The 128,259-nt window shown below is 49.5% G+C and overlaps 6 protein-coding genes across 7 annotated transcripts; 4 read left to right on the top strand and 2 right to left on the bottom strand.

Annotated features, from left to right (window-relative positions):
• The first annotated feature begins 16,674 nt into the window (after positions 1-16,674).
• Positions 16,675-23,207, top strand: PDZK1IP1 (PDZK1 interacting protein 1). The gene is made up of 4 exons (XM_059822296.1): positions 16,675-16,741; positions 20,413-20,521; positions 22,493-22,591; positions 23,135-23,207. The coding sequence occupies exons 1-4, from the start codon at positions 16,675-16,677 to the stop codon at positions 23,205-23,207; spliced, it is 348 nt and encodes a 115-aa protein (XP_059678279.1).
• An 8,052-nt stretch (positions 23,208-31,259) lies between these two features.
• LOC104253564 (cytochrome P450 4B1) lies at positions 31,260-38,747 on the bottom strand. The gene is made up of 12 exons (XM_009807065.2): positions 38,562-38,747; positions 37,538-37,679; positions 36,802-36,846; positions 35,991-36,118; positions 35,438-35,562; positions 35,192-35,343; positions 34,882-34,988; positions 33,878-34,068; positions 33,501-33,634; positions 32,960-33,024; positions 32,164-32,246; positions 31,260-31,428 (listed from the first exon to the last, which is right to left on the bottom strand). Exons 1-12 carry the CDS (start codon positions 38,745-38,747, stop codon positions 31,260-31,262), a joined length of 1,527 nt encoding a protein of 508 aa, XP_009805367.1.
• Positions 38,748-51,410: 12,663 nt separating this feature from the next.
• LOC104255699 (cytochrome P450 4B1) lies at positions 51,411-64,899 on the bottom strand. Its single transcript, XM_059822337.1, has 12 exons — positions 64,720-64,899; positions 60,597-60,741; positions 59,901-59,945; positions 59,231-59,358; positions 57,074-57,198; positions 56,806-56,957; positions 56,120-56,226; positions 55,580-55,770; positions 54,871-55,004; positions 54,170-54,234; positions 53,559-53,641; positions 51,411-51,659 (listed from the first exon to the last, which is right to left on the bottom strand). The coding sequence occupies exons 1-12, from the start codon at positions 64,897-64,899 to the stop codon at positions 51,491-51,493; spliced, it is 1,524 nt and encodes a 507-aa protein (XP_059678320.1). The 3' UTR covers positions 51,411-51,490.
• Positions 64,900-66,481: 1,582 nt separating this feature from the next.
• On the top strand, positions 66,482-83,734 carry EFCAB14 (EF-hand calcium binding domain 14). Of its 2 annotated transcripts, none has more exons than XM_059822339.1 (11): positions 66,482-66,663; positions 67,590-67,738; positions 69,848-69,993; positions 71,884-71,982; positions 74,862-74,972; positions 75,835-75,912; positions 76,769-76,960; positions 77,629-77,709; positions 78,895-79,006; positions 79,860-79,994; positions 80,834-83,734. In XM_059822339.1, exons 1-11 carry the CDS (start codon positions 66,482-66,484, stop codon positions 81,007-81,009), a joined length of 1,461 nt encoding a protein of 486 aa, XP_059678322.1. In that variant the 3' UTR covers positions 81,010-83,734. The 2 variants fall into 2 exon arrangements, with proteins under 2 accessions (XP_059678322.1, XP_059678321.1); XM_059822338.1 differs by having other exon boundaries at positions 75,832-75,912.
• Positions 83,735-83,840: 106 nt separating this feature from the next.
• On the top strand, positions 83,841-93,742 carry ATPAF1 (ATP synthase mitochondrial F1 complex assembly factor 1). The gene is made up of 9 exons (XM_059821934.1): positions 83,841-84,025; positions 84,388-84,496; positions 85,051-85,101; positions 85,829-85,891; positions 87,320-87,370; positions 89,180-89,227; positions 91,234-91,329; positions 91,900-92,007; positions 92,962-93,742. The coding sequence occupies exons 1-9, from the start codon at positions 83,841-83,843 to the stop codon at positions 93,154-93,156; spliced, it is 906 nt and encodes a 301-aa protein (XP_059677917.1). The 3' UTR covers positions 93,157-93,742.
• Positions 93,743-108,891: 15,149 nt separating this feature from the next.
• Positions 108,892-123,753, top strand: MOB3C (MOB kinase activator 3C). The gene is made up of 3 exons (XM_009817660.2): positions 108,892-109,380; positions 119,208-119,410; positions 123,692-123,753. Exons 1-3 carry the CDS (start codon positions 108,960-108,962, stop codon positions 123,719-123,721), a joined length of 654 nt encoding a protein of 217 aa, XP_009815962.1. The 5' UTR covers positions 108,892-108,959; the 3' UTR covers positions 123,722-123,753.
• Positions 123,754-128,259: the final 4,506 nt, after the last annotated feature.

Below are 128,259 nucleotides of genomic sequence, written 5' to 3'. Positions count from 1 at the left end.
AAGGAGTCAATGATGCATCAACAGTGCGCATGTACATAGGGTTATAAAAGAGTTTTAATGGTATGCTTTGAATTTTTTGGTTTCATTGTGTGAAAATGGTGGTGGTTCAGCTGTGCCAATGCCCACAGGCTGGACTACAGTGCTGGATTTATTCTGGCACCAGGAGGGTCCTTGCCTGCCCGAGGCTGATGGGAGGCCACAGCCTCTCCAAATCTTGGGGGGAAGCACTAAAAGCAGCAGTGGGATCAGCCTCTGTTCCCGAGTGCTCGGATTGCTGCAAAATTGGTGTCTGTGACTGAGCTGATCCTCTGATCCCTGCTGCCCCTCCCGGGGGGGGCGTTTGGGAAACAGAAGGACTGGGGAGCAGAAGGCTGCTGCTGCAGCGGCTGGGACCTGAGGACCGCATCACGCCGTCACCACTGCATCAGGCCCATCTCTCACCCACTGCCTGATGCCTGACGGAGTGATTGCCCCAAGCCCATCCTCTCCTTCTGCAGAGATGTCAAGGGACAGAAATCTCTACCCTGCTACAGTTAAAAAAAAAAAAAGCCACCACCCACAAACATCCTTTGGAAGGGAAAAAGTCCTCTGAGCGCGGACATCTTCCACCGCACTCGTTCCTTTTCAAGGGTGCTGAGGTACAAGGAAACACAGAGGATTTGGGTGGGTGTCTGCAAGCCCGTCCAGGCTTAATTCAGAGCCCCATCATTTCCATCCCCACTTGGTTTTAATGCCTCTTTGTAAATAATAGGTGGGAGGCTGGCACGTGGGCTGCTATGTTAGGTGGAATTAGTTGCCTGGGAATGGCTCCCAACCCAAGCAAGGGTTTCCAGCATAGACCCCCAAATCCTCTGAAACCACCAACCTCCCCCATCTTAAATTGGGGAAAAGGAGGAAAAGTCCTACGCTGGTCTGGATCGCCCGTGCGTGGGGGTTTTTACTAAAGGGGGTTTCCTGCAGGGCTGGGCCAGGGCAGAGGCGCCGGTGGGTGACGGAGTGATGCTGAGAAAGAGGTTTGGGCTGCTCCCGGTGCCAGGGGTAGGAGAGGCGGGCGGTGGGGGCTGGCAGGCAGGGGCCCTGTGGAAAGGGAGGGGGATGCTGTCACACAGGTAAAGCCGCTCTTGGTTTTCAGCATTTGAAATAACCATGGGGTGCGTGGGGGTTTTACACCCTTTTTATTGAACTATTGCAAAAAAAAAAATAACCAACACTCAGAAATTCCTCATTCCCCAGAATTTTTTTTTTTTTTTAATCTTTGTGGTAGCTGAACAGTTGGGAAAATGGTACAATCTTGGTGGCACCCCCCAACACCCCCACGCACACGCGTGCCTGCTCGTAGCCCTTAGCAGAGCGCGCCGTAGGTCTCCCGGGGTATGTACAGTTGTACTTTAATTGTGATTTGAATGGTACATTTCCTCTGCCCACCTCTCCTCCTGCCTGCTTCATCTCTCACTGTGTGGACCATCACCCCCCAATTCTGTTGGAAACAGCACTTTGGGGCAATGTCGTACCGTGTGAGTGAATTCCCACCTTACAATTTTTGGGTTTTTCAGCCCCATCCCTTCCTCTGCCACCCTCCACTTGGGTTTCTGCATTTTTTCTGCAGAAACAAAGTAACCAGACCTGGTACCCTGAGTCTCAACCCACTGTGGATGTGCTATTTAGAAAACACATTTGTTGTAATGTGTGTGTATATATAAATATATATATATAATGAATATATCAAGAATATTTCTAAATAAAGTTTTACAAAGCAGCCTCCTCTTTCTGTCTGCCTCTCTCCCACCTCGTTGCTTGGATCCATCACTACTTCGGTATTTCATTCCTGGGCATTACAGGGCGAGGATGCCAGGATGGTCCATCCCCAGCCATCAAAAGTCATAAACAGGCAGCAAAAACCTTGCAAAAGGATCTGCTATTTTTTTTCTTGCTTGGCTTACGCCGTCCAGCCTGGGCTGGGCTTTTGCAGAGAGAGCAAGCGGGAGGAAGAGCGTGCGGGGCCGGCAGGAAGGAAGACGGGCAGTGAAGCAATCCCCCCGCCACAGGCGAGCGTTACCAGCCGCCGCCGCGTTGCCCCAGCACATTATTTGCAGGTCCCCCAAAGGCTTCGACAGTCTTTTCCCCTCTTTTGGGGAGAGGGATGGTGTGGGGAGGGGGCTACTGGGGCAATGCTGCATCCCTTCATATCCCAGCAGCGTTCAGCCGTGGTTTAATAGGCAATGACAGTAATTCCTCTTTTTTTTGTTTAAAAAAAAAGAAGTTATCACAGCCATGTGCACAAATACTTTGAAAAACGATTGAGCTCGTAATGTTAGGGAGTGTTTACAGGCTAAGTGGTCCATTGAACAGGTGTGTGTCTATATACGTTATTTCTATATATACATATATATACATATATTTATATATAACTACAGCACCATGCTGCTGATGGTGGCCAACACCACACCCATAGCACGGAGCAGGTGAACAGGAATGGCACTGCAGGTATTTTCTTGTCCTTAATTTCTATGATTTTCAGAGTCATTACCAGCTTAAACAGGGTCTTTTAGAGCATCCCTTGCTTTTTTAAAGTATCCCCCCAAAACCTTAGCTGCTAAAAAACCCTGACACACCCTGCCCCCAGCCCTGCAGCCAATGCTTGCTTTTAAAGTGTCTGGGTGACATTTCCCCCTGGGTGAAAGAGGGGGGCCCCTTCCAGGATCCAACTTGGGGGGTGCAGGGAGCTCTGTCCATGCACAGCCTCACGCTGGGGACATGCCCCCCCTCCCAGCCAGGCTGAGCAAAGCCCCCGCAGCCAGGGCTGGGCTGGTTTCCATCCTGGGCGCTGGACAAGGTGGGGGGGGGGGGGGCATGGGGCACCGTGTAGCTGCTGGGTGTTTATCTGGGGTCGGGTGATAGCGGCTGCACAGCTGGTGTAACCCCTGTCCCCCGTCCTGCTGCCAGCCCGGCAAGAGCTGATAGCTCACCCACCGTTTATCTCTCCCTCCCACCTCCCGGCTCTTTCCCTCCCTCCCTCCTTCCATCGCCAGGTCAATTCTGCTTCCACCTCCCCCTTCTGCTTTTTTTCTTTCTTAAATTAAAACGTCCTTCATGGCCATGTTGCTTTTTCCACTAGCAAAGGGAAGAATATCCTTAAGGTGAAGGTTTCAAACCACTCCCTGCACATACACATTTAATATATAGCTCTAGAGTCTATAGAAAGGGCTGGGCTGGTGCCGATACCACCCACTCCACAGTGGGATAGCCAACGGGCATCACTCCTGATGGACCCTGGTGATGGGGAGACCCTGGGAGATGCTGTGGTGGGACAGGCTCTGGGGACATGTCCCCAGCTGGCTGGCTGGTGGCCCCATGTTGGGGAGCATCCAGCACTGCTCTGTGGATTCAAATATATGGGGAAAAAAACCCCAACCCAACCTGTTTTCTTCTCTGTTTGTATAAACAGAGGAGAAAGTTGGGAAAAGCCCCTTAGGGTCCTGGTTTCCACTGCACAGAAGTGATCAGGACAGGGGGAGGGCGATAGCCTGTGTGTCGCAGGCAGCGATGCCCTCAGCTGGGATGGGGCTGGGGTTCATTTCTCACCCCTTTTAGCATCACTGGTGGCTTTACAAGGTGATGGGGGTTCTGGTCTGTCTCCTACTGTGGGAAATTTTCTGGCAAAAAGTGGTTTCTTCACAAACTCGAAGCAGGTGCATTTAGAGGGATTTTGTTTGCCCACGTTTCTAACGTGCCACAGGAACCTGGTGACATTCGGGCTCCTGGTGGCAGGAAATCCCCCTTAACATTGCATGGATGACACTGGGGAGCAAGAACGAAGGGGAAGTGGCATTGAGATAAAATTGAATTTAAAAAAAAAGGCTGGAGGGACGTGTGTGTCCGAGACAATGAAACAAGAGACACAAAAAGCCAAAGTCACCCAAAATTTGGGCAGCTTTTATTTTCAAGCCTCATTATCTGGTTTTAATTACAGCCTTTCTGGTAAAGCCATGTTGAGGGCAGCCTGCACTGGCAGCCCTGCCTGGGAACACGACCAAAGCCAGGAGCAAGGACCTGTTTCATTAAGGGCATTCCCACATTATTGAATTAAATATGCTCACAGAAACAACAGGATCCAAACGTTCCCACCCTGGCAGACGATGAGAAAGCTTTGCCTCTTTGCTATTACAGGCCAGTGACAACAGGAGGGAGTAATTTATGGCTCTCTGGGACTGCTCGATATGCTCCTCATCCCGGGGCTCATCCCCGACATTCCCACCGCCGCACAAAGGCTGCAGCCGGCCAGCGGTGCCCAGGGGACACGGTGCTGTCACACGCGGCGAGGAGATGAGCAGCGAGCAGGATCCCCTTTCTTCTCCCAGCCCTTTTCTTCCTCTCTGGTCCTCCTGCCTCTCCTTTTGCCTTGTTTCTTGCTCCCTGTTTTTTCTCAGTTTCCACCCAAAAATTGGTGATGGGGTGCCGGGGGACCCGTGAGGGTGCTGCGGCTTGGGGGGGCTGGGGGTGGATGGGTGAAGGTGGGGATGCTCCAAGACCCCGCGGGCTCAGGAGGGGGGACCCACACAACTGATGGGGATGCAGGAAACCTCCCATGGGGGGTCCAGCAGGCACTTTCAGACTTGTCCCCCCGGTAGACATTCCTTTTCCCCTGCTCTCGGAGCTATTCTCAGCCGCCCCGGTGACCTTTCCGGGGAACAATTTACTATTGTGTTTTGGTGAAGCCCGGCCTCTATTTTTACACTCTGTTTTGCTGATGCGGGCGCAGGGAGCGAGACGGGAATCCAGCAGGAAATGGGAGGGAGCGTCTGGAGCATGGTTAAAACTGCCCCAGCACTTTGATGTGCCGGGGCCGAGCCCGGCTGGCAGCACGCGGTGGGGCTGGGGGTTTTGCTCCCTGTCCATCCCTCCGGTAAATCCTGCACAGCACCAGCTTAACCCGACCGTGCCAAGGTGGGAACGGGTCCTGCAGCAAAGAGCTTGTGGCGAAGAGGCCAACAAAGCCACGGTGGCACTGTGCTCCTTGGTGCGTGCACGGTGCAAAATGAAAGGCAGCTTTCTGCTGGCATCATGCTGCTTAAGAGATGCTGCAAACAAGGGGAGGGGGTGACTTGCTGACCGGGCTGTGAGAGGCTCAGGGACTTGGCATGAGCGTGGCACAGCACCCTGGGTTGCATCATGTGCAATGAGCAGGTTAAGAGCAGGTGGAGGCAGCAGGTCTTTGTGTGAGGTGCCGTCAAGCCGTGGTCCTCCCTGATGTGGGACCCTGAGCCGGGCTTGGGGGGGGTCAGTGGCTCCAAAATACCCTGGGCTGCCAAGCATCACAGCCTGGAGAATGGCTGGGAGAGGGTAGCTGCCCCCGTGCCCTGTTCACCCTGCATCCACGGCGGGGAATGCCAGACTGTCCGACCCCAGAGGTTTAGCTGGGGAGATGGCCAAGCCCCAGGGAAGGGAACGGGGCCAGCCCTGCCCCACAGCTGTCCTGCCTCCACCTCCGTCACCACCTGCAGCACAGCCCCCGGGGCTTGCCCAGAGCCCACCAAAACCAGAAGCAAGGTCCTCCTGCATGTCCAAAGGGTCCCGTCATGGCCTCACCCACCGCTCCTCCAAATCTGCCTGGGAGGGCACGTGAGCAAGGGGATGTTTTACAGCAGCTGTCCCATCTCCAGAGTGCTTCACTTGCACCCCACCAGCGATACATCCCTTCACACACTGCTGGAGCCGAAATAAAACATGTCAACACCCTCCCAGTCGTGTGTCTTGCAACCATCCAGCACGGCAGCACTGCTCTTCTGAGCTCCCGGTCTGCCCCGTCCCTGGGAACAGTGTTGAAATGGGAGCTGGAGGCCGGTGGCGGTGGCCCGGGGGGTGGCCAGAGCTGGTTAGCCGTGTGCTGCTGAGGATGCTGTGGTGGGAAGCTGCCGCTCGGGGTCGGGAGGGCTCTGTTTGTGCGTGGCAGATGTGCTGTTGGTGAACTGGTGCCGTGCGGATGCTGGGCCAGGGAGCAGGTGAGGAACTATGTAGGGCAACGTGGGAGGTGTGTTAGCAGTCACGTATTGGCACAGATGCTTGTGTGCACAAGGAGTCACAAACATACTCACACCCCACAAATACCTGTCCATGCACAAGCTCGCGCAGACGACAGTTACACATGCGCGCTGACTTGCTCACACACGCACAGCCCATGGGCTCTTACACGTGTGATGGTGCATAAACATGGTCACAAACACATGCACTCATCTTCGCATGTCCCACACCTGCGGGCACGTCTGTGGATGCACCTCCGAGGACATAGTCCTAAACACACATATTTGGATGGATGTGAACATGCAATCCTGCATGTATGTTCAAGTCACCCAAGCCCATGACGTGCTCTCACGTGTGTGTCCCCTGCCACTTGCACGCTGCCCCGCCGGTTGTTCCCACCATATAAAACACCAGGGTGGTTTTACTTTTGGTTGCATCAACAGAAATTACTCCCAAGCTGCTCCCTGCCTTGTCCTAGCAAACTCCGAGCTGCTTTTTCCCTTTTTCCAGCTCAGGTGGCACCAAACCATCCCCAGAAGGTACCGGATGCTTTTCCCAGGGTGTTTTCTAGGGTGGCGGGAAGGGCTGAGCTTGCCCAGTGTGCCAGAGGTGACGGCGGTTGCCGCTATCTTGGCAGGCGCTGGGCGGGAGGGCTGTCTGCCCCATCCCGGGGACCACCCTCCAGCTGGCTCCGGCGGGGCCCCGAGCTGCCCCTCTCTATCTTGCTGTGTGCAGGCGCCGAGGGCTGGGGATGAAGTCCCGCAGTGGCACACCCCCCAGCCCCCTGGACAGGCACGAAGGGCGGTGTGAGCAGGAGCATGTTTTGTCCCCTCCAATGGTGATGTGGTCCCGAGGATGGTGGCCTTGCCCCAAGGATGGTGACCTCCACTGCCACCTCCCTGCCTGCTTGGGTCCGCTCTCCAGGAGCTCGCAGTGGATGTCCTGGCAGTGCCGTGGCCCGACGAGGGTCCTGGCTGGCCTGTCCCCCACGGGTGACACGGGTGTCCCGTCCTCGCCCCGTCAGCGAGCCCCTGCGGCCGCCGGCGCTCCCCAGGCAGCCGCCTCCGGGCGAGGGCCTCCTTTGAACCGGTCTCGGGGAACCCCTTGCCGCAGATAAACGGCAGATCAAAGCCGACCGCAGCACGAGCGCTTCCTGCCAGCGCACAGCAGCCGGAGCCGGAGCCGGCGGGGCCGCTGCCCCCCGCCCGCCCGCCCGCGGACCCGAAGGCCGCCGCACCGCCCACGGCCGCCAGAGGGCGCCGCCCGGCCCCCGCGCGGCCCCGTGGGAGCGCAGCGCCGGGCTGGGGGGGTTTGGGGAAACTGGGTTTGTTGGGAGAGTTTAATGTTTTCTTGGGGTTTTCCAAACAAAGGAGGTTAAAGGCTGTCCTTTCTCCTTTCTCCTTTCTCCTTTCTCCTTTCTCCTTTTCCCGTTTTCCTTTCCCCTTTTCCCCTTTTCCCTCCCGTTTTCCCGTTTCCTTTCCTTGCCTTGCCTTGCCTTGCCTTGCTTGCCTTGCCTTGCCTTGCCTTGCCTTTTCCCCTTTCTCCTTTTCCTCCTTTTCCTTTTCCCATTCCCTTTTCCCTTTTCCCTTTTCCCTTTTACGTTTCTCTTCTCTTCTCTTCTCTTCTCTTCTCTTCTCTTCTCTTCTCTTCTCTTCTCTTCTCTTCTCTTCTCTTCTCTTCTCTTCTCTTCTCTTTCTCTTCTCTTCTCTTCTCTTCTCTTCTCTTCTCTTCTCTTCCTCTCTCTTTCCCTTCCCTTCTCTCTTTCCCTTCCCTTCCCTTCCCTTCCCTTCCCTTCCCTTCCCTTCCCTTCCCTTCCCTTCCCTTCCCTTCCCTTCCCTTCCCTTCCCTTCCCTTCCCTTCCCTTCCCTTCCCTTCCCTTCCCTTCCCTTCCCTTCCCTTCCCTTCCCTTCCCTTCCCTTCCCTTCTCCCTCTTCATTCCCCCATCTTCCACCCACACTGATCAGCTCTCCAGATCGTTATGTTGAAACCATCGTATTTGAACAGAGCACCTATTTTCCCAAGGAGTTGGGTATTTTGGGGTAGGAAGGCATAGAGAAAGTTTGGGAGAGCTGGTGTCCCCCCCAGCTCGGCCAGGCCCTGGAGGTCTCCACGCTGCTGCACGGGCCCCACTCCCCAGGACCTGGGGGAGGTGTGCTCTGTGCCCATGGTCACTGCCCCCCCGTTGGCTCTGCCAGGGGAGCGCAGGCTGCCGAGTCCCCCGGGATTTCAGCAGGGGCAAGGCAACCCTGCAAAGGCTCGCGCTTCCCAGTGGGAGTGCCGATGGCTGTGCCAATGCCCTGCTATTTATTGAGTTTTAATTAATAGCCTTCTCAGTCCTGGAAACTGCCTCTTCTCCTCAATCCCAGGCAAAAGCATCTCTCAGGGGTCTTCACCTTTTGTCCTCAAAACCTATTCAGGGCTGGATTCAAGGGCAGCCTGTTCTCAGCCTCCGCGGCACAATGGCATGGCTCGGCGTTGTTCGGCCCTTTCCTATCCATCCCATCCCTCCTGTGGGAGCCCTGGCTCCCTGTCCCCATGTCACAGTGCTCAGCTCAGCTGTAGGAGCATCCCGCCAGGCCAGCAGCCTCCAAGGCTTCAGGAATGGGTTAAGGTTCCTGAAAAGCTCCCCCAACTCCCGTGTATCCTGAGAAATGTCTCTTTCACCCCTTGGACTCACATGAAATCCCTCTGGCCTTTCCACGTCCCTCCCACCCCCTTCCCCAGCAACAGAGGCCATTGAATGGCAGCTCAGAGCAGAAGATGACATGATTTTTCCCATCTCCTCTGCTACCTGCATCTGTTTGCTTGGGTGGCAGCCAGAAAAGTGACTTCATACATTCGATTTTTTTTCTCCCCTTTATTTTTCATTTTTTTTTTCAAACGAGCCCAACATTCTCGCCTGTTGCGGAGTCGAGGGTGAAGCATCCAGGCCAAATCCTGCCCCTGTGTTATGGTAATCACGGCTGCCACCCAGCAGATGCAGACTGCTGAAATAATAAGGCTGTTTAACAGGCACGGAGGAGGAGAGGGGAGCTTTTGTTTGGCATTTGCCGGGGTTGGAGTACACTTGTAAAGCAACAACTGGAGCTCATTGAAAAGAAGTGGAGGTTATGCGATGCGTTTCACTCGCTGCCGATGGCCTCATTATTTTTTTTCCCTTCGGATGTCAGGCAAAAGCTCCAGTGCTAAGAAGGAAGAGAAGAGAGATGCTACCTGAAAATGTACTGCTTTTGCTGATGAGCGTGGAAATAAATAGGGCTGGTGCCCACTGGCAGGGCTCTGCCAGGTTGGACCCCACTGTTCAAGGATGCTCAGGCTGCTCTCCTGCATTAGGGGTGCTCCTCAGCTCTGCCCAGGAGCCATCCCATGCCCTGGGAAGGCTGCGGAGTCTAGAGGAAGGAAAGTGTCTTCCTCATATGGTGCTGAGCAGGGGGGTCCTACTGAAATCAGGCTCTTCTCTACCCGCCCCGAGGGACAGGCAAGGGTGTCCTACTCATGGGACACAGCCTTCCCTGATGCTCCTCCGCTTTCCAGGAGGCTGATGAGCGTGTGAGGCCGAGTCCTGCTTGTTGCAAGGCAGCAAAGTCAAGTGGGACTCAAGGGTGCCCTTAATAGCGCTTGGAGCTGTCGAAACAGGGCTCATCACCAGCAAAAGTGGTCCAGAATTTGTCAGGGCTTGGAGGGCAATGTGTTGCTGATGGGGATGGAAGAAATTCAAGAGACTGCAGGAGCTGGGGTGACATAAAACCTCATCCTTGGGGGTTATAATCCTATTCCGAAGTGTTGCAGTTTTGGATGGGAGAATGACAGAAGGTAGGTCTGGGTGCCATGGGATTTTTATCTTCCCCCAAGTAAGTGGGGACAAGAAAATGATTAGATGGGTTGGCTGGGAGTCTGTCCATCCATCCCTCTACCTACCTATCTACTCCTCTGTCTTGATGAATCTCTCACCAGCCCTATCTTTGCTCTGAAAAAACCCCAGTGATCCCCTTCAGGAATAAAATCAATATATTCCCTCTCCAATTCAGGTAGCTTCTCATAAATCTTCCCAGCTTTAGTTTGGTCTCCTAGGACTCCCGGATCAGTTGGGAACCTATTTAATCAGCTGAGATGATCAGGGCTGTTTGTTGCCGAAAGGCCCTTTGAACTCTTTGTCTTTTCGTTGAATGATGCTCGCGTCCCCCCAAGGATTCAGCCAGGCTGGCCCATTCTGCATGACAAGTCTCAGGTTAATAACGCCGGGTGCTGACAGCACTCACTGAAGTCCGGCTGCGAGCCCAGGGTGCTGAGAAGAGTCGCAGCCCCTCTGCCAAGCCCTTATCGCTGTATCTTCCTGCGGCTGCTAGCTTGGCTCGCTGCAAAGCTCCATAAAACCACACCGAATTGCAAGCCCAGCATGAAGAGCATCCAGCCTGGTGCCAGGGGAAGAGAATTATAGCTCCTTTTGGGGAGGCTCGGCAAGGGCTGGAGGAGGGGTGTGAAATCACAGCCCCCATGCCGGGGGTGCAGGCTTGGTTTTTTAGCGCATTTTAGCGTGTTTTAGGTTTTAGCTGGTTGGGAATCAGCCCCACGCTGGTACTGTTGCTGAGAGATGGCAGCTTCTGCAAGAGATTTCCCGTGCTGGTCCAGCCCTTGGGAGCAGGGGGCTCAGCATCACTCAGGATCTGGCCTCCAGGAAACAAATCTGGAGCTGCCCCAAGTCAGCAGGACTCCTTCCACTGGCTTGCACCAGTTTTCAAACACGGAACTGTCACCTTCAATAGCCAGGTTTCTCTCCTAGGTTGTGTTGAAGTTCTGTTGGAGGATGCTGCTACCTGCTCAGTGTCCCAAACGGCCTCTGAGCAACCCAACCCGGTGAGAGACAGCCAGATCCTCACCCCGTCTCCATCCAGCTCTGGCCCAAGGGGTCGGTGTTTCTCCTTCCAAAGGCTTCTGCTCTCCATAAACCACAACTTAGCACGGACCACCATCAAGACAGGCAAAGCAACCTAATCTACGAGCGCATTAGGGTGTCAGAAAACAATAATCCGAGAAAGAAACACATTATCTGGCCTTGTTACTTTACAAAGTAATTTAAATTAATTTTTCCCTAGAGTAGTTAGGGAGCACTGCAACTTGCCCTTGTCTATTCTCTCCGGCTAATGAAGCTTTACCAGCGACTGCTCGTGAATTCCTATTAAGACCTCATCTTAGAGGTTACAGGGCAAAGCAATTTCTGCTCCTGGGAAAGATGCCTATGAATTTGTAATTGTAAGTCCATGTTTGATAGGGATTAGCATCTGAAAGGGGTAGAGTGGTGGGTAGCAGAGAAAACATTATTTCAATTAGCAGAAGAAAAGCAACTTAACATCTGATTATAGTTTACACTTTTAATTTTCTCCTATTCTGGCATCTGGGATAATTATTTCCTGAAACTATCCACTCCCCACCAATCCAGCCAACTCTTTCCTTCCCCTCCTCTTGGCCACCTTGGTTGAGATTCACATGGAAACTGTTGATGAGTTGGGTTTTTTCCTTTCCTTTCTTCTCCCAGGCAATAGCCAGTCTCGCCGAATTTGGGGATGGAGAGGAGGATGCTGTACCAAATGAGACTGAAATGAGATGTGATGTTTCTCTTTGTGCCAAGGAAGTGCAGGATGAGGACGATGGGACTTTGCCCCACAGCCAGGCTCATGGACAGGCTTGTGGCCAGCAGCCCGGCACAGTGCCAGTGCCCAGCTCTCCCAGGCAGAGCCCTGATGCCTAAAGCTTTGCTCTGCATTTGGAAATTGCCTCCAGTCACCCCCTTCCCTCCCACCCCATAAAGGCAGATGCCGTTTGCTCTGCAGGGACTTGGCTCTTGTGCTAACCTGTGCTCCAGCTATTTATTTCTGGCTGCTTGGCCTCCTATTTCCTAATGACGATGCAATCAGTTTTTGGATGGGAGATTCCTCATGAGAAGGCTTGTTGTTATTTAAGGAAGATCATGAAATCCATCCTTAATGAAAGGACAGGAGAAAACCCTTCCACCAAGTTACACTGAAGCCTGAGATTATCATTTTCATGAGCTTCCAATCTTTCCTGCCTCATGTCTTATCAGCGAATGCAGCTGGAGGCTTCAAAAACCCTCCCAGCTTGCTGCTGATTTTATGGGACGAAGATTAGAGATGATCGGATAGTAAATTATTCATTCCATTCGATATCGCTGGGCAGGAGGGAATATCCAGAGCGAAGTCAGCTCCCTTCTCCCTTTCTGAGCATCACGTATTGGGATCCCGGCTGTCTACCCCTCCAGCAGTGCAGTGGCACTTTTCCCTGTGCTCAGAGATGATTAGGGGTGCAATATGCCCTCTGAACAGACGGGAAAGCCATGGGAGAATCACGGATACAGACTCGTCCCCCATCAGTAAGGCAGACTGAAGGCAGGTGGATTTTCTTATTGTTTCAGGGATTTTTAGTTTGATTCCTCCCAGCCCAGAACAAGGTGGGACAGATCAGGTAGGTGTTTCTTCAGCCTAATTTCTCAAGGTTGAGGGACCTGAGGCTGTGAATGTGCTGTCAGACCCCCGGCAGCTATTGACCCCACGGAGAGAGGAGCAGGGAGCTCAGAGAGGACAAATCCTGGCAACTGTGTGCAAATGGGCAGCTGGATAGAGGAGAGAGCCCATTGCTGCCCTTAGATGTACGGAGCAGCAGCATCACCCGTTGGGACCCAGCACAGATGGTGTCCAGTGTGAACATTGTCCAGAGACCTGTGCCAAAAACCAGCTGGTGTAAAAACATCATCCAGAGGGTCCCATGTAATACACACGGGCCACGGTGATGCTACTGAGCAGATCTCGAGGGAAAATGAAGGGCACAGCACAGCCCTACCTGGTGCCTGATGCTGGTGCCATGTCTGGGCCCCTTCTCAGATGGCTGCTGGATACCAGCTCCCAGCAGGTGTCCTGCCAGGAGTGGTCCTGGCTGACCCTGCCGGAGCATCCAGGCTGCCTGGGAAGAGAAGGGGAAAATCCCCATCCTCCCCAAAACGAGGGTCCAGGAGGGATCACAGCCATCCCCTTCTCCCTGCTGCTTATTCAAGTCTTGCAATTAGCATCAGCCCTGGGGGACTCATGAACGGTCTAATAAAATGTCTAATAAAACGCTAAGAGGTGTTTTTTTTCTTGGCTCTGCGTGTGTGTGCAGGAGGGGAGCAAACGGTCCAGCTGAACCCTGGGTGGGAGGACAGGGACGGCATGGGGCCATGCCCCATTGCCATACCACTGACTTTGGGGTTTTCATCAGCACAAAAATAAGAAAATATATTGCTGTTTAAAGGGGAAGTGAAGACACAGAGCTGTGATGGTTGAAAAGCCTTTTTCTGCTGCTGTTTATCCACACTGGTATCCTGGGTCAAGAAAATGCCCTTTTTATAAGAGCTGTAGCTCCTGGCTCTCCCCTGGCAGCATCCATCCCAGGCTGGATTTGAAAACCAGTGTCAATGGGAAATGAGAGAATTCTGGGACAAGTGAGGAATATTTGGTTTTGATGAAAAATGTTGAAAGAAACAAGCAATTAAAAATTTGGTTTGTGGTTTTTTTTTTTCTTTTCTTTTTGGAGCAGCTATTGAAACATAACAAATCCATCATTACATTTTTTTTTCTAGGAAAAATACAATCTTTTCTTTAGGGACTGTTCAGGTTTGCTCTCATCTATTTTCTTTATTTTTATGGCTCTTTCTGAGAGAGGGGGAGGAGATGGAGAGGATGAAGGATGGAAGGAAGGAGGGAGGAAGGAAGGAAGTGAAGGAGAAAGAAAAATAACCTCCATTAAAACACAGAGCCCCGCAACGTTTTTCGAAGAGGAACTGGCATCTGTGCTCTGAGCTGTATCACCCAGGAACACATTTAAGGCTCAGGAATGTTGCTTTGAGCTAATGTTAATTTTTGCTAAAAATGACATATTTCTTAGGGGAAAAAAATGCCAATTTTTGGAGGATATCAGCGCAGATACTGAGATTCCAAGACCTGCTTTGTGCAAGACCTCTTGTACAGGCAACTGCTCACATGAGTCCCTGGGAGAGAGCTGAGCTGGCTCTGGCTCCAGTTGGGTTTAACTGATTGCTGCCAAGGTGATTTGCCCTTCTGTGCCTCAGTTTCACTCACCTGTAAAATGGACCTGAGGGCTTTGCTTCACCATGACTGGGCGATGCTGAAGGAATCAGTGCGAGAGACAGCAATATTTCCAGCATGCTGCAGCAGAAACGCATAGCTTCCCATCTCTTCAGGTTCCAAGCCACTGCCAGAATGACAGAAGGTCGAGCCGGATGGCAAACTATTTGCCAAAATTTCTGACTTTGCCTCTGCAACAAGGCTGCTGCCGTGACAGTGACTTGCTATTTCTCATCCCCCCAGGCTGGACCCATTGATATGCAACCAAGCAGGTGCCGTGGGCACTTTTGGCCACAATAGCACATACCTTCTTAATAGCTGCTGTGGGCTGAAGGAGATGACTTGGAGCACAAGGGAACTTTGAGATAAGCAAACGAGCGATTCTCTGGCCTCATCAGCAAGCCCAGAACAATTAAATAATTAAATTTCCTTAAATTTCTTATAAATGTAGCAATGTGCAATGGTAAAGTGTTATTTGCTCCTCAGGAGGGAGCCAACAGCAAGACCCCTGTCTGGAAGGCACAGCAGCCCTGCCTTCATCTCGGGGTCTGGTCTGTCACATCCCATCCCCTCCACACACTGTAGGATATGGGTGGATCCTTGAGACATCCCTATCCTTGGAAAATCGGCCCAGGATCCCTGGAGCTGGGCTGGGCAGAGCCCTGGGGTGAGAAGACAACCTGGAGTACGTGTGGAGGAGGACCAGGAGGAACCCCGTGAGCAGCCTGCTGCAGCCCCAGGCGTGACTGGGAGTGGATAGCAATAGCAGAGAGATGTCTCAGACCTTGAATTTTCCAAGGGCAGCAGCAGAACTGGCTTCTCCAGGAGTTTTGATCTGCTGATAAAGCCTTCTGCTCTAAACAGCTAGGTTTTTTGCTAGGCTTTTGCTAAGAGGCAAGCAACAAGCAGGCAGCAAAGATCACAAGCTCTGTGAGCTTTCCCAGATAGATAGATAACGTGGAAGCAAGTCATGGGGAACCCAAAGTTCACTCTCATTTTTATTTCTTCACCAGACATTCCTTTTCCTCTGTAAGAGGATTAGATTGCTTTTATAGGGCTTTATTATGGGCAGGTCCCTGTCGTGCCACTTCCTTGCTGGGTGCAGCCGGAGAGACCGTACCCCAAGGAGTTCATAAGCGAAAACTAGCAGGGTTGGGAATGGGATTATCCCCATGCAGGTGGGGATTTGGCCATAGAAAGGAATTTGGGAGAGAACTGGGAACCAGCCTTTAGTCTTGTACAGCTCAAGCCAGCTCCAGCGTGTTTTCAGGATAAATGACGTTGTTCTAGATCTGGAGGAAAGAGGAGGGATGAAGGAGGGCAACCCTGCACCAGTGGGTATGTACTCCTGAGGGTGCTGCACGTTCCTGAGCGTGGGTCCCTTGTGGGTGCCTGAGTGGACACCCGGCACCCAGGCGTGGGTCCCTGGAGGGGCACTGCCAGACCCAGAGGCCGGGAGCTCAGATGCAGGGCTGGGCTTATGGAGATGCTATGACGCGCGGCGAGAGGAGTGACGACAAAACCACTGGCTCACAATTTTAAAATTTCCTTAGGGAGTAACGGAAGCTGTGCAGCCATGAAGCCAAACAGCTTTTATTCTTCCTGCGGGGTGGGTTTGTCAGCCATCCAAACCCGGCACGGGCTGGGAAGCTGCTTAGTTTGGGACCTAGAAGCCTGCCGTACACCTTCCCCATCCCACAGCATCCGCCCAGCTGATGCGAAGGGCCTGCCAGCTTTGCTGTCTGCCGCGGGTCTTCATGTGTTTCTACCTCTTCTGGTGTCGAAGAAATTTTGGAAACAGCCCGGAAGGCTCTATAAAGTGAATGCCGTGTTTGCTCGGTTTAACAATCTCTCCATTAAACAAGGTGTGGGAGGTGGGAAGCAGTACTTGGCATCGAGTCTGGTTTATTAAACGGATGTTTTTAAGCCGCAAATATGTTTTGCTGGGTTGTTAATGACACTTGCTGAAAAGAAAAGAGCAGGGGTGTGACTGGGGGCTGTGGCAGGCAGCTTCCCGCATCCCCAGGACCTGGGGTCCTGCGGGGTGGGAAGGGATGTCAGAGCTGGGGCATTGCTGGACCCCCCCCCGTGGCTCTCCTGCAGCGGAGAGGGGGACTTGGGGGACACCCAGGTCCCGTTCAGCCATGTTCCCCAAGTGCCACAGCAGCGCTGCGGGAGAGATTGACCCATCTGGGCGTCGTTTCTTCCTCCTCGGCCGATGAAAATACTTTGTGCCTGAGTCCCCTTCCACGCCCTAATGGGACTGTCAGGTTCAAGTCACCGTGCCCCAAACTCCCCGACAGCCTCCGCGGGAGAAAAAAAGAGGCACCTCCTTCCACCCCTTCGCGCAGCAGGATTTGAATAACCAGGTGTGAGCATCAGCCTCCCTCGTTAATGCGTTTGATAATTGACCAAGCGCTCATTCCTGTGGGAGGGCGACGTGCCCAAGCGCAGCGGCCTGCGAGGAGGGGCCGCGTTCGGCTGCTCCTCCGCACCCCGAGAGCCCGTGGCCCTGCCTGCCGCCATGCCTGCCCGCTGCCTCCTCCTCCTCGGGCTGCTCCTGGCGCTGGAGCCTGCCTGCTGCCAGGAAGGTAAGTGCAGGCAGCTGCCTGACCTCCCGGGGAAACTGAGGCAGGGGGCAGGCAGGAAGGGAGGGAGCTGCTCGGTGGGGTGGCTCTGGGGACAAGGGACAACCGTGAAAGGGCCTCTCGGGCAGAGGAAGAACCATCCCAGCTCCTGCCCAAGCGTCAGCTCCAGCTTCAAATCAGCGGGCGATGGGGACGGGTGGGTGTCTGGTGGGTTGGGAGGTTTTGCCGGAGCCGGGACACGGAGACTTTCTACCTGTTTTGCTGAAAGCTGAACTGCCATCCGAGGTTTATCTTACCTGCTTACAGGGAGATAAAGCAGCTCTGATTTACCTCCGGCAGGACTGTGCACCGAGATGAGTAATCTGTTTTCTTAAGGCTTTTTTTTTTTTCTTTCTTTCTTCTCACTCTCGTCCCTGGGCAAGCGTTGTGCTGGGTCGCTCCCCAAGCTCACAGGTTTTCCTGTTAATCTGTAATTTTGATCATTGCCGAGGTGAGGGAGCAAATATTTTCCTCTGCAAATTGCTCTCCTGTTCCCTTCCCGAAGACTCAGTAGAGAAATTTCCTATGGCTAGGGAATTATTTTTAGGAAATTCGTGGAAGAACTTGTCTAGCGCTAGAAATAATGAGGAGTAATTAAAACTCATCTGATGCTGCCAAAGTCCTGGAAAATTCCCTCCCCCTTTCTCCTTCTGATGCCCCAGCCCTGACTGCTCTTCCTGTATTTGTTTACCAACTTGCTGAGGATTTAACAGTCTGGGGTCTCCATCGTCAGCAAGACTGAAAGTTTTGCTGTTGCCTGGAAAGAGGAAAAAAAAAAAAAACCCTTTAATGAGGATTCAGAGCCTGGCACAGCTTCCTCAGAGAGAGGAAAAGACAGGGGCTAGCCGATGCTTCCCAAGCACTCGGGGAACATGTATCAAAAAGCAGATCTGTGTCTTCAAACCAGCCGTTGAGTATGGAAACGGAGTTACAACACGTGCAAGGGCTTATATTGGCATCAGCACTTCCCTTGGTCTCATTTGTAGCTGCAGATGCGTGGACATACATCTGCCAGCGGCTGCAGAGCCCACATTGCCTAGTTTGGCTTAGAAGATCTTGTTTGGGAGGGAAAACCCCATCATTGCCATGGGGCAAAACAGAGAGGAGGTGGCAGAGCCCGCGGGACAGGCTGTCCCAGGAGGGACATCCCTGGTAAAGCATTTTTCCAGGAACACAGTCCCGTTTCCACAGGTGAGACTCATCCTTTTGGCCAACCCTCCTGGCAGGGCAGCAAGGTGTGCTCTGGTGGGGCTCCAAGCCGGGTGGTGACCCCCAGGGCTGCCATCTGCATATTCGCTCCCCCAGAAGATGTTATCAAGCTCTTGTCTCCCCCTGGTTCCCATTCCTCCTTTCTTATGTCCATGCGAGTTCCCTGCACCCATGGGGGTATTTCAGCCCAATGTGGGGGCATTTGCCATTCCCCCTGCCATCCTCATCTCCCCTTGCAGCCAGGCTTTACATGGTCTCTCAAAGCCAGAACTGATAGATTTTTGGTTTGGTATTTTTCTTTTTGGCTTTGGATGCTCTGAAATCTGGTGGAAACAGCCCTCTGAGTGAGGCTTCGCTTGCAAAACCAGACAGTACCTCCTGAGCATGGCTGCTCGGAGGAGGTTTCCTACCACTTATCTTCTCGCCTCCTTTGCTTGAAGATCATGAGATGCAAATGTGGCGATTTCAGTCATTGCTGACTTCATTCCCTGGTTGACCTTGAACTCCCTTAACCTCAGCAGAAACCTCACTGAGGGCTGGACCTGACCATCCCCTCTTAGGCTTAGGCTGGAAACGCTGGCCCCAGCAGGAAAAATAAACCACAACTAATAAATAAATGTGGCTGAGATAACAGCCAAGGGCAGAGCGAGGGAGGAAACGAAGCGGGCCAAAGCTCAGCCCGGAGGCAATAGGTGTGTTCGGGGCTGCCCCCATGGGGGTGGTGGGCAGCAGGGGCAGGAGCATCTCCTGCCCATCAGGTAGGGCAGGAGGGGACCAAGCTCTGCTCTTCCTTACTGCCACCGACCCCCCACCCCGGTACCCCCACCAGCAGCCTGCTGATACCATGGGATTTCAGCCGAAACATGCTGATTCAAGAGGGAATTTCCGCCTGAATTCCTCCCGCTTGAGTTTTGGCCCTGGGACCTTGCAGCAAACACGGCAAGTGTCTCTGCGGGGGGGCTGAAGGCTGCTGTTCGGGGCTGCTTTCCCGGCCGCTCGCCCAGGGGTGCCACTGCTTTCCAGACTGGCACAGGTGGTAAATCAGTCGGCCAGGCTGATTTCACTTCCAAGGGGAAAAAAAGGTTTGTGGTTTGGTTGTTTGTTGGTTTTTTTTTTTTTAAATAAAAGCCTCTTGCAGTAAGTATTCAAGGAGCTGGTGGTCTTAACAAAGGACAGTCCCCTTCCCCAAAACCAGAGGAAGGAGATGAGGGCTGTCAGGAGCGGAGGCGGCGCGGAGCTGGCTGTGGATTAGGAGTTTGCACACATGGAGCAGCGCGTAGCTCACCTTTATTGCCGCTAGTAAAGATTATTTGCAGAGACTTGTCTCCTGTGAGACGGATGAATTGTTCGGCTAACGTAAAGCTCCTGAGTCGGATTCACGTACCAATGCACCTGTACTGGGGCAGCTTGGCTTCACGGGTGCCGGTGGCAGGGGCTGGGTGTGAGTGGTCCAAGGCTGATGCTGGGGCTGGCAGGGAGCATCCTCCGCCTGCCCCATCTGCCCATGCAGAGGGACCTCATTTTTGTGGAAGGGTTGGCGTTTTGATCAGCAGAAAGAGGAAAAGCTGTGCCTTAATAAATTAGTAATTAAATCCCGAAGGGTTGTATCTGCATGGGCAAGGTCTCCTTTCAGCGCTGATATTCAGGACAACACTTAAGGATGAGTTTGACTACATCTGAGTGCTCCGTTGCCCAAAAGCTGGTGGGAGGCGAGGAGCAGCCATCCTGGCAAGGTCTGGGACAAGGTTTCTTCTTCTCATTGCCCTACCCTTGAGTTTCTCCCGCCTCCAGGAAAACGTCTTGCAACCTTCCCACCTATGGCCGCATCACTGCTCAGGTCTGGCTAGAGAAAAACGAATCCATGAGACTGTCCCACCCCGGGGGGGTCGGGGATGCTGTGGCCGGCTCCTGGTCACTCCCTGCCACCCCCCTGCCACCGCGTGGCCTCCCGCCAGCCCCGCCTGGCCTTTGCGCTGGAGGCTGTTGCTCTGAATGCTTTAGCCTTCAATTTCCCGTCATAAAGCAGATTGCTGCTCTGGAAACTTGTTGAATGGTGCGTTTTACCGAAATCCACGCTGGCAACCGTTTGCTGTGAGAGAATTTTACACTGTCCCTGTTGCAGGGTCCTTATTTTACCAGGCAGTATTTGGAAAATAACCCGGGAACAAAGTCTGTGGCATATGGGGATGGAGAATAAACAGTTTGCTGAAACCCCTCTGCTTTCCTTCCCCTGCTACTTTGGGCAAACATCCTCCCTCCCTCCCTCCATGTCCCCCCAGCCCTTTGTCCCCCCACCCCAGTGTCGTCTGCGCCCCACTGCATGGGGGTCTTGGTTGGATGTTGGTGAAGCTGGGTGGAAGAAGCTTGGCCAAGCAGATAAAGCCTGAGGATGTATTCCTAACACGTATCCTCCTTTTTTTCTGCAGCGCGGGGCAGCCTCCAGCCGTGGTCACAGGGTGTCATCGCAGTGGTTGTGTTTCTGGTCCTGGTGGCCATTGCTTTCGTGGTCAATAGGTTCTGGTGTAAGGAGAAAGTGTAAGTGTGGGAGCCCTGGGGGTTGCTTTGGGTTGGGCTTAGCTGCCTCTGCACGGGTCACTTCCAGCCACCTCCGTGCCTGTGCCAGGGCTGGGAACAGCATGATCACTCCCAGGCAGGGAGAGTGAAGACTCCGTGTCCTGGTCTTCCTGTCCTCTTCTTGCTGTCCCGGTCTCCGCTCCATGTTACTTATTGCCAGGTGCAAGCATGCACCATCCGCCCCAGCTGCTCCTGCACAGGGGCACCCCCAAACAGACCACTCAGATGCTATTGCAAGAAAGACAGGAAAGCCGCAGCATCATGGCTGGTTTACATGGGCACATGTCTCGGGCCTGAGCCTGGTTTCCTATGGATTTGGGGGTGCAGCTCCTAGGTGACTTATACCTGTGGGAAAACAAGCCCAGACCAGCTTCATTTGCAAAGCAGACCAAGACAAGTGGGCAGAAGGCACAAGAGGAGCTGGGAGAAGAGGGAGGTAGCCGAGCTGTGGCAGTGCTCTCCACCTGGAGCCTGCAGCACAGGCAAACGAGGTGGCCTTAACCGGCAGGAAAAGGCTATGTGGGGCTGGTTACCTCTTGCCCGTTGCCTCCTGAGCAAAGCCACAGGCTGTTGCTCCTGCTCAGCTGACCCAGGCTAACTGGCTAAGTTGCAGTAACTTGATCTTGAACCTGAGCCCAAAGTCAACAGGGGATGAAGATCTAAAGTGCCCTATAGGCTGGTTCCCACTTCCTCAGCACCAGCGCTTTGGGCTTTGCACCCAAAGTTGCTGGAGTCTTCTTGTATCCGCACATCCCTGAGGCTTCTCCAGGCCGAGGAGGTGGGGACTTGGGGTGCACCTTGATGCTCAGCAGGTCGGCTTCTGCCTCAGATGCATTTAAAGGGGGGCCTTTGGGATGCATTCAGGGCCAATGAGTGATGCAATGTGTGTATATATATATATTTATACAGTCTGATTTGCAACTGCAGTCTTTGTTTCCCCAAGAGGAACCCTTGTCCTCAAACTGGAGGAGCCCCCAGCCCATGGAGCAGGAGGCAGGGATGGTGTTTCCCACCTCTGCCTGTGCCCAGCTGTCTCTTCCCAGCCCAGAGGCAAAGGATGCTGAGGGGGGCTTGAGGGGGGATGGTGGCTTGTTTTAATTAATCTGGCCTCTCTTCAGAAGAGCCGGCAGCGAGACTTGGCAGCCTGGTGTGCTGCCAGCTCTGTGCTGTCACTGTGACAGCAGCTATCAGCTCAAGCTGTTGACTGTTTATGCCAGTCTGTTCCTTGGAAAAGCCTCCCAAATCGCCCTTGGGTGAGCGCTGGAAGAGGCAGGGATGTGCACACAGGGTGGACTTGCACCCACCCTCTGCAGCTAAACCCCACCAGGTGCCATTTGTTCCACGGGCTTGCTCCAGAGCCGAGCTTTTAGGCTCCAGCTGAGGTTGGACACCCAATCCCTGCCCCGTGGTTCCTTCTGCGAGTGATCCAGACTCAAATCCGAGAGGAAGCAGCTCGGCTTTACACACACAGACGTGCACACGTGCACCTCTCCTGCACCAGGGCTGCAGCACTGGCAGAGCCTCAGCGTTTCTCTCTGTGTCAGTTGGGACTGTAGGGAACTATTTTGCAACAGACTACATAGAAGAAGACTGGAAAAACCAGTTAGTGGGAGAAAACAATCCCACGTATTGACAAATGAGTCTTGCTGACTGCCAGCCCGGCACTGGGAGTACCAGCTCCAAAGCCAGTGGTTAGCACTCGGCGTCCCGGCACGGTCCGTGCAAACCTGCAGTGAGGGTGTCTTTCCTTGCCCATGTCCTGCTGGAAAGGGGGCTGAGCTGGGTGTCCAAGGCTAGGTTCACATGGCCAGGTCCCTTATTGTCTCTATGGTGTTGGAGCAGTCCCTTCCTCTGCACTGTCACTGTCACAAGCTGCTCCCTGGCACGGCCCCTCCGTTGCTCTCTCTCAGCTCCTCTCTTCTCCCCCTCCAGGGAAAACGTGGAGACGGTGGTGAGTGTTGCGGACAAGCAGGAGACTGTCACATCCAATGGCCATGAAGGGAGATACCTAACTGCTGCAGCTGACTTCAGGTGAAGGACTTGCTCATACCTCCTACCCATGGCTCCCAGGCCCTGCTCCATCCCCCTGGTGACAGCTCAGACATGCAGAGCCATGGTTTCTCCCACTCACGGTCTCGCATGTCCCATGCACCTGGTTTTGGGGCTTTTATGCTCTCCAGGGGCTAAGGAGAAGGTGGTGAGTGACTATCCCTGCCCCCCCGGTCTCTCCCCATACCTGCAGCTGAGCCCCATGGTCCATGCACCACCTTGCAACCTGCTACACCACATTTTTCTTATGCTACATCAAACCTTTCAAACAGAGGAAACCACCAAAAGTGGCCATAGGTCACCACACAGACGCTGACTGTCGAAACAGCCCTCACTAGAAATTAGAGCAATTCCCATCCCGCGCTTGGCTCTCCTCCTGGCAGGGGGACCCCTCCTGCCCTCCCCACCTCGCCCCTCGCTCAGCGCACGGCTGGCACCAGCAAGGTCAGGGCCCTGCTGCTGGCTTCGGGAAGACTGGTCTTGCTGGGGGCAAGCTCACCGCTGTGCTCCTCCCTCCTGACACAGGTCCAAAGAGAGCCAGCACGCCTACGAAAACACCCTGGAGCCGGAGGAGAGGGTGATCACCACCGCCATGTAGCAGGTGCCCCGGCTGGCTGCCCTCCCTCCTCCTCTCACTTTGCTTCCCACTGTCATGATGGGCATTTTCGTGGGGACCCTGTGCACTGGCATCCCCTGTGCGCGGTGGGTCCCCAAGCTCTCCACGGCACCACCATCTCCTGATCTTTTCCCTTCCCACCTGCGAGATGTGTTCTTCTGCCTTGAGGGCTGGTGTCCACGCATGCATCAGGAGATGGTACAGCGGTGCCACCTCTTCTGCCCGGCAGTCACCCCTCTTGGTTGGCGAGGTTGATGTCCCTGGTCCGAGGGGGCTGCTGACCTGCTCCAGACATGGAGGGGTCCCCACTGGGTGCTGGGGACTTCCCCGCACCCCCAGCTGCTCTCTGGAGAGCTGCTGATGGAAAACCCGCTCTCTTCTCCCTGTTTCAGCCTCCTTTTTACAACCTACACCATGCATTTTAATGTCAGAACAAACCTTCTCCCCTGTATATATCTTCCCTCTGAGCAATAAAGAGAATTGTTGCCCATACAACAGCAAAGAAGGTTGTTTTGCTAATCACCCAAAGGACTTTCTGGCATCTTGCAGCGCTCCCAGCCTTCAGGCAGTTAGGGAAGGGAAGGACACTGGGGAAGGAGGCATGGGGTTGGGAAGGGTGATTAGATGGGTGTCAACACCCCCATCTCCTCCATGATCCTTCCTGGGTAGGATCCATGTCTTATCTCCTCGCTTGGATGAAGTCACGAGCGCTGTTGTGTGTGTCTAGGTGTCAACAGGGGAGAGAAAAAGGAGGAGGATTTTTTTTTTTGCTCTGTGTTTGGACCTCCCCAGAGCCACAAAGGGCTGTATGGGGAGGTGAGCATCATTCTCCCCATTTACCAGATGGGGAAACTGAGGCACGGCACCAACCCCGCACATCCCAGCACTGCTTGATGGATGAAAGGCAGCGCTCCCTGAATCCCGCTGGCCACAGGGCGCAGACCCAGAGCCAACTGAGGACCATTCCCAGGGCTGGAGGCTGCGAATGGCAATCACTTACTAATGTTGCCAGGATGTGTCTGGGGGCTGCTCCAGGCAGTGCTGGCTCTCTCCGGGGCGGCTGGCCATGGTGCAACCTGCTCCTGCCAGGCTGTTCATTAACCAGGGTCCATTTTTTGCTGTGGTGGGGACAACGCTGGGGCCACTGTGGGAGCAATGAGTGCTCCCAAGCCGCGGCATTTGCAGATTGAGACGAGAGACCTGTAATGCCTTGGCCTTCCCTGGGATATCAGTTGCCCAAGCAGCATGCAGGGTCCTCCCCTTGACCAGCGAGGAAAGGGTTAGGGGGCTCTGCAATCAAGGGCAGCCTGTGGGGCTGCAGGTGGAGCAGGAGTGGGAGGGATGAGATGAGATGGGATGGGGGCTTATAAGAGTGGCATTTTTGGCAGTCCCTGGGTTTGGGGGGAGCAGGGTGGTTTTGGGGCTCTGCTTGGGGCTGTGCAAATGCAATGGGGAGGAGCTGGCAGGAGGACATCGGGTGCCTGAACCACCTCTTGCTTTCGCTTTCTGCTGTCGGATGCTGAGCACCGCTGCAAGGGGATGTTTTAAACCTACCGTGAAACAGCAGCTGTGGTGTGTTTGGATCTGGGAGGAGCCCTAGCCTCTGCTCAGGAGATGCTTTGGAGGCCCATTTGCAGGCAGTGATGCCAGAAACAGGCAGCTGGGCTGTTGGGGCTGGAGGTATCACTTTGCCTCTCACTGGGAGAGCTCCTGCTCTGCGTGTTTCAACCCTGAATGGGCTTTCCTGCTGCAAGGGCTGTCCCCTGCTCCTCTGTGCTTGCTGGTGACCTTAAAAGCCCTGAGCCTGGAAGAGGTGCTCCCTAGCACAGTGCAGGTAGTGGCCTGGCAAAATGCCCGGTTTTCCTAAACCACCAAAACCTGCTGGGTATTCCCCAAAGTGAAGCTGTGATAGTCCTGATAGGGAGCCCAGCCCAAAACAGGACACTTGCCACTGCCGGCAGCCCTCTGGGATGGAGCCGGGGGGCTGGAGCTGGACCCCAGTGCTGCTGTGCTTCCCACAGGTGAAACTGCCAATGTCCTTAGTGGGTGGAGACATAAAAACATGAGTAAAACAGGAGCCTTCCAGTAACAAGCCCATCCTGAAAGGCACATCCCTGAAAAGCTTCATGTAGGCAAGCGTTTTGAAAATGCCCTCAAGACTCAGCATTGAGAAATCACAGCTCCAGCTGAGAAATTGCATGGGGGTAGAAGAAAACAGGCGGAAGGGTTGGAGGGGTCAAGCCCTGGGGTGCGGAGGCATGACAGCTTCTGTCCCCAGCATTGCGATAGAACTGTTCCCTTCTACCACCTTCCCTTGGGCAGCTGGAGGCTGAGCCAGCCCCAGGCTGGGTCCTGGACCTCCCCACTCGTGCCCCTGAGGGATGCTGCTCCCCTGACTTTTCTCTTGTAGGTGCGTAATGTCACACGGGTTTGGAAAAAAACAAGCTTCCCGGAGTTCATCAGTAATGCTTCGCTCAGCAGGGTTTAAGGAGGATTAGTCATTGCGTGTTCCTGCCGCGTCAGCACTTGGGCTGGGGGTGTGGCGAGAGGAGGGGAACCCATTAATTTTTACCTCTCGGTTGCAAAAGGAGTTAGAAACGGCATCCTTATAATGAGTAACAGCGGGAGTTTATTCCGTCCTGTGCACACCCTGAATATGTGATGAATGCCCGAGTTGTTCCCCTGGCAGTGCCTGGGTGCGGGTTTGGAGTGGAGGTGTGCTGGGGGCTCTGTGAGTCCCTTCCCCATGGATCCCCACCGTGGTCGTACGTCCAAGCAAGCAGAGGGATGGGGCTTTACCCCCGCATGTTTTGGGCTAGGCCAGGAACCTCGGTGCTTGGTCTCATCCCAGCCAGTGCCCCTTCAGAGTTCCCTTTCCTGGGGAAAACATCTTTTGCAAGAGCCACTGTGTTACCTCCCTGGTGGGACCTCATCTCCACACAGTCCGTGATGCTGTTCTGCCTCAGTTTCCCTTGTCTGTCAAGCACGACCCAAGGCTGGCTGTGCGAAGCGGGCTGCCTTCCCGCGAGCCGTGCAGCCAGCTCATGGATTCTTCTCGGTGCGATCCTAAAAAGAACAAAAGGGAGCGAGCATAAATGAAATTTATTGTTGGAAAATCTTAATTAGATTTTAAGCCCCAAAGGGAGAAAAGTGAGGTATTATCTGACACAGCTAATGAGTGTTAAGGGTCCATTGTTATATTTCTTGTTTACCTTTCTGTGCTGGCTGATACGGCCCGGATCCTCGCCTGTACTGCCATAATTAGGATATCTCATCTCTCGCTGATAGGGTCGGGGATGCTCTTTAAAGCACAATGCTGTCTCATCCTTCCCTGGCAGGATGAGCGTGATTGGGAAGGCAACTTCTGCCGTCTCAGTGCTCGCACCCACCGTGTTGACCCTGTGAGCTGGGGGATGCTCTCCAGAGCTGTACCTGATAGCACCCAGGTGATGGGCACCTCCAACAGTCTCGGTGACCTCTCTGAAGGGCCCTGAGCCAACTTGCCTGGGGGCCAGATCCTCCCCAGCACCTCTCTCCATGCAGCATGCGGGGTGACCGTGTCCTCCATAAGTCACCCCACAGCCACCGATGAAGGGGAAGGACACCCGTGGGTACCCTATCCTACCCCTCACTCCATAATGCCAGTTTCTCTGAAGATTGGGCTTCAGGAAGATGTTCAGGGTTGGGACCTGCGGTGGACAGGATAGTCTCCTTTTGGGCAGAAGATATTCAGAGTGGTCTTTTTGCATTACCACCTTATCGCAGCCTTCCTTTGTGGCCTAGGAGGGTGAAACTCATCTCTTGGACCCCCAGATAACGAGGCATCTTGTTGAAAGCCACCTTTACTTGGATGCTTCCCCGATCTCTCCTGAGGCTCTATAGCGGTGGAGGTTTAAGATGTTTCTGTTCCAGCTGTGATCACAACCCTGGAGCAGCTTGGGCAGGTGGACACCTACCATAGAAATTATTCCAAGGTTGTTTAATTAAGGACTTGCTGTGTGCAGGTAAACCGCAGCTGGAAGGACCACCAGCTCCAGCCCTGGCCCTGAGCAGTGTAGTCTGGGGTTTATGTCCTGGCATTGGGCGCCTTGACACCCAAGTGATGCGATTTGGACCTTCAGAAGCAAAAAGGGAGCCCATCCCACCATCGTGGTCCCTCGGGCCGGGGAAGGAGCCCAGCCACCCAGGTGGGAGCTGGAAGCACAGTGTGTAGGGGTGGCTGTGTGTGGGCAAGGGGGATGCAAAGTTTTTGGTCTTGATTCAAGGCACTGAAAGCCAGAAGTAAAATACCATCCACTGTTGGTTTATACACCCGTAGTAGCCAAACAAACATCCCCGGAGCCTGTCCTTATCACTTTATTACACCTGCTAGAGTGAATAGATTAAAAGAGGACGGGGGAGGGGGGAGAAAGCAGAAGAATCCAGCAGAAAAACTGGGTTTTGGGATTGTTAATTATTCTCTGGGGTCTCTAATCTTTAACTGGCAAACAGCATCACTAACTGTCTTAAAGCCTCTCCTGGAACATCCTGATAATAAGCCATCTGCATGAAGGCACCCCGTTATCTGCCCTCCTCCAGCCGCCTGTGACATGGCTGGAGTGGGAGATAATGAATGTGTGGTGTGTAATAACGACACGTCATTCATGATTATCGGCCTGATACCCAACCTTTTAGCTCCATTGTTTGTGCTTCAAAAAAAAGAAGAAAAAAAAAGAAAAAGACAAAATAAAAAGGAGGAGGGAAAGAAGAAAAAGGGGAATTTTTGGTGCTATGGGCTGTCCCAGGGTCCCCGAAGTGTCTCCCTGCCAAAGGGGCTGGCTCTCGTAGCATCTCCCAGAGGGTTTGGTGGTACCCTGGAAGGACTCGCCCGTGGATTGGCGGCTGCTGTAGTCATGGTGATGGAGGGAGGGAACCGAGACAGGGTAGAAATGTCACTGCTTGGCAGGGAGACATTTGGGGCAAATGCTCAGGCGATTAGATCTGTGTCACCGAGTGCTGCCCGGCTCCTTGTGCTGCTTTTTGCTGCTCTCAAAGCCGTTCAGTGGTGGCTTGGCAGAGGAGGTTATCTTGAACACGCTGCTGTCCAGAAACTGCCAGTGTTTGAAGGCGGGGGGATGTTTGGGTTGCCCAGTTTGGCCTGGTAAGCTGAAAAGCGGAAGAATTTTCTCCTGGTTGCTGATGCATTATGGCTCCATGATGCATAGGTGCTGTGAGATCTTCCCCCAAAAGCTTCGGTCCTTCAAACTGCAAACCTGGGTTAAGCATGATTCTTAATGGGCAGGGACTTCAAAGTGTTTGGCTCAGGTTACCTCATTTATTGTCAGGACTGCCTGGAATAATGATCCATTTTTTGTATCAAAAATGGCAGTAGTTTCTCCTCTCTTTCCCGAGCAGATTTCCCAGAGTGGTTTCCCTGGGGAAGGTCTCCGCTGGAAGTGGTTGGGGTTTGGCCATTTGTAACAGTCAGGAAGACTCTTGGAAACCAAATGAGCAACCAAGGTCATGGCAGTGAATAGGGTGATGGCCTCAAAACACAGGGTGGGGAAGTGCCCAATCAGGGCACCGTACAGACACAGGGATGGGCAGTAGCTGTGGGTCCTCATCAGATCTAACTTTTCCTGCTCCGGCCTTATCCCTCCATGTCCAAACCAGAAGATGCTGTAGGGACATCTTCAAGTGCCACCTAGTTTCCTCTGCAACCCACCACCAAGGAGACTGGGCCAAGTCTTTGTGGCCAAGTGCTCCCCAAGCTCATTGCTTGGACCAAAAGCCGGAGAGTAGGTGAGCAGAGCTGCAAGGTGGCTTGCTTGTTCCCCGATGGGTGGCTGAAATGCCTGACAAATAGGACCAGTAATGAAAAGCTGTATCAAACTGCTGCCCTCCAACGGCCTCGCTGTGCTGGAGCTGGGGAGGAGAGCTGGAATCGCACCTTTGAGACCAGCCTGAGCCTACCAGCGGTGCAAGGGTGGTGGCATCGGCACCTGCACAACCTGCACCCAGTCTCTGTCCAGGGGTGAGAAGGGGATGGTTGGGAGAAGAGGAACTCAGTCTCCCGATGCCTTGCAAAATAAATACAAGCTGCACCTTGTTGGTTACTCACAGCATCCCTATTCCGTTAGGTACTGAGACAGCCAAAACGAAGGTTCGGATCCAGAGCTAGAGGAATTTTGTTTCTCAAACTGAGGGTGCAGCAGATGGGGGAGATGGGGAGCAGGGGGCTGTGGGGGTTTATTCAGATGTGGAGATGCTCAGAATTGGCTGTCCTGGTCTGGACATCAGCAGAGGTGAGCTGCCCAGACAGACGGACATGGTTTGGCTATGTCAGCACCTGCAGTGATGCCGGTGATGCTATTGCCATTGGTGAAAGCTGAGCAAACAGCCTTGTCTCTCACCGTGGCGTGGCACGTGTGCAGCCCTCCATGCCTCAGTTTCCCCGATGCCTGCTGAGTGCCCAGGCACTCACAGTGACAAGCTTTTCCTGTGCCGTGGGTAACACCACCATCGTGCTGCGGACTGGGACAGGACAGAACTGTGCCTGATCTGCTGCCCCACACAGCTGAGGGCAGGGATGGGACTGGGACGGGGATGCCCCCAGGGATGGGGCCCATCTGCTGCCCTGCTGGGCCTGGCCATGCTTCCTGCCAAGCCCAGGGGGTTTTTCCAGGGACCAGGGAGGACTTTGGGTTTTTTCTGGGTCTCCCACTGCCACCTAGTGATTCATTTCCCACCCCGGACCTGCATCTCACCCAGCAGGTCCCCCTTGGCCGGGGAGCCCACCTATGGCCAGTGCTGGGGTGAGGGTCTGCAGTGGGTTCTGCACCCCCAGAACAAGCCCGGCCCCAGGGCCAGCGCCCACCTGCACCCTTTGTGCACCTCACTCATGTCCTGAGCAGTCAGTTCTCAGCCTCTGCAGAACTTGTGCTCCCTCTTGGGACTTTTTTTTTGCAAACTGATTTTGTTCTTGCCACCAGCATTTGAGGGGGGTGGTGGTGGTGATTTCTGCTTTTCTTTGTTTGAGTCCAGATCGTTTCAGTTGTTTTCTTACCACAGAAACTCCTGGAGGCAGAGGTGAGGGCTTGGTGATCCACGGCATGGGAGGGGTGGAAACAGGCTCCTCAGTCTCAAGGTGGGGGCAAACCCCCTGAAACAGCCCTTGCAGCTTGAGAAAACACTTGCAGGGCTGCCTTTTGGGCACAGCCTTGCCCCTGGGCTGCTGGGACTCATCCTGCACCCTCCTGGCCCCCCAAATGCAAAGGAAGCCAAAGCAATGTTTGGGGAGCATTTCCACCAGGCTTTATTCTCTTTTCAGAGAGGAGGACAAGGCCGATCAAACGTTGTTTTCAGCATGGTGAGTGCTTTCTCCAGGCTAGCTGGTGATACGCCTCTTCACTGGCTCCTGAGCACCCTCAGCTCAAGAAGTTCAGCGCCAGGGCAGAAAAACCCATTGCCCTTCGCCTCTGGCGGGCACAGCACCAGCCCCAGAACAGATTAGGGGGAATAATTGGAGGGTGGTGCGTGGGGATGCAGTGTGGCTGCAGGAAGGGGCTCTCCTGCCCCGGCACGCTCAGGCTGGAGGCAGGGGAGGGTCATCGTGCTCGGGCAGTGTCCAGGATTTAGATACCTGTGCAAACCACACTGGTGTTATTCACCTGCCTGAGCAGGGAACTGACAATGCTGCAAATACACAGGCAGGTGACAGAAGTCCCTCCAGGCAGCATTCAAGGGCAGGTTGGAGGTGAGGAGATGAGTAGGACACAGAGGATGCCTGCGGAGGTGAAGGCTGAGCTCTGCTGCAAATCCCCCCTGGCAGTGCTGTTCCCCATGCAAGGATGGGACCCGGACCTGCTGGGTTTGGTGTGTGTGCGAGGGGGCTCAGCATGTCCCCCCGGACAGCAGCAGGGAGGGAGGTTAATGTGGGAGAGCTCTGAGGAGGCTAGGGTGGGTCTGTTTGGTGTCCCCCTCTTAAAATTCTGGGTGGAGGGCGGTCCTTGGGAAAGCGTTTGCCCTCCACCGTGGTACTGACCCTTCACTGGGTCAGTGAATCTTCTTCAGATGCAGGTGGATCCCGTTGCTGGACCTGAGGACAATCTGCGGTATCATTGTGGGAGGCTTGGTCGGGTCGGGGCAGAGCTTGAAACGGAGCAGGGTCAGGGCCAGAGCCACCTTCATCTCATTCATGGCAAACTGCTGCCCAATGCAGTTCCTGAGGAGAGGATGACAAATGCTCCTACTGCAGCCTTCATCCCCAACCACCCCAGAGCTGAGCTCAGCTCATGCGCGAGCTTCTCGAAGCAGCACCTTTAGGGTGCTGGGGGACCTCCAGCTGCTGCAAGGATATTGCTGCAGCTTATCTAGGAATCCCCTCATGCCACACCAAAGTGCACCCAGCTCTGCTGTGGGGTACTGTGGTTGTTTGTTAATAAGCATTGAAAAAAATATGGAATTGAGAGAACTGGGGATTTCTTCACTAGAGAGTGCTGTATGGTTCCAGCTCAAAACCCAGACACCTCAGAAAGGCTATTTTTGACTCTGTGTGGAGTATCTCCTCTTGCAATTTACTGAGACCTCAGTATCCTGCATTTGTCTATTGATACAGCACGGGAACCACAGAGACCTGGGCTCAGCTTGGCTTTGAGGTATTTACCCCTAAACAAGAGAGTCTGTGTTCTCAATGCAGGCCACAGAAAATGTAAATATCTCCACAAATTCACAAGAAAAGTGTGTGAAACTTTGCAGTGACCACAGAGCTTGGGGTGTGAGAAATGTTCTGGAGCTGATGGAGCACGGTGGAGATCCTATTATGGAAAGCCTGCTTGAGTTGGCCAAGCCAGCTTGGCTCATGGGCACTGAGGGAGGATTAGCTTCAGGAGCTCGGCTCTGAGCTAGGTCTCACATGCAAGGCAGCTTATGGGGAAGGAAAGGGTGAAGGATCTCCCACCTGGATCCAGCAGAGAAAGGCAGGAAAGCGTGGGAGTGCCTCTGTGCTGAGTTCTCCGGAGAAAACCTCAGGGGATCATACATCTGTGGGAGCAACAAAGACTGTTTGGTCAGTGTTGGTTCTGACATGAGTAGCACCAGCTTCTCCCCTAGTCCTCAAGGTGCATGTGGCCTCTGCTGCCCCAGAGGAGCTGCAGCTGACATTCATCCCTCTGAAAAGCCAGCCAGGTGGATGAGAAGAGGACACTGATGGCCATGCGGATCTTCACCTTGGAGATATCTAGATCACCCACTACAGTGCCCAAGATGCCTGCAGGCATTTTCTCATCCATAGCAGCAATGATCAAGTCAGACTCCCTCCTGTCCAGACACGCCTGATCCTGCCTCTCCAGAGAGCCACTGGACAGAGGCAGCTGTGGACCCTCCTTCAGGTTTCCCGGCTATTTCTTCCCTTGAAGCCTCTAAGACATCAGCTTCGAATCACATACTGCTTGGAGGGCTTGGGACTTCTCATACCACTCTGGGACCTAACTCTATCCAGGGCAGCTGAAAGCAGTCTGAGTATCTCTGTGTCACCATGCCAGAAGATAGACTATTCAGCACCCTTTCCCAGCACTTTGTCATGTTCAAAGCCTTTGGGGTGTTTGGTAACTTAATTGAACTTTGCATTTAGATATGGACTGTTGGAATAAGAGGGGACAAAAACAAAATTATGGCAGGGAGGCACAGGCTGCCTAATTCAATGGATGTCTGGGCTCAGACATCATCTTCCCCTTCTTGTTATAAAGGTAAAATACCTCGGGGTCTTCCCACACATTCCGATTCCTGTGAAGAGCAAATATGTTCAATGCAACCTGGCAGCCTGGAAAAGAAAAGTAAGAAAAAGCTGGTGACATCTCAGAGTGAAGACCCAGGAGAGGTGTTTGCAGGATGCTCTCCCTCCCTGGACTCTGTAGGGGCTGTTGCAGGAGATCTGGCAGGGATGATACCCAGTCTGTACAAGTAGGTCACCTCCTGAAACCATCACATGGAAGAAACAATGGCCTCAGAGCTGGGCCCCATTTTGGTACCAGTGGATGAACTTTTAGTCTTAACCAGGATCGACAGTCTGCAAGTCCCCTTTGAGCTCTGTGAACACCCCAATGCCCTGGAGCATGTCCTTGGACTGCCTCCAGCCACCCTCCTGGGAGAGCTGTGATGGTGAGCTGTGATGGCCCTGTACAGCCCTTTGGAGAGAGAAGAGAGGCTGGAAGCCTCACCAGCCCCTCCACACAGCAGCTCTAGCAAGGATGCCTCACTTGTCACGGACAGCATGAAGGATGAACAAACTCAACAGACCTGCTGGCAAGCTGCGTCCATCAGAAAATGTGACAGATTTAGAGAGGTATCGGGACACGGAAGGAACGGGTGGGAACAGGCGCAAGCTCTCTTTGATGCACATTGTGGTGTAAGTCATCTTCCCAAGGTCCTCCCTGAAAGCAAACCAGGGGGTCAGGCTGTGTTTGAGTGGCAGCAATGGGGACTGGGTGGGCTGGACCACCATGTCTCCTGTCTGCTGTTGGGGTTTCTCCTTCTCCTAGTCCTCCCTTTGCTGCCAGTATTGCTACGTGAAAAGCAGAATGCCCCAGTGCAGATGCAGTATAAGATGGATGAAGTTTTCTTCTCAGGATGAGTGGAAAGAGTTCAAAGTAAAGGAATAAGAAGTCCTAGCTCACCACTCAACGGTATCTCGGTCTCCCAAGATCTCCTGGATCTCCTCCCTGCACCGTTGCTGGTGCTCTGGATATAATGACAGGCAGTACAACAGCCAGGAGATCCCGCTGGCTGTCGTATCATGACCCGCAAACATGAACGTGTCCACCTCGGCACGCAGGTCCTCATCAGATAGCCCAACTCCATTTGCATCCTAACAAAGAGGAGAGTATATCATTCTTAAGCGCACATTAATTGGACTTGATCCTTTGGGTATAAAACTAACCCAAGATGCTGATGAAGAAGGGCCCAATTTGGTGTCTCTTGTATCTCCCTGTACATCAGGAAGTAAACCAGTAGAAAATATGTCCAATACATGTGAGAACAGTCAGACCCACTGATTGCTGACTCTGCAGTCAACAGAGCTACAGAGTTGGGCTTTGGAGATCCCAGCCCTTTAGAAGGACAGCCTATTTGATTCCCTACCAAGGGTTGCTGTTACATTTTTCAACAGTTTGGTTTGGAGAACTTTTGTTTCAGATTGAGACACAAAAAGAAAGCAGTGGCTCCAGAAAGACAGAGTGAGCACAGAGTGTATCTTCTTCCTGAACACCAAGTGGCAGCTTCTGTCCAGAGTATCTGAAGGTATCTGTGAAGGTAAAACTACACGAGGGAAGAAACAAAACCTCTTAAGAGGTCCACAGCCAAGGTGGCCTCCTTGTAGCACTTCCAAAGATCTCATTCTTCTCTGGTTTCTGACAGCTCACTTATTTTAAATTATTAATGAGCTCAGTGAAAATGAACAAGGAAGGTGAAAGTCTGTTCGAGCTATTTATGTTCAATCACTGCATCTCACACATTTGTATTTCCTTCCCTTTCAATCCACCTTTCCCTGAGCTAGGAAATCTGGAGTGCAGAAGCCGTTGCCAGCAACTCCAGTGAGGGGTGCTGAGCTCCCTGCTGATGCATCCTCGGTGCCACGCAGGTATGTTCTTTGACATTTGATACGATTATTTCAAACATTCACCTTGGTACAAAGAAGAATGTCCAGAAAATCCAGGTGTCTCTTCTTCTGGATCTTGTCAAGTTCCTTCTCACTGGAGAGCAACATCTTTCTTTCTTTTATTACCTTATCTGCATAGAAGAATGACCAGTTAGATGCGTCCTGCCCCGCCAGAGACGTCATGTACTTGTCCGCTCGGTCAGCAGCTTGGACTCTGTTTAATGTGTAACCCTCTGGCCAGTGCATGCTGCAACCCCCCTCCAAGCTGCTCCAGATACAAGTGGGGGAGAGGTTCAGCTGGGAGACAGGGCTGGGGAGAAAGGGGGAAAAATACCTGTGTGGGCATGGGCCAGCTTGCAGGCATCCTGAAAGTCACGGCCTTTGCGAGTCAAGTCATAGAAGATATCCTTGTAAGAATAAGTCTGGACTCTATTGCTCACGAGGTAGCTCAGGTCATAAACAGCTCTGATATAATAGTCTGAGTTGCTGTAAGGCAACCAAAGTTAAAGCTGGTGTTAGCAACATGAGCAGGGAAACAGGAGCACTTGCTTTCCCAGAATTTTAAAGTTCAGACACTGACCTCTGAGTCTGGCAGTTGGCATTATAGCTGAAGGCGCATTTCATGATGCTGTCTAGTGTCATCAAGCTGACATCTTGAAAGAGCTCCACTGACTTCCTCTCTGTGTTCTTCTTTTCCCATTTATCCTAGTGATGGAGACGGGTAAGGGGGGACTGACTATCTACAATCAGGTCATATTTTCCTGTCCCTCTTCCCAGATCCATACTGCTAATGACTTTCTTTTCTGCAAGCAGAGGCCCTAGTTCACTATATATTCTGTGAATCTAATCAAACTCTTCTGCGCATTTCTTTTTCCCGGTTTACCATTATAGGACTACGAAAGGATATTCTAGCAGTGGTGGATTTTATTGGAAAGCAGATGTAAGAGAGAATAAGTGCAATGGCCAGAGAAAGGTGAGGGGAGCAATTTCCAAACTTCAAAACCACCCAAAAAAGTTCAATGAAACTCTAGGAACCATCTAAGTCCAGTCTCTTCCCTCAGTCATTCCCAGACCTGATTATGTTCACTGGTGCACAGCTGAAATGTAAAAGTAGCAGGAGTGGTGATTCTTACCAGCATCACTTTGACCGAGTCTGACATCAGGGCCACATAAGATTTCAGCACATCGTAATGAAAGGCTGGGGTGAGCAGCTTCCGATGCTGGAACCATTTGGTTCCATCCAAGATCAACAGCCCCTGCCCTGGAGACACAATCAGCAAAGGCGCAGTCAGCTCCTCCAGACTCTGATCACGGCTTTGACAGCCTCACTACTGCTTTTGGCCAAGCTCAAGCTAATGTGCATGGTCTGGAAGGACGAAGAGTTGGTGGTGAAGCCTTTTCTCCAGTATCTCTGAGGCCATTCACAGTGGTGCTCTTTGGATAGAGGAGAAGCATGCCTGCATGTCCTTCACTGCAACCGGCTGTGCATGCCTAATCTACCCCGAAACCAAAGCCTTGATGGCAGAGGCATGGGACTTGCTCTCTCAGATGTTTTTTTCTGCCTTAAATTAAATACTTGGGTGTCTTTTGCAGCAGACACTGACAGTTGTTAGTAGGACCCTGGAGGGCTACCTCAAAGCTGTGTGCAAGCCATGAACCTCCCTGTCCTTGGTGTGTCTCACCCCAGTTATCCGTGGTAGTATTCAGTCCCTGAGCAAACTGAGGGTTGCTTTGTGAAGGCCAGGGTGTGTGATCCAAGGCAAAGCGACCTGATGTGCTCCACAACTAGGTGGGCACCACCGATACTAATGCTCACACCTAAACAAACCCTCCCATTTGCAAGCTCTGGTTTTAGAACGGAAAAAGCAAAATAAAGGAAGACAAGAGACAAGCCGATGAAATGTGCGACATGTCAGAAAGGGATAAAGGAAGAGAATGACTTACCAATCCAGGGAACTAAGAATTTGTAGGGTATCTTGGGCTTCTGATCTGTAAAACAAAATAGATACCAGAACAGTATGAATGGCTAATGAATTCAACATAACAAAAAAGAAAATTCAGGATAAATTGACATTAGAGTTCGTCCTCTAAATCACAATGTAGAATTAGTCTCATTTCAATATGTAAAACACTAAAGGTAGAGTTTAAAAGTGGTCTTCTACAAATATGACCTCAGTAGACTTGAGAAAACCAGAGAAAGGTATAATGAAAAATGTGTGTGGAAATGAAATGGCAATGGCAAGTTGGGAACAATGGATGGGAGTTACTGGAGATGGCCATGTACGTACCACTCACAGCCATCATGCTCCACAGAAAGGAGCAGAGGAAAAGACTTGAGATGTCTTCTGAGAGCCATTGCCATGCCAGCTCACCCATGTTACTGGGTTTACTGGGAAGCACAGATATTGTGGTGGTAGATGCCATAGAAAACAGTAAGACAAATGATAATGGAGACAGTGGACTGGCAGGAACAGACACGTGGTCACTGTTTTGCTTGAGAATACAAACTGCTCCATGAAACTTGGGGTGGGCTGGGAGATTGTGAAGGGAAGCAAAGGAGGAATTGCAATAGCTGTGAAGGAAGCCAGCAGAGGGGATGACTCCAGGCAAGGTTCCCATGATTTTCTCAGTAGGGAAGTGAAAAGGACATGACTTCCCAAAACCAGATGTAGAGACTTACCCATTTGACCAAGTATGCTTTTGGCATATTCAGGATGGTGGATTACTAGAGAAGGCAGGACTGGGCCAAGCCATCTGGTAAAGGCATAGGGGTATTCTTCTCCCCATGACACCATCTGATTTAATATTTTACGTGTAGTTATCTGCAATGACAGTTAAGCAGGGACGGAATTCAGGCAGAAAAACAGGGACATGCTGGGGAGAGCAGAGGCTAAACTTGCCCTCTGATGGAAAGCACATACAAGACATCTTCTCCTGGGAAATGGGGAGAGAATGGGCAGACTTTCCTCAGCGGGGCTTTCCGTGCTGCAGGTGGATGAGATGCTGGGCATGGCAAAGGGACCGTGCACAGGTGGCAAAGCTGCCTGAGCCGCCACATCCCTGCAGCACATGGAGAGTCCCTACCTGGGGCCCAGCTGCAGTTGAGCCTTGTAAGGACAGCCGGGGCTTGGGGTGGCTTGGTGTCACACTTGGGAACTACAGCTGGCGTGGGCAATGCCAGGATGCCCCGTGAACGGGGCAGGGGGACCAAGGCTGTTACACCCCTGTTCTCTAAATTCAGCAGTGCAAGGTGGGCATGCAACGTGAAAGCAAAAGTATCTTCACTATAGAAGGATGAAAACGGCTGCAATAAAATGACCTGCTTTTGTGGCCATGTCTTCTTAAGTGGCTGTAAGGGGAGAGGCTCTTATTGGTAGAAGGTTTAATGCAGAAGAGAGACATTTTATGGTTGCTCATATTTAGATAAATTCATGAAAGTCCCAGAAATCACCTAACTCCATGTTTAAGCACACGATCGAAAACAACGTGGCTCTATTTTTTACCAAAATGATGCCCATCTCATATCCAGGCACCCTTTCTGCCTGTCCTGCAAAAGCCTTGGCACTCTCTGTGCAGAGGTCCTCTCCTCTAGGAAGGGACATGAGCAGGGGACATGCACACCTCACCCCACCACTCATCCTGACTGATATCTTCCACAGTTGTTGGGACAAACCCACCCTGACTGAATCCAGCTCCCTCCTTACCAGACGACTGTGGCCATAGAGCCAGTGTTTCGGGGGACCAGGGAATGCCTCCAGAGCTTTCATGAGTTTCTTCCTTTCCTGATAGAACTGAGCCACCTTCAGCAGCACGAAGATGGCACCAAGCACCACGGAGAGCTGCAGAACGACAGCAGAAGGTCTGGCTATGTTGTCCAGCAGAGATGCCATGCTGGCCTTGCATCCAGGATGCCTGACACTGCCTTCTCCTGCCTGCTTCTCTTCTGCTCCTCCTGTGCCTGACGGGGAGCTAGATGCAAGTAAAAATCCTCTCTCTCCTGCTCTGCTGGAGCTACGCCTGGTGAAGCGCTGCTGGCAGCAATTTATAGCAGCAGGAACATCACGGTAAGCAATGCATCAGCTTGGCTGGCAGCCGATTGCGTGCTGACCCTTTGACCTGCTTCCAGCAACCTGTGGATGGAGGTGGCTTGTTAACAAACAACCTGCACGTGTTTGTACTTTCTTGGAAGTCCCATACAGCCCAGCAGTGAAGGAAAGCACTCGCCGTCACCCAGGTGGACGAAGCTGTAGGAGGGAGGAGGTAAGAGGTAGCCAGGCTTGGGCTCTAGCTGAGCTCCGTGCTGTCCTCAGCCAAATTCAGGTCTGGAAGCCGTTCATCCACCTGCGTGAAGTGAGGAACAAATGGGCTGCCTCTGCCAAACACACGGGCTGGACAGATCCAGCTGCCTCCAGCTGTAAAAACAGTGCTCTGAGCAACTGCAACGTCACACAGCACTGCCAGACTATAATCAAGAGAATGGACAGAACCCAATCAGCACACAAGGGACTGTGGCCCTGTTCTCCAAGAGGTCCTACCACAGGCAAGCCAGGAGGCAAAACTGCTGCCCAGAAGAATTACCGTGGTCAATAGATAAGACAAGGAGAGGGAGAGCAGCAGAGCAGTCAAAAGAGCTGCAGCAATATTGAGGGCATGTCTAACCTGATAGGGTGACATGATGGTAAGGTCATGTTCCTTCTACAGTCCTGGTGAGTCCTTCCTCTGTCTACACAGCATCTCACCATCTCACCATCCTCCTTTTTTGGCTCCACATCACATTTACCTCTCCAGTGCAGTGCTTGGTTGGGCCCCAGGTAGGATCCCTTCTAGCAATCCCTGAGCAGATCCTGCTGGTTACCTGGGCTCCCACCTTGTAGGCGCAGAAGCCGGGAATGTCTTGGAGGGAATTACAGGGGTGGTGGAGGACTTGGGCTGTAAGCCTGCCGCATGTGGGTGACTTCCAGGTGTATTGCAAAGAGGATGATCCCCAGATGGGCTGAAATAATTTCCCATTTGGGTGTTGGCATATTATGAGGATCAAATGAGTCATCAGCTGCTGAAGCTGGTAGTCTGATGTGCTCCTACATAGGGGCTGCTGAATTTTGTGGCTCTTTCTCTTCAGCTTACCACGTCTCTGAGATGAGTGTCTTCTGACGTTTGGGCATTTTGCTTTAGCTTTTAGTCTAAATTATGCTATGGCCAATTGAAACCTATGTTTTCTGCTAGTAGAGTCATTTTGCTGAAAAAACTACTGTTTATCTGGTATTCGTTGTCCAGATGTATCCTTTTTATAAAGACAGAGACATGTCTCATGGCTGAAGTGAATCTGCACAGCCCCAATGAAAATATTTAAACTTTTTAGACAGAAAGAATATATGAAAAAATCTTACAAGACCCACTGCCTGGGAACTACCTGAATCCACAAAAATGCCTGAAAGTTAGTGAAGTGAGTAACTTTTGCCTCAGCTGGCTTGTGACCTATTCGTTAATTAATGATCGCAAAGACAAAGCCCTAGGTACAGACGGTACCATTTGTCTTTCGGTCTCGGAGAGACTTAAAGTGTCCGGCTCCTACCAACCCACAGGAGGGATTGTAGATATATTGCTCATCCATTGTGATATGTTGCTCATTGCAAACAGGCTGAGGGTCACGGCGTGTGCCAGTTTGAGTTTGAGTGTAGCACGGGAAGGCGCCCAGCTGCGAAAGCTGGACTCATCCTGTGCTCTTTGAGAGAAAAATCAACAGACTGCAGAAATGCTTAGGTGTGGTGCACCGCACTCCTCAAGAAGTGTGGCTAAAGCAACTCTCTTTTCACTTGAAATCTTTGCATGCAACTTCTCTGAGCTCTCAACCCTTCTTCGGAGCTCACAGTATAAAGCCCCATATCTGAGGGCATTTGGGACAGTTTTACTTTGGATCCGTGCAGATTCCCTTGCTGAAATGCACAACCTAATTCAGCATGGCTTTTTTTTCTCTTTATGGGCGGGTACACTAGTGCACAGAGCAGGAAGACGCAACCTGACCCTCTTTCCAACACAAGCACTGCAATATTACCTGTGGGTCCTTGCAAGGGAGAGGATTTGTCCTCCCTGCCACACAGCTAGAGGATGCTGAGTGCTGTTCAAAGACTCAGCCTCGCAGCTGAGTGGTTCACAGAGAGACCTGGCAGGTTCAGGCGGCTCCACCTTCACGTCCCTTAGCGGGATGTTTGACTGTGCATCCCACTGCTTCTGTTTGCTCTTGGAAGTTCAGCTGTGGATTTTCTGGGTGAACATCGATCCTTCTGCTGACGTTAGCTAGTGTGGTACATGCTCTCTGTCATGTGCATCATCACCTAGTTCTCAGGTGGTTATAAGATATTTTGCAAATGCTCAAGCATGATGTGTTGGAAATGGCAGTTTCTAGCAGTGGCCTCCAGCTCCAGCAGTGATGATGTTTCAGGAGCTCCTTGCACACTTCTGGGTTTGTATCCTGAGGTTGGCAGCCAGGACATTTCCACATAAGATGGGATGAGAATGCTGACATTGAGACACCTGCCATCATGGGTACCCAGGGCACAAAAGGCACTGGGTATGGCAGCTGGCTAACAGCCAGCTCCTACCATGCATGTCCAGATGCCTGCTAAAGTTTGGGCTGAAAAGGGGGTTAGTTAATTACTTCTTTATGTTGGTAGTAGAAGACTGCTCTAGAAACACGCTTTTCTCTTGAAAGACATCAACTCTGTGATCTAGTCTTAGTCTGTTCCTGGGCCACAAATACCCTTTTGCTAATTTGCCAACATTGCCTATAACATTGAGTTTCTTTGGCATTTCCCTAGAAATAATGATTGCATAAGTTCCTTAGCTGGTATAAGGTGGCCCAGTCAACACTACAGCTGTCCGCATGGCACTGGGCTTTTGTTAGCATGGCGGGAAGATGTGTTGCAAAGAGCCAACGACAACAGCTTAAAATCTCTTATATCTCCTCAGGCTCAGGTGCTTTGGCTGCATGAGCCCCATCCTAGTGTATTTCTTCAGCTCCCCAGCATGACTGTCCCCTGAACTGGACCCCTGTAACCTACTTTAAGATGGTGTCCCTGGTTCTTCAGACTGGGAAGAAGAGGAAGCAGGAGTTATATCCTCTGGATGACATTTGTCATCCTGCTTTCTCCCCATCACCACTGCTGACATGCTGCATCTTTGGGCCAGAGCCTGGTAAGTCATTAGAGCCACAACCATCAACAATTTTAAAATTTTAAAAACACACTGACTCTCCTTGTGTTGCCTTGGAGAACATCCCTGGCAGGCACCAAACAGCGTTGACTTTTCACACACTTGACCATCTTCATGAGACTAAGTGTAGCTCGTTGTGCCAAGCCAACTGGATCTGTGCAAAAGTTCAGAGGAGAGTTAAAGGTTGTTCTTTAGGGGGCAGAAGGCTGCAGTCTGTCAGGTTAGGCATTTCTCAGGGAAGGCGTTGACTGTAGCCAGGGCAAGAGGGACCCTATCTGCCATGACAACTTCACACTCCTGAGCAGGAGCACCTGACTCTAGGGACCTCATGGCCATGGAAGTTGTAGGAGACGCATCTAGTACGTCTAGCTCTTCCTATGATCCTCCACCTGTCCTCCAGCACCCTGATTAATAGGCTTCCCATCAGGAAAGGAGGCAGTGCAGGCTGGATGGCTGTTTGGCCAGGTGGCTGGGAAGCATGTGGGTTGTGGTTGTTCGGCAGCATCCTGCTGAGGCTTCTTGCCTACCTGAGGAGATGGAGAAGGATGAACATGAAGCACAAGGAGCCACTTCTGCTCTGCCTGAGCCAGATCCATGGCTTTGCAGGCTGCCTTGAAAATGTGGGGCTGACCTAAAGAGATTGGGCAGGTGAAGGGTGTGAGGATAGTGATGTTACCATGCGCTTTCTCTTGTTATTAGATGAGGTCACAGAGAGGGTTTGGACAGGTCTGTCATGATGCTTGGGATTAACCTTGAAGTTAGGTTCAAGTGATGTATGCTACAAGAGACCCCATGCCCCATCCGCAATGCATCATGGGCTCTGTTCCCAAGCTGTCCCTCCTCCAGGCTTTTTTTCCTCTCAACCACCTCTAAAATGGCCTTTAGGGTCTTTCAGAGACCCCTCTCTAGGATGAACAACTAGCCTCTTGTTTGGCCTTGCCCGTGACTATGGATGTGAGGGAGGAGAAGGGGAGCTCCACGGAGCTGATGACATTGGAAGTGGGATCGCTCCTGTGGGTCCCTCGTGTGAAGACCTGCAGCACGCTCCTAAGTCCAGCAATGTCATGTAGTTGGGTGCCTTACAAGGTCCACATAAGGAACACTGAGAGAACTGGGGGTTGAGCCTTTGGTTAGCACCAATGGAGCTGTTTTGGGGTGTCCTGTGGCACCTACCTGATTACCAGACCATCTGATCTGGATCTGGCCGGCACCAGCAGTCATCTACAAAATAACTCAGAAATCCCCCAAGACCTACAGGGGGAGGGGCCAGGCTGGTGAAATCACTGGCACGGCATCAGGTGAAACTTTTATAACAACACAGAAATTCTCACTGGTGACAAAGTCCCTGGACAATGGGTTTGACTATGGGTTACTGAGCAGGGTGGATTTTTACCCATCTGTCTCCCTGATAGTTATTTAATAACCAGTGATGAGCATGGAGCCAAGGGGATATGGGTTGTATTGAAGGTCAAGTGAGATGTCAAGCGTTGAGCTGATAGGGAGGGGACATAGGGGACAGAGTGGCTATACCCACATTTATGGGGATTTGAAATAAGAATCTGAGCTTGGGTGAGAGCAAAACTGGGTGCCTAATCCAGCCTCCAGCCTCTGCATTTTCTGTTTCACTGGTGGAGGAGAGAGAAACACCTTTCTCACATATTTCAGAGATTTCATGGCAAGAGGGGCTATGAACATTTGGTCTGACACTCTTTAGCACAGCCTGGGGATGGTAAGTCAGGAGGTTTTGCAGGGGAAGAAACTGTGGAAGTTGAAAAGAGAAAGTGAAGTGGCCACAGAGCCACAAGTGGAGAAAAGTGAACAGCACTGATCTTGTCATCGTAAGGGATTGGGACCAGGCCAGAAACAGTCTGCTTAGCACCAGGAGAACCTACAGCCCTGTTGCTCCCAGGTGTCCCGACTGAAGTAAGGAGCCTCCAAAAGAAGCTCTCAGCATGAAGAAGCACCTACAAGAGTCTCCTGATAACCAGAGTGGTTTGGGGAGGTTGGCAGGGTGAATTGAGTCTGGGCTTGACCTTCTGGACATCTAAGGCTGGCAAAACTACAGTTGGGTGTTAAAGGACGCTTGGAAGGTCATCAAATATTTGCAAAGAGCCTCTGCCCGGCTGGCTCGATGCTGTGGATGTCCACATGATGGCAGTGTATGCCATGACAGGTCATGCCATAAACGTAAAAAAAAGTTAAAAAAACATATTACACTGAAGAATTCCCATCCTGTACCACAACCATGGACACATCAGGCTGTGGAAGTTGCTTTCAGGGTCTTGGGAATTTCTCCACCTAATTTAGACACCTAAACAGAAGAAGGAGATCTTCCTCACTGATTTAACTCATACTGTTGGCATTCATTGCAGAAGAACTGGTTTACTAAGCAGGTGAAATTGAGGTGGCAAATAGATACTTTGCCCCGGAGTATGACCTTGCAGCAGCTGCTTTCCTGGGTATGCCTGTGTTTATTCGGATAGGAAGAAGAGTCCAGGCCCATCTGTCCCTGTGTGTTCCTGCAGTGCTTAGTGCTGACAGATGAAATGTAGCTGTAATGCCAAAAAAAAAATAATAACGTTGCAGGCTTCCAAACACATGATATATGAGGAAATCATGACAAGAGCCCAACAAGTGTTGCAGAGTAATGTGAGCTGCCTGGATCCCATCTGACCACACATGTCTCGAGGATGAATTTATATCTGGAAGCATTTAATACAGCTGTCTTACAAATACGTTGCAATACTTATGTAATTTACAGGCTGCTTCCAGTGTAAAATCCCAGTGGGGTTTAGATGGAAATTGCTGGTACCATCTGATAATGGGTTTGCCCGGAGAGCGGCGTGGATCCTGTGCAGGGACTGCATCCCCCGGCGGTGCGAGCAAGCTGCTCTCGCCCCCGGTTCTGCTGCTCCCGTCGTGCTTCGCAGCGTACGAGAAAGTACCACCACCAGACTGCGATGGACGGGTACCCTTTGCGTGACCTGGTGGTGGCTGTACAGCTATTACGACAGTCGCTGTGGGGAAAGGAATAACTGCGTGAGTAGGTGGCATCTTCGCTCTGCTGTTATTGAAAGACAGCAATGAGAAAAATCCAAGATCTTTTTAACTGAAACAAAGATTTATCCTGTTGCACCCCGCATAGCCCCTCTCATGAATTCTTGTTAAATTAGTTATCTGAAGGTCTGAATCAGGCAGTCCAAGGTCAGCTCATCATCTTCATCATCTTTGCAATTACCCTTTCTGCAGAAAGTAGGGAAGGATTAAAGAATGAGCTAACCTCTCTGCATCTAGTCCTTGACTGTCTTTATTGCTCTGAGTTATACATCCCATCTGACTAGGTCTTTTTATTACTATCACATCTCTAGTATCTAGGAGAGGAAAGGTAACTGGGGGGAGGCACCATCAGACATTACATTCTGGAAAGGTCTGGCGCACTCTGGCACTGGGAAAGTGTTTCCCCAGATGCCCTGTCGCAGCCTCAGCCCAGCTTTCCAGTTCAAAAGCAGAGCAGCCATGGAAGATGTGGGATGCAGGATGTGGCATGTGGGATGATGCAGGATGCAGGATATGAGATATGGGATGCGGGATGCAAGGTGCGGGATGTGGGATGATGCAGGATGCGGGATATGGGATGCAGGATATGGGATATAGGATGCGGGATGCAGGATGTGGGATGCAGGATGCAGGATGCAGGATGCAGACTGGCTGGCCTGGCATGCAGTGTTGGCCCACATGGCTCAGGGAGATTGGGAGCTGGGCTGCCATGCGTGGCGTTATTTAGAAGAGTGTGACTCTAGCTCCTGGCCTCCGAGGGTGTTAGCACCCAGGAGAGCTTTGTGCGCAGAGCTGATTTTGGGTTTGGGCATGCAATTGCAGGGGGAACCGGGCTCCGCTCCCTTTCTGTGCCAAGAAGCCATGAGCACAACACAGAGAGGAGAATGGGAATGCTGCAGAGCACCTTTCCTTTTCCTCTTCAGATATGAAGAGGAAGATTTTTAGTGAATCCTGAAAGTCATAGGGGGCACAGTGACTGAGCAGGGTGAAGGCAGGAGCAGCCTGGTTTTTCTGTCCCAGGGCCGGGAACATTCATGTGTTGGATGATCCAGTTGGGAAAGCAGCAGTGCAACCTTTCCTCTACCCCCTATTCAGTCCCAAAACCCAGACCAGAGGTACCCTGCTGTAGCCTTATACCACATTCATTGCTGCCTTTGGGCTTTTGGATTATGCATCAAAAATGGTGACCTGCTCTTAAAACCTCTGGAAATGCAGGTTCCCCAGGCAACCTATGTCAGGGCTTAAGAAACCTTAGGGAGTGCTTTATGCTACATAATCTGTATCTACCTAAATACCATTTAGCAGCTGCCATTTATTTACATGAGGACTGTTATGCTAAGTTCCCCTAGTTCGATCCCCTTTTACCTACTCCCTTTCAGTGGGTACACCATGATTTCAGCCTTGTGCTCTTGCTCATCAGATGTCCTCGCTTTAATCTTTCACATTTGCATGCTAAGGTTCATCCAGTCCTTTTTAGATGGTATTTTTTTCAAAGCTTATCTTTAAAAGAGAAATGAATCCAATATAGAGATGCATGTCATTTGCTTCCAGTAACTTCAGCTATTTTGATGAAAAATGTTCTCATTTTACACTTCAGAATATGTAGGCAAGGTACATTTTGAAGTAAATGCAGTTGCCTTTATACTTAAATCTCCAAACCAGGTTGAAGGACACTGTCTCATTTCATCTAGTGAAAGGAGATGCAAGTGAAAAATTTTTGAGAAATATTTGTATTTATGTATCCAAGTATGATGTTTGCTTTGATTACAACAGCAGGATATTACTGATTCGCATTACCTTTGTGAGCTTCTGTACCTACAAAATACCTTTTGGAGAGGCTGCTGCCTATCAGTCATTTCCCCTTTTGGTTTTCTGCAACGGCTGTGCCTGCTCCTGTGCTTTGTGCCTGTGCTTACGGACTCGCATCCTATTCATTTGAGCATTTTTTCAATTTATCAAGATAATTTTGAATCCTAATACCACTCTCCAAAGCACATGCAGCTTCTCATAGTTCTGTGATGTTTTACATTTTAATAAGCATACTGTGTATCTCCCCATTGCAGGGATAGCTCTGATTTCAACTCAAGAGCTGCACCTCACGTCTGAAGAGGGAACAGGCAGTGGAAGCGGGTGGGCATTTGCCCAGGCTGCCCCGGCGCAGCGGCTGCAGCCGCAGTCAGCATCCCCTGCAAAGCCGGTGTCGTACCATCGTGCCAACATTCCCGCTTCTTTGAGAGGACCTGGCTCAGGCCAAAATAAATTGGATTAACTCAGAAGCGAAAATAAGTTGAACCAGGATTCAGTTTTCCTGGCATAGGTGGAAAGCCAACATTGCTGAAGGGCAGGAAATAGAGATGAAAAAGCACATGGAAAAGCACATTTGCTGGGAAATCTTATTTTCATTTTACTTTCTAGAGTCCTGATCCGTATGTATATAAGTGAGAGCAACCGCCAAGACTGCGTGCTGATGGAGCTGCCATTTGACAAGGACTGCCTTTACGCATAAGCTTAAACGTATTTTCAAAATATATCTTGCTCATTGTAAGTTCAGATTTGTTCTTTTGGTGGAATTCTTTACAAGGGAAGGGAGTAGCATCATCATTCAGATTATAATGAGGGGTTCAACAAGTTTCTGATTTTTTCTTCAGTAAATATTTTTCTTCCTGGGAGACTACCTCTGAGAAGTCCTGGTTTTCAAAGGAATGTGAAGTTTGAAAACAGAAATGGCATTTTGAATCTCTTCTGCTTTTGAGTCCAGAAAATAATAATCGGGTTAGACTGAAGTCTGGCCTGGTGCTTGTTTTTTTCATGTGTTTTTTTGGCATAAGTATGGCGTATAAAATAATCTGCTATATTCTGAAATCCCTGCTAACCCACCCAGACCAGCTAAGGGAAGTGGAGTAACCCTGATGACTCAGGCTGGCCCCTGAGCTCCCCACTTTCCTAAGCACCATTCATGCTCTTCCATGAGAAGTTGCTGTAAACTTTTTTTTTTTAAATTATTATTTATTTATTATTATTCATTTATGAATTACTCTTTTTTAAATTATCAACTTGATATCACAGATTTTCAAGTCTTTTGCCTAAAAAATAGTAGGTCTTCCTGCAAACCCTTTCCAGGCACAGGCAGTGCTCTCAGTAAGCAGGATGGACTCGTGAAGGTGTGTGTAGGAGGGACGAGGCTGGGGGATGCTTCCAGCACTGCCGACGGATCCTGGCGCTGAGGATACATGGACTGCCTGCTCCAGCAGATGCTCTCCCGGCTGCTTTCACAAGGTGTTGATTACAGCGAAAGGTTGTCCTCTCATTAGCTGGCTTGCTTTCTGCACAGTCCCGCACATCAAACTTAGGCGCTGAATCCAGATACCTGGTGCCACTAAGCCTTTCTTCAGCTTTAAATCTTTTGTCCTTTGCAAACTCTAGCTGTGAATTTTAAATTGCACTTGTAATTTGCCCCTGTTCCCACTGGTGGGATGTCTGAGCATTTCCATGGCCCTGCAAAATAGTTCCTGTGGGTATGTTTTCCATGGGCATAAGGAGCAAAGGAGTTTCTGGTGGGTCACAGCCCAGGGTCAGCTCCATTTGCAGCCAGTTTTGTTCGTTCAGTCTCTGACTGATCACAAACCGCTTCAGGTCTCAGCACAGGAGGAGAGAGGAAAGGGGCTTGATTGGCACCTCGTCTTTCCTGGAGGGTCTGTACTGTCTCAGCTCACCAGATGGCAATCTGTGGCTCAGGTCTCACTTGAAGAGGTAAATTAAGGGGTTACAATCCCTTAAAGGCCAGGAGAGGAATGGCAGGTATGAGGTGATGCAACCTTGCTCCATCCTCCTACCATCAGAGCACAGGTCTTCTGCTGGTGAGTCACCTGTGCTGTCGCCTCTTGGCACGGGGCCACCCGCCCTGATGGAAACGCTTTCCTCAGCGTTCACCGGTTTTACTACTGTCACTTCTGTCCTTGGTCACTGATGCAGGCCATTTTTGCAATCTTTGCTTTATATTATTCGTTCTAGTGGTTTCATACGCAGCCATTTCCACTTGTGCTTCATGCAGAGCTGTGGCTCTGACGCGTCTCTGCGTGGCTCTGCTGTGCTGAGCTCCACCACGCTGGGTCTGGTCAACGTACAAGGACGACTGTGGGTTTGCATGGGAATATTGGCATCACCCCAGATACGTAACTCCTCAGCTGCTGTAGCTGGAACAGCCCTACTTTAGTAACCGAGGTGAGGTGAGTTTGCAGCTTTTACTCAAAGAGCTTTTACACAGTGACCTTGAAAGGTGATTGAACATAACTGAAGAAACTGACTTTTATCAGCTTATTACTTACCATATCACTAGAGGCTGTGTGAGCAGCTTTGAGCCAGGTGCATTTACTGCTTTCCTCCTGCACCAGAGCCTCATCAGGAGGAGATAAATTGTTGCTTTCCAGGATATGAAGTGACCCAAGTTTTTCTCCTCGCAAGCTATGGATGCAGATCCACGGCAGGGTGGGAATCTTTTGGTGGTTTTTTTTTTACGTACTCAGGCTTAACAAAGTTGTAACTGATGTCAGGGTGAAGCTGGATGATGCAGCCGTGGCCTTCGTGTCACCTATGCATGCAGGTGATTTCTTTCCTTTTCCATTTCTTCTGAAATGGGATATTACAGAATCATAGCAGTTGCTTCAGGGCAACCTGGAGGTTTTGCTCATAGGAGGGATTAATTTGTGGCTTAGATGCCTGGAGCACCATGAGGTATGGAGATCAGAGGCGAAGCTGGCTGATGGATGTGTCTTCTCGAGGCTGCTTGGCTAGGTGAGCACCCCATGGCAGGCAGGTTTTATCCATGGCAGCTGGATGTGCTGGCACAGAGGTAAGTGGAGAGGACACAGGAGGGGTTTGTGGGAGGCTTGGTGGTAGCTGTGGATACAGCTGTGGTTAGAGGAGATACGGGTGACGTGGCAGAGGAAGTGCATGGGCAATCCTATTTGCACAATATACTGTCCTGGTTTTTGCAGCTTCTCAATGACAGCTGTTCTGAGGACACCTTTGGTGTGACATTTGCAGTGGGTTGGTAATATGCTCAGAGTGAGAGATGACACAAGTTATTTGTATTATCTCTATTATTTATTATGGACACCCTTTGTGTATTTAAAATTAAAATTGGACAAAACCTTATGGTTGATATAACCTTCTGTTAACGGGGCTCAACAGTGATCGGGCTCGCGGTGTTGATAGCGTAGCACAGTGTATGCCACAAAAAGGTCCTCCTGTTTCCCCTGCTGCTTTCTATTTATCTTATCTCTGCAGATGAGAGCTGTATGAAGTCAGCCGCTGTCTTAACTGCACAGCAGCGTGCTCATGATGCTGGAACCACAATCAACATCACCGCAACACTAATTGCAACAGCAGCATTTGGGATTTCCCAGTTTTACACTTTCTACCCCAATAATGATTCCTGCAGAGGCAGAGGACAGCTCGCTAGTGTCCTCCAGTGTACCTCAAGCATACAACGCTCATAACTTTATCAGCTTAGGAAAATAACAAAAAAAAAGGAGAAAAAAACCCTTTCTAACTATTAGAACTCCTCCCTTGCAGCTTTAAATTAAGATTGCACATTGGACCCCTGTTAAGGTATTGCCCGTGGAAGGAGATGCTGCGTTGGATGCAGCTGGAGACCCATGGGAAGGGGCCCGGCCGGACACCCACAGGGTTGTCTCTTCCTGCTCATGGGTTTCCTCTCCATCTCCCATTCCTAACGGGGTTTTACACTGTATTTGTGACGAAGGGGGCAAGCATCAGCAATAAAAACCGATGCAGCTGCTGTTACAGGAATAATTATTGGTTTATTAACACAAAAATTACAGAATATTTTGCAGTTTAGGCAGAATTTCAGAGCCCGAACTGGAATCAGTGCTTTCAAGAAAACAAAGACACACTGAGTGTGAGAAGAGAGACAGAGGTCTGCCACGGGCTGTCCCTGCTGCAGGAGAGGAGGGCTGACCTCTAGGCACTGAGGAAGGTGCTAACGATGGAGCAGAGCTGGGAATGGTCATGGATTCAGCCAGGACATGAGGGCAAAGGCAGGATTTGGTAAGGAGGACACTGCAGTTCCCAGGGCCCTTGCAGTGGGAGGACAGCCCTCACAGCAGCTTCGGTTGGGCTCCGCGCTGGGGCGAGGAGAAAGCCAGCAAAGAGGCATGGCCATGCCTGGCTGCTCCAAGACCTAGGCTACCTGGGCCCAGGGCAAAAAGGGCTTTTCAGCTGGAAGGAGCACATAAATCAGGAATCCTCATCCCCAAATCCTGCCCTGCACTTTTTGCCCCAGAGAAACATTGCCTGGTCATCTGCTTGGTCCCTCACTCCATCAAAGGCAGAACATTTTCCAGCATCAGCGGATTTTCTTTAGATACAGATGAATCCCATTCTTGGAGCGAAGGATGATCTGAGGTATTTTGCAGGGAGGCTTGGTGGGATCGGGTGAGAGCTCGAAGCGGAGCAGGGTCAGGGCCAGCGCCACCTTCATCTCATTCATGGCAAACTGCTGCCCAATGCAGTTCCTGGGATAAAACAGAGCAGCTCAGCCACCTGATCTCAGTGCTGGGCACAGATAAATCCCCAGGGCCAGATCCCAGCCCTCTTACACCAGCACACAACTGTATTGGGTTTGCATGGCAGTGCTTTGGTAGCAGGGGGGGCTACAGGGGTGGCTTCTGTGAGAAGCTGCTAGAAGCTTCTCCTATGTCTGATAGAGCCAATGCCAGCCGACTCCAAGACGGATCTGCCACTGGCTAAGGCTGAGCTAATCAGCAACAGTGGTAGCGCCTCTGTGATAACATATTTAAGAAGGGGGGAAAAACTGGGAAGAGGCAGCCAGAGAAGAGAGGAGTGAGAATATGTGAGAGAAACAACTCTGCAGACACCCAGGTCAGTGAAGAAGGAGGGGGACGAGAGGCTCCAGGTGCCGGAGCAGAGATTCCCCTGCAGCCCGTGGTGAAGACCATGGTGAGGCAGGCTGTGCCCCTGCAGCCCATGGAGGTCCACGGTGGAGCAGATATCCACCTGCAGCCCGTGGAGGACCCCACGCTGGAGCAGGTGGATGCCTGAAGGAGGCTGTGGTCCTGTGGGAAGCCCATGCTGGAGCAGGCTCCTGGCAGGACCTGTGGAGCCGTGGAGAAAGGAGCCCACGCTGGAGCAGGTTTGCTGGCAGGACTTGCGATCCCGCGGGGGACCCACGCTGGAGCAGTCTGTTCCTGAAGAACTGCACCCCGTGGAACGGACCATGCTGGAGCAGTTCGTGAAGAACTGCAGCCCATGGGAAGAACCCACGTTGGAGAAGTTCGTGGAGAACTGTCTCCTGTGGGAGGGACCCCACGCTGGAGCAGGGGAAGAGTGTGAGAAGGAAGGAGCGGCAGAAACAATGTGTGATGAACTGACCGCAACCCCCATTCCCTGTCCCCCTGCGCCGCTCGGGGGGGAGGAAGTAGGAAAAATCAGGAGTGAAGTTGAGCCCGGGAAGAAGGGAGGGGTGGGGGGAAGGTGTTGTTTTTTTAAGATTTGGTTTTACTTCTCATTATCCTACTCTGATTTTGATTGGTAATAAATTAAACTAATTTCCCCAAGTCAAGTCTATTTTGCCCATGATGGTAGTTGGTGAGTGATCTCCCTATGTCCTTATCTCGACCTACGAGCCTTTTCCTCATGTTTTCTCTCTCCTGTCCAGCTGAGGAAGGGGAGTGAGTGAGCGGCTGTGTGGTGATTAGTCCAGCTGGGCTTAAACCACGACAACAACCCTTCCCCTCTGCAGCTCTGGGGGCCCCAGGCAGCATTTTAGGTGGCAATAGCAGGGGCATGGGCTGAGCAGGGGAAATCCAGGGCAGCATCGGGGGAGAGGAGCTCCTGGATGTGTGTTCGATGAGCACAGAGAGGGAGGGGAGACGGGGAAACCAAAGGAGAGGCCAGCAGAGCCGAGGTGGTGGGTATCCAAGCAGGAGGGTCTGCAACATCTTTGCCTTGTTGGGGTGAGCGCAGGGTGAAGGGAAGGACTGGGAGGACGAGACAAGGGGGAATCAAAGGGTGAGGGGGTGGGATGGAGTCTCTGCATCAAGGAGAGGAGGAGAGCGGGTGAGCCCAGGATGCTGCAGGCTCCCCGTGTGATTACAGCAGCATGCTCAGCAGCTTTGGGACCCCGTTCCCCATTCCCAAGAGGGGCCCGTTGATATTTTCTTATCATTTTGCCTGCTGGTATCAGAAACCCTCTGCGGCACAAACGCTTGTTATGTGCTCGTGAACTATTTAACGCTGCAGGGCCAGGACTTCAGGCAGTGGTCTCTGAAAGCACTCTGCCAGTGCTTCCCCAATAGCAATTATAACAGCAGCACACACTTCTCGGGCTGAGCAGTTTCCAGGGATGCATGTTTTCTCTCCCCACTACTCCTTCAGCATTCAATACACTTTACCTCGTTCCAGCAGAAAAAGGCAGAAAGGCGTGAGAGTGTCTGCCAGAGATGTTCTCCGGGGAAAACCGCAAAGGGTCAAACACCTGGAAGTGAAGAATACACAGCAAGAAAAAGCGATTATTTAAGGAACACAGTACTGACCGGTATCTTCAGATCCCCCGTGATTTCTGAACAACCCCACTGGAGAGAGAATTCATTTTGAGATGGACTGCAACTTTTACACCAGGCTCCCTTGCCTTCCACTGAGCCTTGCAATGGTGTTGCCAAGACAAACCAGACATAGATATAATGAAAACTGGGGAGCTGGGACTCAATTCTCCACCTGTAGGCTGAGCAAAAAAATAATCTTTTTGCCTGTTAATACCACAAGCTCTTTGGAGCACTTTGTCTCACTGTTTGGGCAGCACCCCGCCCTAACGCTGCTGTCTGACCGCCCTGTGCCGCAGCTGGCCGAGACTAATGCAAGGCGGTCACGTCTCAGCGTGATTCCCATGGCCAAAGATGCTCAGCAGCAAGGGGAGGCTCTGCTCTCCTGCTAACAGGTGAAGAGGGCATTCAAAGAGGCACGGCATGAAGGGGAAAAATTATTAGAAGGGCAAAAGAAAACTTACCAAAGGGTCTTTCCATACCGTGGGGTTCCTGTGAATGAGATAAATGCTTATCGCAGCGATGCTGCCTGTAAAGCAATAGAGGAGGAGAAAAGGGCTCAGTGACAAAGAAACTAAAGCAGAAATTGCAGCCCACTCACATGAAGGTTTGTCTAAATCATCATGGTCTTTTCCGTCAACTGGAAACCAATGAGAGTTTTGTCATTGGCTTCAGAGAAAGCTAAACATTTTCCATTTGTTTAGTTGTAAGCAGCCAAACAGTAGAAATGAGGAAGGCACCGGCACCATAGGCACATGGCCCCCACACCGACACTGCCCGCTTGTGTGCTAAATCAGAGAAGGAAAGCAGCAGCACAGGGCAATTCCCACACCGCAAGTCAGGATGGGACCAGTCCCCATCCCCCTGCGCCTGCAGTTTGCCAAAATGGGTGAACCACGGGCTCATGTTTGGCCAGGAAGAGAAGGGGCTTTGGGCACAGGTAGGGCTGCCCTATAGCGGTGGTGGCAGGAAGGATGTTACGGGGATGCTCCTGCACAGCCCAGACCTCAGTCTACCAACAGGATGCCAACATCTGCACAGTCCTATCTGAATGTCTGTGGTGGTGAGGACCAGGTCACAGAGGCAGGGCTGTCGCCTTTGCTCTGTGGCAGGCAGAGAGATGCCCAACAGCACAATTTTGTGAAAGGAAACAGGATTTACAGACCTTCTGGCAAGGTGCGTCCATCGGGGAAGGTGATGGGTTTGCTGAGCTGCCGGGACACGCCGGGCACTGGTGGGTAAAGGCGAAGGCTCTCCCTGATGCACATGGTGCTGTAAGTCATCTTGCCCAGGTCCTCCCTGCCGGGACAGAGGCAGGCTGAGCTGCACGCTCCCCCCACTGCCCTGTGCCAGGAGGCCCCTTGCCCCATGGCCATCAGCCCCCTGGGCAGACCCCCTTGCAATACATGGGGTGTACGGAGGGACCCACAATGTCCAACCATGGGCTGCTGCAAGCTGGGGACCCCAAGACACCTCTGAACAACATTAACAACCTCTGAACAAGCTCAAGTGCAAAGTGACAGTGAAAGGTGAAAAGCCGCAACTACAACGTTCCGTGGCAAGAAAACAGGAGAGAGCAAAGGGCAATGTTGGTGGCCCAGGTCTTGGCACAGCATCCAGCATGTCCTCCTGGTCTGGGATGTTTTTTTCTCCTGTCTACCCCAGCAATAGGAGCCCTGAAGCCCTGAAGGGCAGGGAGGCAGATTTAGCTGAAGGACGCCGTATCTGCTCCATCCTATGAAGTCCCTGTGCACGCAGCAACCTTACAAATCAGGCCTTTGGCACCCCAGCTTTCGAGCCTTGAAGACGTTGCTCACTTAGAAGTATGGGTGATGAGAAAAAAAGTTACCAGCTGAGGAAATGTGCAACCTTACCACTGAAGTGTCTCCCGGTCCCCCAGGATGCCCTGGATCTCCTCCCGGCACCGTGCCTGGTGCTCGGGGTGTGACGCCAGGCAGTATAAGAGCCAGGAGATCCCGCTGGCCGTCGTATCATGGCCCTCAAACATGAATGTGTCCACCTCGGCACGCAGGTCCTCATCGGACAGTCCAGCTCCATTCTCATCCTAACAGCCCAAAGACACTTTCAGTGGCCCATATATATATATATACACAAAAATATATATCTATATAAAATATAGGTATAAATGTATTTATTATAGTGGCCCATATATATATAAAATATAATAACCCAGAAGGGGACATTATATTCTTTCAGCTATTGCAAAAGGGGGTGGTGATGCCCCTGGGAGACGTGTAAACAAATTCAGTCTCTGTTTAGACAGAACTCAGGACCTCTTTTCCTTTGCTTATAAATCCCTTTATCCCCCTCATATTAAACCAGCAAGACCGTGAAATCCCTCTGCGCATTGTATTCCCCAACAGAGGCTGCCAACGTCACTCCTTGCCACTCACTTTGGCACACAGCAGAATGTCCAAGAAGTCCAAATGTCTCTTCTTCTGGATCTTTTCAAATTCCCGTTCATCTTTAAGGGACTCCTTTCGCTCGTGGATCACCTTGTCTGGGGAAGAAATAGTTAAAGGTTCAGCAGGGGCAGGAGATGCTGAGCTGCAAAATTGTCCTGCCAATGCAAAGCTCACCCAAGGGGGTGACCAACGGTCCATTCATGATGCATTTGAGGTGTGCTTCTGCATCCCAGGCAGTTTGGCTTTTTCAGCAGCAAACGCCATGCACATTACCATCCTTTTCTGCAAAATTCTTTGTCCACCACAGATTCCTCAGCCTAATTTACCCACCCCTCCAGCATTAAAATCACACCTGGCCTGGAAAGGAAAATCATTCCTTGCATCAGTGTTGCCTGCAGCGCCCATCCCTTGCCTTACCAGTCTCTGGTCATTTAACAGCAGTGTTCCCAGAAGGGAATTCCTCTGTTAGTCCAGTTTAATAATACAGGAGCTGTGAGACTCCCTTGCTTCATGCTGAAATCAGACCACTGCTGCAAGCTGATGCTCTGCTTGGATCCTAGCTCCAAGCCTCAAGGCAGGATCAGTGCATGGGCAAGGAGGTAACTCAGCTGCCTCTGGTCAGCCATCACCCACCCTGCTCAAAAGGTTTGGGAGAGGATGAAGGCAGGGAATACCTGTGTGGTCATGAGCAAGCTGGCAGACCTTCCTGAACCGATATCCGTGGGGGCTGAGCCAGTAGATGATGTCGTTGTGGTAGGGGAAGATGCGGAGGCGCTGGTGCACCATATGGCATAGGTCATAGACAGCCTGGATGTAGGTGTTTTTCCTGGGGAGGGGGGAACGGTCAAGTTTGTAAATTTGGGACCATCACGACAAGCAATTTGCCCTCTTCCCTTCAGAGCTGCAAACTTTCTGCCAGGGTTTGGGGCAGCCAGCACTGACCTGTTGGTCTGGCAGTTGCTGTGACAACTGAAGGCACATTTCATGATGCTATCGAGAGTCATCAAGCTGACGTGCTCAAAGAGCTCTACCGGTTTCCTGTCTGTGATCAGCTGTTCCCATTTATCCTAGGGTGCAAAGGAGACAGAAATGAGAAGGCAAGGGACGGTTCTGCATGATCTGCAGTCACCCTCTGTTTAAATGAGTGCTCAGCTAGGGATACATCCCAGAGAAATGGAAAAAAGAAAAGGATCTCTTAGTTGCCATCAAAATCGTGGAAGCCAGGAGTGGGATGATTCATACAAGATTTGCCTCAGGCAGCTGCTACTCTCAGATCCTGGCAGCAGTGAGCCCTGGTACACCCTACCCTGGGGCAAAAGCACCCCGGAGAAGCCCAGGATGGGTGCATTGCTGGGTGAGGGGGCATGTTACCGAATTCTTTCTTAGGGTTCAGTGTGTCCCACACAAGAGCAGCATGTGTCGGCATTGGGCTTCACCAAGTCTGTGTTTTCTGGCTCTCTCTTACAAACACATGTGACTTTGGTGCCTTTGGTGTCTAAGATGCAAGCTGCCATCTCACGATCTCTATCCCACTGTTTTTTTCAGGCATATAATATAGGAGCTCTTGCTCAACTCTTCCCATAGGGGATCCCTAGAGAAACTATAAATAGTGTCTCTCTTGCCTGGGAGACATGGAATGATGTCGAATCCTCTGTCCCTTCGTGGCTGTAAGGAACCAGTGGACTCAAAAGCTGAGAAAGGGAGGAGATGGAGGAGCACAGTCACATCTGAACTCCCACAGCATGAAACCAGGCTGGAGAACAGGGCTTATATGGACAGATTTATGTCCTTAGCACATACAAAGATTGCCACCTGGTGGCATGGGCTCCCACAATAGGCATTTTGCATTGTCTGCAAGGATTTATAAACTGCCAGGCACTTGTGTGCATTGCAAAAGCTCTCCTGGCTCTCCAGTCCCCGGCTCCTGGCTGCTCCCTGGGCTGGTGGGAGGGAGGACAGCCAGGATCCATGGGGAGCTGCTGGGGAGGTTGGATGTAGGGAGGCAAAGGAGAAGGAATAGATCTGGCACCCAGACTCCTGCCGGTCCACGTGCACAAAGCCTGGTGCCCCTCACCTGTAATTCACACTGGTTTCCATCGTGCCCAGCACCGATGGATGGAAGAACAGTGGAGTTTCGCTGTGTATTAGGCAAGGCAGGGATTGCAATCCAGTCATGGGTATGTTGACAGCAAATGATACCCTTTAACTTACTGTGGGATCTGCAGACTAGGGGAAATAAAGTTTCATTCATGTGGCAGCCTAATAAGGACTCCTCTCATTGTCTGCAACAGCCTGCCTTCTTTCTGCTATGAGACATGCTGCAGAAGTCAGGTTGCAGCTCTGCATTGTAGTTTTTGTCCTTACATGTTATCTCCTGTTAACTTTCTGAATGAGGATAACAGATAGAATTTTCAGAAAACTTCTTTACAGAAGAAAAACACGCTCGCATGCCTGTGCCAGATTTATTGTTCATAAATTGTGTCAGTTTATTTGAACAATGGGCTTAAATTACTTGACCCACCTGGCCAGAATGAGCTAGTAATGGAGAAAGTGCTCTCCATGTCACATGCAAAATTCACCTTAGTTTAGGATGAATACTGTGTGGCTTACCATATGTGCACAGGTGTTTGGATTCGTTAATAGACCCCTACATTTCTTCCTTAACTGTGTCTGCAAGGCAAGTCTGCAGGTCACAGTGTAGCTTTGCTCTAACCTTTGTATTTTGGGGATTTATTATGAACCTTTATTTACTTCAATTTTTCCTTTAGAAAAACGCCTTATAAGAAGTTGCAGTTGGGATTGAGATCATGCACAGTTTGGGGATGGAAGTAACATTAATCCTCAAATCTTAGCCACAGAGCCCAAAGCAGTACCAGACATAGTCCCCGCAGGGAGGCTCAACCTCCTCGTTCCTTCCAACCCTTGGGCAGGGATTTGTGGCGGCTCAGAAACCTCGACTGCCACAGCCTGTCCTTACACTTACCAGGCTGTGAGTAAGAGCACTTAAAGAAAACCCTGCTCCAGCATTTACCTCCTAACCAGCCAGGATCAGGGAAAAGAAAACAGGGCAGAGAAAGGAGCATCAGATATCAGTCCTACCAGCATCACATTAGTCGACTCTGCCATCAGGGCCACGTATGGTTTCAAGACGTCGTAATGAAACCCCGGAGTCAGGAGTTTTCGATGTTGGTACCATTTTGGCCCATGTAAGATCAGCAACCCGTTCCCTGGGGAAACACAGGCAAGGCATGTTTTGCTGGGCGCAAGCAGGCTGCTTTCACCTGCCTGCGGACATATCCTCCACCTGCAAGGAGCATGATTAAATGTGCTGTCTGAGCTGCTATGGGAGAGTGTTTCCAAATGTTGCCGTCAGCTCCAGGGTTCCCAGGGCTGAGCAGAGCTCTGCTCAATGAAACCACACAGTGCTGCCTCTGAAAAGAAACACCAGCACTGCTGGAGCTGAGAAGTTCAGATCAGCAGATGCATTTTTCACCGGTCCTTCACTGAATCTGAGCTTCTCCCATCACCAGCCTTTGCTAACTATGGGCGTGTAAGTGATTCTCGTTTGTATGTATGACTATGTCTGAACTTTCTTTCCTCGAATCACAAAAAATAGCATTATTCAGTACCTTTTTCAATAAAAGTAGTAATTTCAGGAAGCTTTTAGCTATAACTGCATCGAGGAACAAGCACAATGCTGTTCATTTATAGCATGTTCATGACTAACTTCAGAATCATTCCTGGTAGGCAGAGCCCTGGGAATACATACCAATCCACGGGACAAGGTGTTTATAGCTGATGTTATCCTTAGGATCTGTAAAAAAAATCAAGAAAGAGAAAAGAAAATGGTAAATGTTTCACTAGCACCAATCTAGGGGTTTACACCTTAAAGCTCCCTCTGGGCTCTCCCTTTTGGTCGGGTATGAAGCAGAATTGGTGGCATCCCTGCAGAATTCAACAGTATTTCACAACAAAGCACTGTTTGGCCCAGTTGCGAGAAACACGTATAAAAGCAGATGCCCAGACTGGAATAAACAAGCATGTTGGTAGTCCAAAGTCTGTGCTGTGTGATAAATGATTAAACCCCCCAAACAGCACTGTTTAGCACCTTTCTCTCTCAATTCACTAAAGATACGGCTCTGCAGTAGGAGCCAGGGGTCTGAGCTGAGAAAAAAGCTTCCAGCTGTCTTCTCCTTGCTGGGGTCAGGCACTGAGAAGATAACTTTTCAAGGAGCACTTCAGGAAGTTTGATTTGCCAGATTTGGAGGGCCCCCGTCACCCCCACAGCCCTGTGCCTGAAGCACTGAGGGCATGGCACGAAGGAGGGGTATCTCTCCATGCCTTTAGATGATTTCTGCAAGACAACCTCCCTGCGAAACTCTGCCTTGCTGTGAATTTTTAGGCTGGCACGGGAAATCTGCAGGCTATGGTTGTTGCTCCACAGCTGAAGGCATCATCTTCTCACCTCCTCGGGACAACACAGCCTTGGCATAGTCAGGATCAGTGACAACCAGGAATGCTGAGAAACTCCCGAACCAGAGAGGGTGAGCGTGTAGGTACTTCTGTGCCCAGATCTCCACCTTGTCCAGCACCTCTTCCTCCTTGAGAAACTGTAGGGGAAGTAAACAGAGAAAGAATACTTAGATTCAGAGGAAAAAATAATCATCTCCCAAACCACTGTCTTAAAAAGCTCAAGGTCTTTCTGTATCACAAAACCAGGTAATAGCGAACAAGGTGTTGTCCCTTTTGGTTTGCAAAGCATCAGAACTAGAGATGCTTGTTACTTTTAAATCTCGTATAAAATAGTTCTTCCTTATCAATTGACCCCAACCATGGAGAACATCCTTAGGGACAGTGGTGGTGCCTATCAGTGCACATACGTTATTTGCTCTTTTTCGATGGACACCCCAAAGAAGACTCAGATTTGCCCCAGACAGCATCTGCATTTTGTGGCATGCAAATATGTTCTCACTTGTACATGACTGAGCAATTAGCACCCTGCAGTCGTGAGAAAATACAGCAGCACTTTTACAGCAGCCAGCAGCATCGCTGCTGTGTCTGCCCCGGTGCAATGAAGCCTCCTCACCAGGAAACCTGGGCCACAGCTTCCTCCAGCCATTTAGGTGGAGAAGGCTGGTATCCAAGTAAAATTCAACACAATGAGTCCAGTCACCAATGGAGTGTACAGAGGAGGGGACGCTGGTTAATAACATCAGATTAAGATTTCATTGATTTCCAGGAATTGAATTTAACAGGTGATGAAGAGCTGGTGATGTCAGAAAGGTTCATCTCTGGTGCTCGGAAGCTGCAAGCTGAGGAGTAACGTGAGCACCAGCATTCGTATCCGTGACACTGGAGGGTTCCTCTTCAAAAGTGATCACCGTTTTATTGCTTTTATAGCCAGTGTTGTTGTATATTAAACAGGCAATAGCCAAAGAACAAGTGGAAAGCTTGGTGGAAAGATCCAAAGTCACAGGCAGAGAAAAAAAGATCACAGAGACAAAACCGTGTAAGAATTCCCTTTTCTTTGAACAGAAGCTACTCTGCCACAATATGCAGGGGGAAGGATTTTGGTGAGCTAGGGCTGACATAGCTGCTGCTGCTTTGACTTGAAGCTTGAAGTTCAATTTCATCTGCATACCAGTGTAAAAATCAGCCACAAAGTCACCCTATTGACTGAGTCAAGTGAATATTTGCTCAGTCGCTTTGGTGCTGAGTTATCTCAGTGCAGCTTTTAGTTCGGCTAGTGTTTCTCAACCCGGGAGATGGCTTGTACTCAAATAATCACCCACGTCAGGCCTGTCTCGGAGAAGATGCTCAGGAGCCGCGGGGCATCTGCCAGGGGACTGCGCAGGCTGTGTGGGGGCACGGCCAGGCTCCATGCACCCAGGCTGAGTCCCCTTCCCCGCTAGCCGTGTGGGTCCCTGAAGCATGTCCTGTGTGTCTCCCGCATTCGGCAGAATGATGAAATACATCCAGTTATCATTTATGACAGAAAGTTATTGTTCAACTTCTCTTGCTCAAGTTCAAGATTTTGGACTTATTAAAGAGACCCATCAATTTCTCTGGTTGCAGGGATCAAGTTTTGGGGTAAAAGGAGGCAGCCCTCCCCAGCACCCAGCCCTTCAGCAATGCCAGCAGAAGCGGGGCTTGGTGTAGTGCCTTTAGCCGAGAGATACTTGAACATGTGAAGGTCCCTTTGATACAGCTGCTTGTGCTTCCTCCCATCACGAAATCACGGAAAGCATAAATGGAAGTAATTGTGAGATGCTGAGCAAGCCTCGCTGGCAGAAGTCCTAATGCTAGAAGCCTTTGCATCCAACCTTGGTTTTGGAGCGCTGGCCTCTGTGCTATCAAGAACCATTCCTGTGCTGGCAGAGGGTGGGATGGGTTTATTTGAGAGGAGAGGTTACCCCCAAGGTGAGTAACCTCCACCTGCTGTGCCGAGCACTCCCGGGGGCAGAGGGTGTACTGTGGGCTGCAGAGGAACAGGAATGGGAAACTCCTGCTTCTTAACCAGGGCTCCAGCTACCAGGCTCTGGATGAAAGACCATCATTTCTACTTCTTCCTGCCTTGGGGGCTTGAAAAGAAAAGTATAACCCCCGCTCCGGTCTAAGGAAGAAAGGTAAAAGCCTGATCTCACACGGAAATGCAAGTTTTGAAACAGACCCAACATCAAAAGCATCTGGGAAGAGGCGCTTAAAGGTGCTTTTAATGACTATGCGCTGACGGCAAATGAAACAGAAAACACAGAAGCTGAAATGTGAGCACGAAGCTGCTCTGTGCTCAATCAAAACCAGGCTGGCTGCCCTCCACCAGCCGCCCGCACAGGGCAGATGCAGGCAAAGGGCTGCCCAGGGACTGACAGCCCCTCTGCGCCCGCGGGGCAGATCCCTGCTCTCCTCTGCTTCCCACCAACGTGGCCTTGGGAAGTCGCTTTGGCCAGCTCGGGGCTGGCACTCGGGGATTTAACTAAGTCGTGCTGCTGCAGTGAGACTGAACAGCTCTGCACAACCTCTCCTGATATTTTAATGTAATTTCTACTGAGTGATTTGGATAAGCAGAGACTAATATCTAAGAATGCTTTAAAACACAGTGATGTATTCCCAGAAGTCCCACCCAAAGCATGACAAACATATTTGAGATACTAAACTGACCTGAATAAAAACTGGCAATCACTTTAAATCGACAGAATAGGAAATGTCAGTGCTCCCCCTGAATAAAGCTCTCAGGCCGTCCTCCAAGGTGCGTGTAAACTTTGTATTCAGCGTGTGCCCAGAGCGTTGCCAGTTTCCTCACCGGCTCAGTGAACTGTTGGGCACTGGGGAATTCAGCAGCATTTAATCAGCAAATGATTAAATTTGCAAAACAGGCATTCTTCAAAAAATAGTGTCTGATGTAAAAGTCAAGCTGTGAACAATCTAGCCACGATGGGAGTGAGTGATTGCACAAATGGTTAAATCCCATTCCAGGATAAATAGTCACAACTGAGAAACAGGCGAACATACTTTAACTGCAGTTTTAAAGTCTAACTGGCAGCACAACAAAGCCCTGAACTGGCCCATCTTCATGCTTACGTTGCCAAAAGACTGCCTGTCCCGTCCAGCACAGCAGAACTGGGGCTGCCACGGCACAGAGACAAGCCCTAGGAGGTCTCCTCCAGATTTCCCAGCTACTTTTCAGGGTGCCGGTTATTTAATGTGCCACAGATTTGGCCAGAGCAGGGCATCAGCGGAGCCCAGGAGAGGTCAGGGCGATGTGAAGCAGCCTTTAGCATGTATGGAAAAGCCTTTCACATCAGGCAGCTCAGTTACTCCTCACGAAGCTGCAGATGAGTGGTGCAAATCTGTTTGCCAAGGCAGCCACGCTGATCTGTGCAGGCGAGCGCATACCTCGGGGAATAGTCATCCACGCCACGAGTGCCCAGAACAAGGCTTGCTTATGTACGCGGGTTTAGTTAGTCATGGCTTTAATGCAACCTTAAAAAGATCTGCGGCCCCTGTGCCAGATGCTATATCTGGGATGTGTTTTGTGGCTTAAACGTGACTCAAAATGATCAACGCCCTGTCTGGCTCACCTGGCCGTGAGGCCGATGGAAGCTGGCGAGGGAGAGAAGGTGCCTCCGGACGCTGGGAGCAGCGTGCATCTGCTCAGCATCGCAGGGGCAGCTGCAGCGGCCGTGCCCTGGCTTTCACAGGAGCAGAGAGGTGACAGCGGAGCCTGCCCCGGGACGGAGCAGCACGGCTCTGCTGCCTCCAGCACCAATGCCAGGTTACACCCCGGTACGACCTTGCCCGCGCCACATTATATTATCGCTTTCTTTACTTGAGAGCCAGCTACCACCTCTTTCCACCATGCATTTTGCAGCAGCCTGTGTGTGCTGTTCTCTCGGCACCACAAGCAGAGAAAGCAGCTTGTATGGCTGGGAAAAAGGATGCCCACCTTGCCCTTCCCCCGGGGCTGGGCGAAGCGATTCTCCTGGAGCAGGGGTATGAGTCCCACCAGCACCGTTCCCCACCACCTGGGGGAACCGCTCCCCCCACTCCCTCCTTCCCCCCCGGCAGCGCAGACCCGGCTCTCGCCCTACCTCGTGGACGTGGCCGAAGAGCCAGTGGGTCGGGTGGCCGGGGAAGTCGGCCAGCGCCCTGAGCAGCTCCCGCCGCCGGTGGTACAGCTGGATGGCCTTCAGCAGCACGCAGGTCAGGCAGAAGACGGCGGCCAGGTGCAGCACCCGGGAGACATCCACGCCCAGCCAGGAGAGCCTCATCCCCCCGGCGAAGGCAGCCGCCGGCCGCCTGCCGCTGCCCGCTGGCTCAGGCGGGGGCCGGTGCCACCGCCCGGGCGCTCGGGCCGGCACCGGCCGCCTGCAGCCAATGCAGGGCGGAGAGGCAGGTCCAGAGTCCCGGCGGCTGCCAAATCACGACAGCGCTTGTTGGGAGGGAAAGCGCCCCGCGGGGCCTCGGGAAACGCACCGCTTGCCCGCAAAATGGGCTGGAAGCCGCCGCCTGCTCCGCGTCCCCGCTGCCGGAGAAGCGCCGGCTCGCACCTCGCCGGGGGCCGCAGGCGCCGGCAGGGCTGTGGGCTGAGGAGGGAGGAAAAGAGCTGTCAGCCTGAGCCGGCGGCAGAGCTGCGGGGGGAGGGCAGCGTGCCGAGCACCGCCGGCTGAGCGGGCCCCGGCCGGCCGCCTGCCCCGCGTTCCCCCGCCCGCACCCAGCCAGCGGGCTGCGCCGAGCCGCCCCGGCACGGCTGGGGCTGCCTTCACATGCCCCCCCCCCCCCCCCCCCCCCCCGGCCCCCGGGCTGTGCACTGCCACCGGGGGAACGGCAAAGACCGAGCGCGGTCGGGGCTTTTAGGGAAGAGAACAAGAGCCTGGCTGAGTGAGGGTGGGTAACAACCATCCCACCGGGCGTGAGAAGCCGGCATTTGGGAATATCGCTCCTTTGCACGCAGGTCTTTAGGCTTGTAGTACACACAAGCCTGAAGGAGAAAACAGGCATCCCCTGGGCTTCCTCCCCCCGGGGTCTTCGTCACATATTCCTGCCTCCCGAGGTTTCACCCTCATCTCCACCCACTCCCACCCCGGCATCCCGGCCGGCAGCTGCCTCCCTCCCTCCCCACCTCCCCGCTGCCGCCCCCCCGAGCGAGCAATCATTTTAAGCCGCATCTTAAAAACGGCTGAGACGACATCTCTTCCACAGCGAGCGTGGTGAATGCTGCACCGGGCTGGTTCTGCGGGCAGCCGAGCGGCTGGGTGGGGAACGCGGCAGCTTTGGCACCGCTTCGCGGCAGGCAGGGGGCAGGCAGCTGCCAGGCAACACCGCTTCCCTGCCACGGCCACCTCTGGGAGCAAGGGCCCCCGCCGAGCCCGGTGGGCGAAGGGACGGGCGGTAACCGCGGAGGGAGGCACCAGCCGGGCCGTGCCCCTCCGCTCGGCTGCGTCTAGCCGCCTCCTTCACCGCTCGTCCCACCCGCCCGGGGCGGGACTCGAACCCGCGTACCCTCCGCCGGTTGCCCGGCTCGCGCGGAGGGAGCGCCTGGGCCTTTAAGCCCCGAGCGGGGCGGTCCAGCGCCGCCCAATGGGAGCGCGGCTTGCTCGCAGGTGGAGGGGGCGGGACGCGGCGGCGCTGAGAGCAGCCATGGCGCGGGCGGGGCGGGTGGCGGTAGCGGGGCCGGGCGTGCCGCCGTGGGGCCGGTGGGGGAGCAGCGGCCGCGGCCCCGCGGAGCGCTTGTAGCCGCGGCCGGGCCGCAGGCTGGCGAGCCGGGGCGCGCTGGCGGCGCCTGCCGCGGCGGAGGAGGAGGGAGGCGGGAGCCAGCCGCCGGCCGCGCCGCCGCCGACGCCCCACAAGAGGATGAAGAAGCGGAAGGAGCTGAACGCCCTCATCGGCCTGGCCGCCGACGGCCGCAGGAAGAAGCCTGCCAAGAAGGGCTCGGGCCACCGGCTGCTGCGCACCGAGCCGCCCGCCTCCGACTCCGAGTCCAGCTCCGAGGAGGACGAGTTCGCGGCGGCGGGGGCGCGGGGCCGCTGCGGCAAGTGAGTCCCCGGGGGTGCCTCTGAGTCCCCGGCCCGGTCCTGCCCTGCCCGCTTGGGGGTCTGGCCCCGGCCCCACCGCGGCGGGAGCCCCTCGCCTCGGCGCCGGACTCCGGGGCGGTGCTGGAGGTGGCTGCGTTGCCTTCAGCGGGTCTGCTTGGCGGTTGCGGGGGGGGGTCGTGGGGAGCTGGGAACTGCCAGGAAAGACCTGGAGCTGCACTGAGTTTGTCTGGGCCAACAGGTCGCCGGGCTGGGTGTAGAAGTAGATCTGAACCTTCCTCTGGCTTTTTTCTCCTTGGTTTTCCTGTTTTATGCTCACCGCAACTGAAGTCCTTAGAGCAGCTCGGAATCGGTTGCTTGAAATGTTGAGCACAGTTATCCGCATGTGTTCAGTGTGGAACAATCCTGTATCTGCGAGCTGATGCAGTGCTGGTTTTGTCATGGACATGATGTGCTTTTGCCAATAGATAAACTTTTCAGTTAAGTAACAGCGTTATTAGTGCGTCTCTAAGAATAACTAAAAGTAGGCACATCACAGAGAAACTTAGGCTTTTGCAGTTTAGGATAATCTAGAAGTACTTGTCATAACATTATGGCAGTACCCTTTCTTGAAGCCTGCTTTCCAGCTATCAAGCAGATGTTCCTAACATAAGTTTATGTGAGCAGAGCAGGAAATTTTAGTAAAAGAAACCTGACATCTACTCTTAAATATGCGAGATGTGCCTCCTGAGGATAAACTGAACAGAAAGCGATAGCCCTGATCGCACTGTATAGCCTTATTTATTCTTGGAAATGCTCTTCGTTAGCTCTTGTCAGCCAAAATGTGTGCTGTTCCAGCGCTGTCCTTTACTTTGGTAGATCAGCATTTAAAATAAAACTTTTCTAGGTATTGTTGAACATTCACAATCTGTTCTTTTTCTTTTACCCAGGGGAGACTATCTACGATGCTGCAAGTTCTGTTACCCGTTATGTGCGTTTGTCATTCTTGCTGCTTGTGTGGTAGCATGTGTTGGCTTGGTCTGGATGCAGGTGGCTCTCAAGGAGGATCTGGATGCAATAAAAGAGAAGTTTCGAACTAGTAAGTGTAAATGTAACTACACTATTTCACACTTGCATTGGGCAGTATGAGAGTGTTAGTTGCCTACCTGCTTATTCAAAGTCTGAAAGTACTGAGTGACAAACTGCTCCTGAACTGAGGAGTCCTCTGAGTCAAAACCACTTGGAGGCTGGGTGAATCTAAGGCAGGTGTTGTATATTCTTGCCTGCTCTGTATTTCCTGAGGAGCAGGGATGCTCTACTAGGTGGGCCTGTAGTTGCTTGGACATACACTTATAAAATTCCTAACTTTACGCTTGGGAATGCTCTCTTCCAAAAGAAGCTACTGTAGAAAAAGTTCTGATCAGCCCTGTAAAAGCAGTCTAGGGGATTCTGATGCTTCTCTCAAAAAGATTACTGGAAAACATGTTCTTGTCTTGAGCTCTTTTAAAAACCTCTAATACTTGCTATGGCATTACTGCAATTTAAGCATTGCTTCAGTATTATGTTTTTTCTTCGTATCTTCTGAATGTTTATCTTGCTTGCATTGTCCGGTTCTTGTTCAAATTTTATGTCATTTGCATATGGGGGGGTGAATGGAGAAACAAAGGTATGGGATCAGTCTGTCCTACAGCAGGTTTGGAAAAAGAATCTTTCTCCTCTGAATCTTCATCCAGATCTTTTCCCCATAAGAGCAGATTCCCTTGGCAGTAGTTGTTAATGTTCTGCCATCCTTTGAACAAACTGAGTAGGGTATGGGAGCTTTTTAAAACTAAGATGTCTTTGCATCGCTAGTACATTTGGGGTAGGGGGAAGTCATTGCGGTGTTTCCTTTCAGTTGTTAGTAGTGATGTGAAGAATGCATATAGTACTTAACCTTCCTAGCACTGCAGAAAAACTGATAAGTAGAGTCTTGCTGTACACAGCGAGAGTGGCAAAACAGAAAATAATTTGTTTACAAGAGCCTCTGAAACATCAGATTCAGTGTGAACTGCTTGTGTCAAATGCACAATTCGCTTTCAGTCTGTTTTGGCTAAAATACAGGTCTTGCTTAATCAAAAGTCTTATTTGGATCTTGAGTGATCAGGGCAGATTACTCGGTCCTAAAAGTAATTTCTAGGTACGTGCTTCAAGAAAAGTGAAGTGGGTTTTTGAAGATGCCTGGCTTTCCAGTTGTGTGTATTTGGGCATCTGCTCCACGGGCATGAAGCACTGCTGAAGGCTTCCCCTTTTAGCTGGATGGGTCACACGTGGAATTTTGTTCTGGGACCTGCCAGCTACTTACTGTGTAGGCCCCACTGTTCTTTGCGATTTGTGGTCTGAACGTTGGTGGTTTGTTGTGGAGTGTGTTGTGCTGTGTTGCAGGGTGGAGGTGCAGGTTTTGGAGAGCTCTGTCATCTCCATCTCAAAACCTTTGCTTATTTGTTTCCCATACCTAGGGATTTAGGATTGCCTAATATGTCTTGCAGCTAAACAGCTTAGTCACTGCAGACCTGGAAGAGCTGCATTTCTGAGGCCCACTTGAATTGGTTTGAGCGGCATGTTTCCCCCTTCCTGTAGTATTAATTGCAGTAATAACTCGCTTTCTTTCCAACGACCTTGTTTACTGATTTGTTTACCAACAGGCATTAGTGTGCAAGCTTATACATTTTTTTCAGTTGTCTTTCTGACACATAGGACAACTGTTATCACATTAATCTCTTTGGAATTCACTTCATCGTCAGCAGGCCCTTTGCAGGCTTGGAAAGGGTGCTGAGGTTCATTTCACGTGCCTCCTTTGCCCTGGTACTGTTGGCAGTTCTTATTCATGGTCCCATTACTACTTCATGCTCCTCTGTGAAAGTAATGCAAAATAACTGCACTAAATAAAGACCTGCTGAGGCTTGCCAGAATGACAGTACTATTGCGAAGTGTTAAATTCAGTATGGTCTCTCTGGGTTCTCTCTGCAGATATTAGTACTCTTAAAACAGAAAAGAGCTGTCATTCCAAACAAACACTTAATTCTGAATTGGCAATAAACCCCTATATAGAAACTGTTATTACTGCCTTTCAACTGCTGTAGATGTTGCGGCTTGTAATTTGTCTTTTGCCTTTCAATGTTGTTTACCTGGACTTTTGGGTTTTATTAAAACAAATTTAATTATTTTTTAGTGGAATCTAATCAAAAGACGTCATTCCAAGAAATTCCTAAACTGAATGAAGATTTGGTGCAGAAGCAAAAGCAACTAGAACAAATTGAGACTGGAGAACTGGGGCTAAATAAAATTTGGATAAATATCACAGAGATCAATAAACAGGTGAGAGGGATCAGTGCTTGGTTTTGAAAAATAATAAAAGATTCCTTTCAGATTTATTTTTAAAGAAATTAACTTTAAGTGCAGTGCTTAGTTTTTTCTAAGGACTTCCACGACCGTATGCTTAAACTTTTATTTTTAAAGTTAAGGTTTAGTTATAAAGTTTAAAGTTAAGCCTCATTATTAAATAAGCAAAAAAAAAAAAAGTTGAGCATCCAGTTGCAAAGAGGAGAAATTACGCAACTGGTGGAAAGACTTCAAGCATAATTTAAAAGAACTGGATAACTGTGCAGTTCTTAATTTTCCTGCCAAATAGTTGTGATGTTTATGATGACAGAATTGACATTTCAAATTTCTGAGAGTGTCTGTAAACTTTTCATAAGCGTGAAAAGAGTCACCCAGATCAGTGCAAGTTCATGTTGCTACAAATGAAGTACTGGTGTCTTATGAATATAAAATCTGCTAATGCACACTCAGAATCTGAGCCGGTGTAAATCTTAGCTCTGTTTATGTGGTTAGAACTAAGCCACTTAACAGAAAGCTGTTTCCTCACTGTTGTATTAACTCATGCTTCAAATAAAGCATCCAGCAAGGCTCTTGCTGAAATGCTTGCCTCAGAGGGTAAAAGTTCAGAGCTGCTTGCAGTTAGTGGTATCAAGAGGTGTCCGTGGGGAACCTTCCCTGACACTGGTGCTTTGGGTTTAATTTTTAAGAGTATTGCGGTGCCTGCTCAGATTGGTTTTTCTTCAGTCCCATGCGGTGGTTAAGTGCTTAATGGGGCACCTGAATATCTGCGGATAATGCATACTGTCAGATGCCAAAGAAAGCAAGTCAAATTTTCAAATATATTTGGGTGCTTTGTTGGACTTTTAAAATGCTATCATCTGCACCTGGATGTTAAAGATACTCACACATGGGTCTTGCAAGCCCTCAAGTTACTTCAGGGTCTGGTTACAGTCTGAGCCAGCTCTTCTGGGTATCAAAATGTAGTCACTGGGTTTTTTCCATGAATTGTTGGGATGCTCTGCTGGGAATTATTTCAGCCAATATTCACAGCTGTGGAACCAGAGACTCTTCAAGCCAGCTAATCAAGGTTGGCCCAATGTAAAATTAGAATCTTGTCCATTTCCTCAGCTTGCGAAACAACTTTCTTTTTTAACCAGAACAAAGTGGGTTTTATCTGCTCTACTTCTGTGTTGTCAAAAGTGAGAAGAAATTATTTTTCTTCATTTTGACTACTGATGGCTACAAATTGATCTTAAAGTGACAGTGTTAGCAATTGATGACCAGCATGTAGTTGTGTTTAATTTAGTTGACAACCTCTTAATTGGTATGAATAAGTAATCTTGAAGAGCTGTTCACTAACTTGCTGTCTGGGTGAAACAGTTGACAGAAATTGAGCTAACCTGCTGTACCTAGATTGTTGCTATTCCACTTCTGTAGCAGCTTTGGGTGATTGCCCGTCACTCAGCTAGAGAAGTTACGTGGCTTTGCTGGGTTTTGCCAGGTAGGTTTGATTGCTGAATACAGAAGTGGATGACTGTTTCCTCCACGTAAGGGCTGCTTGCACAATTTTTAAAATCTTTCTTGGGCAACAGCCTCTTTTAAGGGATTGAATGTAAAATGGGCAGAGGGTACCTTATTGAAAAGAAGGGGCTTCTGTAACTTTCATTCGGTTTTAAAAAAAATATCTTGCTTCTGTTGCAAGAGGCAGAATATTTTTAATGCAGCCTAGGCAGGACTTCTAACCTAGAGACAGCGGTGTTTTGTGTGTGTACGTATGTAATTTTGTTTTGCCTTATGTTTTAATGTTACAAATTAAGTCATAATTATTGGGAAAGGTCAGAATTAGGATTACGTTGACTAATTCTAAATATTCCTCTTTGTTCTTAGATATCACTATTGACCTCAACAGTAAATCATCTCAAAAACAATGTGAAGTCTGCTTCTGATTTGATTTCTCTTCCTCTCACAGTAGAGAAACTTCAGAAGGCAAGTACTGTAAACGTGGCTGTTGCTAAACACGTTCTGTGCTGCTCTGAGCGGCAGCTGGGTTCTTGGGGACCGCAGTGATAACAGGAGTTACCTGAATTGCATGTGAGCAATATTTGCTTCTCCATCTTGTTTTTAAATTGTGCTTCATATACTTGATATTGTATGGTCCTATGATCATGTATGACAGATAAAAAATTTGAAGGCCTTAGTTCTCTCTTTCTGGAGATGCGTTTGTTTGTATTATGTTGTCACTTCTTTATGTTGGAGCTGCTCTTCCTGGTTGCTTTCCTTCAGGTTACTAATCTTAGGATCATTTAAGATACTTGCAAAAAGCCTGTCTGCAGTTTTACAACTCTGCTTCCAAATAGATGGTTTCTTTAGCTTAATTGGAAAAGAAAATGGATTGCTTTCTGGAAAACTTCCTCATCTTGAGCAGTATATAGTTCTAAATCTGGCTCTGCATTTACAGTCCTGAGCCGCGTGGGGATCTAACTTGGGAGCGGTGGGCATGGAACACTAGCGTGAGAGCTTTCTTGGTGTTCAGTACTTCCACAGCAAAACATGAATTGTACTGGGATGGCTTTCTGACAATCCCTTGAAAGATGGGCCCTACTGGGTGACACAGGCTTACTTATAAAGTGACTTCTGTTACTACAGTGTCTTACTGTGTGCCTTAGCTGAGCATTCTTTACCAAAAAACTGTCCTGTTTATTTTGGTAAAAAGAAGGGCTTGTTGAGACTTCCCTGGCTCTTCCATGGCAGTTCTGTTTATTTAGCAATAAACATTTATATTGGACTAACACCTAATGTCAGTGCAGTCTTCTCTGAGGCTTTTATGGGTTTCCACTTCTCATTTCCTATCCCTACAAAATCAATGTATAATCAACAAGCTAGTCATATGCAAAGCAATTAGTGTGGTTTGGCTGATCAGGCTGCTAGGATTTATTTTTCTGGGAGGAGTACAAAGCTATTTCCTAAGCTTCTAATTTGCTGTTACGAGCATGCTGGATTTTCAGTGTGTCATATCAGGAATAAGTCTTAAGGTAGTACCTAGAGTCTGGAACCTGCACCTACTTTATTTATATAATATATAAAAACAGTTGTCATCTTGCTGCCTTCAGTACTGTCAGGACAAAGTGTTAGAGCCAACAGGTTTCAGCTTGCAGCGATCTGCTGAACAGCAAGCCTTTTTCATGTTGAAATAAGACCATCCTTGGTCACACTTCATGAAAATCAAAGATCTTGGGAACTTTTGAGTTCTTTCCAGTCTCTGCTGTTGAGTCTAAGTAAGGTGTTAGATGTGGCATCTGTTTCCACTGCTGTCTTGATGCCATCTTGCTTGCATTTATGTTTTGGAAGGTTGATATAATAAAAACAGAGCTGGAATCCTTCCAGGAGGTATATTGCAAGGTATTGAGTGTATTTAAACCTCAGAATAGTTTTTCTACAGTAGTTTGAATGGTTTGTAAGTGTCATGTTAATGAAAAGCAATAGATTTAAAGTCTTGGACTTCTTTTTGACCCCTGCGTGCATGTTGCGCGAGCTCGTGTCACACAGGAGAACTTCAGTGGGTGTAGGTAGGTAGCCTGGCTTTTGATAGCCCTGGTGAAAAAATCTCCTGATCAACTGTCAATTGTGTCCAACTGTCTTTGGAATTACCTGCCTTTCTTGGAAGAAAAGGCTGCTATTCTTAGAATAGGATTTTGGTTTTCTTAAGCCTTTTTCCCTTTAGGTACTGTTCTGGAAAACGCGGAGCTGCCTGCTGGTGTTAGAGTCCTGAAGGATTACTGAGAGAGTTCCTCTTGGACAGGGTCTTTTGTTCAGACTGATGAAAGGCGCTAAAGGTGTCCTGAGGTCCTCCAGGGCAGAGAGATTGCTTACTGAACCTGGGTTCGTTCAGACTTGCAAAATGAAGAGCTGGGGGAAGATTTGTGTGGATATCATTTGAATATAGCCTGGGTAGCTAGAGGGTCTCTTCAGTGCCTTAAGAGCTTATAACAGGGTTATAGAAAAAGGGGATTTTTTAGATGGGTTCTGTTTGTTTTAATGATTGAAGAAAGTATCGAAAATGGAATGAGAAGCATAGGGGCATGCTCAGTCCCATTACTGTAACTTCCACTAGTGGTTGTGGATGTCCTAGCCGACAGTCTGACTCCAAGTGCTATACTGTCAGCTGCTAAAACACCAGTGCAGCTTTTCAGAATAGTTCCTTTCTAAAGTTAGAGGTGGAGGTAGGGGGAGTTCACATAGGTGAAGGCAAGGGAAGGATGGGACAGAAGTAGTCAGCAGCAAAGGCAGCTGTCACAACATGCTGACTGTACATGCAGAATTCACAGGGTCTATCCTGATACTTCAGAGCTATTCTCTCCTTTAAAAAAAGGTAATACTTTCTCGAAAATCTAATTAGTGACCTTTGGCAGACTAGTTCTACAGTGTATGATGTGTCTGATGGGTAGCCCTGAAAGACAGTTAAGGCCAGGTAAATGGTTAATGTCAGCATCCTTGTATTCAATACAAGTACTGCATGTAGAGAGGAAGTAAGATGTCTTCATCTCAGGATTATTTTTTTGTAAATTAAGGCCAGAACATTTGTATTGTTTTAGGAGTGAGAGTAGCAAACCCCTAATTTTAGTTACCTAGCTTAAGCTCTTGTGGTGTAGTGTGTGTATGTGTGTTCATTTATTGGCCTGGAGATGGGATGAGTATAATTTGCAATTTTGTCTGCAAAGGAGGTTCCGAATACTCCAAATTCACGTGCATATTTCTGTGGCGGTCAACCTGCAGTTTCACTAGCAAAACATAGTGTTTAACAGATTGAAACTTTGGAACAGTACAGTTGAGGAAGGCTGAGATTTTTGTCTACTTTTTTCTTCCAGACTGTGGCAAACATAGGTAGCACTCTTACCAGTGTTTCTCATGATGTTGAAAATATACAGACAGCCATTGAAGAATACAAGAAATCCATAGAAATACTCCAGAATGATGTGGTAAGAAAGTGTAGTGATTTAATATTGTGTTTTAGCAGTTACCTGCCTAATATGAAGTGAGTTTAAGAACTGTGTGGAGTTTTACCTTACGCCTTCGAAATACGTTTAAAGTTTTAGGTGCTGGTTGGTACGTTAATACACTGCTAATCTCATAATCCCTGTGTGGCATCTCCTATATGGTGTCAAGTATGTATTTTTCTGTAGCCAGAGTTGTTGGTTGCTTCTATACTTCTATCCTGTGGATTTTTGCTTCCTACTACACAGATATGGAGCCTTAGGAATCTCTGCGTTTGAGTGATGCAGGGTACTGCTTATGGTAACTGTCTGCACTGTCTTAGGAACTGGGGATGGTGGAAGTGTTGAGATACAGTTTGTTGGTTGAATTAAGGATGAAATCACTGACCGTCTTTACCAGAAACTACTGACTGTATTTATACTGATCTCTTACTTGGGGTTAACTAACAATTAAAGTTTTTCAGCTAAACTGCAATACAGCATTACTTTAAGAATATTTGCAGATAAAATCTAAATTAGACACATTATAATACTTGATTCAGTCAGTGGGGGCTATGACAACGTTGCAGATATGGCAGTGTGTATGGTAGCAGTGAAATGTGTGTCATAATACTTCATTAAATGGAGAAGAGCTAATTAGGAGGGTTTAATTAAAATAAATTTGGACCTTATGTGTCTGAAAGAAAAAACCTCTGTATTAGCCTAGTTAAAATACTGCGTGCACAACAGACATGAGTGACTGTAATTGTAGCAAAACACCCTTAGCTACAGCCTGACAGTTATTAAAAGCTTAGTATTTTTTTTACAGGCATTTGGTAACATAATTTTCTACTTCTTTCCTTAGAAGGAATTAAAACAGATACCTTCACTTCCCTCTACTGTTGTGCCAAGGACTGAGGGAAATCAAACAGAAAACTGCAAACAGGTATTTTTCTCCCTTGGAGAAATTCCCTTAGGAATATTGGTACAAGTATCACTGATACTTAACTTTTTTGTATGTTTTGCAGTACTATAGTATACAAAAAAGTATGGGTTTTATCAAGATAATACAGATAGCATTCTTCAAAATGAAGTATAAGATAATTTTGCTGTAGCTTGTTCTTGTGTATGTGCAAACAGGTAAGTATCCTAATCTGAGAGTATTTTTTTATATTCTAACTGTGTGAGGAGTAAAAAGGCTGAAACGAATATCAAACAAGTTATAGGTGTACTTTGCTCGTGTAAATGGAAATGAATTGAAGGCTTTTTATCAAATGGATTTTATAGCAGGTACTTGCCTCTAAGCAAATTTGGGAGTGGCATGTATTGACTCACCCTTGATGTAATGAGGTGTGGAAAGCAGGGATTCAGCAACAAAAAAAAAGGATAATGTGTGGGTGTTTAGCTGAATGACTGCATTTATTTACATTTAATACAGTCAATATCTTCCTCAAAAATGAATCTTCCGTATAAATATGCCTAGGACATACTTTCCTGGGAAAAATAGTTGGTCTGGTTACTAAGCTTGCCCTGGAAAATTAGATGAATAGGCTTTGTGTGTTTTCTGGCACAGTTGAAGTGGTTACATTAGCAACAAAGAGGTTAGCCCTGAGGAAAATCTCAGTTTCAAACTTTGAAAGCTGGAATAACTTTCTGGAAGCTTCCAGTTGGATGTTTTCAGCGGTGACAGTGGAGAGCCAATCTGAAGTCTGCCCAGTTAAACTGGGTCAGTCACCATGTTGTTAATAGCAAGAGTGCTGCAAAGGTTGGGTAAACTGACATGTGCTGGTTTTATATTTCAGGAAAGCCAATTGCTGCACGCAGCTTTGGAGGAGCTAAATAATACTGTAGTGGTGTACCAAAAGTTGAATGACATCAAGCTTCTAAATGTGGACTCAACCATTGGCAACCTTAGCCGGAAGGTTATGCTGTTGGAAAACTCCACCCTTGCTGTCAATAATCTGGACAAAAGAGAGAACTTCTCTACCACTGTGGTAAATATTTGATGACTAAGGGTGTCTATTGAGGCTAGTAGTTTCAGTACTTTCTATACCCTACAGATACAGCTTTTCAAACCTAACTAAAGAAAATGTCAGAATGAAACTTGAGACACTTAGGATTTCACTTTAGAAGACTGGAATTTGTTCCATATTTCTGAACAGATAACCAATGTTAAGAGTATCTCTGAAGTAGTCATTTCTTCCCTGCAGAATCTACAGAAGAATGTCCAAAACACTGTGACATTTAAGATTTGGGGGACTGCTTAATGGGACAGGATTCACAAACGTCTTTAACTATGTTTTAGGAAGGCACTCTAGCATGTAAGGGTTCTGTTAAGACCACTGAGGAGCTAGGCGGGCCTCTGGATTGTTCAGCGGTGCTTAAATGCTAAAAAAAATCATACTAAATATGTTTGTAAATCCTTTCAGTGCTTGCTGTATGTCATACTGGGGCCAGTCTCTGAGAATGTGTTCTGTATGTTTAGCAATAAGCAACATGCTGACGTATTGTGGTAAATTACATAACTCACTGTCTTCATACTTATTCTAACATGTATTTGCCCTGGTTTTTTACTGCTTCATGCCTGCCAGATTTGAAGGAAAGAAACTCTGTTGTGGAAAATAAGCACATGAATAAACTTGGCTCTCTGTTTTTCCTGTAGGGGAGTGATGCAACTACCTCTCTAAAAGTGGAAAATGAAGATCAACTAGACAATGAAACTCATTCAAATAAAGAATCAAAGGTAAAGTAAGGAAACACAAATCATACTGCATTAGTAGAGCATGTCATTGTCTTTATAATAATGTTTTAAATGAGACTTAATTGAGGAAAGATCTGCAAGCAGGCTAATCTGATCCAGTTTCTTTTAAAAGTCCAGAGTAGAAGGACAGCTTATCCACCCCATTTTGGGGACAGGAAGTCAATTATAATGGAAGAAAAGTTGTAATAGTTTAAAGTCTTGCCATTCTGACTACATATGGGATAACATAGCAGAGCTGCTGTAATATCCTTCCATGCAGCTGAAAGAATCTTGAGAGGTACAGAGGAACAGGGGACTCCAGCAGCCAGCTCATTTTGAGTACCCATTGCCATGCTGTCATCAAAGCTAGCCCAACTATTGTAGGTTCGCACTGCAAAGGGGCTTACATCATTTATCCAGGTTTAAAAATGTCCTTGGGTTGACTTAGAGAAACTTTGCACTAGTGGAGTCTAGGAATTGATGAAAGCTGCCTCTCAGTAATGATCTGATGACTGGCTGTGAGTGAGTTTAACAGACTAACTGCATGGCCAGATTGTGGGCTGGGTATAAGAGGTGGCACTGCTAAAGTTAGTTTCCATCTTCTGGAAAGAAGGCGGGTGAGTGAACTGGCTACACTGTCAGTTCTAGGCTTGGATTGATCAGCCTATCATCTGGAACCTACTCATAAAAAGAGCAAAGGAGCTCCAGATTAAAAAACCTGGTGGTTTTGTTTTGACAGAGGTATAGTGACTCCAGCGCTAAGGTAGTCAGGATGGCAGACAAACATTTAAAATGACTATGCAATTCAATTAATGTATAAATGTTCACTTCAAGTATGTTTGACTGTTCTATATTATGATTTTTTCAGAGCCTTGCTCATTTATATAAGAAATACGGAAATTAAATGTCAGATTCTTCTGAAATCAGTGTCTGCAAAATAGTTGCCTAATTCTCAGGTTGAGGTACTGACTCTATTTTCTGACAGACCATGTGAATTTATTCCTTACATCTTTCCATAGATGATTTTTTTAAATTATTTTTAAATCTTGTTCATTGTTTTAAACTTGATCAGCCTGGAGACCTCCGAGTCACTCAAGTACTTACATATTTTAAATTACTTCTTTTCCTGATCTTCTTTATCTACTGAAGAGGTGCTTTTTAAGAAACTTTTTTTTTTTACATATGCAGGAAACGGGAACTAGAGATTCTCAGGTATTAAAACTAAGAGAGAAGCGTCAGATGATCAGTGCTCTCACAGGCAAGCCAGAAAATGACAGATCCATTGAGACATCAAAGAACGGTAAGAATGTTGTAATCCATAAACCTGAAGGTTCCCTGTGTAATTCAAAGAATGACTAATGAAGGCGGATAATTCAGACTGTTCCTTAAGATTTTTGGTGAATATTATTTCAGTTAAAGTGGTAGGAAACTGATGGCTCTAAAACGGAAAACTATGTATGACTACAGAAGTTTGAAGGTGACTTTTTATGTGTATAGCAGGATTCACATCCATCAGTAGCTTGTATTTTAAGGCATAAAGTGATTAACTTGTAGAAATCTATACCCAGTAACATCTGTTTTTGCTTTTTCAAAATCTAAGAGTAACATAGAGGAGAGGTCTGCATCTCTGCTGACTTGTCTCAGTTCTGCATTTTTGCTGTATATATTCAGGTAGTGCTGAAGATAAGATTTGAAGTACTTAATTACAGTAGAACTGTGCTTGTTGTTAATTTGTTAATCAGCGGCTTGGAAATTTAGACCTTGCTGTTGGGGAAGATAGATACCTGCATTAACAAGGTGAAAACAACCCAGGTGGGCAGATGTAATTTACTTAATAAAGCTTGTTCAGCACTTTCAGACTGGGAAATAGAAAGCACTTCCAAGCTATTCTCTGTATGGAGTTTATAGTACACATCTTCTAGTACAGCATGAAAGATTAAAGCTGTGTAACTGTCCAAAACAGTTTCCTTCCTTCTGTTCTTCCAGTTACTGGTAAAAGGGACAACACTGCTGTATTCTGAAACGATTTTGCAGCATTCTTATCCCATATGGCATCTGTGATGAAAAAAAAAAATTAGTTTTATTGGGTTTTTTTTGTTTCTGCTAACTGTAATTCTGTGGAATTAGTAAGACTAATAGAAATTGTTTTGTAGCAGTTGAAAGTAGTCTGACTACTACAGTAAAGCCCACAGACCTTTCAAGGCTGGCTTCAAGGTCAGCTGATGACAACACAGAGGGTAACGGACAGCTGAGACATCTGTCCTTACCAGGAATTTCCAGCATTGAAGGTACGTCCTTTCTAGGCTGACCTTTTCTTTTTCTGAATATTTCATGTAAATGTTTAGGAGACGATAAGTATAACTGGAATTACGGTAGTGTGTCTGGGCATTCTGGGAGAAGCGAGGTGAATTTTAAAAGCTTGAAAACTATGGACTTAAAAAAAAAAAAGTAATTAAAAAAAATAAGACTAGCATGTAAAAGAAAAGAAACTGGGATTTAAACAGGAGTGTGCATTATAAGTGAATTGTAGTTGTTTTGAGTGCCAAAATATTATACCAAGTGCCTCAGAGATTTAGAGGGAAGTCAAGGGCAGAATTAGGGTGCTGAAGGAAAATGAAGTAGGTGTGAGTGTATGTTTTGGTTTTTTTCTTGTTGTCTTTTTTTAAGAGAACATTGACTGATCAAATGAATGGTTTCTGGATCTTGCTGTTAAGTCTCTTCAGCCTCTGAAAGGGCAGTGCTTTGCATTAGGAAATGAATAGACACTTTTCCCTTTATATCATCTGTGCTGTTGGTATAGCAACAGTTATTCAGAACTTGCTTTTGTGGAGGATAACTTTGTCTGTATGCAGTTAGTGGTTGTAGAATGGGCTATTAGTCATGGCCAGAAATAGGGATTTTTTTTTTTCACGTTTAGTGTAATTTAATCCAGAAATGTTCATGCTTTTTTTTTCTCCTAAACTGTTACTGACAGCTTGCGACAACGCAGAAGGCAAGGTACATACTTGGGGATGCTTTATTTAATTAATAGGTAGTAAGACATAGTTCATTAAAACTGGAAAAGCAGCTTATAGGATATTGCTGTGTACTTAAAGGAGCTACTTTTCAATCCTTGTTCTCTTTGCAGATCTTCAGAATTTGTTTGAAAAAGCAACTGAAGATGCCGATGGAAAACTATCATATGAAGATCTTCAAAAGCTGCTTGGCTCTACAGCCCAAGAGTCACAGAGCTTTAAGAAATTTGACACAGATGGAGATGAGAAATACTCATTTCAAGAACTGAGATTAGCATTAGGTGTATAGGATATATATTTAGAAATGTGATACTGGTGGATGCTACTGTAGCTAAAGGAAACTACGGGACACGAAAAACTAGGTCTGCACTTTCCCAGTATTTTACTGATCTTTGGAGCTAAATTACTGTACACATTGCCACCTCTTTTTTTGTTTGTGTTTACTGAAAAGAAATTTACAAATTTATATGTCGGTAGGACATAATATTGGGACTGTGTTTAAAATTCAGAAAAATCCCAAACTTGGAAACATTTTCCTCTCATTCTTTCCTTTTCAAGGGAATTCTTGTTTTTAATTTAAAATGTGTACATACTAAAATAAAACTATGGTTTTGTATTTCACTGAAATTTGCCTTAAATTAGAGAGCTGCACTTTATGTAGAGCAGAAAGAAATCTGTCTGGTAAAGATGGGCTTCTTCTGCTTGTAAATATTTGAGATAGAGTAAATTATGCATATTTAAGGGGAAGTTTGTGTCAGGGGCTGTGTTGGTAGTAAGCTGTTTATGATGAGAGACTGGGTCTAAAAAGGGTTGTTAAGAGTTTCAGCTGAATTTCTAATTTTGACTAAGTATATCCATGAATGATTTTGGACTCAGTTAGAGGAAAGCAGGAGTGGTAATTCATGCCCATCTATAGCAGGATTTCTTTTTAGGGGGAAGAGTTCAAAGTGTTTTTATATCATGAGCCTACAGGAGCAATTACCTACCAAGTGCTTGGATTTTCACTTCAGCATTCTTTTAGCTTTGCTGTGTTGCGTCCAGATTATTTTGTGAGATGACCCTATCTATTTTTTTTTTTAAAAGAGCAAGCTAATGAAGAACTTCAACAGATGCTTTAAGAGGTAAAAGTCTACAATGCAGCCTGCTGAGTAGCACCTGAATAGTTCATGCCTCGGGTGTGATCAGCGGTGTGCTGATGGTCTTGCTGACACGTTACTGGAGATCTTTTGATCAGGGTTGCGGGTGCTGCCGGTTTCTTCCATCCACTGTTGTTGGGGTCACTCTGAAGTACCCTGAGTAAAGCTCCTGCTCACTAAGAGTGTGAGCACATGGGAAAGGCCCAGAGTAGAGTTGTGGGCTGTTTCCTGACTAATGTGAACATGATCACTTCTTGGTACCTTTACCTTTTGTGTTCTCACTGACAGAAGGATGTAGAAAGCAGGATAGGAGCATGCAGTCGCATCGGCGTTCTCTACTGAGGCATGCTTTGTAAGTGAGGCTTCCTCACTATAGAGGAACTTAAGGGTTTGTTTATACTCTGTGTTTAGATCCACTAGTGTTTCTGGAGTAATTGTTTTACAAATAATTGTGTTCTGGAGTATGAATCAGTGAAGGAATGTACAAAATGGAACCCTGTTACCCATTGCCTAGGCTTCTTTCACTGTTGGTCTTCTATCCTGTTTGGGTAATGCAGACGTGACCCAACATGGAGATGCTTTTGATGTGACATTTGAAAATACAGTATTTAAAAACAAAACCAACCAACCTTGGCTTTTGAGAGGACGAGAAGCCAACACTTGCTTCTTGCCACTTCCCATACCCTTTTATACACTACTGTATAATTCCTCAACCAAAAAAAAACCTAGCAATAAAATGTAACCATTCTGGTGTTTTATTTGTACATACTGTATCATAGCCATATGCCAGAGTTTGCAAAATATTTTTGGAAGTTTGATTTGTATGGAGTTTAACTTACCTTAAAATTTAAGGGATCACTGTATTGCCATGTGAATCTATTGGTGTTTTGTTGCAGTCTGCTTTACTTTTAGAAGTCTCTTCAACAGCAATAGTGAAACTGTCAGCTAGAGACAGTGTGTGCTGCTCCAGCTGCCTGTGTCTTCTGCCTGTGGCCAAGGAGCTGAGCTGGTCAGTAATTGGCACCAGGGCACAGCTGTCCAGTGGTGCTGCTTATTTGCATGTTAAGAGCATAGTGGATTGCTAATTGCTGTAGTCACTGCTGTCGTAGGATGGACTTGTGCTATCGATTTAACAAAATCTGATCCTCCCTGAGTACAGTGGTCGCTTATGTTTGGCCTAGGGTAGCCGGTAGCAGTGTGCTGCAGGCTGGGAGCACCGGTGGTCCCCAGCCAGCCGCTCCCACCCGTGCAAGTTTTCTGCTGTGCTGCTGCTGTCCACCTTGCATGCTTTCCAAAGCCCCGCCGCTGGGTCTTGGCAGGCTTCCTCCCCTACGTTTTAATCACACTGCAGATGGTAGAGGGCTTAAAAGCCGTGGGCGCAGCAAATACGCTTGTGCGGGTCCGCTATCTGCCGTAGCTACGGAGGGCAGGTTGGCTGGAGGCGGAGGGCAGGTTGGCTGGAGGCGGAGGGCAGGTTGGCTGGAGGCGGCAGGCTTCGGAGGGGCAGCGGGCAGCCAGCGTGAGGAGGTTCCATGCTTCTGCGGGTGGCGAGGCCTGGGGGAAAAAAGCGGTGTCTGAAATTAATTTAAACAGTGAGAGTTGACAGGTCTGCAGGCGGCAGCTGGGGCTGTAGCTGAGACTTGCTGTTACGCTGTGATTCTCGGGTTCATTTTCAGGCTGTATTTGCGTTTTCTGGGTGACCCCTCTGTAGGGACCACTGTGTGTCTCCGTTCGGTCACTGACCTGCACAAGGAGTGGAGCCGCACCGTGCCGGGCGCGCACGGCGCTTCTCTGCCCCGCTGGGTTTGAGCTACAGCGCTCCACGCCTTTTACCATGTAACGCGACTTTTACTTGATCTCAATAAAAGTTCATTTTCAGCCTGCGCCTCCGCCCGTTTCATTCCGGCGGCGGAACGGCGGGGCGGGGCGGCGCGGCGGGCGGAGCGCGGCGGCGGACGGAGCGGAGCGGGGCGGACCGGGCGCCATGGCGGGGCCGCTGCTGCAGGCCTGGGGGCTGGGGGCGGCCCTGCGGAGCCGCGCCGCGCTCCGCCCGCTGGGGCTGCTGGCCCCGCCGTGCCGGGAGCTGGCGGGGCCGGGGGCCGGGGGGGCGGCGCTGGAGGAGAACCCCTTCTACGGGAAGTACCGACACAAGATCCAGGAGCTGCGGAGGTGCGGGGGGGGGCGGCCCTGAGGGGGAAGAAGGGGGCGGCAAGGCGGGCGGGGGGGCGGGTTTTGGGGCGGGGGGGTGCTTGGGGACGGGTTTTGGGGGGGAGAGGGAGGTAATCCTTGGCTTCATGCCCTTATGAGAAAATTAATTCGTTTAGGCCCAACGCTGCCTTGAAATTCGCTTATGTTGTTGCCACCAAGTCAGCGAGTCGTCTCCCAAGGTGATCGGCTCGATAAGAGGTTGTTCTACTAACAAGAACTTAAAATTTTAAGTTAAGAGCGTGGATCGGTACCACAGTGAACATTTTAAAAGGCCAAATGGTGTTAATCCCCCAGTACTGTTAAATGTCCCTTTTCCGATTCAGATCCAGTCCAGATGTGTTTGAGTCCCGTATGGAAAAAAGAAACGAAGTGAAAAAGCAGCCCGTGGGATATTCCAGTCAAGGAGAATTTATCCGATGCATGGAGGAAAAGGCAAGGCTGATTTTCTTTGTAATTCACAAATATTAAAGATAAAACATCATTTATATGGGATCAGCATAATGCTACAAACATGCAGCGTTCCTGTTAGTAAGGAACCCCAGAATTTCACACTCTGGCGGCTAAAAATGCTGTTCTGTATTCCAGCATATTGTTTTGCTGTTTTTTTAACCTGTAAATTCTGTTCTTGAGGCCTTATTTAAGTGTTTTAGTTCCAGATTAGTTTGGCCAGATGCAGTGACATGATCTTGCATTTATCATTTTGTAGTGAATGAAAGAAATCTGTTCAATAATATTGGCTCCAAAATGCATAATAGTTTGCTTTAATCCTTTCTGATCTTGAAATTCATAATTCACATGAAGTTACTCATCTTATTGTCCTAATAAATATTTTTTTCTAAGAGACTGCTGCAGTGCATTTCATAAGTATCTCAAATTTGAGCTCATACTCTGGAGATCTTGTCAGCAGGCATGTTATGTGGGGAAGGGAAGGCAAATAAATGATATTAAAGCATCAGCTATAAAAACTAAAGAATGTTTTCTTCTAGGCAGAAGGCTTGGGCACAAAGACATCAAAGGGAGGTTTCACGAAAGATAAGGTAAGGGAAATGAACCTAAGTGTTAGGAGAGGACTTGCTGGCAAATCAAGGATGTAGATTAACTTGTATTGCTACCATCAGTGCTTCAGCCAAGAGCTTCTTGAGATAAAACTAATGTTCCTTAAGCTGCACTTAAGTACAAGATCCTCATTTACTATTGGGATCACGTTCAAGTCTTAAAACTCCCAGCAGTCTGTTTTTTTATTATCCGGTCCTTTCTTCCTTGACATCCTGGAAGTTCCTACTAGTTAGGGGATCTGTACTGAATGCTGACAGTAATAAATTGAAAGGGTTAAGCTGCCTTTACAGCATGTAAATATATTTCCAGAGATCAGCCAGCAGAGGGACAAGAGGATGGTTTTATTCTTTCACATTCTTCTATTTTGGCAAACTTTCTGTGTAAATCTGCCAACAGAGCATGTGTCTGAGATGGTTGAAGGGGAAAGGCTGCAGCTTCACTAGAGATCTGTACAACTGGAGCAAAGTGTGTTCTGTGTCCTGACAGAATCTCTTCTGCTCTGCCTCAGTGTGTGAAGCCACTTCTCAGTGTGTTACTGCTTATGATTTACTAGTTTCTTTGGCAATTCAGAGGACTAAGTCACATTGTAAATTGAATTAAGTTCCTCCAGCTTGATTTTGTTCTCTGTGATTGCATCCATTCATTCTGGACACTCACTTGAATCAGAGAACTGTCATCATGCCAAATTCCTTATGCTTTCTCTTGCAGACGCTTGATTCGATTCTTAATGTTGAGATGGTGAAAGAAAAATCAGCGGAGGAGATAAAGCAGGTGATGGATTTAAATGGAATAAAGCTTGCTTAATAGTAATCTACATGTGAGGATGGAAATTTTACTTAGACTGAAAAATAAAACATGGCTGTGGATGTATATTTATAAAAAGCACATTCATATGCATATCCATAGTAGAAGATGAAGTTTTGTCCATATAGTTAAGTCCACCTAGGATGTACCCACTTGATAAAGAATACATCTGGACGTGATCACTCAAAAGCTGTCTCTGTTGTAATTCTTACTGTTGCCATTTAATGTGTAGCAGTTGAATTGGCATCAGCAAGCTCCTGTCAGGTTTGAAGTCAGGTAAAGGGAAACCCTAGCAGTAGGTCATGTGGATTATGCTACTTCTGTTCTCCAGGAATAAAAACAAAGCTTTTGCCATCTTCTATCTTTGCTTGCATTATCTGTCACTCAGGAGTCTCTGTACCCATACTAAAGATGGTTAGGGTAAGAAAGAGGTGGGTGGGTCTGTTTGTTTGAAGAACAGTGTGAATCAAGTCATTCTCCCTAATATCTGCTTGGCTTTGCACTGTGTTCCCTTTTATCTAGTTAGAAGTCACATCTGTTCCACATTTCTAATGTGGCTTGAGTTGGATCTGGCTTTTTTTTTTTTCCCCTAATCAGACTGTATGCCAAGACACTTCATGTAGGCATGATCATTTAAGGGGAGCAGCGAGTATGAAAGAGCCTTCTGGCATGACTTAGAGCAGAAATCTAGCTGCTTTCCTGATAGCTCAAGAACATTATAGAAGTGGTTATGTGCTCTGCAGAGGATGGTGTGCGACCGGTTATAGTAGGGGGTACATTTGATAACTCCGTGGGTTTCCTTTTGAGTTCCTCTATTTCTGTTTCATTGATTAAACATTTTGCTGTCAATTCTCATTAGTTATGTAGGACTGGGGAAGAGGAAATGAAGGAGTCCGGGACTCTGGGCTTTTACTTGTACTTGTCCATCTATTAAGGACTTTGAGCTTTTATGCTGGTATTGCCATCCTGTTGTGGTGAAAAAAAAAAAAAGTATTGGTAACACGGAGGAGCATTACGCAAAGTCTTGTCTTCTGTTGAAAATGTTTTGTATGTTCTTTCTTAAAAAAAACACAACTGAAACCCTCTAGAAATCATTAGTGTGATTGTTGGGGAAAAAATGTAAGAAGCATTTCTGATAGCTAGTAAATCTTGAGCCACCTCTGAGCTCACTGCTTATTTCTGTTACCTAGCTGAAATCCGTCATTTGGTACAAGTACTCTGGAACCTTAGGGGAAGTGTATTGCATGAGCAGGAAGGTCAGTCAGGCTTGATTGAAAAATGACTTCTCAAAGTGCTTGCAAAGGTTAGTTGACAAATGGAATTCTTTTTAAAGCATTTAATATTACTGCTAGATGTTTGATTTTAATTGTAGCTCATCTCCTTTGTTTCCTACAGATTTGGAATCAGTATTTTTCTGCAAAAGATACAGTTTATGCTGTTATTCCTGTAAGTAGTTCCCCTGTAGTTATGCACTTGAAAGGCCAATGTGCAAAGCTTTCCTTTTCTAACTGTGATTCTGTTGCTTTTAAAAGCAATTATTGAAGGAAAGTGAGGTTTCAAGAGCAAACTTTTTCCAGATTGAGTGATCTTATTGCCTCAAATAAAGGCTTTTGGTTTCCAAAAATGTGTATCCTTCTTCTCTCACTTACATCAGTCTCAATAAAGCTAGTACTTTTTTTTTCCTGCGCACCTGGCTTGAATTTCCAGGCATTTTTTTTATTGCGTATCCAATACTTTTTGCAGGGCCCTAGTATCTATTAAGGTAGCATTTGTATTTTCACATATTTTTTTTTCTCAGAGTTGCTCGTTTCTTTCCCCTCTTCCCTGCAGCATCGACTGCTAACTCAAGTTTAATATGGCAGTGTTAGAGCACTTGGCTAATAACTTGCACGTGGCTAATCACTTATGCCTTACTTTCATACATGTAAAATTACTGGCAGCACCGTCTTTCATTAAGATTGCATGGTGCTTCCTGTGATAAGATCGTGTTTCTTATTCCTGATAACTTTACCAGATGTTAATTGTTAATCTGCATTAGGCCAAAGGAGTGTTTTTTGCTTTTGGGATTTCTTTTTATTCTTTCCTTCAGAGTCTCTATGTGATTGTGATCTCTTAAATCTGTCTTTTCACAGCTGGGCACGAACTGTATGTTCCTTGAGTTCTTGAAACCTCATTTAGATCTGGGGTCTGATTTGCAGTTGTACTTGGCCCTTTATGCTGCAGCTGAAGTGATGGGAGGCTGTATTCTAAATGTATGAAGTGCTGCATGCTCTGAAAATGGCAACGTGGGATTTGAAGTCAAGCAGCTTCGTGTTTCAGTTTTCCCAACATGTGGATGTTGTGAAAATAGTTTGAATTGCACATTTACTGTAGCAGAGGGCCAAAGCCAGGGATTCCAGTTAAGACGGTGTAGGTCTTTCATTAGTGGGGCTGGCACTGTTCTTTGGTGCACTGTTCTAGAGGAGCTTTGGAAGCTTTTAAGGCTTTAATGCAAACCAGATCCTAGGCACATTAGGAAGTAGTTCATGGTGTCATCAGGGGAAGAAACTATGTCTTTGCCAGAAGCTTTTTGTTGGCTGGAAGAAAGGCCTCGCGTAATTCTCAAGTGCTTAAAAGCACACAGGGAGGAATTTCGTGTTGATGAATGGCATGTATTTTCTTTGATGAACACCTTAGAGTAGGTATTAATATATGGTGCTGGGAAGAGGAGAGCAGGCAAAAGATTTGGGGGAACGCAGAGGACATGTGAATGAGATTGCCAGGTTTCATCAGGGATGACCAAATATGTTTGTGGTTTTAATATAAGCCTAAGCAATAAGTATGCTATTTGAGTAAATATCCAGGCTGCATTTCAATACTGAAGAATGGATGACTGTGATGTAAAATTTACAATTTGGGGCCAGGGATATGTCATCTTGCTCAACTACTGACACCACATGATGCAGTGGAGCTAGTACTGAAAAAGGATGTAATGTAAGCCTAAAGCGTGGGCCCCACACCTCCAAGGAATAAAGCTTTGGATCCAAGGAGTTTGCTGCAGCGTCTTAGAGACGGCATTGTTAAAACGAGGTACCAATGGTATTTAGGTAACTAAGGACTAAATACAGTTTTCCATGCACTCGTTGTTAGCTGTTCCTGCAGCGAGACCTTCTGTAGATGGAAGTTGTACCCTGTAAAGGTTAATGAGGTCATTCTGAATAACTGTGCATCTGCGTTTGTGTTATGAAAATTGAATTTCTCTCTCTTTCCCCAAAGGCAGAGAAGTTTGATTTAATATGGAAGAGAGCCCAGAAATGTCCATCGGTACGTATGGCAGAGACTTGCAATGCATGGCTGTATAGCTGTAATGCATTTCTCCTCTCTAAAGTCTAATTCATAAACTTTTGACCCTCCTGTATCAGCTCGATTAGTAAAATCCAGGTGTTTAAATACTTGTCTTAGTGTTCAGATAAAAGCAATGGCTATTCATATGTATTAAACAGTTTGATCTAGGTATCAGATATCTAGATATAAGAGATGCAGGGTTTAGTAATGAGAGTACAGAATCTGCCGGGGAATGGATTTAGCTACATGCCTCCGGTTTCCTTTAATTGATGTCTTGTGGTTAAATCTCTTCTGTGCAGTGTTGTGAAGAGCCAAGCCGCATAGGCCAGCTTCATTGATGTTCCTGTATACCTTTCCTTATTGCTTAAAGCATCCTTGCTTTAACCTGGAGAAACTGTTGTTAGCTACAGCGATGTGTCACCATTGCATTATGTTGCATGTATATGGAGAAAGTGAGTTCTCGTCTTAACGGTTGGTGTGAGTTGCTCCTCTTCGTGTTTGTTTACTGGCAGTGAAGATAGGCAGGAGTATCTGAAAGGGAAAAAGGCAAGAAATCAATATGCTGGGGTTCTGTCCACAGAATGAGTTGAACCTTGTCATCTATTAGCCCGCTTTTCCTGATCATAAATGCACATAGCCGTGCCTTCTTCACCACACTGGTGATCTGTGATAGGTAAATATTGGTAAGCAAATATAAGCTGTTTGTGTGAAAGCCAAACTGGGCAGGCACTGTGTTGTATAAATAACGTATCTCTGTCTCTAGGGGAGTGTGAGTTGTCAAAAAAAGACTGTATGGCATGCACTGCAAAATTGAGTAGTGTAAGTTCTGTTGCAGAGCATTGTAATTCAGCAGCTGTGATGGGAAGGAAGAGAGGAATTTGGTGTAGTCAAACCCTTTATTACAGATACAGAGTAAATACTCTGTGGGTTGTGTCTTAGGTGGATGCCAGCATCTCAAAGCATAAAATACTAAGAATGTGTAATATGGTTACTTCAGAAATGAGTGGATTCCCAAGATTTGGGTTCACTGTTTCTCATGTGGGTTGGTGGATATCTTGTAAGCTTCAATTGGAAGATTCCTGTGTGAATGAGCATGTTCTTGCTTGTTCTGCTCTTGCATGTTCTGCTGTTTCGTACCACGTGCTGCTGGATTAGTATTGTTTTCTGTTGAAAGTAACGTGTTTTTACAGTAATTTGTGTGCTGAAGTATGGACTTTGTGCAAATTTCACTGTGCTGAGACAGAAACAAAATGCTTCATTCCTTTATGAAAACAAAGCAGCTAGACTTCGCTGTGTTGAGAGGAGTGCTTTTGTAGATCTGAATGGGAGACTTCACTGGATCGATGGATTGGTCCTGTAGATTTCACTTGCCAAGAGCAAGATCAAATATATCTGGCTTTCTGAGCTACTTGGAGCTTGGAAAGTTATTTATAGCTTTAAGTGCATTTCTGTACAGTGCATTGGCTTTTAGTCGGGTATCCTGCTTGTTTTTCTGCTCCCATGTTGTCCTTCCCCTTGGTGTGGGAAAATGAGCAAATCCCTAGCCTATGGAGCCAAATAGACTGTAAATCTCTAGAGAGAAAATGCTTGCTGCCTGTTCTGGAACAGTTGGTGAAATCATAGGATTAAATACTCTGAATGCTCCTTATCTTATATTTGACCATTTCTGCTGTTGATTTTCTAGAAGTGAACAAAATGGTCAGAGTTTCAGTGTTCTCCACTGTCGTTCCTTTCCTTTCTGTCTCAAATACTGATAAAAATATGTGCCAGCATACTTGCTAATGAAATAATACTGATAAGGTAATGCTGGTTTATTGTCTGCTTTGAAGTCTGGTTCCTGCTGTCCTATTGCTCATGGTGGGGCAAAGAAACCCTTTTTTCCGTTGTGGTTGTCTCGCTAAAGTATTTGTGCTGGAGGCCAGTATGACATGGGCATCGTTTTGTTCTGTGAAAGGGAGAATTGTTTTTTTATCATTTCTCTGCAGTTTCTATATGCTTTGCCAAGAAAAGAAGGCTATGAGTTTTTTGTGGGGCAGTGGTCAGGAACAGAATTGCACTTCACTTCCCTAATAAACATTCAGGTGAGTGGTTGAAATAAAAAGTCCAAAAATGACTTAGGATCCAGAAATACATAATATCAGCATATTACAATATATAATATCTGCTGAATAGTTTAACAAACAGGTTGTCTAGCTTAACTTGAAAGGAATTATTGGGAAAAACTGCCATTAATTATGGGTAAATCAGTAAATTTATGGGTATTAAGTGTCTCTTTAATCTAAAGGAGAATGAGAGAGAAGTCAAATAGTCTCAAAATAGAAGCAAGACCCAAACTTTTTACAACTGTTTGCACAGACTAATTAAAATACCAGTAGATGCTGTAAGATTAAATGTCTTTCTGGAAATTGTGGGTCATTTTAAATGCAGAATGGTCTGTAGTCAAGGAAAAAAAAACAACCTAACTCTGCAAATCCCTTGTTCTCTCTAAATACTGGGAATAACGAACTTTTAATTAGGACTGACCCTTAAACCTTGAAAAATTACTGTCTCCATACGAGTTAATACTTAAAAGTTTTGTAATCAAGCCTCAAAATCTGCAATAGAGCTGAAGTTCTTTATGGGATACTCACAGGTTTCTTTATCTCCTTCAGACCCAAGGTGAAACTGCTCCTAGCCAGTTGGTCTTGTACCATTATCCTGAGCTGCAGAAGGAAAAAGGGATAGTACTAATGACAGCAGAAATGGACTCAAAGTTCTTGGTAAGAGAAATCAGAGAAATCTGTTCATTGGCTTCCCTCATTTTATGCTGCAACTCCTCCTGTAGTTTTGAATTAAAACCAAATTGAAGTCAAGTCTTTAAAAGACCCTTTCCCGAAGAGTGGTCTTACTAGATTTTGTTAACCTAATTAACTTACTACTAGGGAAAGCTAGAAGGAAATGATCAGTCTTTGGCTATCTGGTGATTTCAGCTCATACATTCTTTTTTTTTTTCTCCTTACTCTGGGTATTATAGTTTATGGTTGAAAAAAAGAAAAGAAATGCTTCTGTTTTTCTTACTAATGGAAGCAAATTTAAATGGAAGCTGTTGCTACTGGTCAACAAGTTAAAGTGAAGATTAATACTGCTCATCAAATCGGGAGACCTCCAGAGCTTTGTGTTAGGTTTCTGCGTGCCTTTGCTCTTTTCCCTGTGTGTAGGTGTGCTGTTATTTGCGTATCTGTAATAGTACGGTGCTAGGACTAATAGCACTGGGGATTATACTGGTGAAACAAGATAACTAAAGCATCCCATCTCTACCTGACCTACTTATACCAGTTCTGAAACTATGCGCAGAGGAGTCATTAGTAATGCATTTGCCCTGTTGTATCTCAGACAATCAATTTTTGCAAATAGGTCAACCATAAGAAGGGAAAGATGAGACTCTGATGCATCTCTGGTGCCTTAGAGCAGGCAGGGATCATGAAGGACACCTGTGACCTCTGAGGTGTATGCTCAGCAGGAGAGTAGTTCCTAGGCACAGTGCTAAAGTGTGTAAGTAGGTCAGGAACAAGAGGGAGGTGATTTGGTAAGAGATTTGCAAAACTAGGGTGACTTGGAATTGAGTCATTCGATGAGTAGGACTGCAGCCTTTCAGCTGCTGAAGAGTCTTTTTCAATGGGATACTCAAATACAACAAAACCAGATGGTAACAGATTCTTTGTTTTAACTTGCAGGTGGTCCATGAAGCACAGTGCTTGGCGAATCAGGCGCAGCTTTTCTATGCGACGGATCGTTCCGAGACCTACAAATTAGTGGAGACCTTCAACCACAGATCTAGTGAATTTAAATATATGTCAGTTATAGCAGAGCTTGAGCAAAGTGGACTTGGACGAGAACTGAGACCTGGTCAGGTTTCTGATAAGTCGTAGATCCTGACCTGTGCATGAAGCAGCCAGCAGCAGGCAGGGGGTTTCCTACATGGGGTGGTCCTGTCTTTTGTTTTATGAATTTGATTTGGCTACGGAAAGGATCTGGAGATGTCCTGGGAGTGTGACAGACAAGCCTGTCTGGCACTGATGCAAGATGAGGACTTGGGCCATTTGAATGACAATAACTAATTGCCAAAATGGAGTCCTGTACTTCAGTGTAACTTCATCAGAACAAGCCGTTTTCCCATCTTGTAACTTACTGCTGCATACTGTATTTTTAAAATCTAAAATAAAATGACAGAAGGGGAGCTATATAATGGACTATATTGACATCAGGAGACAGATAACAATCAACGTTTCTTCTCAGTAAATGCATTTTAAATGCCCTCTGCCATTATAATTGCATGGTCCAGTGCTTTTTAAGCTGTGTGGAATTTATACAGGCTTGTCCATCAAGAAAAGAATAGGACCGATGGTCTAAAACAGACTTTTCTTTGTTACTTTTGTGTGTGAGGTTCCTTACACAGATGTATGCTGTGGCCTATGTTTTTCTCAGGATTAAAAAAAAGAGTGACTAGAATTGTTCTGGGAATTCTGTGCTTCTTAATTGATATATTAATTTTATCCTGTTGCTGCTTAGAGATGTTTTTCTTGAGGAGTAGGATATTATAAACATGGTTCTTTTTTTGTGTATTTTTGAATAGTGTAGAGAGATTATTGCATGCTTTATAAAATTAATTTTTCTCAGACTGGCAGCTAGTCAGGTAACTCTATAAATGGTATTTTGAGGGATGAAAAATAGCTGTTGTTACCATTTCAGGAAAGCTGCTCTCTCCAATAAAAGCAAGATGGAATTGCATAGTAACAGGGCTAGAGCCACCAACTGGTCTCTCAATTGCTCAGTGACAATGCATGAAAAAATGCATTGGTGTGAATATGCACAGCAGTTTTAACCTGGCAATGTTGGTAAGAATCTGGCTTTTAAGGACTACAGCTGGTTTCATTTTTTAAACCTGCCTTCAACAAAAGAATCCCAAAGCATTCATGCTTTGAGCTTCTCTTGTTTTCATTCCCAGCAGAGGCAGCCAGTGCATCTGTTGTCAAGGGCATACTGCAGCAGGGCTAAGTCATATGCAGCCTGTGCACGGATTACCAGCATACCACCACTGCACAAGTAGACAAGTAAACAGAAGACACCAGGAGCTTCCCCGGAGCACTGCTGGAGTATTTCCCATATGCACATCAACTCCCTGGCACTAACTTGCCCTTAGCACTAATTATCCATTATGTGCAGCACACATTATGTCTTCCCATCAGCCCGCTAAGGCTGGAAAGCATTCCCTCCTTTGCCAAAGAAATGGAGGCAAGAGTATGCAACTTGTCTCTCTGTTAGAGGATGACCAATTTTTTGGGCGGGGCTGGTAACTGATTTTCTGTGCTACCCTTAACCGTGACCTGATACGGAGGTTTGATTAGTTATAATGGGCTCTTGCACAATCTGTTTGCTAGTGTAATTGCAGGACCCTGTTGCTGTAATACTCACAATCACTCTGTCCTTTCTCAGCCCTTTCTTTGGCCATGAACACCGTTCAGCTAAGCACTAAAGGTAGATAGTAAGGTTTTACTGCTGGGGGTCTATTTTAGCAGTGACTTGTATACGTTGGGTGTGAAATCCTGTCCATTCAAGGAATTGTAAGATGTTTCTAGAAGAGGCACATCTTCTCCTGGGGCTCTACTGCAAGAAGATGGACTTGTTCCCTGGTAATGTCTTGGTTTTGTTTCTGATTGCAGTGGGGCTGTGAGCATGTCCATAGCAGGGGAATAATCAGAGGAGGTGTGCATAGGGCTCTTACAATCTGACAGCAAATCACCTTTATTAAAGAGCCTTTCTACTCCTATTTTATAGCATTTGTGTTCCATTTATCATTTTCCCTTAGCTGAAATAAGGGCAGTTTTGATTCATTATTCACTTCCTGCTTTGAAGAAGTCGAAGTTTCTGTATTCATATTTAATATAGCTATAATATAACATCCCTGGGTGAGTAATGGCCAACAGGAGTGAAATTCATGGCTTCCAAATCTACACCTGAGCCTCTTGCTGAGCTTGAAAGACCAAAGTCTCTAGTAAAGGCTGCAGCAGTCACTACCTGTAATTTTGAGTGTTTTTCTAAACCCCTCATGTGATTAATCCCAAACTAAGAACTTCTCCAAGGGCTTAAGACAGACACAAATGCCAAAGTCAAGAAAAGGAAGTATTTCTTGCATTGCATGCATTGGAAAGGTTTTTAAATAAGACCCAAACTGAAAAGGCAAAGTTGATCGTACTGCATGCAGCCATTTTGCAAGAGACTGCATTTTCTGGCCCTGGCAGGGGTGGAATGGATTGATGGAGGGAGCAAGGGCTTTTTTCTGCAGGTGTATTCATGTGCGTTGAAGTGCATGCCATAACACGTTAACCCTTGTGTCAGGGTGAGACCACTTGGCACAGGAATTACTGACATGGTGTCAGTGATCTGGCACTGTATTGTGTCTCCCCGAGGAGCAAAGAGCTGGCTAGACTTGTATGTGTGTGTGCAGTGGCAGGGAGATAGTGGAGGGTTTACAAAGCTGAACGTTGCACACCTTCCTGGGAGGTATTCCCAGATCTGCTGCTGAGGACGGGGTTTGCTGCAGCCCTGGAAAATGTTACGTCTGTGTTTTCTCCAGGAAGCCAGTCCGATGGACTGCGCCACTGAAACACTGTTGTGAGCGGGGAAGCTTCAGACAGCTATTTCCTATTGTATTTCTGTATGATCTGTATACAGATTATAATCTGTATTCCTACAGATTACAATGTCACATTAGGAACTCAGATTATGACAGCAGATGGCCCGGTAGTCTGATGTTGCACCATCAAACCAGAGCATCTTGGTTATGGACAACAGAGTTGGTTCAGTATTTGGTGGCCTTGGCTATAGGATGCAGGTTTGACGTGGTGTGAATAAGCTCCCTAATTTGTAAATGGAAAGATGGAAACTCCTAGTCCTTTTGGAAATGCACATGCTAATGTGTGTGCTTGTGCTACAGTTAGGATATTAGCAGCACAGTCTAGGATCTGTGCTGACTGCTGCTGTGGTGGTGATGAGGCTGAAACTGGGATAAAGACCTGTAATAAAAAGGTCCTAGAGAAACTCTAGGCCTGATCCTCCATCCCACTAAACGTTTGCTGTAAGGGAGAGTAGCTCGGCTGAAGAATTGGCCCCACAAACCATCCTTGCTGCAGAAATAGGCCAGCAGTGTTTTGTGGCTGCGTGGCTTCGCCGGTGCCTGGGATGCATTTGTGCATGAACTGTGCTGCCGGCTGCCGGGTGTAGCCTCAGCATGTTTGTACAACATTTGAGCACTTAGAATCTGTGTTGAGCCCAAGAGCTGGTGGAAACAATGCTGTTAGTCTTGGCGTGGGGAGAGAAGGTAACCGCGAGACTTCCGTGCCGTACAGCCGCTAGAGGGAAGGTTTGTCTCCTTATTCTGAGCTACCAGCACACATGCAACTTGCATGAGCCTGTCTGCTCAGCTTTGTGAACTCAGGGTGAGTTTTGTGCTAAAAAAACATTTAGATGCCCAGGCTGCTCCTCTACGGTTGATAACATGGTGGGCTGCACTGAGTTAGACCAACGGTTCCCCTAGCCTGGTGTCCTAGATCCTAGATGAGCTGCCTTGGCAATAGTTTTCCAGGTTGCTTTGCTGATTTCCAGCCGTTTGTGAGCCAGGGTCTTCACAGCTAAACACCTCCTTCCCTCTGTGCTGCCGGCCGTCTGCCTCCGGCTGGAGGAGAGCCCAGGGCCAGGGATGTGGCAGCAGTTCCTGCTAGGAGCAGTGGAACAAGTTTTGCAGCCAGAGGCTCTTGTTAGCAGCGTCTCAAAACCCGGTTTGCCCACCCACCCCTGTCCCCCCAGGGAGATGTACCCCCACATCAGCAGGAAACCCAGGAGCCCGTCCTGCTCCCCAGGGAGACACTCTGGCTTGTGAAAGGCGGCTGCTGCAGCTATCAAAAGAAGTGCCGATTGAAGGATGATGTTCTTAACCCTTGCTTAAAATGCTGACTCCAGTCCTTTTTCATCTGTGCCTGTTTTTCTCCCTGTGCCTTAGAAAACAGCAAGACTCCAGTCCCCCCTGATCCGTGGCTGAGGAAGTTCCCACTCCTTGTCTCTGAGTTTGCGCAGCACCCTGTGGAGTGGGGAGGGGGAACTGGCTGTTCCTGACGCTGCATAGCTGAGGCAAACTTTTCTGGGCACGTCCTTTGCCTCTCTGGGAATAACCGGAGCGAACCCACTGCTCCCTTTTGCTGTGTCTTGTGGTCTGCACAGGCACGCAGAGTCTTCAAACCCTGCCTGGGAGCAAGCATCTCCCTGTCCGACGGGGTGCGGTGCCACTGGGGTGCATGCCGTGCAGGGCATCGTGTGGCTGGGGAGAGCCCAGCCTGGCACTGCAGCTGTTGGGGGACAGACTGCACCCCCATGCCCGGTGCAGCTGTGTCCTGCCGAGCCGTGTGAAGCTACATCGCTCTTGGGCCTCTTTCCACAACTGCCCGTGAGGTCCAATGGAGCCGTCCAGTGCTCCGGGCTCGCTTCCTTCCCTGCTTCCTTCCCTCCCAGATAAATTCAGCCATGCACCTGCCTTCAGGAGCGGGGCCAACCCCCCTCTTCCTTCCTCCGGGCCAGACTAATGTCCTCTTCACAATAACACATCCCTCCTACCCCCAACCTGCCCCTCCGACCTTTTCCTCTCTCCCAAGCGACTCCTGCCCTCCCTCCCCACAGCTGGGACACCGGGCAGCCCCGGGACCATGGGCTCTCTGCTCTGTGAGGTTTCCAAAACCCAAAGCCTCATGCGAGGGGGTAACTCCCTGACCAGGAGGTGCTGCTCACCCCTGCAAATTTGCAGGGCTGCAGCTGATGCAACTTCAGCCTCGTGCTGTTTTTCTGGCCCCTCTTCTTTGGCTGTAGACCACTGAGGGTGGGAGGACCCCATCTCTCCTCTAAGTATTTTGGCTCCATCTTGCCTGTGTGTAAATCCTGGCCGTGAGGTCCCTCTGGGATCTTTGCTATATGGCTAAGCCCCCTCAGTTTTGGATTTGTGCCCATTTTTTTGCTGGGGTTTCAGTTGAAAGTTTCCTCCTGGCTTGGCATTAGCTGTCAGGAGTTACATCAGCTTCGCAGACCTCTGCCTCCTGCTCACAAGGTCCAAGGACATTTTGTGTTTTCTTGCATTGCCTGGGGACAAGCATGGATGCTGGTGCCTGCTGGATCCCTGGGGTGGAGGACTGCAGCGTTGCTCAGCCCTTGCTGGGACTCAGGGCGGCTGTGATGTGCGAGCAGGGAGCATCCTGCTTTGGGGACGTGACCCCAGGAACCGAAAAAAGACTTTGTGGAGCTGCTGCTGCTGCCTGAACCTGCTGGAGCTGGGCTCAGGGCTGGGTTGCCAGCAGCCAAGAGGAGTCTGCTGGGCTCCTGGGGCTGGATCCTGGTTTTAGGGGTGTTACTTCGACCTAAGACCATCTGCAATAACTGAGAGATTCACTCAGGAGCGGGGCCAGGCTGATGGGGAAAAGGCTCTGCCTGCATAAACCAGCCCGCACGTCCTGGGGTGGATGTACACACAGAGCTGAGCTTTTGGGGTTACGGCTGTTGTATTGAATTAGCTGATGATCGTGGTAGGAAGCAGCCCAACAGCCCAATTTGACAGCTTGTGCTTCCCTCCTGCCCCAGGAGCCGAGCGTGCAGGGCACTTTGCCTCCAGGTTTTACCTTTTCTGCAGAAAAATGCTGCAGGTGTGAGACCTCTCAGCCATCTCGTCTTGCAATGGGTGCCAAGCACGGGTGAATCCTGCATGTCCTCGGAGTGTCCTTCTCCCATCACCTGGCCCATGACCTGCCCTTCAGCGACGTCCCAAACGGGGACAGGCAGGAAAGCAAGGGGCTGCTGGGGTGCGCAAGCCCAGATTCCCTCTGGCTCTGGCCAAAAGCGATCTGCTAGCAGCTGCTGCCTGATGCTATGGGCACTCCGATCTCTTCTTTGCTCCTAAGAAGATGCTGCTGCAGGTGACAAATAGTCTCTATTGCACCTGCACAAAACCAGCACTGTGCTGGGCCTTATACCAGCACAGAGAGAGGGAGGAAAGAATGCCTTGTAGGGCCCGGGCTGAGCTCCCTTGTGGCCGTCTGCTTGGGGAGGCTGCTGGATAATCGAGGGTGTTTGCCATTGCCGGCCCCAAACTTTATTTTTAAAGACTGCCTCCGAACATCGTGCCTCAAGGGCAAACCCTGGCATCACCCGTAGCTGGGAAGCCCCGTTACGGGAGAAGGAGTCCAGATCCTGCAGAGATGCGTCCTACTGGATGCACAGTCTGCGTGGGGTCGGAAGGTAAATCCACGGCCGCAGCAGCAGGGGAAGCCAGGCAGGGTTCAGGGAGGCAAACCCTCATCCTAAACCCACCTGCTTCATACAAACGTACCCAGCGGCCAGATCCTCCCGCTCTCTCAGGCTGCTGGGTTTGTGGTTTCCTTTCTCACACTCCTGCTGCTCCTCACCTCCGCCTCGCCCTGCGCCCTGGTCCCCAGCTCGCCCCATCACCTGCAAATGCTTGGCTGAACCTGATTTCACAAGCATTTAAGCAAAGCCTAGGAACGTTTCCCTCACTAGAACTATTCCGGTGCCAAACAATTTGCAGGCATTTCCAGCAAGGCTAGCACCTCATCTCGCCGCGGCTGAGCCGGGCTGCTCCCCTGGGAAAGGCACGCTGCCGTGCCAGGAAGGGGACAGTGAGCACCAGAGCCGTGCTGCTGCCTCCCACCCTGCTGCGACACCCGTAAGCATCGCACGTGGGGTGCTCCACGAGTTTTAAATCCCCACCCAGGAGTCTGACCCCGAAGCAGAGTCCTGGCCCACGCCAAGCCATCCCACGCTGGCTGGCCGCTCCTCTCGGTGCTGAGCGTGCTGGCGCAGGCTTGCTTTCGCCGAGCGGTATTTAAATACCACAACGTGCTTCAGAACTCACCCCACCTCCGAGACTGACAAAAAGTAAGTCTGCTCTGTGCAGCGAAAGTTTTCCTGGTTTTTTCTTTCCCCTCTCTCTGGCTTTTCTGTTTTGGATGGTGTCCAGCTTGGCCTGGCACTGAAACCTCCAGCTGATTTTTGTGCGCATGCAGAGGAGGGGAGGATGAAGGGAGAGGGACTGTGCAAAAGATGGGGGGGGAAATACTGCGGGATTTCATCTCCTTTCCCCCAGCACGCTGCTGTCCCATGGAAGCCCGGAGCTAGCCAGTGGCGTGGGACTGCGTGCCAGAAAGGACCTCAGTGTCCAGGAATGGTGCATGGGTGCGGGGACGCGTGCCCACCCGTGAGCCTGCGTGCCCGCCGCAGCGGCTGGCGGGGGGCCGGGAGGCCCGTTTCCCAGTGGGTTTTCCAGGGACAGCTGGAACTGCCGGCGAGGTCAGGATGTGACATCACTGGCCGGAGAAAAACCCTCGGCTCTGCGTTTCTGTAACGAAACCCCAGCGAGCGCCGGAGCGCAGCCGCTCTCCCTACTGCTGTGATCCCCGAACCGCCAACAGTCACAACAGGGAGCCTGGCTTGGACTTTTTTCTTCTTAATTTTTTTTTTTCTTTTTCCTCAGTAGGAGTGGAAAGTGCAGCGGAGGAATTTGGGGCTGGAAGCTGGGTGTGCTGGGTGATGAGGTGAGTGCTGCGGGTGGAAAAAGCCAGTGCTGCACCCCCAAGGATGCTCCTGGGGTGCTTTTAAGCATGGGTTGGGCAAGACCTGGTTGTGGCTAGCCTGGGAAGGAGCAATCCTTCACCCAGCTGGGGCACGGATGCCTGCAGAAAGCTCTTCCCCTTCCTCCGTTGTCTCTCCGCTGAGCTGCCAGCGTGTAAATACCGAGGGAGCCTGTTTCGGGGATGCGGGAGGGTCCAGGAGTTGCTGCCGGCGGGGCAGGGGGTCAGTGCAGACGGCCGGCAGTGCGCAGGGGAAGGGGGGACACGCAGGGGAAAGGGGGACAGGCAGCCCTGCGGCAGCATGCAGCGTGGGCAGACACCCATTTCCCGGCTGGGACAGTCCCGGCAGTAGCTTTGCTGGTGTCAGAGGGAGGGCGGGAAGTTGTGGGCGGGGGGAACGGGGTGAAAGCGAGCAGTGGAGATGGGTTTTCAGCAGCTGTCTTGTCTCCTCTCGTCTTCTTCCCCGAGCTCACAGGTCCGGAGCTCCCGATGTTTGGGATTACGGCTCTGACGGTTGAGTAATCACCCTTGGGACTGAACCAGAGCAGTTGGGCGCCGCAGAGGCCATTGGACACCTCTTTGCAGTGCTCCGAGCAAGTCACTGGTAGCAGCAGCAAGATCCCAGCTCCCAGGAATGAGGTACCCCTAAAGAGCCTTCAGCTCCACAAAGGCATCACTCCTAAAATGAACTGGATATGCTGCTTCCAGCCTGGAGAGATGGGGCTTTGCTTTTCTGCTTGGAAGCACCTTGGGTGACTCGGGGGAAAAACCTTCTCAGTGGCTTTGGGCCAGGCTGTGGTCCCCGAGGAGCTGCTGCTTTGCTGGTGGCGTGGCAGGGAGGCAGGGCAAGGAGCACAGCAGAGCCAGGGGATAGCGGGGCCGGCCGAGGGGCAAGCCAAGGTGCATGTGGTCCCATTCCTGGAAGACGTGCTGGGTCCGTTTTACATGAGCTGGGGATTTCTGAGCACCAGGCGAGGCGGGGGAAGCCCCAGGGTGGCCTCCCACTGTCCCCAGCTGGGACTTGGGGGGCTGAGTCCTGCTGCAGCTCTGGAGGTGGCTGCTCCGGAGATGAGTGCTTGGGGGCTGCCTCAGAGGATGCTCACACCTCTTGTGGGTCTCCACGGCACCAAGGGGTTTTGCACAAGGAGGGTTTGGTGGCAGCGAGATGATACTGAGAGCTCAGGGCTTCTCTGCAGCTCCCCCAGCCCACGTGCTGGGCCTTGATCCCCCTCCCGGCATCTTGTCTTGGCTCGTGTCCTGGAATTTTCCACCTTTTGGGTTATATTTGGGATCGGCAGCCAATAACCCCGTTTCTCACGGACAGCCCAGCTGGGGCTTGGCTCCAGCAGGAAGCACAGAGGGAGTGGAGCCAGCACCCTGAGACCGTGCTCCCCAACATCGTCCTTCTGCGACTCCCCTTTCTTGGACTATTAAAACCAGATGTGGCTATTGCATAGGCTGGGAAGGAGGGGATACATTCCCCTCTTTAGGAGACCCATGTACCTACAGTCCCTGGCTAGATTGGGGCTGGGGTGGCTGCAGTTCAAGGGATGCTTGGGAGAGGCATCTTTGGCCTTTGGGGTGCTTCTGATATACTTTCAATTCCATCAAGAAGAAGCCCCAGCTGTAAAGACGCTCTGGGACAGGTTGAAGATCAAACTTTGCAACAGTACTGCTCAAGGGCTTGAAGGGAAGCTCAGAGACAGTGCTGTCGAGTCAGCAGCCAGACAGCGACGCTTCCTAGAGCAGCGAAAAGCCAGCCGAGCCCCAGGGCCAGCTGGTTTCTGGTCAGACTGTCCATCTGGAGGCTGGCTGGCTCTTTCGGGGCTCTGGCAGACGGTGGCTGAGCTGATGCCTGCCCTGCTCCTCTGCCAGGGATGGGGCAGGATGGGACTTCTATGCTGCCTGTGGTGGGTCGAAGGGAATCCCCTAAAGCAGGGAAGCAGAAGCAGACATCTGGGCGGTCAAAGGCAAGATGCCCTGGGGAAGCCCGAGAGGGATGTGCAGAGCTGGTAGTATTTAACCTACGCTTTGCTCTATGGTGCCTGGATCTGTGCTCTCCCTCCATGGCCTCTTCCCAAGCTGTGGGGTCTGGAGTCTCGCTGTGGACTGCCCGTGGCATTGGACCCCTCGTTGTGCTCCTCGGCTGTTGCACTGATGGCGAGGGTTGGAGCGTGCTGCTAAAGCGGCCGCCTGCGGTTTCCAGTCAGATGCTTGTGTGAGTGTGTAACCTTCTCGGGCTGGATCCAGAGAGGATGCACTTGGCACCGGAGTCGTGGGAGGTGCCGGTGTTGGAGCCTTCCTCTCTCCTTACCCTCCAAGATCATTAATACTTCCCAGGGGCACTTGCAAAGCGCTTTTTCCCCTGAAGCCTTTGCTTTTGCAGCCCTTAATATAAAGGCAGCCCGGGGAGGGAGAGGAGTTTTGAAGATGGGGAAACTGAGGCAGGGAGGGCAGGACCGTCCCTGGTGCCCACCACCCTGGAGACCGGCAGTGTGTCTGACTGATCCTTCCTGCTGGGTTTCTGACTAAAGCTTATTTGGGGTCAAAACCGGAGGTTTTCTTTGGTGACCTTGCCTCGCGCCTGCAGGATCGGGGGGGAGGAAACCCCCCTCCCGCCACTCTGCCTGCTTTCCCCTTTTGTTTTGCCAGTTTCTAAACAGACCTTTCAGACTTGTTTTTAATTTACAACAAAGCCTTCGCCTTGCCGTGTTCCTCAGTGGTTTTCAAATGATAAAAAAAAAACAAGCTTAAGCAAAAAACCAAAACAAACCTCAAATCTGAAATTAGTGGCTTAGTTTGACCCTGAATTTACATCCCCCTATCCAGTTCATTTCCTTTTGTCTCTGGACCTGCCAGCACTTTACAAAATCAGTTTTTCACATGTCTCTGCCTGATACACCCCCGGCAGCAGCTCTGCCTTGCCCTTGCAGAGCTTAACCCTGCGTTCATTTGGTTCTTGCTAAACCTGACTGAGTTTTGCTTCTGCTGCCACTGGTAAAAGCAGGGGGAGGACTGAAGCCAGCAGCCTTTGCAGCGGTGGACGGGGTTTTGCAGCCGCTCAGCTGGGTTTGAAGCCAGCCCTCTGCAAAGCTGAGGCTATTTTGAGCATGTGGATGGGGGTGAGCACTGAGCACGCCATGGCGTAGATGTCCCATGGGAAGCAGCAGCCTCTTTACGCCCGGCAGCTTCGCTCATCCTCCTCCGACCGTCTTCAGCGGGGACATGGGGTGACAGCAGGAAAAGTCTCCAGCTCCACGGCCACCTGCTTCACTCCCCATCTGCTCCCAGGAGCAGGACGAGGTTTGATTTGGGGGTTTGCAGATGCTTCAGAAAGGGATGTGTGAGCCCCCGGGGTGCTGGCATCACCCCGTGATGGGAAATGCGGCCCAGTGAAGGGGGTTGCAGACTTTGCCAAGGCTCCTCTCAGGAAAGCTTTGATTTTGCACGTGGGAACTGAAGGCAGAGACCTGCAGGTTGCCGCCGCGGCGCTGGTCCAGGCCCCGCCGGCACGGGCCAGCAGCAGGATGTGTATGGTCATGTCATAGGAAGCTGCTGTCTAAGCTTGTTGAATGGCAGCTCGCCCTTCGGATTTCCCAACATGGGCAGTGCGAGCAGTGATTTGGACTTGGATGGGTCTCCTGTCCCACCCCAAGCCCCAGTGGACCACAGCCTGATTTCCAGGAACGCAAAGCCCTGCACGTCAGGCTCAGCTGAACTCTGCACCGCAGGTAAACCTTGGAAGATCTTCCATTTTCCATCTCTTTACGTGGACCTGTCCCAAATACTTGGCCAGTGATGGAAGAGCACCGGCTGAGTTGGATGCATAAAGGTGGACACCAGGAAAATCTGGTCTTGCGTTCACTGCTGATGCTCTTTTCTGCCAGTTAGACCAGGGATGTGTCTGGATCCGTTCCCAAAGGACTTTGCCTTTCTTCCCAGAAAGTGGGGCCGGGTGCTGGGTCCCTGCCCGAGGGGAAACTGAGGCATTGGTGACTTTGCAGTGCCTGTTTGCTCCGAGCTGGTATGTCCCATCTCAGCGCCCCGACTGCAAGGGCCAGAGCTGGTATTTCAAGCCCCAGTCCTGGCCTCCGTGCAGCTCCCTCCCTACACCGCTCACATCCTTCCCTGCACATCGATCTCTCTGGGCAGTGAAAGCTTTGGAGCGAGGTAGAGAAGAAATCTGGTTTTTGGCCCAGTGCCTCTCCCTGATTCTTTGGGTTATAAATCCCAGGATGTGTTTTTGGCTTTGTGTTAGATTTAATTTCTGGAGAACATTTTTCTCCAGTAAGAATTCACAAGGACTTTTAGTGACTTATTAATTTGGTAGCGATGCTGGCGAGGCTCCTGAAAGCAAAAACCACTTGTGTTATTCCAGCATGCGCCGCTGCCCAGGGAGCAGAGAGGCTGCAGTGCCGTGCCAGCATCCCACGGGCTCAGGGAACAGGTCTGCTCCGAGCACTTGGGCAGCAATGGGTTTTGCTGCACTCTTCCCGGGGATCTCTAACAGATGCATGGTAGGAAAACACCTGGCAGATGTTTAGCAGGTTTGCTGCTCTTTGTTTTTCTTTTTTTAACTGTTTTTTTATACGGATGGTACTGAAGCATGAAGCACATTCCCACCTGCCTGATGAGTGAAGGCAGCTTGCAGGGTAACACAGATCCAGTTGTGGATGGTACAGGGATGCAGCTGTGGGATGAGTTACAGGGCAGTAGGATGGCTTTGGGAGATGAGATGCAGAGTTTATTTCCCAGTGAGTGATTCAGTATTTGCAGAGGGCTTTTAATGTGAGGCACAGGAACACGGGAACCCCACCATGTTCACAGAGAACAGATTTCACTGCTGATGGCCCCTGCAAGTGATGTGTTTGATGGGATATCATCTGCCAGAGTGGCTTTTCATCACCCCGGAACAGACATGGCCTCTGCCTGGAAGAGCCTGCAAACAGCAATAGCTCCTGGAGCTGAGCAAATGGAACTAAGGCCAGCAGAAAGGGCAACATGGAGAAATGTCTGTTGGCACAACTTGCATTGCTGAAATCTCAGGGAAACCTCCTGGGTTAGATCCCAGTCCCTGCTCATGTTGATGTTAACCTGGAGGGACTGTGTGACCTGGTGGCATCGGTCCGGTCTAACACGGGGAGAACCAAACCATTCGTCCTCCATCTACCAGGTAAAGAGAGCGAGGACACAGGCTTGGCATGGTGCCATGCGACGCCCATCCAGCCCTGCATGGGGGCAGTCACTGGGTTTTATTTGGGTGCTGGGCAAAGGGGCTGCTCAGCTTTGTCGGAGGTTGTGGACTGGCTGGAGATGGGGATGAGGGAGCTGCAGGATGGATTAGTGGGTGCTGCATCGTCCCCATCCTGGGAAGCTGCCAAGTGTCAGATGGGGAAATCCTGACTTCTCGTTAGGTTCATGATTGTTTATTTTTGCTCATTTGAATGGTCTTTATGTTTCAGCCAGAGCCCTCTGCTGCTGGTTGGTGACAGGAGACAGAGAGAGGAAAAATAATCCACATATGAGGGCAGGGAGAGCTGCAGGGCAGGGACAGCCCCGTGTCCTGGTTCGGTGGTGGCAGCCCCGTGTCCTGGCTTGCTGGCAGAGCCAGTTAGTGACTAGTGCTTTGGGGGGACGAAAGCACCAGAGGCGCTGTTGGCCTCCTCCCTGCCATGCTGGCTGCAGGGCTGGGCATTTCTCAGCCCCATCACACCTACCTCCATACGGAGAGTCCCTGCTGCATGCCTCATCCCAAAGGGAAGCCTGGCACTTCTGACGCTACTAGATTAGGATCCCCATTGCAGTAGTTATATATAAATATATATGTATGTATATGTACGTATTTTAGAAACTGTTATGCATTAGCAAACTCCCCAAGAAGCCTTTTTTAGAGGTGTTATCAACAGGATGTGCCTTGAATATGTGACAGCCAGGTGGGAAGCCCCAGATAAGGGCTTTTCTTTACAGCCTCACTGTGCCCGGAGTCCCCTGACCTTTGTAGGGCTCCCTCGGGGCTGCCGTACCGGAGACCCTTTCCCTCAGGACAGGTAGGATTCATGACATGATGCCGGGTCACTCCATCGGTTGGCATTTTGGAGAGCTTATGCTCTTTTTTTGAAGTGGGGAACAAGCTCTTTGACATGGCCGGAGCCGGCTGCTTGGGACACGGGAGGAAAAAGCATCCAAGAAATATCTCCCAGTCATTGCCCTTCAGCAATAAATGAGGATAACAGGGCTAGAGCTGTTAAAATCCCACCCAGCCACATAGCTGGGAAAGGTTTGCAGATACCCTGGTAGTACAGTCATCCTGCATAACATTGCGTGATGGCTGTGACCCCCTTCATGGGGCAAAAACCACCTAGAAACATACGGTTTGAGGTCTGGTTGTACCTGGGTACAGCAGAACACGGTGGGGTTTGGTACCACCATGCTGCAAGCTACATAATGGTGGCAAAGCATCACTCCAGCCTGTGGGAAAGGCTGTGGTTAGTGCACTAATGGCACCCACGCCAGGCTTTGCACTTGCACCCACACCAGGGTTTTCCCCTTGAGGCCACATGCTGGCTGCTGTGTAGAAACCCCGCCAAGGCAGATCCTGCCGGTGTTTGGGGTGATCCCTAGGTCCTGCTGCCTCGGTGTTTGGGGTGATCCCTAGGTCCTCCTGCCTCGAAGTGATGCCCTGTGGGTGGGCTTTAAGGGAGCATGGGGATTCCCTTGCAAGATGTTTAGCTGGTCTCTGCTGAGCAAAATAGGATCTGCCTGTGGCTCAGGACTAAGTTTAGAAAACAGAGTTTATATAGCCAGCTTTTGGCTGAAAGCTGTCTTTTTAACGCACTATTCCCTCCTGCTCGTGACTTTGGTTAAGTCACTTCCCCTTTCCGTTAATCTTTTTCTTCCTTTTTTTAACTCTTTCTCCACCTCCTCCTGTCAGGGGGAGGCTGTTGGAGGACTTTCTCTTCCCTAAGCCTCAGCAAAGCATTTAGCACAAGGGGACCTTGATCCCACATTAACACGACCGGTGATGAGCGCAGGTAACTAAAGGCACTAAAAGCGTATTTCAGCCTGTCCAGGACAGCCTGGGATGGATGGGACTTCCACTGCAGCTTCAGGGAAGAAAAGGAAAAAGAAGGGAAATACCACAGCCCTCATCTGTGCTGCTAACCTCGGGCAGGAAGGGGTGAGCTCAGCACTTTGCCTAGCCGTGACTTCCAGACCGAGTCACCCAGAGCATCAGCATCGGCTCACCACCCCAACTGCTCCTTGTGTGCATTGTGTGCATGCCTGGAGGGCCGGCCGCATCCTGGCACGTTGTGTTGCTGTGCTGGGCTGCCATTTCCCTTCTTCGGATGCGGGTTTTGTTCTTTTGAACAAACACACGGGGCAGAACAACAAAAATAATCCCCCCTTTTTCCATTGATCTCGGTGCTGGGGCTGTGTGAAACAGCAGCCAGCTACGGTCACAGCAAAGTCCCCGGGGCATTGCTCTCCAGCTGCTACGGCAGGGTCAGGGGTTATTTGTACTGAGAAATCCCTGGGAAAGAGACGCTTCCCCTTTGCTGGAAGAGAAAAGGGCCACCAGGTTGGGACTGTCTGGGCTGGTGAGCTCCACTGATATCGTGGCTCTTGCTTTACTGCAGCAGTTATTGATAAAAGCCCAGGAGGTAAGAGGCTGGCTGGAGCCCGATGAGCTCCCGGCGTGCTCAGGAGGGAGGAAGGTCTTGTCTGCCATCAAGCTTTGCATGGGGCATGCGCTTGCCCTTTCTGGTGCCGGGAGCTGCTGTGTGAGGTGGCAGCAGCTGGTCCAGGTCACCTCGGTGAGTGTAGAAGGGCCAGGAGCTCACCGCAAATCTCTGTCGCTCATGTGCTGGCACAGCAGCGGGGCCAGCCAGCATCCTGGTGTGAATTCGTCCCTGCAAGTGTGCCCACGCGTGCAGCTGCCTTCACAGGTGACTGAAATTTCTCTTTCTCCTCCCAGAAACCTCCACCCTTGAAGACCCCAGCCTTGGGTTCCACGTTGCGCCAAGCCTCTGCCCGCACCCTGGGCGGCCCTGCCCATGATGGCGTTGTGTCTCAAGCAAGTCTTCAACAAAGACAAAACATTTCGTCCCCGAAAAAAGTTTGAGCCAGGCACCCAGCGCTTTGAGCTGTACAAGAAAGCCCAGGCCTCCCTCAAGTCCGGGCTGGACCTGAAAGCGGTGGTGCAGCTGCCTCCTGGTGAGAGCATCAATGACTGGATCGCCGTACACGTGGTGGACTTCTTCAACCGCATCAACCTCATCTACGGCACCATGTCAGAGTACTGCACGGAGAAGAGTTGCCCTATCATGTCAGGCGGGCTCAAGTATGAGTACAGGTGGCAGGACGATAGCAAATACAAGAAGCCGACCAAGCTGTCAGCCCCACAGTACATGTGTATGCTGATGGACTGGATCGAGATGCTCATTAACAATGAGGACATCTTCCCCACCAGGATAGGTGAGTGTGCTCTGGTTCTTCGCAGGAAGGCTGGGGTTGTAACCAGTGCAGGCTCCCAAGCCGTTGGGCACCTCAGGGTTGGTATTGCTGAACTTTGCGATCCCAAGGATCACAGCCTTTCCTGTTACAGGTGTTCCTCAGTGTCCGTTGTGCACCCCCTTGCTGCAAATTGAGCTTGGGCTTCCTCGTCCGGCTCCCAGGGGATGTGGAAAACAATGTTGTTCTTTTCTGTGCTTGAACTTTTCCCACAAATTCTGTGACTGTGAGAAATGAGGGCTGCTAGGTCATTTGCTCCCTTGCCATTCCTCAAGGAGCTGAGCTTCAGGGCTGGTTAAAGGTGGTCATCACGTCCCTGCAGCGCGCTCTTCTCTTGACTAACCAACTCTTTTTCTTTCTGTTTTTCCAGGTAGGTTCATGCTCCCAAGGTCTAACCCTCATCCCACCTTGCTGCTCCACTTCTCAGCTCCTTTCCATCTCTGCTAATTCATCTCAGCCCTGATTATACATCGTGTCTTGCTATTTAGCTGAGGCATTGCCCAAGCAGAGATGCCTGACCCAGGATCTGCCCTTTCCAGCTGCCAACCCCCAGCATGTATGATGCATCCCTTCAAAACGTTTGACCTCAAGAGCTTGCAGCAGCTGCCAAAGGCAACACAGCTTGCAAACTAACCCCTCTGCTGCTGACCTGCAGCGCTTGGCAGCTGCTGGGGCTGATATTAGACTACTTCTTGTAGTCTGGGGAGATGAGTTCAAGGGTTGGAGCTGATGAGTTGGGTAGTGGGGCTGCCAGAGCCTCAGGTCGCACCTTGGAATGGTTGGTTTTCAGATGAAATGCAAAGCTGCTTGAACATAAAAGAAGATTGAAAGAGCTTCTGGGGGGAAACACCTGGCTTTGAAAGTCTGCTTGACCTTTTTTGTTTTCCCAAGAAGTACAGCTGGCAAAGCCATACGAAATCAGTGCACTTCAGGCTCAGGTTTTTCATTAATATGCTGGGAAACATTGAAGAAAATGGTCTATGTGGGATTACTGGCTGCCGCTAACTGCTGTAGCCCTGTTTGGCTGTGCTATAGCATCTACTTGTATATCTTATTTGGGAAAGTCTCTGGCCCTTGGAGGCTCAGAGGGGCCGTGGCTCTCTGAAAGCAAGAGGAAGGCAGTGCCTGCAGGCTGGTTGTGCCAAACTCTTAATTTTAGCCTTCTGGGATGGGGTGACCCCCCAGACACCTGGTCTGTCCTGGCTGCACTGGCTATGCCTGGGGTTAGGGTGGTACAACCTGCCTTTTGGGGCTTCCTTTTTTTCTCCCTCCATCACCTGAAGCTGAGACCTGCAGGCAATAGCTGCTTTCTTCCCCTTGCTGGTGGTCTGGGTAGCACAGTGCAGGATCCTCATGCCGGAGGACAGGCAGATAGGCTGCCTTTGGGGAGCACGGGGGAGTCAGCCCTTGGGATTTACTGGGGGCATTCGCTGCGCCATGGAGGCATCCCTCCCTTGTGGGCTCAGTGGGCTCCACACACCCCGTCGGACAGAGGAGGCTGGAAGCGTGGCTGGCTGACAGTGTCAGTGCAGGATGCTCCGTGCCAGCAGCGCCAGCTCTGCTGGGGACAACAAAGTCCCCGTTGATTCTGGCTGCAGCTAGGCACAGGCTCGCTGCTGCCAAGGGGCAAAACGGCAGCCACCAGGTACAGGCTGGATCTTCCGTTTTCCAAGGTGGCTTGTTCCCAAGGAGAAGCTCTGTGTGCTGTTAAAAGCAGGGGTGCAGATGTGGATTTACTCCATTTTCCCTCCAGCCAGAAAGGAGAGTGTCCTGCTCCAATTTCATGCCTTTCAGGTAGGATTTGGGATGTGATGCTGCTTGAAAGCTGCTCTGGAGAGTCAGAGCTACAGGGAGCCTTAACACTGCAGAAAGCAGGCGGCTGCGGAGGGACGGCAGCACTGCAGCACCCTCCACTCTCCCACAGCTCCCTCTGAGGTGCAAAAGCCAAGTACGGTTGTGGCCCCGCTGGTTTTCTCCCCATGTCTGGCACTTCTCCCTCCGAATGTAACACATCCCAACGTGGGGAGGGACAGCTGGTGCCTTTGGTTTCCACTTCTCCTTTCATTTTGGCGTGGGGCAGTTCTGGGTGAGATCCAGGCTGGCTGCAGGCAGTCATGGGGCAAACCCATTTTTTTCTCTTCCAAAGCCATTCCCTGGGTCCCTCTTCCAAACCCCTTTAGTGAGGTGACCCTTGTGTCCCTGAGTGACTTCAGTCCCCTCGCTGGCATGTCTTGGTGCTTCTGGCCTCACACACGCGAAAGGGAACTTAGCCTGAGATCGCACTTTAAAACGCATGAAAGGCTGTTGCGGGTGGCAGGGGGAGGAGCGAGCCAGGAGCACTTTGTCGTCAGTGTGTCCCCAATTATCTGCCTTTCACCGGCCTGCCTTGTGTGCCGGGTAATTGCTCGGCAGCTCTGGCATTTCAGAAGATGGAGGTGTTTGGCCAAAGGGAAATGTCACATCCGCCTGCTCCTGACGGGCTGCTCCTTGTTGCCGTGACTGATGATGGGAGAGGCTGGGGGATGCGCAGGGAGGGATGCAGGGCTCGGGGACAGCGGCCAGGGTAAGCAAAGGAGGTGCTCAGCCTCCCTCCTAAAGAGCCAGCCCCTTATGAAAAGAGCTAGGACAAGGGGAATAAGGCACCGAGAGGACCCAGGAGAGGTGTGAGCTGTTTTCAGGAGGGGAAATGAGTCTGATGAGGTGATGGGTGGAAATTATAAATTTCATGCTTTAGGGTTGAAGTGAGGCTCTTCAATATTAGCAGTAGAGATGGGATTTAGCATGAAGGTTTGTTCTACTCCTGCGCACACTGGAGAGGTCCACTGGTGTGGCTGACCACCATCTCAGCGGGCATTTCATGAGCTGTGTGCATCTCAGCTTTCCCTCCCGGCACCTCTTTGCCATGTGCAATAAAACTCCCAGCGCAAAGATTTCCCTGGCTAAGGCCACCTGACCACAGAGAAAACAGACTTTTTTTTTTTCCTCTCCATCCAAAAGCTACAAAGCCTGAAGCAGTACATGATTCAGCAGGGCTCACTCACTCAGGGCTGTCCTGACAGTTAAGGGGGAGGTATTTCATGGGTCAGAGTGGGGAAATCCTTCACCGTGTGGTGAGAGGCTCAGCTGGAAATGAGCAGAGATGGTTCCCTGGCTTGTGGCCTCACAGGGTCCTTTGGCGTTACAGGGGAGACTTTGGCTGGGGTAAATGGGCACAAATCCAGTGACCAGAACACAGCTGGGCTGATTTGTACCACTAAAGCATCTGGTCCTTCAGCACGTGTCAGAGCTGTAGAGGTGGGAGGGGACCAGAGCAAGCTGGGTGACAAACACCTTCGATTTAGCCAAACTGTGTGATGCAGAGCTTGTGCAGGCTCTGCAGCGAGGCTGGAGGGGCAGCCGACATCCAAAATGGCAGCAAGGGAGTCCAACACCAGCAGACAGCTTGTGACCTGGCAGAGTTAACCAGCAGGACCACAGCAGTCGGATTTGCACCAGTAGAAAATCCCCATGGTGGTTTAATGGGGCCGGGGAGGCTGCCAAGCCCTCTCCGTACCACAGCAAGGCTTGGGGGGAGATACTGCGTCTTCCCCATCCCCAGGGAAATTCACCTGCAGGGCTCGGTCCCACTTAAAGGCTTTGCTGTATAATCCTTGCTCTGGAGCAGAAACCCGTTTGTCTGCCAGTCAAGATGAGACAAATCCCTGCATGGGGTGAGCTATGCCAACCTGATCACTATAAATCTACAGCAGCAGCAGTTTCCTAGACGACCCGTATCAGTTTGCATCTGCTAGCGCTCTGTTTCCACTCTTTTGACCAATGTAGCTGTCCTGAAAAATACATTTAAATGGAGAATAAGCATTCTCCCATGCAGGGAGAAGAATAAATGATTCTACAGGTGTATTTTTACCAGCTGGTAAAACTGTATCAGTAGATTTCTTCAGTTAGTGGCCACATGAACAAATTACCACCTGGAAAAGATTAGCTCCTCCCAGTAATCATTCTGCCGCGTGGTGCCTGGTTTTAGGGAGCTGCTGCTGGGCAGTAGCACACTGGGGAGGAGGGTTGGGTGGATAGGGTTTGCCGGGCCCGTGGCAGTCGGTTGCGTCTGCACCAGTCAGCCCAGCACCAGGCTGCCGGTTGCACAAGGCCAGGCGTCCTACATCAGCACCATCACGGCTGCTGAAACCTCTCCGGTATTAAATCAGTGCAGATGCAAGGTTTGGACCAGACCCAGCGCCGGAAACACCCCGTGCTCTCTGCCAAATGTGCCTGCGGCTCTAAAGAGCATCAGTCACAGGATATTTTGGAACAGTTCTTGGAAAGCTTTTCAAAACTCAAGCTCTGCCATTCAAGCGTGGTCCCAAAACAATTATAAAAAACAGAGAAAACTTGGTGTGAAATTATCCGATACTTTCTCCCCATAACAATGGGAGAAAAATGTTCAGAATTCAGCTAATTATTGTCGTTCTCTCAGCTGGCTATTTTTCACGTGATTTGTCTTTTTTTTCTGCTTATTTTCTTCCAAAATTAACACCACACCAGCTTGCAGCTGCCATCATGCCATTAGTTTTAAATGGGGCTTTAAAGACTTATTTTTAGGAAAAAATGAATCACCAAACACCACAGTGGCCAAAATGGAATTGAGAAATAATAACAACAACAACAATTCATCATGTAGTTCATTGAATTACTGCTTTTGCAGAGGAAAAAAATACCATTGCCAAGAATCAAAATAGCTTCCCAGTACTGATTCATCATGAAAAAATTAAATTGGCTGGAGCATAAGGGTTACGGATGGGGGAGATGGCAGGAAAGATCCAAGAGCCATTCGTAGTCCCTTACCGTACGCACAGGCACTTTGTTACCTCTCATTTTCATTTCCTTTTACACATGGTCCCACATGGTTTCCTTATGTTTTGAAGCAATCAGCACAGAGTGGGGAAAACAGACTTCTCGGAGCATTAAATCACATCTTGGGGTTTTCAAGCAAAACATCCAAGATAAACTGAAAGTGCTAATTCATTTCAGGGCAGTGTGTCACGCCGCTTGCCAGCGCCCTGACTGCGCTGCAGTGAGTGAAATTGTACCTGCTCTACTTATAGCTTTTGCCCTGGCTTGGAGTATGGGTAAGGTTCTCCCTTTTCTGCCGCGGTGGACGGCTGCTCTGCTCCACTCCTCCTGGGATTAGGCTGCGTTTCCGCCCTGGGACAGGCGATGCTCCCAGCCGCCGGCTGGCTGGTCTGTGTGCAGCGTCTGGGTAGCACATGCCTGTGACCATGGGTGGAGAAAAAAAGCTGACCTTGTATATAAATGTTTTTCCCAGCACCTGAGCGAGCTCACATTGCATCCTGTGGTCCCCTCCTCATCACTCATCATGCAAGAACAATCAGAGGGGGCCTAGATTGTGAGTTTGCTGCTGCTTCCTCCAAGGTTGCTGGATGGTGAGCACCACTGATTTAAATATAAAGGTAATTCAACGCCTTCAAATCAGCCCAGATGGGTTTTGTGGTGTTCTGCTGTCCCTTGGGGCAGTTGGGACCAGCATCAGTGGGACGCACTGGGATGGCATTGCTGGGTCCCCATGTTTGTAGGGCTGGGGAGGATAAAACAAACCCAAGCAGCATCACCCTGCCAGGGTGATTTGTCAAAACTTGGGGTTCCATCCTGACTTTGCCCTGGCCTGCCATACTTCTGCTAAGAGGTCATCTCAGCCATGCAGAGTCAGTCCCACCAGCCTCATCCCGTCTTCTCATCAAGCTGCTACTCCTGCTAGTTTGTGCCTCCATGCACCACCTCCGAGATGGAGAAAGTCCCTCAAGCAAGGTCCACCACTGCCCCGCTCCCAAGTGCCGCTTATCAGTGCATTGGCCACTAATGGGGTCTCTCTGCTGCCGGCTGTAACGCTGATCTGCCTGGCCCAGCCTGGCAGGGAGGTGGGAGCCATGAGGGCAGCAGTCTGCTGCCCCAGACGCTTGGGGAACGGGCCCCATTGGTCCACACTTGCTGTCACGGTGACCCCTCGTAGCAGTCAGGATGGCTTCAACGTGAACGTACGGGGGGCCTGGCTGCTCGATTTAAAACTAAACATCTGCAAGGGCAGGGTAGGTGTGTGGCTAGTGCCGAGATCCCTGTTCCAGGGCTTTCCCCTTGCCGGGATGTGCTGGCTGCAATGCGCGCCTGGCTGCAGGGAGGAGGCACAGCCTGCTCTCGCTGTGTCCCCTCGTGTGCTGGAGAGGATGTCACATGCGTTGTCTGCTGGACATCCGCTGCGCCAGCAGCTGTGACCCAGGGCAAGCCGTATTTGTGCCACATCTTTCTGCTGCTCTCCCCGGGTTGGTCAGATGCAGCGTTTACTGGAGAGCCCTTCCCTTTCAGTTCTGGGCGAGGGGATGGGGAATTTCTCCAGCTCCTCACCAGCGTGGCCAGTGCCTGCTGGGGCTGCCGTGGGTTGCTTTCTTACTGGAGATCAGCAGTGAGGCACGACTGCTGCTGGTGGAGGCAACCTGCTTATCAGATATCCGCCCTGCTTCCTTCCCGCAGGGAAGCGCTTTGATCAACTGGTGCAGGCTCTGTGCCAGATGTAGGGTCCAGTCGAGCATCCGTAGCCTGTATTGAGGGTCCTGGCACAGGAGGCGCAAACGTGGCTGCAGCACCGGGAGGGGAAGCAGAACCAGAGGGCCCAGGGTTGTGCCCTGTGCTGCTGGGGCTGCCCGTGCTTCCGTGGGCATGTGTGCAAGCGAGAGGGGTGACGCGGGGAGAAAGAGCCAGAGCCAGACCCCAATGATCCCTGGACTCAAAGGACCACAGTGAATGGTGGTGTCATGACATGGTAGGGTGAGGGGTGACCTGTAGAAGTCCATTAGCGACAGCTAGCCACCACTACAGCCTGGCCATGTCTGGAGGGGATGGCCACACACTGACACCTTGCGATGGACACAAAGAAGAGCAGCCCAGCTTCACCTCCCAGGAGGTGATGCTGCCGCAGGGTTCATATGAAAGTACAGCGGTGGGGTAGCCCAGAAGGGTACTTGTAGGTCCTGGAAGCTTGCTAATATCTTTCTAGGCGTCATTAGTATAGAGTAGCTCACCAGCTCCCATAGTTGCCGACGGCCACAAGATTTATGCTACATCTCTGTTCTTTGATGCAAGAGATGCTTTTGGAAAACCCAGGATGTAGCTGGAGGTGTCTGCCCCTCTAAGTTTCTCAGCTGCCAGCATGTCCATGAAGACTTGCTGGCAACTGATTTATAGGATAGATCCTAGCTAACCTTAGGACAAAAGCAGTGGAAAACCACTTGTCACCATCTGCCAGCTCTGTAGTGGCTCATCTAATAGCACTATCTGGACCACACACGCTATCAGCCCTGGGAGTTTGAGATCCTTTTGATCTGCTGTTCACTGTCTGATCTTATTTCTCTCTCAGCTCAGGACTGGATTGAGGTTTGCTGCTTTCCTTCACTATCACTCTTCGCAGTTTGGTGATAAATTCCCAGTGGCTGGTCAGGTCTGATTTCTTCCTTGCTGTCTGCTTTGACTGGAGGAGGCACTAGGCAAGTGGGACAGGAGACAAGCTGGAGGCAACAAATGCATCGCTGTCTGCCTGCTGGCATTTTGCTGAGTTCCTGGCAGCGACTGCTCACCTCTGGTCCCTGGGAGCCAGGCTGTTCGGAACAGCATGTATTCCCCAGCCAGGGCCCAGCGACGTGCACTCATCAGGAATTACTTGCCATGATTAATTTTTCTTTATTAAAAAAATGTTTCCTGACTGGTTCTTCAAAGCTGGTCTGCAGGGGCCACCCTAACGGCATATTTGAGTCCCCAGCTGGGTGATTAGGACTTTTATTTGCTCAGCAAATTCTCACGCAGTGCAAACAGCTTAAATGAAGCTGTTGATAAAGCACCGTGTCCCTCCTGACTGCACGGAAACCCAGAGATCTCTCTCTGATCCCTGCCCTTAGCAGACTGACAGGCAAGGAGAGCTCCGCAGTCATGGGTGCAGGGCAGAAGCAGCTCTCCAATACCATCTCTAAGTTGCTGGCGTGGGGACAGCCTGGTTGTACTTTGCCAGATGCAAACACCTTTCCCCAAAAGTCCTAACAGGATCTGCTACAGATGGCAGTGAAATGGGTTATGCCGAGGTCCCTGCTGCAGGAGCAGCCCTGGGGCTGCACGTGCTTGTGGTATGCAAGAGCAGCGGCCACGAATCAGTCTTAAAACCACCTCTCTGTGTTCGTGCGACGCTGAGCCGAGATACGTGTCTTCCTCCAAGTGGTGGCTGGAACATCCACCTGTGGCACGAGCACACGCGCTTCTGCCCTGTCCGCTGCACCTACGCTGTGCATGAAGCAAAGCGAGACTCGGCTGGGCTGAGTGTGATGCTGTTTTAGACCAAAGATAATTTCCTGTTGTGAGTGCAGCGATACTGAACCCAACACCCGCCGAACCCTGGCCATTGAAAACACAGGCTCTATGTGTGATGTTGGAGGGACAGATCCTTTGCATTTGCCACCCACAGAGGAGAGGGGCATGGCACTGCTGCTGGGAAACAAAACTGCCAGGAGCCTTTGGGAAAAATAGTTTAATAGCCTAGAGAGGCTGATGAGAAAGATTCAAAGATAAAATTACCATTTTAAATTTTTTTAGCTAAAAGAGATTTGCTGATGCTTTCCACAGTGCAAAATGTGTGGCCATGGTTGGCCATGGTTGAGCGGAGATTATTTGGAAAGATTTTTAAGAGGTTATGATGTGCTGCATTAGTAAGAAGCTAAGGGAAGTGGCTGGTACAACCGTGGGAAGGGAGGTTTTTATTTTGTTCTTTGCAAATTTGCATTGAATTGCTCAGGGGAGAGGAAGAAGCTTCAGGAAAAAAAATTCCAGTTGTTTCATTTTCCTCCTCCCAAAAATATGTTCGGGGTTTCAAAGCCATGTTTCCTTTAGAGATTTACCCCAAGCTTGCTGACACTGACTGTACCACACCTCTGAGATTTTCACTGTGATAGCAGTCCATTTAGAAAAGGATGGAAATGTAGAGTATAAAATTGTGTCCTTCTGTTGGACAAGGCTAAAAGTATAGAGCAATGTGTGGTGGGTCCTGCTCTTGAACAACCTGGGAGGACATCTCAGGAGGGAGCATCATACAGGTGCAATGAAATTACAACCTAAGCATCATTAAGATGAGCAGTTTTCTTCCTGTTTAATGAGACATTTGTTTGAAACAAGGATCAGGAATAAAGGTAGAAACCCCACCTGTTTCTGTTGATGCATCAGAAGTGATGTTTGAGGGTGTGTGGAGGAAGAAAAACAGTATGAACCATGCTTTTGATTCAGAGGACCAGGGAAGGTATCTTTTCTGCTGGGAGGAGGTTTAGTTGGAGGTTTAGCTGGAGGTTCATGGACCTGGGTAAATACAATTTGACTTATGCTGTGCCTGCACAGGCTTGTAGGGGAAAGGCAGGGAGAGAGGGCAGAAGGATCCTCTGTCTGATTGCTCTGGAAAAAGCCAGATGTGGAGAGATGTGGTCCCCTCCACCGGATGAGAAATTTTCTCTCCTAGGGCAACTCCCCAAATCTTCAGACCACGCCTGTGTGAAATTGCTAGTTGGGCAATGAGGAAGTACGTGGGGAGAGCTAGATGGCACCTTGCCCTGGTGTAGCTGTTGCTCTTGGCATTGGCCAAGGGAGTCTTTCCTCATCATCCATGACTGCCTGTTAAGCATGACAGTGACATTTAAACACTAGTAGTTTTTTTTTGGAAATGGTCAAATGGCTTCCAACTTGCTTCTGCTTTGCAGGTGTTCCCTTCCCCAAGCAGTTCCAGCAAGTTTGCACTAAGATCCTCACCCGCCTCTTCCGTGTCTTTGTCCATGTCTACATCCACCACTTTGACAGCATCATCAACATGGGTGCTGAGGCTCATGTCAACACCTGCTACAAGCACTTTTACTACTTCATCAGGGAGTTCAGCCTCGTTGACCATCGGGAGCTGGAGCCTTTGGTAAGGATGCCCCAGGGATGGGGAGGTGGAGGGGATGAGAGTGGTGTGGGCTGAACACAGCACTGGTAGATTCAGGTGGGGGCTGGACTCTGAGCAGTGCAGTCACCCTCTGTAGACTCTTTCAGCCACCCTACCTCAGAAGCCCACCCATGTTTTCTGTCCTGTAACCATCAGCCTTAGTGTTCTCAGAGAGAATTTCCCAGCAACACTGAGGAAACCCTTTACCCTTTGAAAACCCTCCTTAAACTTTGCCTCTGCTGCCATGCCTATGAATCGGTCATCAATATCCTCAGGAGCACCGTAACATAGTGTCCCTCTATACTGTCTTGGTAGCTTTAATGCAATTTGCACATCAAAGTGTTTCCAGCCAGTTGTGTCCACGTGGCTTTCAGGGGTCAGATTTAAGCCCAAGTCTCCTCTCCACAGTCTTGAGTTTGCCTATTAGTGGATTAAGGTCCCTGCTTGAGATCCTAGTGTGAATTACAATGAGACTGCAGGGAGGCAAGCCCCAATAAGACATGCAGCTCCAGACAACAGCTATAGAGGCCAAGCTGGAGAGGCCTCGCTGGAGCTCCAAGTTTCTCTGCAGCCTCCCTTGGGAAGCAATTAGCCAGGCAGAGAGTGAGAGTACTTGAAAACAGCAGGACTGGTGGGAAGGAGAGGCCAGACAGCCTGGGCACATAAACTAGAAAATGCACATAGTTAGTTTTGTAAGACAAGCAAGTGTGTCACAGGCAAGGTTGAGTGTGGTCTGACCTAGGGAGGACATGTAGCAATGGGGAGAAGAATTAATAGGGAACCCAGTAGTTAGCATGCTGTGATAAGGGCTGGGTCGCAGAAAAGGCCGTATCCAGCAGCAGAGAGCCAGGGAAGACCAAGAGGAGGTAATCCCAGAGAGAGAAAGAGCTGAGAAAAGTCCCAGCATGAGTTGCCTGTTTAGGAGTATCTGGGGGCGGGGGTGCCCCTGCCCCTAAGTGCTAAGCGTTTTATTCCTCTACTTCCATTTGTCTCCGTCCATTTACTGCCTGTCTGCTCTGATCATGATTTGGGGGGATGGAGACATGATGATCTAGTCAGGGGAGACTGGAATGACAACAGCATCTACTTCAATTATTTTGTAGAGTTTGATTGTGACCTATATTATCACAATGGCCCTTAGCTCCAGAAAGTGGCAGCTCAGCATCACTCTGTCTTCTGTTAAGTCTTCCTCATCACCGCTCCTCATGACAAAAATCTTTAGCATTGATGTACAGCCCATAATGGTGTCATCTCCTGTTGACTGACGCTTGCTAATGTAAATAATTAGCACCTAATAGCCAAAGCAGAGGCTGACATTGCTAAATAGGCTTTCAATGCCAGTGACTCACATGCAACATGAGATGATTTATGGGTCTGGATGAATCTAAGATGAACAGATTTTTCCCGTGTGATGCAACCAGGGTTAAACTACAAGGAAATGAGACATATTTACCTCTGGTCTATCTGCTTCTCATTTCTTGGTGTGCTTATTGCCTGGCATCCATGCCCCAAGCAGACCCAACCACATGGGAGACCTCCTTCCCTCAGACAATGACTTGCTGTAGGTGTGTATGAGAGTGTCCTGCAACCAGAGGACGGCTGTGTCCAGGATGCAATGCTGAGTTGAGGAGGGAGGGACAAGTAGCTGCAGCTTATGAACAACTTTCAAATACTGCAAGTGGTCCTTCTGGCCGTGCTGTTACCCCAGGAAGGCTGCAGCTTGACACTGCCATAAGTCCCAAAGTCTGCACGGGTTAGAATTGATCCAGTAGTTTGCAACAGCATTTCTCTCTGCTGCAGGCAGGGAAAGCAATAATGGGAATTTTCTTCATGTGCATCCCAGGGACTCTCCAATGAGTCCCCGGAAGCCTGGTGTGGCTTTGGTTCATTGTGCTGTGGAGCATGTGGGGAGCCCGGCATTCATGCTGTTCTGGCTTTGCTTCAGCAGCACTTATGAAGACGTACAAATAGTAACATCCAAATTCTGCAGCGCTTTAAACTTGACCTCAGTCCACTTTCCTGTGGCTAATTACTCTCCCCAGCCCAGGGCAGAGCACCAGTGACTTGCTTTGCTCATTCCTCTTCTCACTGGGCTGCACTGTAGCTGTTGCCCTGTTTTTAAGTCCTGAAGGATTCATCAGCTGGTTTGGCATTTAAGGACAGACAATGTGTTGCATCTGCCTTCATTTTAGGCTAAGACTGCAGGGTTTAGTTTTTGCAGTTTCTCAAGGTTTGCAGAAAGGTGATAATCTCTCAGTAGGGATGAGATGAACTGTCCTTGAGAGGTTCAGTCTCTCTTGACTGCCTCATGAACCCAGACAACTGTTGTAAACTTGCGTTTAGATGGCCAGAGTTAGTCCACATGAATCCCATGACAGAGGAGACTCCTGCCCTGCAGAGTTGCCTGTTCCCTGCACATGACTATGGAAGGCCACCAAGCATGTGGAGGGAGCACATCTGGAGCAGGACAGCAGGTCTGAGTGCTGTATTATGGTTGGAGCTTTCCAGATGTGGGCTTTCTACTGAGGAGCCCCAGCTTTCAGATTCAGGAGTAAGAATAAAGAAAAAAACCAGCACCTCCCCAGCCAGAAAATATCCTGTTATGCCCAAATAGCTTAGAAAAATTACAGGGATTGTGGGATGAAGGAGTTCTTGGTTTTGAAGCCTGCCTCTGGCTGAATTTCCCTTTGCTGCTGTAGTTTCCCTTTTGCCAAGCTTCTCTGGGACGTGATTTCTTAGCAGCAAATCTTGGGAGCCAAGAATGAGATAGATCCTTTGTACAGGCAGAACTAGCGAAAGGCAGTGATTCACCCTCTTAACAAATCAAGAAATACGGGGGCAGAGAGAAGCTGCGCACTTGCATCCTTGCCAAGGGCAGGTCATGGTGCTGTGCAGCAGCACTGGCAGAGGTCCAGCTGGTTACGTACCAAGGCAGAGCTGTGGGGCTTTTCAGGGCGTGATGAATATCTTGGACATTTGGGGCCAGCCTGAGGAGCTTGCAGGCGGCTTGGCAGTCCACTGGCCGCCCCCAACCCATCCCTTTCAAGGCTGCTTTTGTGCGTGGTCCTGTGCTAGTGGGGTGGGCTGGATGCTATTTCAAGAGGATGTTCACAGTCTTCTCACCCCGCCTCTTCTTCCTCCTGAGATGTTTGCAACACTTCCCATTCGCAATGTGATTTTGTGGCAGAGCATCAGCTTTTCATCTGAGGGCAGGGTTCTGCGCTCGAGTGATTTTGCATGTTACTCCTACAGAGAATCCCTCTCTTTGCCACTCTCCCCTGATGGATTTTAAAAACAAAGCTCTCAGCACTGAAGAGCTGAGATTGCAGCTTCTGTCCCCATCGGTTAGATCACTAAAGGGCCTTTTATAGGGTTACTCAAGGGCCATCCTACTTTCCTAGTTCTCCTTTTTTCAGAGTTGCATCCTTCCTTCTCCACAGACCAGTCCTACTTCTGATCTATTTTGGGAGTACACTTTAATGCGCAAACCTTTCTCCGGGGTGTGTGAGGGGGTCTGTGTGCACACGCAGATTCACAAGCCATGAACCTGATAAGCCAGAGAGAGAATTAGACTTTCCTTGCTGCAGCAATGTGCATGATTTGCAAGCTATTAGTTGAGCTCCCTAAGGCAAGGACAAATACCATCTTCCACCAGCTGAAAGCTTGACACCTTCCTAATGCAGCTGGCATGACACCATCCTGGCTAAAGAAAATGGTCTGTTAGCCTAAACAGAGCTCGCTCTTGCAGGAGGTTTCCTGTGGCCGTCTGTTATTAGCACTCATTTGCGTTGCAGTGTGACTGTGGGATCCCTTGCCAAAACCACAGGTCCTTTGGGTGAGCTGTTGTCACCTCCTGGAGTGAGAGCCAGGAGCAGCTCCGTGTCCTGTCTCCCTAGGCAGCTGCAAAGAGAGGCTCCGAGAGCAGTACTGCTTTGTCTGGCTGCTCCGTGGCTGAGTCAGGAACAGGACCTGCGTCTTTCAAGATCTCAGCCAATGCCCTTTCCATGGACTGCTTGCAAAGCTAGGGCATGGCCAAAATAACCTTGTGCCACAGAGACCGAGGAGGATGCTAGGAAGGAGCTGCTGAGGCAGAGCAGTTCGCAGGAGCGGTGGCATGGGAAATAGAGAAACGCTCCCTGAGACTCCCATGGCCACTTCCTTGGGTTGTTTTTGGACACCTACCAAACTGCCTGACATGTCACTCTACTGAAACCTGTCCTTTGCACTTACTGTGTCTTTCTTTTCTCTCTCCCTTCAATGCAGAAAGAAATGACAGAACGAATTTGCCACTGAAGCATTTTGGCAGGCGAACTCAGCTGGCTCATTTGGAGTCCGATGGGATAATACACCCTGTGGTGAGAGACCTCTTCCCAAGGACTCACTCTGGGCATTTCAACTCAATGAACTATGAATACTGCAGAAGAGCCCCTTCAGGCCAGGGCCAAATCCTGAGCTTGCCAAGCATCTCTGGACAGATTTTTTTGCTTATAGATCCCAGTCTCTGTTGTATGGCTCCTGTCTTAGAAAGCCACTGACTTACAGGGCAATGAGGCAAGTTTGGTTGACTTTTGCACACTCTGGTTTCTAAGACTCAATCCCACGCCTGATAAGATCCCTTCAGCTACCTTTCCTCTTGTTTTGTCCTCAGCTACACTGATCACCATATGTTTTATTACTGATTCCTGCCCTGTGAGCAGGTGCGACCTTGGCTACCAAGTAATGCCTGTGACCTTTCCCACATGCAGTGGGTTTGTGATAACACCTGAGATCAACTCTGCATTTGATCTCAGGTGCTTTCACATGGTTAGTTGCTGATGTACTGTTTTTAACGATGAGCTATGAATGTCTCTCCTTCTGCCCTAATTCATGCTTTACTAAAGGGACCATTTTTCCCTCCAAGGGATTTTTCATGCTTGGCAGAGGGGACTTCATGATGTTCTAAGATGCATCCAACACTGCTTGGACTAATGGCAAGGTGGCCCCATGACAGAGGAGGTGAACTAGGCCACTTTTCAGCGTGACCAGCACAGTCTACCTGAGAAAGACTCAGGAAGTGGTGGAAAGAAACTGTTGCCAGAAAACAGTATTTTCAACATGTCAGCATTTCCTGACATGTTGTCTTGGCTCAAGATCAGCAGATGCTGGCTGTAGAAATTGTTGTTTTTCCATTATCCAACCCTACAGCATAGTAAATCAGGTGGAGAAGGACTTTAAGAGCCATCTAATCTACCCTGTTCTTCCAAAAAGGCAAAATTAGTCCTTCTTAAACCCTTTTGACCTTTTGAAAGCATGCTATTGCTACCTGATCTGTGCCATTATTCCCCTGAAAGGTATCACATCTCAAAATTTCTTCCCCTTTTGCTTGCAACGCCTGATAACTAGTGTTGTGTTCCCTGTGCATTTTTCTTTTGACAAGAGTTGAAGTCTTTTTTTACTGTTTTTGGGGAGTTAAAATTGAATTGTCTGAGCCACAGCATTGTTATCTTTGTGTTTCCTGCCCTTTTTCGGGGAAAGTTTTGTGTACCGGACACAGCTGATATTTATAATCTGGGGTTTGCTCGTTTTTGGTGTGGGAAGGGGATGTGGCTAGAAAATGTAAATATTTAGGCCAACATTAAAGTGCACAAGTGAATTTTTAGTGCTCAAAGCACTTATTTTATTGTGAAAACCTATTTTTTTTAATCTTGTGTACCAGATGTATATTTTTACATGGAAATAAAACAGAGCAACATGGACACAAATACACCTGATACATCATTCCAGTATTTTCTGTGTAAAATAATCAGTAAAAGTCCAAACATTTTTGTTCTGTTACTAATTAAAGAAACATTAATAAGCCTGGTGTACTTAATTCTTCCCTGATTCATCTGTAGTAAGACAGGCATCATGAAAAAGCACCCAGGATAACCTGAAGTGTGGATTCGCCCTGAGAGTTTTAGCACTGATGGATCTCAATACCATGTTGAGACCTCAGCTTGCATCTCAGAAAGCGGCTTGACATAGGCTAATGTGGCTGGTCTGCATCCTCCCCTTGCAGACTTTTCACCAGCATCCCACCCAAAGGTATTTTTCCAGTGATACATGGTGGTGAGTTTCACTCGCTACTTTTTGCAAAGGTGTGTGGTTCCTGGGTCCTGGGATCCATGTTCCAGCCTCTTCATATCAATCAGAACTGCAGGCACAAATTGCTGTGTGGTGCAGAGGCAGGAGATGACAAAAGCTCTATCAGGAATCTTCTGCCTTCCTGAGGAGTGAGGCCTGGTTGGACTCAATGCACAGGACCCTCTGGGAGCTGGTAAGGTTGGGACTTACGGAGAAGCTGTCTCAAAAACGGGGTCTAAGGGATGAACTGATAGCAGCCTACAGCTACTTCAAGGTGAGGTACAAAGATGACAGAGTCAACCTCTTCTCAACAGTGGATGACGGTGAGACAGTGACCAACAGCCACAATCTGCGGCTTGGGAGGTTAAATTAGATAACAGAAGAAAAAACCCAAGAGGGTGGTGTGGCCAGTGAACAGATACCTGGAGAGGAAACATTAACCATCCTCAGTTTAACAACACTTGGTGTAAATAATGCTGGTGCACAGAAGCCTGCTTGTATTTTTGTCCTCCACACTGTTCTGTGGCAATCAGTTCCACCAGGTAATTATGCACTATGCATTACAGAAAGGGAGTGTACTTTATTTTTTAAACCCATGCCCGAGGATTTCAGCCCTCCTGCTTTGGGAGTGTTTCCTGTTTACCTCCTCCACACCACGGAGCTCCTATAGATTACCGTGGAAAAGAAAGCACTGTTTCTGAAAGATCAACCTACAGGCTTATCTCAAGCAGCAATTTAAAAAAGAATTTCAAAGGTCTTTTTTTTTTTTTCTTTTTCCCCCTTTTTAATCTGGTTTATGCAAGACAACAAAGCTCATGATTGTGCTGTGACAACTGCATCTTTAGTAACTCTGGTAGCAGTATAGGAAGGGGAGATAGGGAGAACATTCACTGCCAGAAAGGTCTTTCTGTCTCTCTCCAAGACACTGAGCTATTCCCCTGGTCCTCATCCATCTGAGTGCCTCCCAGCCTGAAGAGTTTAATGCCTGAGCACAGCAGAGATGTTTATGAAGCAAAAAGCACTGAAATAGGTATGTATGTCAAACTTCTCCTCCCTTCAGGAGGCTGAAGTGTGCCTATGAAGCTCCAACATCCCCAGAGCTTCAACAAACATCCCTGGACAATTTGAAAGCAGGCAGGAACCCTGGGATGCATTAAATATGCACGTAGCTCTCCTTAGCCCCAGCTCCCCAAATGACTCATCTGCTCAGCTGGCTGCCAGGTGCCTGGGACTCATTTGTCTCTTTGCAATATCCCTGGATTCTCCTGATGAAGTGGAGATGTGCTACTGACAGGATTTTATTTTCCTTCTCTGCAGCCACCATGTCCTTTGGGACTGAACAAAAGGCTGTGACACTGGTCACCAGGTCAGACAGAGGCTGGCATGGGAGAGATGCTGTGCTATGCAATGTCCGCAGACATTGGAGAATTTAGGAATAGCCTTGGATGGGGCAAAAAAGGGCTTTGTGAAGCATAATGGCTCCTGTCCCAGTGCCACAGGGATGGGACATGGAGAGCACTTGGGCTCAGCCAGTGAAGCATACTGCCTTCAGCCGGGCATAGGCAGGGGTCAAGGCTGACCTACCCTGGCAGAAGCCCCACTTGCAGCCCAGTGGGGTTGGGCCATGGGGTGGTGGTGGGGGTTTGCTGGTCTGAGTGGCGGCTCCTGGGTTTAAGCCCGCCTATGCTAAGGCTGGACAGTCCTGGGTGAATGCTCACAATAACCATGACATGATCTGGTCTGAGATATTCCCCCTCTCTTGGTGAAAGCTTGTAAAATGTTAGAAAAGACTTGGGAGGAGAGAAAAAGGAGCCAAGGAGAAGCTGTTGTTTTCAAAGGTTAAAAATCTCTCCATGCTGGGAGATGACCATGAATCCACTCGGGATCAGAAAGGGATGAGATGGGTTAATAACACTAGATCCATTCCTTGATCACTTTCTAGGAGGTGGGCTAAATTGCTGATTCTAGCAGAGAGTTTCATGACTAGAGGCAAGAGTGTTTCTCTTGGATGTGTGCAGCTTTTACTTTCTGGAGGCTTTGCTAGCACAGCCCAATTGGCCAGATTCCCTCATGCAGGTCAGGGAAGGAGAAATGACTCACAAGTGTCAAGAAAACCTCGAAGCAGGAGTGTGGCATTCAGCTCCCTGCTGAAAACAGACCCTGAGTCAGAGCTCAAATGCCAGCGGTGCGTGGGGGACTACTGCGTGTCTGCACGGATGTAGAACATAGCAACAGCAAATGAGGTCTCTTAACACAAGAGAGTCGCTTTCTGTACAGGTGGCTGTGGGGGAAACAAAAGCATGATCTGTCTGCAAATTTCTTGAAAGTCTCAGTGGAACACAATCCATTCAGCTCCAATGAGGCACCTTTGATGCTTTGAGATACTGGCTGATGGCATCTGCTACTGACATCCATAGGGCAAGACTCACTACCTGTGTAGTCAGTCAATGCTGGCCACATTTTGACTGCCCCAGGGTCTCCGGTCTCTTCCTACGTCTGAGCTCACCCAACCTTTCCCCCCTCCAAGCTGGCACACCGCTGAGGCCAGCCACAGGTTCCTCAGCAGCAACAAGGATAACTGGGATAGCAGTGTTCAGATGACACCCACTGGATCCGAAGTAAGTCCAGCAACTGCATGACTGCTGCTTCTTAAAAGTATCTGACACTTGTTCTCCCAAATCATGTGTTTTGGTGGAAAACTTGAAGGAAGTTTGTGACTTTGCAGGAAC

Source organism: Gavia stellata, chromosome 10 (genome assembly GCF_030936135.1).
Source record: "Gavia stellata isolate bGavSte3 chromosome 10, bGavSte3.hap2, whole genome shotgun sequence".
Classification (NCBI taxonomy): Eukaryota; Metazoa; Chordata; class Aves; order Gaviiformes; family Gaviidae; genus Gavia; species Gavia stellata.
Note: the sequence above shows the minus strand (reverse complement) of the source record. Positions and strands in the feature narration are given on the sequence as shown.

Bases quoted from the DNA above. Each gene is read 5' to 3' on its own strand.
- PDZK1IP1 (XM_059822296.1), top strand. From the start codon at position 16,675: ATGCCTGCCCGCTGCCTCCTCCTCCTCGGGCTGCTCCTGGCGCTGGAG. The intron at 16,742-20,412 runs GTAAGTGCAGGC...TTTTTTCTGCAG, and splicing joins GCCTGCCTGCTGCCAGGAAG to CGCGGGGCAGCCTCCAGCCG. The intron at 22,592-23,134 runs GTGAAGGACTTG...CTCCTGACACAG, and splicing joins ACTGCTGCAGCTGACTTCAG to GTCCAAAGAGAGCCAGCACG.
- LOC104253564 (XM_009807065.2), bottom strand. From the start codon at position 38,747: ATGGCATCTCTGCTGGACAACATAGCCAGACCTTCTGCTGTCGTTCTG. The intron at 35,344-35,437 runs GTCAGTGTCTGA...GTTGCCTTACAG, and splicing joins GCCAACTGCCAGACTCAGAG to CAACTCAGACTATTATATCA. The intron at 33,635-33,877 runs GTGAGCTAGGAC...GTTTGCTTTCAG, and splicing joins GACCGAGATACCGTTGAGTG to GGAGGACCTTGGGAAGATGA.
- LOC104255699 (XM_059822337.1), bottom strand. From the start codon at position 64,899: ATGAGGCTCTCCTGGCTGGGCGTGGATGTCTCCCGGGTGCTGCACCTG. The intron at 60,742-64,719 runs GTAGGGCGAGAG...CTTCCCCTACAG, and splicing joins TCTTCGGCCACGTCCACGAG to TTTCTCAAGGAGGAAGAGGT. The intron at 56,227-56,805 runs GTATTCCCTGCC...TTTCTTCCCCAG, and splicing joins GCTTGCTCATGACCACACAG to ACAAGGTGATCCACGAGCGA.
- EFCAB14 (XM_059822338.1), top strand. From the start codon at position 66,482: ATGAAGAAGCGGAAGGAGCTGAACGCCCTCATCGGCCTGGCCGCCGAC. The intron at 79,007-79,859 runs GTAAGAATGTTG...ATTGTTTTGTAG, and splicing joins CATTGAGACATCAAAGAACG to CAGTTGAAAGTAGTCTGACT. The intron at 79,995-80,833 runs GTACGTCCTTTC...TTCTCTTTGCAG, and splicing joins AGGAATTTCCAGCATTGAAG to ATCTTCAGAATTTGTTTGAA.
- ATPAF1 (XM_059821934.1), top strand. From the start codon at position 83,841: ATGGCGGGGCCGCTGCTGCAGGCCTGGGGGCTGGGGGCGGCCCTGCGG. The intron at 89,228-91,233 runs GTACGTATGGCA...ATTTCTCTGCAG, and splicing joins GAGCCCAGAAATGTCCATCG to TTTCTATATGCTTTGCCAAG. The intron at 92,008-92,961 runs GTAAGAGAAATC...TTTAACTTGCAG, and splicing joins AAATGGACTCAAAGTTCTTG to GTGGTCCATGAAGCACAGTG.
- MOB3C (XM_009817660.2), top strand. From the start codon at position 108,960: ATGATGGCGTTGTGTCTCAAGCAAGTCTTCAACAAAGACAAAACATTT. The intron at 109,381-119,207 runs GTGAGTGTGCTC...TCTGCTTTGCAG, and splicing joins CATCTTCCCCACCAGGATAG to GTGTTCCCTTCCCCAAGCAG. The intron at 119,411-123,691 runs GTAAGGATGCCC...CCTTCAATGCAG, and splicing joins ATCGGGAGCTGGAGCCTTTG to AAAGAAATGACAGAACGAAT.